The sequence below is a fragment of the Cyprinus carpio genome, chromosome A1 (assembly GCF_018340385.1).
Source record: "Cyprinus carpio isolate SPL01 chromosome A1, ASM1834038v1, whole genome shotgun sequence".
Lineage (NCBI taxonomy): Eukaryota > Metazoa > Chordata > Actinopteri > Cypriniformes > Cyprinidae > Cyprinus > Cyprinus carpio.
Window position 1 is genome coordinate 25,110,331 of NC_056572.1, and position 144,179 is coordinate 25,254,509.

General features: G+C 36.7%; 7 protein-coding genes across 14 annotated transcripts; 6 read left to right on the forward strand and 1 right to left on the reverse strand.

Moving 5' to 3' along the window:
* The first annotated feature begins 37,719 nt into the window (after positions 1-37,719).
* On the forward strand, positions 37,720-41,640 carry LOC109050990 (short coiled-coil protein A). Of its 7 annotated transcripts, none has more exons than XM_019068818.2 (5): positions 39,113-39,256; positions 39,634-39,729; positions 39,817-39,888; positions 39,999-40,079; positions 40,263-40,621. In XM_019068818.2, exons 3-5 carry the CDS (start codon positions 39,870-39,872, stop codon positions 40,403-40,405), a joined length of 243 nt encoding a protein of 80 aa, XP_018924363.1. In that variant the 5' UTR covers positions 39,113-39,256; positions 39,634-39,729; positions 39,817-39,869; the 3' UTR covers positions 40,406-40,621. The 7 variants fall into 7 exon arrangements, with proteins under 7 accessions (XP_018924091.1, XP_018924164.1, XP_018924235.1 ...); XM_042759173.1 differs by having other exon boundaries at positions 39,134-39,256; positions 39,697-39,729; positions 40,263-41,640; XM_019068546.2 differs by lacking the exons at positions 39,113-39,256; positions 39,634-39,729 and adding an exon at positions 37,720-37,932.
* A 40-nt stretch (positions 41,641-41,680) lies between these two features.
* On the reverse strand, positions 41,681-51,957 carry LOC109049344 (calnexin-like). The gene is made up of 15 exons (XM_042759151.1): positions 51,769-51,957; positions 50,775-50,948; positions 50,543-50,616; positions 50,259-50,317; positions 49,981-50,122; positions 49,818-49,899; positions 49,380-49,572; positions 48,946-49,135; positions 48,594-48,707; positions 46,489-46,645; positions 46,078-46,293; positions 45,888-45,980; positions 43,761-43,932; positions 43,553-43,659; positions 41,681-42,637 (listed from the first exon to the last, which is right to left on the reverse strand). The coding sequence occupies exons 2-15, from the start codon at positions 50,946-50,948 to the stop codon at positions 42,557-42,559; spliced, it is 1,854 nt and encodes a 617-aa protein (XP_042615085.1). The 5' UTR covers positions 51,769-51,957; the 3' UTR covers positions 41,681-42,556.
* A 1,059-nt stretch (positions 51,958-53,016) lies between these two features.
* On the forward strand, positions 53,017-66,960 carry LOC109056618 (N-alpha-acetyltransferase 15, NatA auxiliary subunit-like). The gene is made up of 20 exons (XM_042759184.1): positions 53,017-53,288; positions 55,947-56,031; positions 56,476-56,580; positions 57,355-57,512; positions 58,360-58,494; positions 59,545-59,698; positions 59,900-60,019; positions 60,126-60,221; positions 60,309-60,415; positions 60,497-60,569; positions 62,386-62,555; positions 62,763-62,915; positions 62,999-63,127; positions 63,223-63,436; positions 63,976-64,169; positions 64,317-64,425; positions 64,604-64,702; positions 64,844-64,987; positions 65,083-65,180; positions 65,976-66,960. The coding sequence occupies exons 1-20, from the start codon at positions 53,235-53,237 to the stop codon at positions 66,174-66,176; spliced, it is 2,598 nt and encodes an 865-aa protein (XP_042615118.1). The 5' UTR covers positions 53,017-53,234; the 3' UTR covers positions 66,177-66,960.
* Positions 66,961-67,315: 355 nt separating this feature from the next.
* On the forward strand, positions 67,316-69,647 carry LOC109056611 (ras-related protein Rab-33B-like). The gene is made up of 2 exons (XM_019073808.2): positions 67,316-67,701; positions 69,145-69,647. The coding sequence occupies exons 1-2, from the start codon at positions 67,489-67,491 to the stop codon at positions 69,616-69,618; spliced, it is 687 nt and encodes a 228-aa protein (XP_018929353.1). The 5' UTR covers positions 67,316-67,488; the 3' UTR covers positions 69,619-69,647.
* Positions 69,648-72,818: 3,171 nt separating this feature from the next.
* LOC109085135 (serine protease HTRA3-like) lies at positions 72,819-80,203 on the forward strand. 2 transcript variants are annotated; one of them, XM_042759189.1, is made up of 10 exons: positions 72,819-73,462; positions 75,029-75,128; positions 75,473-75,695; positions 77,469-77,663; positions 77,769-77,801; positions 77,883-77,997; positions 78,188-78,247; positions 78,761-78,818; positions 78,999-79,094; positions 79,267-80,203. In XM_042759189.1, the coding sequence occupies exons 1-10, from the start codon at positions 73,045-73,047 to the stop codon at positions 79,433-79,435; spliced, it is 1,467 nt and encodes a 488-aa protein (XP_042615123.1). In that variant the 5' UTR covers positions 72,819-73,044; the 3' UTR covers positions 79,436-80,203. The 2 variants fall into 2 exon arrangements, with proteins under 2 accessions (XP_042615123.1, XP_042615128.1); XM_042759194.1 differs by lacking the exon at positions 78,188-78,247.
* Positions 80,204-97,681: 17,478 nt separating this feature from the next.
* Positions 97,682-101,655, forward strand: LOC109049741 (G-protein coupled receptor 26-like). Its single transcript, XM_019067427.2, has 3 exons — positions 97,682-99,119; positions 99,214-99,327; positions 100,240-101,655. Exons 1-3 carry the CDS (start codon positions 98,449-98,451, stop codon positions 100,508-100,510), a joined length of 1,056 nt encoding a protein of 351 aa, XP_018922972.1. The 5' UTR covers positions 97,682-98,448; the 3' UTR covers positions 100,511-101,655.
* A 1,837-nt stretch (positions 101,656-103,492) lies between these two features.
* Positions 103,493-113,677, forward strand: LOC109086117 (carboxypeptidase Z-like). The gene is given in 12 exon segments (XM_042759201.1): positions 103,493-103,705; positions 104,493-104,522; positions 105,567-105,941; positions 106,214-106,429; positions 106,929-107,125; positions 108,354-108,515; positions 108,704-108,865; positions 108,964-109,099; positions 109,273-109,412; positions 113,083-113,182; positions 113,303-113,353; positions 113,356-113,677. Coding segments are annotated over 12 exon segments (1,998 nt in total). The 5' UTR covers positions 103,493-103,563; the 3' UTR covers positions 113,643-113,677.
* The last annotated feature ends 30,502 nt before the right edge of the window (positions 113,678-144,179 follow it).

Below are 144,179 nucleotides of genomic sequence, written 5' to 3' on the forward strand. Positions count from 1 at the left end.
AGAGGCTACCATGGAAACAAAGCACATCACCGATATGAGCATCCCTGATGGCACACTGGCGAGGCAATAACTGTGTCCCACTGGCCTCACTTTGCGAGAGTGTGTGTGTACGTGTATGTGTGTGTTATGGCATGAGGAGCAACAGAGGATGTGCTGTGTTATTCAGTATTCTGTGAACAAAGGTTTTCAAGAGAGCCAGACTGTGAGAGAAAGAGAGAGTGCAGAGACACACAGAGCTGCTCCCTTGTAATTGGCCCCAGTGTAGGTTCTCAGGCGGAGGGCAATTTAAATATTGTTGGGCGAATAAGTATTTTCTAATGACAAGCTGCAAGAAGAGAAAAGATGGAAAAGAATAGGGCTGCTAAATAATATATAAAAAGCTATTTAAAAAATTGAATTAGTGATTCTCTGATGTCTAGGTAAGCTTGTTTCTGCCACGGGACAAAAAATTAAAAAAATTAAAAAGGTAATCGCAACTTTTTATGTAGCGTTGAGTACTGAAACCTTTATGACCGGAATGTACCAAACTGAATCAGAACGCCCTCTTGTGCTCCAAAATGAATGCAAGAAGCATCATCACCACATGTGATCGCTAGTTAAATTATATTGCATTCATGTGGTGTCAGAATAATCGGAAAAATTATTTCGTGACTGAGAAAATTCACGTGAACTCAAGTCGAAAAGTCCTGATAATACAAATCCATAACATCTTTGTAGTAACGTTAGTGTCCATGTTGTTTTCACATTCAGCACAACTCAGGAAACGAAAGAATCCAAGGAGTGCGTGAATGCAGCTGCTACACTTGCTCTGATATCAGCAGGTAGCCTACCATTAGCTAGCTACATTAAACATGCTTAAATTAAAATGCCTAAAGCTAAACTTCTCTTGTGATGACTTGCAATGAGAAGCGTTTCTAAACCCGTTGTCCAACAAAAGAGAACACTATGACATGTTTTACTCCACAACATCAGTCAAATGCTTCCTTTTATGAACTGATGTGACTTCATATCACAGAATGAAGCAGAAATTATATTTGATACTGTAATAAAGGCTATGTTGATTAGCAGTGGATTATAAATATACTTAATTATGAATAAAAAAAACAGAGATGGATTGAAGAACATTTAAACTATACATTCTCGCAGTCGAGTGTTTATTGTCTTCATGTTTCACCATTCAAAATGTTTCATCATCTTTTTATCCAGTCACATCGATGGCTGGATGCCTTTGTTAATATTAGGGATTTCTGGAGCATCATAAGTTCTATTACTTCTGCACGAGGGTGCCCTCTGACTTCCAGTACAAATGAATCAGACATTACATGTGTTTATAGTGCTTAATAATGCCCAATACATCCTATTTTGGGTAAAAATAGGAATTTGAAGTAGACATATGATAATCCATGCTTTTCTCCAGTGTACAGGAGTGTTTTTTATTTTATGTTAATTTGCTTTAAAAAAAAATCACTTTTTAAATCGCAAAACAACATTCTGATGTGCCAAGCCACCAGAACCAAGCCAAAAACCATGGTACTGATCAGTGAGCTAACTGTATTGCTGGATCCCTACCAAGAATACGGACTTTGCTGTTATTAGTACTGTAACTGTGACTGTATTGTGGGTGGGTTAAGTGGCTTAGGTTTTATTGTTAATTTATGTAAATCTTTAAGTCTTAAGTCTTTAATGTCATCCACTGTTGTTTTGTTGCTCTTTTTTAAGTTTCGGTTCAGGCATCGTTTAGGCACCGGTATAGTTGTAAAATCATCGATTTGGCACCAGTACCGTAAAAAACCCAAACGATACCCAATCCTATTCCATCTCACAATTCTGACTTTTTTTCCCCCACACAAATCGGAGTTCACATTTCAAAATTCAGACAGTGCACCACACTTTTATTTTGAAGGCCGGGACACACCAAACCAACTTCAAAGAACTAGCGGCGATGAATGCCGACGGTGTTGTCGCCTCGCGTCGGCAGCGTCGGACCAAAAAGCTGCGCTGGAACACACCACACAGACTGCAGCCAACTGCAAACTAACAACTGCGTTCTGCGCATGCTTGAGAGGAGCAAGCTGTTCAGCAGCTATTAAAAGCATATATACATCATTCAAAAGGAGAAACCGAAACAAAGATATACGAGATAAATGCAGATATACGAAATGTAAACAAAGCAGCGCTTGCTTATCATTTTGAATATCAGTAATGTTGATAACTTTAATCATTTTAAGCGGCTCATGTTGTTATGAAAACATTCGCTTATTATAATGATTGGGAAAGATCGCGTAACATTTAACAGCCTCCGCCTTCATTAACATTCTTGTTTTCATCACTTTTGCTTTAATTCTCGGCACTTACTCGTTCACTAAACTGAACATCCAATCAGAGCTCTCACTCTCGCCGACGGCCAGACGCCGATTCAACTTGTTGAATCTGGCAAACTGCCGCCGATGTGAGCCCGACGAGAGCCCGACGAGAGCCGACGAGTGGAACACACCAAACAAACAAGCCAGACCATCGCTCGACGTCGGCCCGACAATGGCAAATGGCCGATCATTGGCTTGGTGTGTCCAGGGCTTGACAGTGCTGAGAAGGTCAGGGTCTGAGATTGTCATATTCATGTCATTTTCACTTTCCTGTATGAAAAATGTGTGTTACCTTGTCATTATTTGAAAAAATTATTCCCAGGGCACACAAATTTATCAGATTATGGAGTGGACTATTGGTTACAGTGTTTACTTCCTTCCTTAACTTCCTTTAAGGAAGTTCAATTCATAGTTCAATTCATAATTCATGAATTGCTGAAGCAGACACACCAAGAGACTCTATAGTGTCTGTGTGTGTGTCAAGGAAGCACAACATTAATCCATTTTTCATTTCCTGCCAAGCTACATTTGGACTTCGTTGAGGAGTCTCTCTTTCCCAGAGAATGTATGTGCTAGTGTTAATGCACATTTGGATGGTACGGTAAACATTTTCCTGTTCAGTGGTGTGGATAAACATGCACGGTACTGATGCTCACGTGAACACTCACAAACTAATAACCGTGTGTGCAAATCATACATTCAAAGCGGACCTGCCCGCTTTCTTACATTTACATTTAGTAATTTAGCAGACGCTTTTATCCAATGAGGACAATGGAAGCTTTCTTGCCTTTGTTCTCCCGTCAAACATGCTATCACATGTTATAAAGCCTTTATTACACTTTTATAAAATAGTAATAGCTAGGGGTGGGACGGTTTGCAGAAAAAAATTGAACCGTTCAGTTCTTCACACACGGTTCGGCAAGCGCTAGGACCGTGGTTTAACTTAAATCTGACAACGCATCTGTAATATGGTTTCTTATAAATAACATGCAAAAAAACAGGGTTTGGCTAATTTATGTTTCTGTTGATGGATGCGCATTCTGGCTTCCCAGTACATTACAACAACAGCGATGAGGGAAAAAAACCTTGGACAAACAGGAGATACCTGAACAGCACACGTTGATTTCTGTGTTGAAACTAAACTCATTTAAGTTTTGCCAGTTTAAACATTTAAGAGCCAGAGGACGTGAGCTTGTGTGAGCAGTGAGAAGATTTGTGCATGCGCTCATCTGAAGCGCGCAAATCCGCGTCCCCGAACACGCGCAAATTTTAAGCTCTATCTGAAGTATTGTGTTTAAATGGACAAATTCACACAAAAATGTAGAAATGTCCACCTTGGTAAGTATCCTATAGCAGACATAGCCGGCTGAATGTACTGTATCACTGCACTGGATCAGTGCATTCTTTTAAAGTGACAGTCTTAATATTAATTGAACAGCAACAACAAATAAACAGAGCAATTCCAAGAGGGTTCTCGCACCACCGGTGCTCAGGCCCTAATAAATCACTCAATGCTTTTGATTGGATAGCTTTTGTAACTTGGATAAAGATTAATCTATAATTTATACAGTCAAATATGCAATGCTGTATTACATTTTATTACTTTATTCAATTTCTGTACCTATAAACTAATGCTAGACCGACTTAAAAAAAAACTGAAAGTCACTGTTTATTTTTTTGTATCTTTACTCTTTTGTATTTATTTATACTGTTGCTTGTAGTAATATAGAATATTCTTATTTTCTTTATTTTTATTTGAAAGTATAGTTTTTCCATAAACACAGCACATACTGAACCATACCGAAACCCTGACTCTAAAACCATGAAAAAGTTGAACCGTTCCACCCCTAGTAATAGCATTCATTGCAAATGCTTTAAAAAAATAAAAATAAATAAATAAAAATAAATCACAATACGACTCAGGTTGTGCCAAAGTTTAAAACATGATTAGCACTCATTATTCTGAAGGAATAATCAAAGTGTATATTACATATAAATGTATGTATTTGTTCTTCAGCTCATTTTTAGAACACACAAATCTTCACCAAAAGAGGGCTTGTACAACTAATTACATTATATTAGTAATATCTTACGTCAGCCCAAAAGCTAAATATATAAAGTGTAATTCAAACATAACCACAGTGACAAGGCAATATACAGCTCTTAGTTTAATCATATACATGCCAAGACTGCATAGGTATGAATGAAATCACACAAAAGGATATCATTACATTACAAAGTCTGCCATTAACTTACATACATTTACAAATACATTTATAAATAAATGTGAACTGCAGGCAGAGGAGACACATTGGTTTAAAAGTTCTTAATCTATCCTCTAGTAGACATCAAGTTTTGGATGGGTGAAGGGTCTTAGCCTGTTACTTCTACACTGAAGGATGACTTGTAATTTGTGTGAAACTAGAGGATTCACAAACTCTGCCATTAATCTGCCCCACCTAAAACACCATTGGTTGAGCCATCAAAAAAACCAAACAAAACAAACAAACAACCCAACAAAAAAAAAAAAAATATAGATATACATATCAAAAAAAACAAAAACATACAAATAAAAAATATACATACATATACATACACACACACACACACACACACACACAAAATGGAACTCAATAGGAACATAAACTGTTTGGTTACCAACATCCTGCAAAATATATTTTTCAGGTTCCACAGAACTTTCTTTTTTGGATGGACTGTCCCTTTAAGATGGGATAGGAGAAAGTATTTTAACATCAAAACAGATATATATAAAAGCATTTTTTAAATGCAACAAAACTATGCATCCCTATGAACCTTAAACATTTGTTTTCCCCCCACTTTTTGTAAAACTATTGATTTTGCTTTTGTTCAGGTATGTGAACTGTTCTCACATGCTCATGAAATCTTGTTACATTTGTTATGAACTGTTTTAGTTTGGAAAAAGAAAAAAGAAAAAAAACATAGCTTGCAAGTTTTGTCAGTGATTCATAGCACTTAGTCATGTCACTCTCTGTGTGAATCTGTTAGTCAGAAGCAGCAGGAAAACAGTGAACTACGGGCATCAAACATAAATGTGCACAAGATCTGCTTACTATGTACTAGGAGCTTTGGTTTCTTCGTGACATCATGACTTGTGGACCAAATACATGGAGTTAAAAAGACGTTTGATTCCACCGCTCTATTTTTTATTACAATACATTGCATACACCACAGACAATGAAAGATACAGTAAAATAAACATCCTAATGAAAGTTCAAAACATCTTTGAGGGAGAGCATCGATGTGCAAAATTAACCTCCTGATTAACATGAACTTTTACTGAAAGTGAGACAGAAAGTGATCAAATGAAATGAACTGAAAGCGGAGGAAAGAAGGGCTACGTACTGATGACTCATCTCTATGTGTGTGTGTGTGTGTGTGTGTGTTTAAATGAGGGAGATAAAAGGATGGAGCTATATCCCAGACAGCCTCTCTGTTTGTTGGACCAATTAGGAAGCGCTAAGAGAAGCTAATCTAATCACAGAGGCGGTCCCAGCTGCTGTTTACACACTGAGGGAGAGAAAAGAGAGCACACAACCTTTATGAATGGACCCAGGGTGATCAAAACACCTGTATTAGTTAATTCAGCTCATGACAGTTCTTTCATGCGGTCATTGTTTCTTGCTCAAGTAACTCTTTTGAGCCACATGATTCTTATCTTTTATAACTCCTGACAAGTAAAACAGTAAAATAACATTCACCTTTAAACACTACAAAGGCCTGTATCTTCCTAGAACAGTCTCAGATGACTAAAAGTGGTACAAATACAGCCGATATCAAAGCTTGAGAGCAAGAACATTTTCCATGCATGATTTCAATAATAAAAGCAGGCTACAGAGATTTAATACATTATACAGAGTATACATGGAGTCCATAAGTACACTAACTGTGTACTGTCTACAGGTACAGTGCTGAATTAGCACAACCAAAAGCTGCTACTAAACTCTGGTTTGTACATTAGCATACTTTAGTATACTGACAACCACCATAATAACAAAGGTGGTAATGAGAAAGCCACATGAAAAATCAAAGTTCATCCCAAAAAGCTCTTCCGCAAGCTGAGGTAAATACTAATATATAGAAGGTGCACTGTCTCATGCACATAAACACAAAACACCATCATAGTAACACACAACACTAAAATAATACAATAAACATTAATTTAACAACATTAGATGTCATATAAAACCCTAATGTGACAGGAAAAAGAAACTAACTTGAGCTTGAATTCTGGGAGCGTCAATATACATTTCTATTACATAAAAAAACAATATTTTTTTACCTAACACACATACAATTTTTTTTTTTACAACGTAATAAGTATGGCAACTAAATTATACATCTATTCATTTAGCAGGCGCTTAAACCAAAACAATGTACAACTGAGGAACATTAGCAAACAAACACTCACACACGTGCAAGGAAGCCGTGTGAGTGAAGCGCAACAGCTAACTACTATTCATCACCTGTGCCACAAATAGAACAAAGTAATTAGTTTGCAGCTGGAAATGTTGAATAAGAGAGACTTTGAGAGAGAGAAACGTGTTGTTGAGATACAATTGCAAAATGAGGCCTAAATGCCACTAAAAGCCGGGCAGCAAAATACTGAATGCTGCTCAGACCAGAAGAGAGAAAGAAGAGGAGAGTTTCTTTTAATATGTTGGAAGAACTCTTCTTACGTCAGCATGATACTCCTGAGTGTGTTTGTGTGCGTGTGCATTTGTGGAAGCTCCTAATACACCCCAGTCTGTATTCTGAACAAATCACCGTTATGGTGAGGTGACCCATTAATATTTTGCCCTGAATCCCTGAAGGAAGCCCTGACCACCGCTATCCACCATGACCAGAATCAACTCATCAGCCCCAAATGAGCAAAAGCTCACAGAGATCTTACAGAGTTCTGAAAAGCCTCTCAACATCTTTCTGAAGAGTGCAAAAAGTCTGGATGAGCAAGAAAAAAAATAAAAAAAACACTGGAGGGATGAAGCAAGTTCCTCCCAGACACATACAGAAAAGAACATTCTCATCCAAGCGGGCGAATCACAAACACTCTCCACACAAGCAAGTACACCTGAGCCCTGAAAAAAAGGAGGAGGAAATAATGATTTTTCTCCCTTTTAAAGCAATGCAAATTGTTGCTGTGGAGAAGCAGAGTTGAGCATCTGCGCACACACACACAAACACACACACACAAACACACACAGTTCCACCATGTCTGATAATGACAAATAGTCCCCCATGGGCTCTGATCAACAACCTATCATGACGTCTGAAAATAAATCCACCTCATCTACGAGTACAAAAAACTCAATTCCAGAGGTACACACAAACACATACCTCTGGTCTAGACGGATGACAGGGACTGTACTCAGGTGGTAGCCCGCTCCCCGCTTACCCACAATGCCAGGCGGTGGCTCTGAAGTCACATTTGGTTGGGTAGAGGAGTAATGGCAGGCTTGAGCGAATGTATTACGATGGCAAATGACAACATTAACATATAAATGACTTCCTACCAAACACATCTGCTAATGTGTGGTTAGTGCCAGCAACACACACACACACACACACACACACACACACACACACACACACAACATGACTATATTCTCTTCTAAATGTGACTGTCACAGCACGGAAAAGGGCGTGTGTGCATGGTCTTGTTTACTGGAGGAGTGTGTGGATGCTGTGTGCGTGAGATGGCTCACTGCAATGACTGCCCAACGTCACAATCATCATGTCGCTTAAAACACACCCAGCCATACGCACGCACGCACCCTCCCGCTCAGAGTGTGTCAGGAGCGAGACTGGTTTGGACAGGAAACAGCATGTCCAGATTGCCCCTGAGACAGGAAAAGGATTGGGTGTTGTGTCTGTTTCAGCACTCAGCGATGCTGGGTAGAGAGAAGTGTTGTTGTTGCTTTAAAGGGGTCCAATTATGCTCTTTTACAAAGTCTTGATTTTGTTTTGGGTGTGTACTAGAACAGGCTTTCATACTAGGTTGTTTGAAAAACACATTATTTTTCACATATTTTACATTATTACAACACCTCTCTCTCCAGTCTGGCATGAACGGCTCAAACAGTTCCTGTATCAAATGAAGGCCCGCCTTCTGAAATATGAAATGTGCTGTGATTGGTTAGCTGGGCCAGTGTGTGTTGTGACTGGCTCCACTCGGCCCCTGGTCTGGAAATGTCATGCCCCTTACCATAGCCACCTGCCAGCTTCAGTGTAAATACTTCGTCAAAATCAAATCAATTTGAGCACGATTAAAACCCGGATGATTGTAACCACTCTAAGTTCGTCTGCCTTGGGAAAGCTAGCTTGTCTCCGATATAGTGATAACACTCGTTGCCTTCTCTAGTGCAGCTCAACCAGGTCTCGTCCCATTCGTCGGTATTTGTGATGTCACAAATCCCAGATAATATGCGTTGTAGTCCAAACAAGTCATTTGTTGTAGTTTTTGGAAAGTGATTTCTGTTAAATAAAATATCTCCTTTTGAAGTGGACTTTGAGCTTTGTTACTTTGCAGATTTTTTTTATGCTCAAACCTGTATAATGTTCTTTCTTTGTATTTTTTTAAGGGGAATTGCCAATTATTTTCAATATAATAAAAAAATTAATGAGGTCTCATGCTGTCAAGCTTCAAAATTACAATAAAAGTGTTCTGGTAGACTCTTGTGCTAAATTCCAAGTTTTTGAAGTTGTATCATAGCTTTGTGTGAGAAACAGATAAATTTCAGTTGGTATTCACTAGGGCTTGATATTGAGAAATTCCATGTATTGGTTATATTCTGATTGCTTTTGATTCACAACTGATTCATTTGGTTATATATCAGTATATATATCAGTACAGTACATGTTTTTTTCATGACAGACATCACTAACAGCTTAAGTAAAATCATAAACATGCAATATAGTGCATATATTTTGCAAAATGCTCCTGTTTGTACTGTAGAGTTTCTTATGCGCTATGGACACTGAATGGCTTTCCTGAGGTAAACAAAGTTACATGACTTCATGTTCTCATCCAGTTCTCATATTTAACTCACTGATTCAATGATCTGGTCAAACTGGTTCAACCAAACCACTCAAAGCATGATGACATTTTTAAGTTGTTGGTAACTAAACAGTTTTGATGACCATTGACTTTCAATGGATGAAAAAAAGAGAGAGACATAGTTTATGTTCCAAAGAAGGCATAAAGTCATACAGTTTCGTAATGACAATGAGGGTGTTTAAATAATGACAAAATTTTCTTTTTTGGGATAACTATCCCTTTAGCAGCTCACTGGAGGGAAAGATTTGGTCTGCTCATCACACAAAGCTATCACCTGTCTTGTAATATAGTGCACAAGACTGATAGACCACTTTTATATGAAGCATTTGCTTTTGTGTGTGTGTGTGTGTGTGTGAAGCTTCTAAGCTCCATATTAATTGTAATGGCATGGAAAAGAGCAATCAGCACATTCTCCAAAATCCATGATCACCTTTCATACAGGTTGGGAACATGAGAGTGAGTAAATAATGACAATTTATGTAATAATACAACCATCCCATTGTATTATTAACGGAAAATAATGCAAAATCACATCTCATAATGATCTAAGGACAATTTTAACCCTCTAACATTTAAATTACATATGAGAAACACTACCGGTCTCAGTCCGGTGACCAACAGAAACAGCTTCCAGCACGTAATATTTCAGTTATGAAAAAAGCTTTTAGACAGAGCCAGTCTGAAAAGAAAAAGAGCGTGAAGGCAACAAAAGGAGTGAAGCTGTTGCCTGAAGCCTGTCCTCTTCCATGTTTCCTTCAGCTTTGTGTGTCTGTTCCCTCGCATTTTCCTCTCTCCCTCAGAGCGCCTCCGGGCATCAAGCCCGCCACACGTCACAGAGCCTGGCCGCACAGAGAGAAGCGTGCGTGTGTGTGTGTGTGTGTGTATGTGTGGGCTTTGTTCCAGAGCGGTAAGGGCTGCACACAAACCTGAGCACACTCTTTCTCTCCACATGCACACACACACACGCACACTCTGAATGCCACCCATTTCCTGTGAGCCAATCATCTTCCTCTCCAAACTCTCTGCTCCTAAACTATCGCTCTCCGTTTCACTCTCACCTCACCAACCCATCTGTCTTTCCCTCCGCTGTTGCATGCAATCTCTCCATCCTTCTATGCACACTCCTCCATCACTTATTCATGAGCTCTCTCTCTCTCCCAGTGTAAAACACACTCTCACCTTCTCACAACCGGCGTTGTATCCGTAACCATGGTGACCACTTTGATTGACGTGGTGTAATTGGCACACTGCTACATCAGAGGGCTGGTCCTCTTTAAGGGGGTGGGCATTACAGTCGGGACCCTTAAAGGGGTAGTTATTATCGCTCATCGTAACAGTCCCTTAGCAGAAACAAAGAGGTCGTCTCAAGAGAAGAAGAGAATTAAAGGGATTTTTAAGGCAAGACGTCGACGGAAACGTTAGTATCAATTATGTATGACGAAAGGTCACCCTCTCTGCTTTCCCATTGATTAGCATGAATGATCATTTGCTCGTTTGCTGATTGTTTGATGTAATTAGCAGACTGGCAACAGTGATTAATACTGTGGGTTTTAACAATAAATGATCTAGCAGAAGCGCGCGCACATGTGTGTGGGGGATAGTATTAGAGGAAAGGAGGGGACAGCATGTCAGACGGATCTGATTGCAGCGTGAGGTCTTACAATATTAACCACGACTGTGACACATCAGAAAGGCTGCATATGTGTTCACACAGACACAGTAGACAGTCGACAGCAGCAAAACCGGTCAAAATATACAACGATGAATCTCACGATAACAGGATCAGATCACATTCATCTTAAAATCAGAAAAAAAAAGAAAAAAAAATTAAAGCCTTTTTAGGACAAGTTAAAATAAAATATATACTTTTTATAATATTGTAAAGTATTATATAAAACTATTTAAAAAAAAAAAAGAAATATATATATATATATATATATATATATATATATATATATATATATATATATATATATATATATATATATAAAGTAAAAGCACAGCAACATCATACATGCTACAATGTTAATATAATTATATTTAGATAAAACATGTTTTTTCTCTCGCTCTCATTATAGAAAGGAACAATTTTTTTAGGGGTAAAATTAACCTTAAATCCAAAATCCCTTTAAATGGAAACTATGTCAAATGTATTTATAAAGAATAATCACATAATTAGCCAGAGTACTGGAAGTTCATGTTCACCAAGCCGGCAGGTAAATGCAGAGATTGTCCTCTTCACCTCTTTTCCTGCTCTTTATCTCTTTTCTATGTCACACTCACTCTTCCATCTCATATCCTGCGCTACAATCTCTCTCCTCTAACACACTCCCATCCGTCCTTTTCATGTACTCTCTTTCTCACTCTGAAGTGTGTAATCATGATGGGGGCTGGTAGGTCTTGACTGGGGGGTAGACACACACACACACACACACACACACACACACATCTGTATCTAGATCTACTGTGACAAGCGGTCAATTTGATGCATTAATGATTAGGAGAGCGTCAAAAATGCCATTTGCACACCGGCTCCGTTTGAGGTGTGTGTGTGTGTGTGTGTGTGTGTGTAAAATTGATTGTTTCAATGTGGCGAGATGACAGACTACAGCCCATCTGGCTTTGGGCTCTTAACGCACCGATCAGCAGAGATGTTCCAGCCCTTCACAAAAACTGAGACACGCACACAGAGCACAACTGCACTTTCCCTGGCTGCTTCCTGCAGCCAATCAGATGCTGATGTGCCTCTTTGACTTCCTGGTCTCCACAGACTCTCTTAAAGTGACAGCACACAGTTTTTGCCATCGCTCCTGAACATACAAATGTACACTTCCAGAAATGCTACAAGGTATGTGTGATTTTTAACACAACCTTTACAGAAAAAAACACTGTTAAACGAGGTAGGACGTTCAAACAAACACACTCACTTACACGCACGTTCACCAAACCATCCTTTATGCAGGGAAAAAGAACTCTCTCTCATTTCTCTCTGCTCCGCTTGCCATTTGAGAAGCTGCAAGAGGGCATTCAGTAACCATGTCACCACACAGGGCATTGTCCATACAAAAATACTACCAGCTGCCAAACAGGACAGACAACACTCTCAGCCAATGAGATCTTTAGTTTGAAGAGAGAAGGCAGGAGTGAGCTTGATTACAGAAGCTGTGTCAACGAGGTGTGCCATTAGAAAGGAGGAGGGCTACTCACACAGGCATTCACACAAATGCGCACACTCTTTCTGACCCCTTCCGTTGTTGAGCACGAACACCTCCCAGCCACACTTCTAAAGCAAAACACTAGGGCTGAGGATGACTGGGGTTACACGCACACAAAGCACAGCAAACACCTCATAACCCACCGCCCCCGACCACGTAGTTGCTCCCTGGGGGTCTGCCGGCTTCCTCTTACTCCCTGTCATTCACATGTCCTTTGTGTTCGAAAGACAGGGAAAGACATGAGGAGGGGGGGAGTGGATAGTAAAGGCTATACCACAAAGCCTCTCGAAGACAAATCAGTTCACTTGGTAGCTATCTTGGTAAAGCCCCCAGGAAGCGGTTTTCATGTAGGTACTGAGCAGGTTAAGTACAGCTCCAAGTAGAGGAGAAAGATTGAAATCACTGTCAGAGAGGAAAATGATTTGTCTAGTCAATTAGTTTAGTGTAAAGTGTGCACCAAAAGGCAGAAAACTAGACGGTGCATCATTAAATGTGCCAACAACATTCTGTCTTGTATGTTTGCTTGGAAAAACAACACAAAATAGAAAAAAAAGAACAAAAGAGAAACACACAAAAGAAAATTAACTAAACGAAAAATAAAACACAACACAACTTCTCCATAGAGAAGGCATTTGGCTCTTGTACCTCAAAGGCCAAGAGGCATATTGAGCGTTGCAATTTCTCCAACATCCTCCTATAGTGTCTGTTCCATATGAGAGAATTGGAAAAAAATAAACAGAGAAATTTTGAGAAAAAATATTAAGGGGGAGAGAGAGAGCACAGGAGAGGGCGAGAGAGATTGAGAGAGTACTGGATGAAACAAGTTCAGGGCAGTTCTCCTGCCAGTTCTTCCTCCACACACATTCCTGTGGCTGCATGGGGCGCAGTGTGTGTGTGTGTGTGTGTGTGTGTGTGTGTGTGTGTGTGTGTGTGTGTGTTTGTGAGTGAGTGAGCGAGCGAGCGAGCAAGGCAACAGAGAAAGAGCTAAAAAGAGAGGACCATGTGTCAAGAAGTTTACAGACAAGATAGCACAAAAGCTAAAAAGTTAAACAACAAGAAAATAACTCTACAGAACTGTCTCTACACTGACATTATGTCCCATTTCAAAACAGATTTTGATATTTTCAGACTTTCAGCCCAAATGTCTAACATACAAATGACTATGTCTTGGATCAATGGGTTCAACAACAAAACAACTCTGATACATCTCAAAAACATCCAGAGGTTCTTCTAGAGACAAACATGTTGAGGAGTGATGCCAAACAGTTCACATAATCGGAACAGCCAGTCATTTCATCTGATCGGGTTAAATCTGAGGGAACACCTCAAGTATTAGAATGCTTCATTAGGCTTTCATTCACAGAAAATTGAGAAATCCATATTTAATTGTACTATGTTATTAACGTATACATGTATTAAATGTAATAAAGGAGTAAATAAAATATAATTACAGTATCAGTCCCTCCTGGATTTTGCGGAACTTTTTACGATTTTTGCGGCCTAAAATGACTGATTTTGCTCCGGCTTTTCCCAAAATTTGTGGTGATATTTGTGCCATTTCTTACTGTTTTGCAGTGAAAATATACCACAGACAAAATTCTTCTAACAATGTTATGACTTTTCTTACTTTGAAACATTGTAGTGCTCCAGACAAATATTTGAGGACACCAGCACCAGTGCAATTAAGTTTTACAGAAGGTGACACCAGCACCTGACAGTAAAGCACTCACACAAATCACACATGTACATCTCGGAGATGTCTATTTGATGTCTGCATTTACATATGCAAGATGTATTTTTAAGAGTGCTTGCTCATACGTCTCTAAGATGTTTCCTGTCAGATGTCAAATAGACATTTATTAGAATGCATGTAAAACTGCTTCTAAGATGTTTATCAGATGTTTAGCAGACGTCTTACAGATGTACTTGTGCTGTCTGGGTAGTTGAGATGCAGATAAAGTTAACTTTTATTACTGTCATTCATTATGCTTAAATATAATTTAATAAATACATTAGGGAGTGGGAATGGCCTATAAGTACTTCTCTGCAGCCACATTCTAGTGGTAATTTATTTTTTTATTTTTTAATAAGTGTTGGCTTTCCTCCATTATGAAATTATGAATTTTTAGTTTCATAGATAAGGGCAACCTATGAAGGATGAACAAATATCATCACATTAAAATAACTTTCAAATTCGGTAATGCGTAAAGCTTTGAAGTGCTGGGAAAAGTTGTGTGAAGCATTTAAAAAACACTCGAAAACATTAGACCATTTCTGCCACAAGTTGTTCCTGTAGTTTTACTTTGTTAAATCCATGGTGAATGGTGGTGATTTGAGTTTATTGAACAATGTTTTTCCTGGTTTCCTGGTTTTCTGATATCTGTAGCTTCAACAGAATTCTGCACCGAATTTGAATGCTTCTCATTCTCACAAGATTTCACAGAGATGTTATTGAACTGTGGCGAATTTGACTGCTTTCTTCACAGTATTTCCCAGTGCGGTGTATATCGGGGCCGTGTGATCAAGATCAGCACGCGGCTCCGGCCCAAACAGACAAACAGTCTACAAACGAGTAGTGCGGATTCGTTCCGCTTTCGGTTCATTTATCCAATGTAGCTCTTGTAAATCGGTCATGATGAGAACGCAAGGCTGTTCATTCCATTTTTGGAACTAACAAACAACAAAACTTCGAATTAATGCACGTTGCGATGACGTCACGGGACGTGTCTAAGACCAAAATCTGCAGAAAATCTTCGTCAATTGCGAAAATTTGCAAGCTTTTGCGAAAATTTTGTAGTTTGCTTGATTTTGCAATAAACTCAGTGATCGCACAATCGCAAAATCCTGGAGGGACTGCATTATTTATTTATTATTAAGCTATAGTGTTTTTGCATTTTTTTAAAAATGTATTTTTCATATAAATACCTAGAAACCATATAGTTGCATTTTTACCATGGAATTGGGGTGCTTTATGTAAGGTTTTAACTGTGGTTATCATGATCTAAATGTATGCTACTATGGAAGACCAATGGTTAATTTTAATAAAACTCAAAACAGTCAGATAAAAATTGTTACAATTTTTACAGATGTTACTATTTTTGATAATGAACATAAATTTACATAAGCATTCTAACTCAAATTGCTATTACTGTCTTTTACTTAGGAGCAAAAATCTGACTTTAAACTTAAAAGAAATAAAGATTTTAAATGTATCGTGATAATCATCAATATCAGTTCATTTTCTTGGCCATATGGCCAGCCCTAGTTGCACCGTAAACCTCCACTGTAAGTGGATTTCTGCCAGTCTGTTGGAATTATATGGTTATTTACTTTTACAAAACTGAGACATAAAATGAATTTCTGTGGTAATAGACTGTTGGCAGAGCTAAAATACTTGATGTTTCGTGATTTCACAAAGATGCAGTCAAACCATGCATCAACTGCACCTCTGGGGTCAATACAGAGGGAAATATTTCCTTTGATGCATTGATCAGCATAGCACTTCTTGTTTTCTCACCTTGGAACATTTTCAATCAGTTTGCCAATATTCCTGAATTCAGACAATTTTCCATCCCAAAATGATTTCTTGACCGCAATAAACCAGAGAACACCACTTGATAACTATCATGGCTACTGGTGTATCATGTATAGTATACTGTATGTACAGTAGCTAAGCCAATGAAGTGACACTGATCAAACTAATCAAAGTGATTCTGGTTTATTTGTAGATAAAAGATCCCAGGAAACCCATGATCATGTTTCATTACAACCCTTAACCTCACACAAACAGATAAATGTCACACCTCAAACACACCAAGAAAAAAAAAAAGTCACATAGAATATAGTAAAGATGAGAAGAGATATCAGTGTTTGTGATCATAATAAAATAATCACTGTTATCATCATCATCATGCCAAGCTCTACATACTTATGCATAAAAAAAACTCTCAGATAGTATTACACACATCTGAAACCTACGCAAACTTTAGACAACATCGAGAACATGTTTACACTTGGTTTATGCCTTGTGCAAGTGAACCAAAATAAAGCAAAAATGCCATATGGTAACAGTTTAGTTTCAAAATACAATGCAATGTATTTTGAAACAATTGTAACAGTAACAAATAGTAAGACACAGAGCTTATATTGAACTGTGATTAAATATTTTCACCAAACTATTCTCCATGAAATTTACATTAACACTTTTAAATTAAATTTTTCCTAAAAATATATAGTGGGAAAAAACAACTCAAAAGCACCTATAGAGCACAATAACCTTCCACTTTGCAAGATTTGTGCATAGTGCAAAACTAATTTTCACAAAGAACTTCCCTCCAACCTCCTCAGTTTGCTTATATTGATCAGAAATGCATTTGAAGTTTTATACATATGGTTAAAAAGTTTGGGGTTGGAAAGACTTTTAATGTTTTTGCAGTAAGTCCCACCAAAGCTGCATTTAAAATAAATAGATAAAAGTAAAACAGCAATACTGATAAATATTATTGCAATTTAAAATAACTGTTTTTATTTTATTCCATTTTAAAATGTAATTTATTCCTTCAGTGTCACAAAATCCTTCAGAAATCATTCTAATATGCTGATTTGGTTATTATAAATATTATATTGGGTTTTATAAATAATATTTTTGTGGAAGTGATAGTGGACAGTGATACTTTTTTTCCAGAAACAATATTAATTTCTTTACTGTCACTTTTGCTCAATTTAATGCACGCCTGCTGAAGAAAAGTCATCATTTCTTAAAAGAAAGTCTTGCTGACCCCAAAATTTTGAACAGTAGTGTGTGTTTTAAAAGCTTTAATATAATTTCACTTCCCTGACAACTGCCAGGAATAAACTCATTTAGTTCAAACAGCAGCATTATGTCACTGTCTCACAATGCTGGAAATAAATACTCACTAAAATAACATGGAATTAAAAGTTGTTTCAAATAAACATGTAAAACCAAAATAACTCTTACCTGTACCCACAAAGAATCAGAGCAGGAGAGTGCCAGGAATAACATGGAAAAAAAGAAAAGAATCATGATTACTGTGAACAACCTAATTATTTATTACATTCTTATTCACTCACTGTAGTGTTAAAGATTTCGTTTTGGTATATACACATCAAATCAGAGCATCTTTTTTCATAAACACTATACATAACAGCAACTTTTTTACAAACTAGCATCACATAACAGATAAAGAGATACAAAAGTACTGTAAAATACACACATACTGTATATAAGCTTTAACTCCACAGCAATTAACCAACACACAAAAAGGTAGAAAGGATATCCCGTCCACACAACCACAATAGAGAGACTGATGCCCTCACACAACCAGCTGCGTCACAACTTTGCACCATTCCACCAGACCATTAGGAGCCACTGACACAATCCTTCTGCTCCAGACTCACTGATCTATTGTATTATTCAACATGGACCTCTTGTAATAATTTTTTGAATTAAAAGAAACTTGAATCAATTCAGCATGTTATTAACTTGACCTTCCATTCACAGTGTGAGGAATAAACCATTTGGTAATATTACCTGCAATTTTTAAAAGCTCCTTCTTCACTTATTTGATGATACTTGCAAAATGCAGCCACTGATTACAGAAAATGACATTAATTCAAGTCAGGACAACACCACTTGCTGAATTTAACATCCAGGGTAATGTGGCAACAATGTAGCATACCGCTTTTTGAAATGTTTATCTGTTTTATGCTATTTTTAGAAAGAAAAACTGTCATATGCAAAAACACGGACAAAAATTATACAATATAAATCACAGTATTTAAATGCAAACATAGACTCTGACTTTCCCAGTACATATACTACACATTGTTATTTTAGTATGGTTGAGATAATAGGCCTATATATTTTTAAATTTTACATTTTTATGCAGGTTTTTGAATTGTGTTCATATTTTAAAAAATTACATTTGAATTTTGTTGAAATCATAGTGTGTCATTTTTATTAGTTTTAAATGTTTTATAAATGTCTATATATTTTATTCATTTTTGTTTTAGTTTTATTTATTTTACTACATTACTAAATATTTAAACAATGAAACCAAGTAAAAATAAAAATAATTGTATTTTTTATTTCTTTATTTTTTTTGTCAGTTAACTATAACAACTTTGATACTACGCTCTACATATACAAATACATACTTCAATAACGATTGTAAAGTACATACTTTTGTCACATACTTTATGTTCATAAGTATTAGCATATCCAAATGAATTAGCAAAAAATTCATTATTACACCACTTTTAAATTCATTAAAACCATTTAAAAACTGTTGTGGCAGCCACTGCTACACATTCCTCTTTTGTACAACAAAGAAATATTAGCCTGAAAAGCACCAGATATAAAATTCACTAGAAAAACTACGTCATCCATCATGTTTGGTGTACTATTTACAATGTACCGTTGTGTGTTTACTACACAGGTGCCCTGAAAATCAGCATGCAGTAGCACTCAACACAAGAAGGTGTGCAAGGCTATGTTCAATAATACTGCAAACGTACAGAACAAACAAGACAGAGGGAGCAAGCAGGGGAAAAAAGACGTGGAAAAGCAAAATATTTGAGATCACGACGAGAGAGAATGTTTGGTGGGTTGAAAGCCCTGCAAAGGTGAGGAGATGAGAAAGATGAAGCAGATCCCTCAGATTGTGAGTTACATAAATGCAGACTTTGTGTGTGTATGCATGTGTGTTAGCGGCAGTCCAAGAGAGAAAGAGAGAGATTTGACGCATCAGTACACAAGAGTTAAGACTGCATAGACTAAGAGTTGAAGTGTGTTGGTGTAGGGGGTTTGCAGCAGTGGACCTGTGTCTCAGGCACATGCAGTGTAATCTTCTTACTGTCTGTGGGTGCGAGCTCACTGCTGCCATTATATAACTGCTAATACATACACACAAAACAGCAACTGTCAAGCCATACCCTGACCTCTCACACACTTCAGAATGGATGTCCACACTTCAAATCAAAAGTCAGTGTCAGTGTCCTTCCTTCCTCTTTAGTGTATGTCTCTGTATGCCCTGAGTGTCTGTCTCCATCATCAATTGTTGATGGGTAAACATTGTATGTGTCAAAATTATAGATTTTCTTTTATACTAAAAATCATTAAGTAAAGCTCATGGTCCATGGTTTAAATTTTCTACCATAAATATCAAAACTTCATTTTTGATTAGTAATATGCATTGCTAAGAACTTCATTTGGATAACTTTAAAGGTGATTTTCTCAATATTTAGATTTTTTTGCACCCTCAGATTTCAGATTTTCAAATAGTTGTATATCGGCCAAATATTGCCCTATCCTAATAAAAATTGATACTTAAGACTTGTTTTGTGGTCCAGGGTCACATTTGTTGCACAATTGTTGCACATTGTAGTTCTGGATTGTTTAATAACATAAAATATTAAGCTAAACAATCACAAATGAAAGAAACCCTACACAAAGAAGATGTGCATGTGCTGGAGCAGTCATATGCGCAATGTGAGTTAGAGCCTGGCTTGCCTCGTTTCCCAATTCCGTTCCCCCTTTACACACCATTTAATGTTCAAAGCTTCAACAAAATAAAACACCCCCTGTAAATAAAGACACAAGCACAGATTTAACATTCCTTTCCTCTTATCAATTGTTCATATCAATGTTCTTGAAATGAGAAGTCTTGCACTGCACAGCCTGAGAGAGATTATTTGACCCAAGCTTAAATTAACTCGAGTTCCACATTCATCATCCTTTGTGTAGCTACACTGACTTGAGTGTTTTGATCAAACTCAGATCTGCTGGGGGATGCGTATTGTATAAGCTTATCCATCAGGAGTCTATATGGAGTAAAGTTTCTTTGGGGTAAACACACTTTCACAGGCAGTTTACCATAAAACCACATTCTTTGAAATAAAAGGGCAATATCTTCATGAAGGGAATACTAGAATTTAAGCCCTTCTGAAGGAAATGGAAAAACATCTTTAAAATACATTGCCGGAATTTTACTGGCTACAAAAGATGGACACAAAAAGAGAATGTGGAGTCATGTTTCTGTCATTTTATCCTGTTTCTTAATTATGTCAGCAATACATTGATATTTTAGTCAAAACAAATGTGAAAAAGGTTGTATTTTTCCAAATCAGTTTATGACTTTCAATACCTTCCATTTTGTTCAGTTACACATATATTTAAGGGGGCAAGTGCTGATGATCCTTGGATAACACTTGTTTGCATAAAAGAGGGTTTTTGTGCTTAGGAGACCACTAAAGCAAAGCAGCATTAAAGACGGAATCCTAAGAAGAACCATGAACTGAACTGCCCTCGAGTGTCCTCATCTTGTCTGAGCTGCTGATAATCAGATGGCTCCTTCCCTCTCGCTTGAGCACAGAAAACATCATTCATTGTTAGAACATTAGTGTTTAACAAGACAACAAGCTGGCGTTTTGAAACATATAGGCTAACTTTGTTATCAACCGACTGGGGTAATTATTTGAGCTATGTCTGTCAGATATTGAAAAAGAAAGGCAACTTGACAAAAATGGAGACTAAAGTTTGTGTGGATTTAGTTTGAAGAAGGATTTGTGTAGAGGTATAGCAGTGTGGTGCTGAATGAAGTTTTTGGTTTTTCATGGTTCCCTTGGATATTTGGCAAATAAGTGTATCGGCACACACCAACAAGCACATGACATACAAACAAACAACTGATTAATGCATCCTGTACTGCCTCTGCCTTTTCTTTTCATTGATATAAAAGCATCTACAGAATGAGAGGAGATGCGGTTGAGTAAACAGGCATTCTTTGTTGACATTTCATCATTAAAGGAGTAGTTCACTTAAGTTAAAATTTCCTGATAATTTACTCAACCCCATGTCATCCAAGATGTTCATGTCTTTCTTTCTTCAGTCGAAAAGAAATGAAGGTTTTTGTGGAGAATATCCCAGGATTTTTGTCCATATAATGGACTTCAACAGTTACCAAACAGCTGAAGGTCTATATTGTTGTTTCAGAGCATCTTCGAAAGGCTCTACACAGTACCAGACAAGGAATAAGGGTGTCGAAACAATCGGTCATTTTCTAAAAAGAATAAAAATGTATATGCTTTATAAACACAAATGCTAGTCTTTCGACTGAAGAAAGAAAGATATGAACAGAAGATATGATCTTGGATGACATGGGGGTGAGTAAATTATCAGGAAATTTAAATTTGAAACTGAGTAGTCTCAATTTATAGACAACAAATGTACTGGCAGTTTTTTTACCCTAAATATTACGGTAAAAAACTGGCAGCTGTGCTTACCAGAATTTTACCGTAAAAATGCGGTAGCAATACTTTAGTTTAACTTAAATTAACATTTAAAAACGCATTTCATTAGCTGATATAAATGTTTATATACCAACCTACTGAAGTACTAAACTCTGTTTAACACCTTTGTAATACACTGATAAACACCAAAATCAGAAAGTCAAGCAGTTTTTCCACAAGCCGAGGAGGAAATTACATAATGTATTGAAGGTGCGCTCTGTCAATGTCAATTTACGTTTTTTCACTGTAAATTATACAATGTTTTTTCACTTCAAAAACTGTATTTAACCATAAAATTGCATGAAATTTCTATTACAGTTTTTCACTGTATATGACAAAGGAATTTACAGTTAACCAATTAATAGGGTTTTACAGTATTTTATCATTAAAATCACTATAATTTTTTACAACTAGGGCTGAAACAATGCATCAACTAAATCAATTATGTTGATTACAAAAATAAGTCAATTTGCATGGAATGTGTCGCACTGTTTACGTTAATCCGAAATCCTCTCACAAAAAACAGTACTCACTGGAGCAGATGCTAATGGCCAGTATGCTTAATACGGTTGCGTTCATACAGCCTTTTGTTTTTGCGAGCGTGACAACAGCATTCTATAACCGAACTAACAACAGATTTTCATGTCTCACATCCTCGACAAATCCCCCACTCACACTGAATGACCGAACCACACAGGACACCTAGGTAGTTGTCTGTCAAGTCATATAACGTGAAAACCATATATACTGTATAACTGTATAATTGCGTTTGCGTTTATCCGAAGATCCACAGAGCTGCACTGGATGTGAGCTGTGAGGTTCAATCCAACTGTCTATAGCCTACTCGTGGTTACAAAGCACTTGAAGTTATCGTTGGTTCTTTAAAGTATATGATGGATAAACTGGTGCCTCAGTTGGACTGATTTATTTAATGCACCATCGATTCTGATAAAACTTCCTGGTGTTATGCATAGATATGTACAGGTAGATGCCTCTTTTGACGTAGATGCATCCGCCATCTTGCAATGGTCAATTTGACATAATTCGCTATAATCATCAATGTCACAGGTGAGAAGGTTTTATTTCAGCTTTATTTCAATTACCGAAAATTATTTCAGTTTTTAATTTTAGTTAAATGTGGGGTATGTATTTTTTTCAAAAACACTTTAGAAAACTGAGTCGGGCCGGGTACTAAAACAAACTCAGCCAATTAGCCGTAAGGGGTGTGTCTACTTATGATGCGGAGGAGAGAGTGCTTAATGCACAGGACGGACATTAGCCGAGCAATGACAGAAAGATAGAGATGGAGAGAACTCAAGGAGCGGAAGGTCTGCGATTGAACGCCAAGGTTGTTTTGTTTCTTCTCGATAGGTGAGTAACATTAATATATCCTTGCTTCACATAAAAAATATATCATAACTTTTGCCTGAATATCATACGTATTCATAATTGTTGCCTGGATCTATCAAAATAATGTTTCGAGACCAGCTATCAAAATAGGGGCGAGAACCTTTTGGGGAAGGGACTTGTTTGTTTTGGTGATTTGAAATAACACTGGCTACCGGAAATCACGCACCCCACCTTTAACAATAACAACACTTGTAATCACAATCCTGTTACCACCACTTTATAAAAGCATAAAACTCTTTAAGGGATGTGTGTGTTTTGTGCATTTTAACATGTGCATATGATCAGCTTTGAGCAGGAATATAGTCTTCTTTGCTAACTCTGGGAGTCCAGACATTTAAAAAATAAATAAATAAAAATGTTAGACTGTCTGCCATTTCTCCTGCCCCATTAGTTTTCTGGCTCACCCTGCTGTCTAAATCACACAGTTGCCAGTTTAAATGTTGAACACATCCAGTATTCGTGCAGAAGTTTGCAAATACTGCTGGAGACAGCACCTAAATAGCGCTTGACCACAGTTCAAGATCAATACAAGCAGAACACAGAGGTATGTTCCCTGGAGCCACTTCCTGTCGCTCACTTCAGCCTCCTGCTCTGGGTTTAACGGTGTCTCAGTAATTAGAGGAGATGGTGTAAGCACACAACTCATGAAAAGTACAACGTCTTCTCACCCACACTTCACAATAGATAACTGCACAAACAGCGCGAAACAAGAAAGAACCAAACAAACAAGTAAAACACTTAATGTAGCTGGAACTTTTTATGTCCTGCACTGAAGTGTGCATGCTACAATAACCTTGAACCAATACAAATATACAAATGTCTAGACTTGTTTTCAAAAGGGAACACTTTTATGAAACAATCTCTCTTCTCCCCTTTCTCCTATTACTCTCTCGTACTTATCCAAAGCTACAAGCAAACCTTGAGCTTAATGAAGAATTAATGAGGAATTTTCCCAAAAAAACTGCAACTGCATTCTCTTTCCATGAGATCAAATTCCTATCCTCATATTCACAGCAAAACTATCAACTAAATCAATAAAAAAAAAAACTCACTGACTCTGTTTAAGAGTAAACATTGTGACATCTACATAACTAAACACATGCCTTCACAAGGATGTCAACCCTCTTGCCGCCACTTTCTAAAAAAGTAAGATAGATAGACAGACAGACTGACAGACAGACAGACAGAAAAATAAAAATACTACATTTAAAAAAAACAGTAAATCAAAATAAAAAATAAATAAAATTAATAATTAAAAGAAATAAGTTTAAATAAATACATTTCTATTTTTAGGCAAAACTTACAGCACGCAAATAATTATACTTTTATCCTATGTAGGTTTTTTTGCCTAAAATATTACTATTAATGAACTATTAATGACAATTAATTAACTTCAAACACACCAACTGAATGCTTAAACATTAAAAAAAGAACAACTCTACAGAACAAATAAAACTACATAAATATGTCTTTGAATGGCAAAAAAAGAGAACAAATTAGCAACACTCTCCATTTCTACTCTCACTAACTACTTCCTGCCCCCCTTCCTTCAGGATGGCCCACCCTCATAACACTTGTGAGAACTTAAGCTAGTTGAGGATGTATTTTTAGCTGTGTTTGCAGATTAGCAAAGTATTTTTAGACAGTGTTATCCAATACTACACCCCCTCCCACACACATCACAGGGGCTCTGCCTACTACTGCCCACCCCTAACTCAACATTTAAGACCTGAGAGAGAGAGAGAGAGAAAGAGAGTATCAAGGCAAGGCAAGAGGCCACAGTTAGGCTTATAGTAAATACAACACAAGCTAAATATCAAGTCACAGGAGGCAAGTTATAATAACTCAAATAAATCAACACAAAGTGAAACAACATATTTAAAATATTTTAGAATTTTAAGCAAATGTTACGTAAAAAAAATATTTTTATAAATTCAGTCATTTATATTTATATATATACCAACACGATAGCTGACAGATAACCACAAACAGCACAGGCTCTACAGCGGCCACTTGCTTTATAATTATGAGCAAGAGGTAGCGCTCACTCTCTCCCTCTCTCTCTGTTTTAAGAGAGAACATTACATAATTTTCTCTGTAAAATGAGCACAGTCTAGTCTTTTCGTGCAAACACACAAACACACACTGACAGATCCGAGATGACAGCCAGGCTGTTCCCGGCTGTCTGCATCACTGTCACCATGACAACTCCCAGAGATGGAACGAGAAAACGAGAGAGAAAGAGAAAGGCTAACAGTGAACACCTGATAAGCTAGACCAAAAACAGGAAAATTTCAATAGACTGTAAAAATAAAAATTTGAAAACAAGATTAAAATATTAACAAAAATACTGAAAGTATTATTTGCAGTACATCAAATGTATGCGTGAGAAAATGGGATGGACATAGAAAAAGAGCGGGTCATATGGGCCACATTTTCTGTGATGTTGTGAAGCATTATAAATATTTAATGTGGTCACCCATCCATTAGAGTGCTGATAAACAGAATCAATGGAGCTGATAGATTGACTATCCATGAAGAGACAGAAGAGATTACACACAAGAGGGGATGTACGGGAGCATTTTACTCATTTATTTTACAACTTTGCTCTCTTGCTTTTTATAATCTATGAGAATAACAGTTCTAGTTTATGCCTGTTTGACTTTTTTTTAATATGTTTACATGGTGGTAAGGAAAAGAGTAGAGCAAAACAGTGTGACAAGAGTATATGGGTATGTACATATCAATACATGACTCCACTGAGTAGGTGGTGCGTGTGTGTGCTTTTTGCAGACAGCTCCGTTCTAGATACGTGACTTCCTGTGTGTAGTAACTGACATTTGTGTGAGTGAGTGTGTGTGTGTGTGTGTGTGTTAGGAGTGAGGGGCATCTCTGACTCATTCCCTTGGTATTCAAAAAAGGATCCGATCTCCCAAGAAGAAGAATTAATGAGAGTTTTTAGGACAAGAGGTTGGAGGACTAAAGGGAAAGGCATGTGCACAGGGGAGAAAACTGCAGAGATGAATTACAAGAAGAAAGAGAGAAGAGAAGCCCTGGCAGGTGAGCTGGCAGAATGCGGTATGCCGTAGATCAGTGGAAATGCTCCCAGTCACGCATCCAACATGCATTTTCTTAATGTACAGAGGGAGGGAGGTGTGTGGGTGTTCTAATTTCTACACGGTCATGACTCCACACTGTCTGCTCCGCCTTGCAACCGGCCTTAAATCATGACACTTCTCACAGGTCTTAAAATCCTCAAAGATACAATGAGTGCATTTTACATTTACAAGGTGCAATCTGTAATTTTTTTGTTACACCATTATAATTATATCCTAAACCGTGCAAACAAATAAATAAATGCTGTGGCTTAATTCATTCATTCATTCATTTATATTGTAACACAACTATAATTATACATCAAACTGTACATCTGCCATAAAGTGCAAAAAAAAATAAAAAATACTTAGTTTTTAATATATTCATTTACACATCTTGTAACACCACTATTAGTATATTGATAACTATTATTTTATTCATAAATAAAGTGCAAGCAAGCAAACAAATAAAAGCTAAAACATTTAAATATATTAAGGAGCATTCAAGACTTCAAATAAAAAATGCTGAGTATATTGTCTGGTACACATTTGAATAAAAAATATGACCATTTTAAGTCTAAATTTAGCATAAAACCATATCTTCATACAGGCATGAGTGAACCGTGAAAAGAGGTGTTATCAGTGTATTATATATATTTTCCTGCAGCTGGTGTTATAGTAAATTTTCTGTCACAGCCAAAGCATGTTTACAGTGAAGTAAAGACAACATGTGTTGCGCATTCATTTTCTGACCTGTGTGGAAATGCACATCGCTCTAGGATCTCAGCTGAAGAATCAATGGCAGAACAGCACAGACTTGCAGAGGCGAGCAAACGACTGGCCTGTGCTTTTAACCACACTCACCAACCTTCTAAAAATCATGCAGCTTGTTTGCTCTTCACAGCATTTGAAATGCCTATGAAAAGCTGCCTGGATATTGATTAAAAAGATCTAGAAAATATAATGCCATATAACTGTTTAAATAGAATTTATCACATGACATTGAACAATAAAAAGGCTTTCATAAGAAATACTGCATTTACTCTTATACCAAAACCTCAAAACACAACACAAAAATAGTGCCTTACAATATTGCTATGTCTGAAGCAGATATGGAGAAGGAACTATATTACTGCTAGCGCTCTTCCTAACTTGCAGTTCTCGTGCAGTTGTCATCTTGTACAGCAGGAAAAAGGAGGTACAGCATAAATGGCAACAACATAACAGAGACAGCTCACATGAGACTGAGCTCTGAGATCTGTCAAGGGTATTTACCATGGTTTGATTACACTGGAAAGACAACCTTTTCCCCAGAACACTCAAACAAAGACATTCCTTTTTCCCAAAAGAACAGATTTATGCATCTTTTGTCATCTTGACAAAAGAACTCAGGCGTGGTTGTGCTAATGTTACTAATTAAAGAAAATGAGATGCATGGAACAGTTCCCAAGATTCAACTGTCCACATGCAATTTTAATTGGCATACAGTATGGTGCGAACTCCTACATGCTTTAAATGTTTGTTTAAATTTCAGTGATAGAACAGTCATAACAAGTTTAGATTACCAAAAAAACAAATGTAGATCAATGCCAAGCTGGCTGCTTACAGTATACTAACTGTATAATTCATGATTTTCTTTCTTCCTTTTATTAAGACTGTTAAGCATGCTTTTTTCATTTTTTGATGCTTGAAAGTTTTAACCCTATTTATAGTAATAGCGTGAAAAAGTGTGACAGTATATTTTCTGTAAAATGTTTTCTTTTATGTTTATATGGATGACAAAATTTTCATTTCTTTGGTGAACTATTCCTTTAATGGAGGTTAAAGAAAACCTCATTTTAAAAAACAAAATTTTGTTTTGACAACTTTGTTTTCATGTATATGCCCCAGTCATGGTTGCAATTTTACAGTAATGACTGTCCAAACCACTAATAGCAGTTTGGTTGGCCAATTAGCATTGTTACGGTGAAACCAGGTGTTTTCTCACTGACATGTAACTGCTCTGTCTCTCTGTCGATGGCATCAGATGTAGACCTAAGTGGGCAACACATACCAAACAGTGTAAAATAAGAACATGACCTCATTGTTTGTTTACCTGCTCAATCCTAGATTAGTGTTTTTCACATTTGACTAGTCGTGCTGAGACTCCTGAACTGGCTTTGGGCTACCCAATGACTAAGCATATTTTAGTAAGACACAGCCTGAATTCTTAATAAATGAACAGATGAGCACTGAATTAATGTCTGGTGATAAATGTTCAAAAAATGTTGTTTGTCAACCTCAGGAGATCAAGCTAATATGAGCTTTGTATACTTTTAGCAAAATATGTAAATTAAAGGAATAGTTTACCCCAAAATATAATTTAGCTAAAAATGTAGCCTCCCCCATCAGGCCATCCAAGGCCATGTTTCTTCGTCGCAACAGATCTGGAGAAATTGATAAAAACATCACAATAATCCACAAGTAATCCAGTTGACTCCAGTCCATCATTTTTAACCTGTAGACTGTAGATTGCTATCCATAATATTAAATTCCCCAGTGAAAAAGTAGCTTAATATGAATCAGGGGAGAAACAGATCAGGCACCATTTACATGCAAAAACAGTCCAAAACAGTTCTAAACAAACATGTCAGTGGATTTGATGTGAGAGGACAACAGGGACTTTTTCACCGGAGGAAGCATTATTATGGATTATGGACTCATATTTTGGCCAGAAACAATGGTTTAAAGTTAAAACATTTGATGGCCTAAGGGTGAGTACATTTTCGGCAAATTTTCATTTTTGGGAAAACTGTTCCTTTAAATACGGTTTCAGAAACATGATCTAAAAAAATAAAGTAATTATTTATTAAATCAATTGATAAACAGATATAAAACAAATATTTGTTTGATAGCTTATTCTTACAATGAGCTGGGTAACATATTGTTGATGAATGCAGTAAGCACATCAATATTTGTAAAAACCAAATGTTACTGGGGTGTCACAGCTTGTAATGATTAAAATGAAAAATTATTTGTTGTGGGGTGAAATCATGAAACAAAATATATCCATTCAAATATCAAATATTAACTGAATATCACTTCAAATGATTAAAATTATGACACTGGTGAATGTTTTAAATTGTTTTAATGGTTTTAACAGTTTGTTTATAAAAATCTCACAAAATAAGAATTTGTGACTAATACTTATTAAAGAGCACTGTATTCATACGCTTTGAAAATACAGAGGTTGTTTGATTAGACCAAAAAAATTATGCTGACAAGACAAATTCAGTGACAAAAGGGAACCACTGAGAGAAAGGTGACTATGTGAAACTCATAATATAACACTGTAGCACTTTACAAAAGATTACAGGTCTTTCTAAAATATGAAATGGAGTCCCTGGAAAGTGAGTTGGAATCAGGTGCCTCCTAACAATGCACATCAGATGTGTATTCTTATGACAGCAGAAGATAGCTTTAATATCATTGCTAAAAGTAACCCATGTATTCTGTGATCACTCAAACTTAGAAATCCAAAGATCTAACCCGTGATCGAAAACTGTAACTAAACCCACATGCATTATCACACACATACTTAGACCAACTGAGAGCTGTTAAATAGTTTAAAGCCAATTCCATTAGTAAAATGAATTACAAAGTAAGATAGACAGGTAAGAAACACACACACAAACACACCTATTCATGTACTCACAATATGTTCATGCATAATCTATGCGCAAATCCATTTTTATCCCATTAAGAGACACAGAACACTGATATTTATATCTGTGAACATTTTATTAGTATTCAAACACACATAAACACACAAAAGAAAGACTGCACTAGTACTGAACAGTGTTAAACAGTGAAATCCCTGGTTGATTAGCTGATCATCTGAGGACATGAAAAGTTGCAGTCAGGACACTGACACACACACACACACACACACACACACAGAGAGAGAGAGAGAGAGAGCTCAGATTAAATTCTCCCACTTAAAGCACACGTGTTCACATTTAGTAAAGATTACTTCTTATACATCTATTTCATACAGCAAATACAATATTTCACATCAAGTCTATACCTGAATTGTTTTTGATAAGAGGAACCACAAATCTGCTCTGAAATAACTCAAGCCTCTGACATCTGTTGGAAGAACTGTGAATAATACACTCGTTTGAATTTTTACAAGGACAAATCAAATAAAGGCCATTTATTACATAAGATCATAAAAATAGTCTAGACCTACTTGGTTTTAGGCATGTATCAATTTGCACTGGCTACCAATAGCTGCTTGCAAAAAAATCAAAGCATTAATGCATTACAAAACCACCACTGGCTCTGCACCCCTTTACCGAAATTCATTACTACAGACTTATGTGCCCTCTAGAAGCTTGCGTTCTGCAGGTGAATATCACTTTATTGTGCCATCCCAAAGAGGCACAAAAATCACTTTCACTGACTTTTTTATTTACTGTTCCCTGTTCCCTGTTTACTGTACTTTGTCATTCAATGTGTTCAGTGTCTTAATTAGAGGGAGGGTTGATAAGTGCAAAACTGTTCTCACAGGTTGGTACTCTTCAAAATGAGAGAACGTGGAGGAGAGAATGACAGTACTGAAACATCAGTCAGAATATTAATAAACCTGTTTCTCATTGAGAAACAGAGCAAGAGGTTTTCAACCATCACCTTCTACTTTATTAACATTATTAAGTGATTGTATTGTTAATTATTATTAAAATGAATACATTTTGAAATATATAGAATATTTATAAGATAATCCCACGTTGTCATGCAACAGGGCCTTCACAGACCACCACAGAATTTTTTTTTACCTCATACAATATTTTATTTATAAATTTTATAAATGTACTTTACTTTTTCAGGTGTAGAAGTCACATTTTAAAATTAGTCATCATGAGTACATGAAATATGTAAATAAGATGAAGACAAGGTGATTTTATTTCACTGCAACAACAAATGCATATCATCTACTCTGCAAAACCAGATGGATGTCCAAGGGGTTCCCTGTTAGTGCTTTTGTGCTATGTCCTTCAAACATTTTTGGTTTTCTATTTTTAGCAAAAGATGCATTAGAGTCTATAATGGCTGAAATTATGGAATGAGTAATTGTAAGAGCAAATAAGAATGACCACGACAAGCGTGTGGATTTACGGGTGGAGGTTCTGTCAGGCGTGGAAGATGACGTGATAATGTCATAGAGACCATCTGCAGCGATGGCCCTGGCATTCCCCCACGATGACAGTTTCTTCCTGTAGTGTCACTGCAACAACGCCTCGCACTCCCCTTCCTGAAGCCTCTCCAGGGCCAACCCTCCCAAATTCTCTTTTACACACTTATATACAGTTGGTATAGAAAAGAATCACCCCTCTCTAACATAATCATATTTTGTCGCTTTGCAGCCTGAAATGTTTTATCCATCTTATTTACTCAGTGCAACTTATAACATCCAATTTAAAGATATAAAATAAAAAACAGGATCACTGAATTGGAAAAAGTACCACCCCCTTGTGTCAATAATTTTCTGATCCACCTTTTGCTTTAATTGCAGCCTTTATTCTGTTGGGATTTGTGTCTACTAACTTTACACATCTAGACTTTGCAATGTTTGCCAACTCTTCTTTGCAGAACTGCTCAAGTTCAGTTAGAGTTTAAATTTGATGTTGACCATTTGTGGACTGCAGACTTCAGGTCATTCCACAGATTTTCAATGAGGTTTAAGCCTGGGCTCCGACTAGGCAATGCAAGAACATTCACCTTTTTCTCTTTCAACCACCCCCGTAACAGGATATTACCACCTCCATGCTTTACTGGAGGAATGGTGGTATTTGGATATTTGGCGAGATGTGTTGGATTACCACCAGACATATTGTTTGGTGTTGAGACCAAATAAGTAAATTTTAGTCTCATCTGCCTCAGAATCTTCAAGGTTGTGACTGCATATGACCTTTCTTGAGGAGTGGCTTTTTCTTGCAACCCTCCCATTCAAGCCACATTTGTGGAGAACTTGTGATATTATTGTCAAATGCACACACACCACTCTTTGTCATAAATTCCTGCAGCTGCTTCAGAGTTGCTGTATGCCTCTTGATCGCCTCTCTGACCAGTTTCCTCCAGGCTCTTTCATCCAGTTTGGAGCGATGTCCTGATCAAAGAAGGGTCTGTGTTGTGCAAAATACCTTCTACTTCTTAATAATAGACTTCACTGTGCTTCTAGGCATTGATAAAGCCTTTGGAATGTTTTTGTATCGATCTCCTGACTTGTCAACAACTTTATCACAGTGATCTTTTGACTGTGCCTTACCATCCATAGTTGATTGTTTGCTTCTGTTGCACTACCAAGGACTGAAATGCTCCACGAAACCTATTTTTATGATGAGCTAGTCAAAATGAGCACAGCTAATCACAGTTGAAAGTCAAGTGGCTTTGCGTGACATCGAGAAGGTGATTAGCTACACCTGGGTGGGGGATCCTTTTTCCAACTCACTGATTCTGTTTTTTCTTATTTATTTTCTTTATTCCCCCCCCTCTTTTTATGGCTTGTTGTTGTTAAATATTTCACTTGGATATTATAAGTTGCACAGAGTAAATACAGCTGAATAAAACAAAAACTGTGTCCATATTCATTTCAGGCTGCAAAGCAACAAAATGTGATTATTTTAAAGAGGGGTGATTCTTTTCTGTACCTACTGTATATATCATACTCTCAGCATGTAAACACATTTAGACATCAAATCAGTACATAATATGCTTGAAATAAAGTGATGGGCCTTAAATACAAGATGTATTGTAGCTAGAATTAGGCTACAAATTATCTTAATTTTCTACAATGTCAAATAAATACAATGTCACAAAAATAAAATATGTTGCATATGTTTTCTGCATATGTGTCTGTATCATTTCATGAAAAAGCAGGACCATTTACAGATTTGAGATTTCTTTCTTGAAGTCTTGTTAAGTCTTTAGGGGTATTTCATGCATTACACAGAAGGGAAGTGATTTGGAACATGTCTTCTGTGTCTTGGGTTTAGTTCTGTTGCATCATTTTGCAGTGCAGGCAGATTGAACCTCGGCTGGATGTCACGCCTCAAAGCACTGGAGCCAGATTCAGTGGCGCCTCCTCTTCCTCTGGCTGACCAAAACGTGGGCACAGGGGCACCTTCACTCCCTGGTGTGTCCTATGGTCTGGACACGCTTTGTTAGCATATTATCATTTGTATGGTCACCGGCAATGGGATTTCTATTGATAGAGAGGAAAGATCTGCTCAGAGAGTGAACGTAAGGGGAAGGTGGAATTGGTGTGAAAAACAGAAAACAGAAAACCACATGCAGGTGTGTACTGCAGTGTATTATTTAAATAGCATATAGGCCTAAATTACAAAGCTTGTGTGTGTGTGTGTGTGTGTGTGTGTGTGTTTGATTGGCCATTGTTTTTAATGACCCTTTTTGCATGTGTACATCTTCCCACCAATAGGTAGCAACAAGTACCTGCTTTTAAGAATTAGTCATTGAATCAGACACTCAACCTATTTATTTTGAATTTTTTTTTTTCGAAACGCTGACTGTTCAGGAATTTCATAAGTGACTGGCTACCCCAAAATTGAATGTTCTCTGAGTAAGTGTACCTACATTGAAACCCTTAAAAAAGTATGTTCTATATAGTTTGAATGTGTATGAGTGTAAGTTACTCGAATTTAACCTTCTTGTTTTTTGAACTGAGGTATAAAAGCTCTTCTTTTTTCACAGCATTACAATTATATTACAGCCATTCTGTCTGTACAGAGAGAGATCCCGTGGCAGCACGTGTTTGGTAACATGGTTAATTACTGCTCTTGCACCAGTCAAAAAATAACATTAATTCTCATTGCTCTGCTAGTGTTCCTATAAACCCAAAGCTGATTTTGGGTCTGTACAGGATTGATTGTTGCTGGTGCTTATGCAAAGTGCAGATGGGTCGAGCCTCCTTTACAAGCATCAAGAGAGCCACTGCCAGCCATTGGCATCTGTTAACTTTGCAGTCAGAAAGGAATGAGAGAGAGAAAAAGAGACTGCGTATACATCTCCATTAGTGTTTATGCTTCAATATACCGCTCTGTCACTTATTGTGCCATTTTCTATCTGTCTAATTATTTTCTCCTGTCAATATAATTTTGTTCCTTCCTTCCATCTCTCTTATTTTTTTGTCTTCATCTCAACTTCACCATCTCAACCTTCATCATCCTCTCTTAATAATTTCCTTATTCCTTCTTTTCATTTACTCACTTTTCATCTGAAGAGATGTTTATGCTGTAAAAAAACAACAGATATCTCAACTTACATTTGTTGACTTGAGCGTAAATAATTTTGCTATTTTTACTAATTTTAAAGGAAAAGTTCAGCCAACAATGAAAATTTGCTGAAAATTTACTGAAGTGATCCAAAATGTATGAGTTTGAGAAATTTGGAGTGATTTCATCACTTGCTCACTAATGAATCCTCTACAGTGAATGGGTGCCGTCAGAATGAAACAGCTGATAAAAAAATCACAGTAATCCACAAGTAATACACGCAACTCCAGTCCATGAGTCAATGTCTGATCTGATGTGAGAAGTTGCATGTTTGTTAGAAACAAATCCATCATTGCAGCATTTTAATTAAAAAAAAAAAAATCTAATATGAATCCATAATAACATTTCCTCCAGTGAAGAATATATATATATATATATATATATATATATATATATATATATATATATATATATATATATATATATATATATATATATATGATCTGATGTGAGAAGTTGCGTGTTTGTTAGAAACAAATCCATCATTGCAGCATTTTAATTTTAATAAAAAAAAAAAAATCTAATATGAATCCATAATAACATTTCCTCCAGTGAAGAAGTATATATATATACATACATATATATATACACACACACACACACACACACACACACACACACACACACACACACACACACACACACACGCATGAATAAGCTTGGAAGTTGAACATTTGCAGGAAATAATGTATTGTACATAATGTATATAATCAAAGGCACAATCATAAAAATGATGGTGCAGTCACTTAGCTTCAGCAATTATGTAGTATTTTTGTAAAGCTGCAAATACATTATTTCCTAACTACAGTCTATAGCTATCATATTATTTATTATTAGGGTATTGTAAATTATGTTTATGTTATAAAATCTTTACATTTATTAATACTGCTACACATTTAATAGACAAAATGAATACATTTTAAAATTAATATGAAATATATATATATATATATATATATATATATATATATATATATATATATATATATATATATATATATATATATATATATATATTAGTAACTATTTTAAGAATATGCAAGCAGACATTTAACTTAATTTATAGGCAGTAATCTAGCTGTGGTGCATAAGTATGATTATTTTGACAAGTATAAAATCTGTGCTTGATGAGCACAGCTAGAGACCAACACAGAAGAACTCAATTCCTCGTTTAATTTATGACAGGCTTTAACCACCAGGAGGCACTTCACACATACTTGTCAGACGATTATCAAAGCCTTGTTGGCAATAGACAGACTTCATTATTCTCAACCAACCGAGAGGATAATGTGATTCTGCACAGATGATCCTTACCAAGATCCATGCAATGATATGCCCTATACTTTAATCATAATCAACTCATTAATCAGATGTGTATATATATTTATATTTATATATATACACACACACACACACACACACACACACACACACACACACACACACACACACACACACACATTTAAAAGTAGTATCAACTATTTTAGAAACCGCCTAGTGCTTTTGTTTAGTATAAAATTGTAATCTTAATTTTATAATCCATTAGTCGATGTGTTTTGCCTTCTTAGGAGCATTCTAAAGTTGCCATCAAGAGAAAATGTACAGTGTGTAACTGAAATCTGGATTTATTCTGGTACTAACCTCAGGACTGTTATATCCATCAGAAGTACAATAAGCACACATTAAACATAACAATATATTCACAGTTGTTGTAATGTAGTCATCTTCAGGGCCATCCAAGATGCAGATGAGTTTGTTTCTTCATTGGAACAGATTTGGACATTCAACATAACATCACTTGCTCACCAATGGATCCACTTCAGTGAATGGGTACCATCAGAATGAAAGTTCAAACAACTGATAGAACTAGAACTGTTTTGGACAGTTTTTGTTTGATCATGCATATTTCTTTCCTGATTCAGACAAGATAAATTTATGGATAGAAGACCCATATTTAAGCCAAAAGAAACAGCTTAAAGATAGGTTTGTTTATTACAAACACAACACTTCAAAAGACATTAATTGATGGACTGGAGTCATATGGATGACTTGTGAATTATTGTGATATTATCAGCTGTTTGGACTCTCATTGTGACGGCACCCATTCAGAGGATCCATTGGTGATGAAGTGATGTAAAGCTACATTTCTCCAAATCTATACAGATGAAGAAACAAACTATTTTCCATATTGAATGGCCTGAATTTTCATTTTTGGCTGAACCAATCTTCTAAAAATCCCACAAAATCTTTTTTTTTTTTTTTCATTTAAACTCCATGCATGCTAGCTTAGTTGTTACTTCATGAAGACACTAATATGAATATGTATATACTTTTTATGTATATACTATTATAGAAATGCAGCCATAAGAAGTATTTTGCTGCAGTCTATTTTTTTGCTAAGTCTGTTAGAATCAGAAACTAGCCTGTCAACATTCTTGTGCCTGCAGCTTAAAATGAAACAAGAACGAAAACATTTAGAGTGACAATCAATGTATCACGGCAAGTCTTTTCTGTAGCTTGTAGTAAAACTCTGGGCTTTTTACAACACTGATCAAAGTGCAAACCAATTAAGTCGGTGTAGTTAGACACTGCCATGTGGTTTTTGTTTGTGTGAGGCCATCAGACACTTCCTTTAGTTAATGTGTCACACTGTAGCACACTTGAAATGAGACAGAGAAAGTTAAAGGTGTGCAGAGTTGGGTGAGAAGGTAGGTGGGGGGGGGGGGGGGGGGGGGGGGGGGGGGGGGGGGGGGGCTCTCACTGTAATCTGAGAAAGTGAACAAGTGAACTTTGGATCTCTCAGCAGGTGTCGCCCTAAAGTTTGCTCCAGCTTTGTCACCTGAGTTACCACACAGGTCTGGTTGGTAACCGTGGTGATGGTGAATAATTGAGAGGGCAAGGCCGGGCAAACTACACAGTGTTTCAGGAAGAGAGAGAGTAGATAGAAAGAAAGGGACATTTTTAAAGGCATTTAATTAGATAGTTTATCTTATTTAACTATTGTTTTGCTAATAAGATACACCCACACATATTTGTGAACACATTTGGTCATGGAGGGAGACATGGATGAAGATGATGGGACTTTTACTAACATTTCACTAGTTGATGATTCAGGTAAGACATGCTTTGTCTTGTTTTAAAGCTGATCTGAAACCAGTTTCCTTTGTCCGGTACACTCACTGGGAAATGTTTGTGAATAAAATCACACCGGTGCACATTAAGATGACAGCTATAATCTGAATGAGGGACTTTCAGGGATATAATAGTTAACTATAAAGCAACCCTTGTGCTATGCCGAAAATCCTTGGTGCTTAAAAATGGCTTGTCTGTCATTATGCTATATTATCACCAAATCTTGGATTTGATCTTTTGGCCAACTTGTTTTCTTTCAGTTAGCACAGGTTTTGTTTTGCTTTTTGGAAGTGTTTGGTCATAGACCTCATTGATCTGATCTTATGCACCTCAGTTTTAGTGTGAAAAAACAATACAAAATCTGCTAATTAGAAGAAAACACGCGGATATAAAGATTGAATGCAATATTAGTCCAATGCGATAAAATCAACCATATTTTCAGAAAAAAAGAAATTCTGTTCTGGATCAAATCAACCAGCTTTGTTTAAACTGGTAAGTATAAGCTGGCACAATAATTTTAGCATCTAAATGCTTTAGTGCAGTGCAGCATGTGGTTTTCTTGTCCAAATACAGGAATGAATGGAGATGTATTGTGTCAACACATGTCAGAAACCTCCATAAGAGGCAGTAGGTGTGTGCTTGTGCAGGGACTGCAGAGACCAGCTCACACATAAGCATGTGTGAATGTAGCTACTGCCAGAGCAGTATGTAGAACAAAGGATGCATATTTCAGAAAACTCACATCTACTCAGATCTGTCATTTTTAAAGGTATAATTCGCCTAAAAATGAAAAATTGGTCATCATTTACTCACCTTTTTATAGTTTCCAAACCTCTTTATTTCTTGTGTAGAGGACGAAGCAAATATTATATTGGAATATATCATAATAATGGAATTTTTATTTAGGTGAGACATTTTACCAAGGTATTTATAATTATTACTGCACTATTTTTTAAAGAGGCCACGTGACAGCAAAGTAGCATACTCCGATATGAATTAATAAAAAATATTCTAATGAGGAGTAATGTTTATTATGTTGCATAATGCATTCTGTTTTACACACTATCCTTTTTAAAAAATAGAAGGCCGTGTGCTGTAAGCAGAATGCTGTATTGCTTTGTGCACAGCTTCGTAATTTTAGAGAGCTTTGTCTCCCTCTGTCGGCAACGTTAGTGAGTGTATGTGAACGAAAGAGACAGAAGCGATGAGGTAACGGATGGTCTGTATCATTACCTTGACATCAGCTTTGGAGGCTTGATAATTTTGAACATCTTTAATAACGCGGAGAGATTTAGTCTTATATCAGGTAGGGTGGTGTGAATTTATCAGTGTGCTGGGGTGTGTTTCTTAGGTTACTTAAGTTCTTCACTATCACTTAATGTTTAACTATTTCGTCTCGGCGTGTATTGATTCCTAATTGCATATTTACCAAGTTTATTTGTGTAAACGGAATTTATTTTTGGGGTTAATTTAAAGCTATTTGTAACAAGTCTTAGCAGCGGCCTTGATATGCATAAGAACCAATGGAGACTGATGAGCTGGACGTGGCATGATTTAAAACTTCATAAAACCAAAGTTGTTATGTCATGTCTCGAGTACTAATAGCAATATAATTACGTTTTAAGCATGACATGTAAAAGACAGCGATCTCAGTTCTCTGTAAACTATATGTATTCATATCAGGCGGTGGCTTGTTGTGTTAGCCAAAAGCTAACTGTATCTTGATGCGCTGGGTTCTTCAAACAGCTTAGTTTGCAACGTTACGCCAACGAATACCAAGTAATAACTTTTGTACATGTCCTATAACATCATTACATGTTTGGATTGTAAGGATATGTTATATTACATTGATGATATCTCTCACAGCAGACGGAGAACCGACAGTAGTGCGCTTCAGACCGGAGGACCAGTACAGCACCATGAACTGTGAGATTGATGGTAAATATCACACACAATTTGTAATATTTTATATTGTGTTGTTAAAATGGGTGTATCTTCAGTTAAAATAGCTTTGGAGCAATTTCAGATGTGCATGCGTGTCTTTTCAGGAGATATGGAGAATCAAGTCGAGCAAGAGGAGAAGATGAGACTCATAAACCAAGTGTTGGAGCTCCAGCACACACTTGAAGGTCTTTGAAAGTACTTTTTTTTTTTGCCTGCACCTTGCCCTAGTGGTAAACTGTTGCTGTTTTGTAAGTCAATATATATACCCTTCATGTTTCTGTTTTTCCTCTGATCCACTCAGGCACTCCAGATGGCTGCCGGAAAAAGCTAAGTGATGCACTCTAATGTGTTTTGTCTGTTTCCATTAGATCTCTCTGCACGTGTGGACGCGGTGAAGGAGGAGAACCTCAAGCTCAAATCGGAGAACCAGGTTCTCGGGCAGTACATCGAGAACCTCATGTCCGCCTCCAGTGTGTTTCAGACCACTGACACCAAAAGCAAACGAAAATAACTTGTGGATCACTTCTACATACTCCATCGTCTCCTCTATCCAGCATTCAGACTACTAGCTCATACATATAAGCCGCTGTTTGTTTTTGTATTTATTTTGTTGTACAATTTACTGATGCATCTCTCAGCATGGTTTGGGTAATACTTAAATGGACTGAGCTGCTGTCTCTCTGTGTCAGCTAATTGTGTTACAAGATATAAAAGGATGCATGATGCAGTTTGTGATCAGATAAATACAGAGCTGGTGTAATACCACTCCTGTATAATTCATTTAGCAGGTACATAACCAATCTCAGACCCTCTCATTGGCTTCACAACCTTTTTAAATACTAGACAGCCAAAGTCTGGTTTGGAAGAGTTCTTCTAAAAATACTACAATTTTTTTTTTTTTTTTTAAGCTTTTTTGGCTTTCCACTACTAACATTTACAATGTAAAGCAAGTACAGCTTGAACACAGGTATATTCCTTTGAAAATGCATGCCATAACCCATAACTAAAGTGCATGATGTAAAAGGCTAGTGATGGATAACCTAAATTAGTCCTCCCTCACTCGGCATGTGATTTTTCTATTGGCAATTATCACAATGACAGTTGCTCAGCTGGTGCAGAAAGTATGCCATTACAGTAATTTCCTGACCCATTGGTTTAAACGAAGTACCTCCTCAGTATGTTACATTATAAGAGGCCTCTGTCTCACAGAATGAAATTTACTCACTTACATACTTGGATTTATCTTAAAAGGTCTGGCTAGTGCACAAACCCGACTTCTTTAGAGCAGGATAAATAGATTGAAACCGGCTCGCAGTGTAAACGGCAGCATTGTGTTGGAGACTTTGCTCTTCATGGCCGTGTCCTTTGGATTGAGGGACTTAAAATGGATGAAGCTTTTACTGCTTTCAAAGACTGAAGTGAGGTTGAGTCTGCAGAGTGATATTGATCTGATTGCTCAAAGTGTCTGCTTGAGTGGCATTTATGAGGACGGATGCTCTGCTCTTTGCTCAAGAATTTGCTGATGTGAAATTTCACTTACTATGAATTATTGACATGACACTGAAGCATCTGCAACGACACTACATAATCTGTTTAATATAATTTTTTTTTTAAATTTTTCAGTCATGTAATTTACGTTTGCAAGCACCTAATGTAAAGTACCGCCTGTTCTAAAAATGTACATTTTATTTTGTTACAATTATGCCTTTAATAAAATACTTTGCCTTTGCACAAACGAGTAAAAACTGTAAAGTCCTGGTGAAGTCATGTCAACGGTGCACAGAAATTTATAGTAAATATTTATTTCCAAGAGCAATGAACAGCTTGCAAACATGTAAACAAAAGGCTGTCCTTGTAAGGCTGAACATACAACCTAAAAAAAGCAGAAAAACAAAACTGTTCATCACTTGAAAAACAACCTGTCTGCTTCCAAAGCTCAATGGTTTCATACTCATGGTGGTCAGTCTGCTTGTGTCTGGGTCTGCTGTTAGAGTGTCAGTGATGATGCTGAGCGGAGATCAGCGTAATGACTTTCTTCGATGCCAAAAAAGCAATACTGGTTTGCACTGACCTAGATGTTTGGTGAAGACAGCTCTTCTCCAGAGCCTGCTAACAGTGGTTATGACAGTAGAATGCAAGATTAAAAAGTCCTATACCTAAACTCAACTGCATCATTTTTCAAACAAGATACAAACAATAAATACGATTTGATCATGTTAAAAAGCTCATAACTTAAAAACTCACAAGGAACTGAACCCTTTTTAATAACTTAAACTGAAATGTTGAGGTGATCATAAACTAAATCATCTTTCTAAAATATACATTGTACATTTCCCTTCGTAGTATTCAGACTTACTAGTAGGGAAACACTAGCCCAGTACTACTTGAATTCTAATCTAAAAAGAAAAAAATAGGAAAAACTTGGGAGTTAAAACTCAGCAGGTCTGACTTGTGTATCTAAATCCCAACGGTAACTGATAAGAACTAAGCGGAAGACTGAAAGAGGGGAAGCGAGTTTCAGTCGGATGAAGGATGACCTCTTCAGGAGAGCGGCTAGGTTTGCCAGTTTTGCATGCTAAAGGGCGCAATGCCGAAAGCATGCAGCAAAAAGAGGCAAAGGAATAAGAGAAGGGAGGAAGAAAGGTGGGGGAAATGTGGATTTTCAGTCCTTCCGTATTCTTCTCTTTCTCACAGCTTTGGGTTCATCTCCTGTGCACTGAATTCCTTCATCAGCATCCTTCATCTGCAAAGACCCAAAATTGTCAGTCTAACAACAATCAGTGTATCTAGAACCAGTACACAGTGAAAAAAACGGCATTATCACACAATGCTTCTTTAAAATAGAACCAAACACTGTGACCATTCATAATACTTCTAGCAGGTTATTTCTAAATGTATTATCAATGATTTCAGATTTACACACTTCTAAATGTCACCTAAAACCAAAAAAACTATGATTGATTATTTTACTATGTCTAAGTCTTTAAAAATCTGTCAATATTGGTGCAACACTGCAGTTTATGGTGCTGTAGTAATTGGGGAAGAGATTTGAAGTGCATACACTTTTGGATGCAAAATATTTTAGTTAGACTTATTGCGTTCACATTCTAATCTTCTCCATCTATTTAACACACGTGTGCACCAGCACTCGCTCACTGAAGCCTGTAAAGTTAAATGCAGGCTCACTTGCTGTCAGGATAATCCTAAATGCAAAATGGAAGCACTTGTCCAAATTTGTAGAGTTAACAGGCGAGTATAAAAACATAAGATGTATGTTCTGCACTAAGGAAAACAAATCTCAAACACATAAAACGGCACACATATCTGGTAGTAGGGCAAGAAGTGTTGGTTTATCCTTTAGTTTGAAGGACGAAATATAAAACACGTCTAAAACTTGGATCGTGCACTTTTCCAGCAGCTCATTCTGTGTCTGTGCAACATCAATGTATATAATATAAACTATACTGTAAGATCAAAGGGGGGAAACTTAGAGTTTGAAATTGTGTTCCATACACAGTGAAGTTTAGTGAACAACACTATTTGTTCACACATGTGTACCGAAACAAAAGATCCATACCGAAAATGTTCAGCATGAATACATGTACAGTTACACCCCTACTGGCAACGGAAGAATAAAAGTCAATGTGAACTTGCTTACTTCATCATCTGAGGGACTGTCATTTGGCTTACTGGCCTCATCCTCATCCTCTGTATCTCCTCCATCTTTTCCAATGTCCTTGTCCATCCCCTCTCCATTCTCATTACCTGAAAAGGGAGCCACAAAAGAAGGAAATCCTGTTAAACAACTACACTGAAAAAAAAAAAAAGTACTTAAATAGCAAACAACGATAAACCAATTTACAAACCAGTAGCTTCAGTATCTTCCTCTGCTTTAGCTTCATCTTCATCTTTCCCTTTCTCTGCCTCCTCTTCCTCCTCCTCCTCCTCCTCCTCTTCTTCATCTTCTTCTTCTGCTACTTCCTCTGGTTCGGCTTTGGGCTCATCGATTTTCTTGTATACATAGTCATCATCTGATTTCTGCAATACATATACAAGTGTGTGAGCTGAGGATATTCGAGAAGCAGCTGGCCAAGATCACCTGACCATGACAGGCACCAGCGCTGTGCTCACACTGAAGAAGCAGGAGGACAGAGACGCACACCATCCTGTTCATATCTGGTCACAAACCTGTAGAACGCTTCGGGGCAGATTGCTGAGAGTCTGTTGCTATGCTACCAATAATAAATACTCATTAAGAGGATTTTGTACTTGCAAGCTAATCCTAAACACCCTAATCTTCAGCAATATATCAAATGGGGTTAGCATGGTAAACCAGATTTATCAACTGTGTTATGTTATTTATCAACTGCTTGTGTGGATCTCATCACAGCAACACAACACAACAAATACTGCATTTGAGCCGGGATCCTCAGAATGACCAGCTGAGTATGACACTGCATTAGTGAAAAAAAAAAGAAAAAAAAAAGGAACAATATAAAAATAGCATTTGTGTTTGAAATAACAAAATCTGAATATGTAAACGATAACAGATTTTTCATTTTTAGGTGAACTATCCTTTCAAATTGAGAGAGAAGACCAGCCATAAACATATCAGTATACTGTACAAAGACTGTTGACATGTAGACATTTTTTCCCGAAATGCTAAGCACAACCTATAAACACACTTTTCAAAGCCACACGTTTTAACACATTCTAGTTTAGGCCTGAGGATGATAAGTGAATATACAGAAAGCGTATCAGGAAACTAAGTTCATTAAATTCATGCACAATATGCTCAAGAATGTAATCTTATGCTTAATATGCTGAAACTGTGCTGGTTGTGTTGTTCCATCTCTGGATATTACTGTTGGTTGTTTAAAACTTCTAACATAACACATATATTAAATATTTACCTACTTATATCTTACATCTCACTTTTTGATCAAAGCATGATGCTAGAATTTACGCTTGGTTTCTGTAAACATGAACAGTAATGCCTGCATTCAAGCACTGTTATACTGCTCTGAGTTATCTTGGCCTTGTACAATATCTTTGCAGAACCAAAGCACAGCTATTATTAGGAAATTATTTCTGGACCTCTGGGACCTCAGTAGTGGGTACAGCCATGAACACAGTACCTCTTTTCTAAAGCCTTATTGTAAAACTGAATAATTTCCATCTTGGATGCTGATTGGCCAATACAGCATTTCATCCCTTTGTTGAAAATAACATACAAAATAGCCAAAGCTGTGACACAAAATGTCTTGCTTTAAAAAATTGGACTGAATTTCCAGTTCAGGAAGTACCAGTTCTTGCCAGGCAGCAAATTAAACGAAATAAAACAAACCAAAGGCTTTAGGAAAGCTTAGGATTTGTTTAAACCAGGTCTGGGTAACTTCAGTCCTGGAGGACCACTGTCCTGCGTGTTTCACTCCAACCCTAATCAAACACACCTGAACAAGCTAATCAATGTCTTGAAGATTAGAAAGCTACACACGGGTGTGTCTGATTGTTGAAACTCTGCAGGACAGTGACACTCCAGGACCGAAGCTGCCCAGACCTGCTTTAAACCCACATCTCTATGCTAGCCTGTACTGTATGTTCTAGCAAATTTTGGTGCAGTGTGTTCTCCTCAGGAATTAATCACTTGTGTAGTCCTCATTTGTAAGTCACTTTGAATAAAAGAGTGTGTTAAATGAATACATGTAAAATGTAAATGCAATGCAAATGTGTACAGTTAATTGTGCATGTGTGTAGGCAGTGTTTGTTTTATTCTGCTTCTCTTGATATCTGCTTTGATTATGGTTATACAGGACAGAATCTTTCTGTTGTGATGAAAACAGATCATGTAATGAATTATTACGCTGTACCCACACATCTATATGATTCACAGCAAAATACTGACAGCCTAAATATAGCTGTACCTCAGGCCTGCTATATCAAGTGTTTTATTTCGCATTGAATGGGATCTCCTCTGTGGGGTCGGGGCATACCTTTGGCCAGCAGAAGAGCACAGCCAGTCCAATAGGCAAACCAACGGTGAGGATGTAAACCACCCACAGCCAGAACTGACTCAACACTCCAGGCTAAGACAGAAAGAGACAGTCTGAGTATGTCAAGTGGACTAAAGCCCAATGAGCAATAATGCCCAGAGCAAAACGTGGGTGCAAGGCAGAGGCATACCTCATTGGCACTAGCCACCAGTTTTTTGAGTCCCCAGCTGTCTGCAGCCCAGCGGTCCGCCACTTCCTTTTCCGAGGTAATGATGAAATTGTCAAAGTAAATGTCAGAAGTCATAGACCACAGCTCCAGACCCACAGCTCTGAATGACTCCATCCTAAATGGGTGAAGATCTTCAAAGTAGTCAGGGTTTGTAATCTTCCGTGGACTCCACACACCCTTTAAACAAAGAGATAAATATATATTTTTTTTTGTGATACTTTAAGACCTTTTGCCAGTGTACCCAACTCATTCATTTAAAATTTGGCTAAAACAATGGCAGTTTACAGCAAAGACAGGCTGAGTGTGACATTTGCTTGTACTGAATAAAATATGGGTGCTTTAGCAACATTTCCAGACTCCAGATGTCAATACCTGGAAGTTGGTGTTGTCTATGAGAGGAGCTTTCCATTTGCCCTTATACTGAGGATTACTGATCATGGGCGGCTTCCATTCACCACAGCCAGGGGCAGCTGAACATGCTGGATTTGGCACCTGAGGAGCCTCCCATTCTCCATCCATTTCTTCATCCCTGAGAGAGAGAGGGGGGTGAAGAGAATATTACTGACAAGGTGCTATAAAAGGGGCAATAATACAGTTCAAATAAAAGCATAAGGTATTACATTTTACTACAGATGATTGTCTATCAACTCTATCAAAGAAATGAAGTCTAGGCTGAAGTGGTCAACATAATTCATGGAATAATCGCCTAATAATAATAATAATGTTTTTGGCATTGTACAAAATTTGCAGCACCCAAGGTTTTCTCATCTGAGCTGACTCAGGGGTCTAATACAGCACGTCAATGTCAAAATGATCGAGATGGCCAATCAAGTCAAAGGCGGCAAAAATCCAAGATTTTTATGTTCACAAAGGCCAAGCATGAATTCCAGCACAATGCTTTTATTTTAATGGTAAGAATGTGAGATAAACTGTAAGCATGTAGCTATATCATATTTGACAGCTGTGGAAATACAATGGAAATGTTCAATGACCGATTGTAATATCCAGGGATGCAAACTAATTAACTTTTTTATCAAATTTCACTAGTGGTTCAGCGGATCACAAAACTCAATGTTTTTGAGTCACAAATCGGATTGGTTTTTTGGATCAGCAAGAAAAAAAAAAATATTTCAATGTAACTTTGCATTCCATTTATTACTTAAAGCTAAGTACTTCTTTGACACCACAGCAAAAACTTCTAGCCTAAGTAAGAAAGATCAAACACGATTAAAAACAAGTTAACAGCAACAGCAAGTAAAAAAAATAAGAACAAACAGACAAATTACAAGCATAGATAAATACAACAGAACAAAGTTACAAATAAAACAAGGTCCAACTGTAGTATTCAGGTAAGTGTACAATGTGAAATTGTGAAATAACACTGCTTAGTGTTCTCTGTATAGATTAAACAAAGCTGTGTTTTGTTGTTTGATTAGCATTAATGACAGCAGCAGCAGGTATTTACTATTTACTTTAAATCCTGATGCACAGATCCAATAAAATGACACACATCCGATTTTGTTCTCAGCTGTTTTCATTCACATTAAACATAACACAACACATACAACAAAAAAATTCTCGATATGTAAAATTTCATAATAATTTTTTTTTTTTTTTTTTGTGTGTGTGTCTGTTCAAACACAAAGAGATGCAAAAGAGGATTCTGTTTTGTGTTCAAGCACTCTCTGCATGTGGGTGCTTCATGTGTGTGTGGCTGTACACACAGTACCGAATATTATCAGGAATGAATGTGTGCACATTGTAAATGTTAATATTATTCAGATAATTATCATTTTGTGAAAATGCACTTCTAGAATATGAAAAAGTTTCCATCCTCAGGGCTACACTAGGACATGGTGAACTGTGGCTTTGGCTCAAGTGTGTTTATAGGTTGTGGTTAGGACAGTCCTTTAGCCTATTAAAATCAAATATTATTTGCAAATAGTTCAAATGTATTACTTCCCAATACAATAAAACCCCAAGTGTCTACAAACTTTGTATTTTTCTATTCCCATGTCTGGTCAGTACTCACAAAGAGACACACATAAAAACACACATGAAACTTAAAATTCTGTTATGTCCTTATGCCATCCCAAACTGAAATATTATTTTTCATTAAATTATTCATGACCGTGTTTTTATTTTTTTTTTACAGATGAAAAAGAAAAAGACTGACAAAAATTCCTTAAAAAGGTAACAATGCCCTTGGAAATCAATTTAAGGTGGCACATGTTAGCCTTTTAATGAAAAAGTTCAACTGTCCATGACAGGCCTAAACCCGCTAAAGTAAAATCCCAGAAAATACTGAGATATGATGTCAATTTCACACACACATACTTCAATAATCCATACATTATTATTTCACGGTACTTATAAAATAAATATTTAAACTGACAAATAAATTGATCCTCGTTATTACTGAGAAGCTCCTCACTGTGCACAAGCCACTAGATTAAAGGAAACACTTTAGCTCTCACCAGTCATCAGGCTTTTCTGCAGTGGGTTCAGACACAAACTCCGGCTCATCATCCAACCAACCTTCAGGCTTCACTGCATCAGGATCAGGCACCTTAGCTGGGGCATCCTCATCCCTGAGTAGATAAAGAAAAAAAATTGGTTTTGACATACCACTGCTGCTATTCTCTTGATAAGATAACATGACTTCATAAATGACTACCATGACTTTTAGTGAAATTAAATACAAACTGTGAAGGTAGTAGATACAACTGTACTACGCTAGTTACATTGGCAATAAACGTTCATGCAAATGGAGCTATCAAAAAATTGGCAAACAGATTCTCTCCATTTCGACTCTTTCATAGACCTCACCAGTCATCAGGTTTGACTGCTTCTGGGTCAGGGATTTTGGCTCTCTCATCCCAGTCTTCTGGCTTGGAGTCTTTGGGATCGTCAACCTCTTTTGGAGGGTTCACAGGTGGGACGACATCTGTCAACAGACTTCCTCTGCTAACACTGGACTGGTCTATAAAGATCTCATAGCTATTGTCTGGATTTAAAACTGTGAAAAAGATAAATAATTAGTAAATAATTTACCACTGAATAATATTATATAAATTAGATTGCTTTCAATTAAGCAAACAAAAAAAGGCTTTACATTAATGTCACATTTCATATGAAATATGGTGAAACAATTTTTTGATTTCACCACCAATTATAACATTTGATTAATTCAACTGTTTGAATTAATTCCTATAATAATATTATTCCTATAGGATCATTGGAAAACAAGTGAGTGTACGCACCAAGTGTATAGAGGTGAGTCTTTTTATCGGTGTAGATCTTCTTCAGATCAACATCTGGTCGTTTGGCATGTTTTTCTTCCACATCTCCATTAAGGGGGTTTTTATGTCTGAAGATGAAGTGCAGTTTGTAGTCCTCTCCACATTTGTCCGGCCCAAACATGATAGTGTACGGTGTCCGGTCATGAAACTGATCCTACGAGTCAAAAGACGCACACATCACCCCTAAAATATGACATATCACTTATTTCCTTTAACTTATTGCTTTTCAAATCCAGCATCTTACTATTTCAATTTCTATAATATATATATATATATATATATATATATATATATATATATATATATATATATTATATTTATTATATCTTGATGTAATTGTATTTCATTTTGTGTTTCTAGAAATTTGTTCTGATCATATTAAGCAGTCGATGAACATACCAGGTCTAAATCTTCTGAGTCTGACAATAGCTTGATGTAAGCGCCGCCACAGTCAATTCCGTCTTGAAAATTGACCTCATACCTGCAAAGATTGGATTCTGTTAGAGTGCACAATCTTTATTTTTCAAATATCACAGAAATTGCAACTAAGAATCCCACTTACTGCACGATAAGGGGCTTGTCCTTAAATACGAACGGTCTGTTAAGCAGAGCCGCGATGGCATGGTGCTTAGCACGAGATTTCAGCACCAAGCCCAAATCACCAGGCACCTTGTTTTCCTTCAGGGGCTCAACCTCCCATTTACCTACAGGCATGAGAGACATATAGAAACAAGTTTTTTTTTAAAAGATGTCGGGTTAAAAATAAAATAATCATATATATCAATAAATAACAGATAATCATTAAAAATTCACAAACGTAAACCATGCTGGAAAACTAACCGTCATATTTTGCAATATCTTCATCAGCATCCTCTTTCATTGTTTTAGACACCTGCCAACTGCAGAAAATAATAAAACATGAAAAAGCTAATAAATAATTAAGAAAGCATGCTGTGTGAATAGAATATATATTCAAAATATATTTTGTGATCATTAAATCATCGTTGATTGGACAAAATTCTGAAGAGTGTAAAATTTTGGTCAGTTTGCCTACAGAAAAGCATTTTAAAACGTGTATTATTAGAATAATTTGTGCAATAAAAATCTGATTAAGCTTTACAAACCTGCTCATAGATTCATCATCAAAGGTGGCAGTGAAGTACACCTCTCCTGTTGGAACTGGGGTCTTGTATGTTACCTACGCGTGTCAAATAATGCATATTTACAAATAACACGAAGAAGCTCATAGCCCAAGCTAATTAGTTTGAACACTAATCATGGAGAACTCTTCTGATACACATGATGAGAAATGTCAATTTTAACAAATTCTTATATTTTGAATGAATGGTATCTTACCTGAAAAGACACGTTGGCGTCTGCTTCAGTGCTTTCTGCACTGTCTGCCTCTATGTCCACATCTCCATCTTCCACTTGAGCCTCCTCTTCATCATCCAGCTCTTCTATCTGGGCCCATGTTGCCATGGAGATGCAGAGTAACAGGACACACGTCCAACCCCACCGCAACTTCATCTACAAAAAAACATGCAAAAAAGAGCATGACCAAAAGAAAACACCTCAATAAAAAAATGCACCATCAAAATGTTTCAATTTTTCATTTCATATTCTTCTTTGGGGTGGTACATCTTATCTTATGACATGATGACCCCGATATTGATCGACACATCTGCCATCAGAAGAAGATACTGTTTCAATATTTTACTTAATGTTTGATTAAATACTGATAGTTGCTCAGAACAGCAAAGAGCAGACGTTATGCCAGCAGAAGAAATACAAGTAAAATTTAATCTTCACAAAAATTTAAATGCTATATTTTACATTTGATCACAACTGCCTCCACCTCTCCGGTGTTTTGGGTTTCTTAAAACAGACAGACAATTTCACTTTTTAAATAATATTATTTACAGTGTTCCCCCTCCCCCTTGAAGGTCAAGTTAATTTTATTTTCTATATAGCGCCAGACCACAACAGAAGCCATTTAAGTTTACCTTTCCTATAGAACAGGTACACTTGTTGTTTTATTAAACAAACCAAGTTGCCTTATGTTACTTATCTTAATTAACGTTACACGACGACATGTCATTTATGTCTCGCGCGCGCACGCAAGCACGCACACTTACACTCACACGCGCGCACAGGTAGGGCCCTATGATTTTTGCGATGCAGAAAACGCGGTAATATTTATAACGATACATTACAGTATATAATAAGGACCCTGGCTAGCTGCGGTACCGTTAGCTGGGTGATGACGATGATGAAGATGATGATGGCTGTCTCCACGTTCAACATTTATAGTGTTTAGCCAAGAAAAAAAATGTATTCGTTCACTCACCTCCTCCACCTGAATTAATATTTGCAATGTTTCGGTTAACTGTAGTTCAAGCGGACGGGTTTGTCATCCAGTGTTTCGGCGCGAAGAGTCCGCTATGAATAAGAGCGATAGTCAGTGTTATCAGAAGCGCAGTATGCCACTGACAGACAACCGCCCCTCTGCGATAAAAACCACTTCCGCAATACCTGTCAAAATAAAAGCACGCGGTTCCAAATTCAGCGATTATTTAGAAGCTGTCATCGGCTCCTCTATGATAAAATCCACTTCCGCATCACCTATCAAAATAAAGGTCCCATTTATTTATCCAACCTTTTAAGTCTTTATGTACCTTTTATACACTCCCACTCCTCTGACTACTGTGAAGGAAAAAAAAACCCCACACACATTCGTTTTATTATATGTTTTTCTGTATGTTATCACAAAATAAAATCCGCTTATGCATAAAGATTTTAAAAGGTCGCTCTTATCACACCCATTTAAAAAGCAAGAATTGCACTGATTTAGCATTCTGTTTTTAATTAACATGTTCGGAGCCTAAAAACTGACTTGATATGCTTCAGTAATTATGTTACAGAAATTATCAATATACATTGAAGATTTTTTTTTTTTTAAGTGTCTGGGTAACAAACCTCAACGTGCAGCCTGAAACCATAAAGTTCGCATCTGACCAATGTGTTAAACACCAGACAAGTTATTTAATTTATCTCTATCTAAAATATGTAGTAGATAATAATGCAAAGGATATATCATTTGATGCATTGGACGTTACTGTAGATTATTCCTGTGATTTCTGTAGTAAACAGAGAAACGATATTGGATTTAATTAAAATTCCATATAGAGGGGAAATCAATCCAATACAATATACAACTGAGTGGAAGTATAATGATGTAACTGGCATATCTGCAATGAGCCTATTAATATTATTGGGGAAGTTTCATATACACAAAACGAAGATTATTATTTTATAAATGACTTTATATAATACAGAAGTGTTTTATATAGGCTATAAATGTATATTATTTCTATGATATAAAATTGAAGGCCACCTTGTGTTTTATTTTATTAGAATCTAGCACCTTATTTTTTTCTAATTATTGCTTACAATTTAACCAATTATATTTTGTAAATGGTTTTGTTCATTATATAATGAAAATATTTCTCTATTGTTGTTTATTTTAACTTTCATCTATTAGTAGTAACAAATGTATGACCTACAAATGGTGCGCCCCCTGCAGTCCGTGACGAGCAGCGAGCAGCTTGACCCGGAGGAGAAGCGGCGCATCGGCCATTTTGGGCTCAAAGGGGGCTTTTCTTGTCACCACGTGAGGGCTGGGTTAGTTAGTCCGAGACGGGCACTAAATCGAGCCGAGCGAGGACTCAGAGAACAAGGGGGTATAAATCCAGGAAGACGCTGCCTCACGCACTCGCGCTCTTTTCACATGTGCTGATAGAGAGAGAGTAAAGGATGCCGACAGTCACTCTGCCTCCCAAAGAAAACGCTCTGTTCAAGAGGATCCTGGTGAGTGCTAATACTTCAGTGCAGCAACATCCATCTTCCAAACAAACCCCGCGGGCTGCCCTCATGAGTGCGATAGAGAGCTGTTAATGCAGCACTTTTTAGCGCGTGCAAAACTGAACAATCAAAGAGTCGCTTTCTGTCAAATGGAGGTTAGCTTTTAGCCTGTTAGCTGCTAGCTGTCAGTGTGTTGATGTAGCTTAACATACAGACACAAAGCTCTTTGAAAGAGGCTGTCAGTGGTTGGATAAAACCATACGAGACTTGTAGTCTTCGTTTATTTGATTTTAAACGCCTTTAGCACTACGTTTATACGATCAAGCTGCTCTGCTGTGAGGCTAAATGTTGCACATCAGTGGCTCAAGTCAGTCTCTGGCCTGTTCATCCAGCAAACCACTCTTAAAGATTATCAGGTTATTTCTGTAAAATTACAGTGTTAGTCGAGTTTTGATTTAGGGAGCTTTCCGGAGTTGTTTGAGATGATGGGAAGAGATTAACATGTTTGCAGTGTTTCTGCTGAAGGAAAACCTGGAAGTTTAGTGATGCTCAACTTCAGAGCATACTAACACTCGACGAGTTTATACACGCCTCATTCACTGACTCACTGACTGTTCACTCCTCGTTATATATGTAATCATTTATAGATATATATATGTAATCATTTAAACTGCTGACTTGATTAAGGCTTTTGACAGCCAGGGCTCTTAAAACATATGACTGTGATTTGTGTTAGCTGCATTTGGCCTATATTGTCCATGTATCTTAAGACCAATTTGAAGGACTTTGCATGGCTTTTTCTGATTGCAGAACTTTAAATCTATTAGATTTGGATCTGGACACTAATTTGAGATGGGCATATGTTGCTAGACTGCATGAGAGTTGACACTGACAGTATGATGGGCCTGCAAACCACAAACTCAGTCCAAACTTTCAGCACTTGCATACTGTCTGTTTAAAAGCAAAAAAGCGTCACTGCATTTTGTACATGTAGATGCATGTAGAGTTTTTTTTTTCTTCAGTTGTATTTAAAAGTGACTTTCAGTTGCTAATTTAGTGGAACTGATATGCATTAATTGTAACTTTTTTTCTTTTATATACAGCTACTTGAGAAGTTATATTTGTAGTGATAGTCTATGTATATCTTGAATGCACTGTAAGGCCAAGTCACCCTGCACCGACAGTCACCACATTACAGTGTGTAACTTCTCAGACATCCCAAGACCCAACAAATGCAGATTCAACATACACAATTGGTGAAAACAAGCGCTGACCATTGGTAACCGGGCGTCTGAGATGTGCCACGTGTCTGTTGGTGTTTTCTGTGTCTGTCGGTGCAGCGTGAATTGGCCTGAAGTCGCTTTGGATAAAAGCATTTGCCAAACACATACATGTAAATAGAAATGGAAATGTTTGGTTTGGAATCTGAGAAACTGTGTTACCATGGTTACATATAAAGACTTTTGTCAATCTCTGATAATATAGATCAGTGGTGACGACACATAATGTTTGACTTTCTAATAACTATATAACACAATCTTAAAAAATGTATCTATTAAGAGAAGCTAGATTGTTTGCAGTTCCATAGGAAACTATGTGGTGTACTTTAACATTTTGAATTCATTGTTCTGTTATGCTAAGCAACTAACACAAAGTGGTTAGCATCTGAAATCATATCATATTGTTAAAATCTGCTAGGGCTGCTGTGGTAATAGTTTCCGAAGCCTCTGTTTTTAAGGTTGTGGTATATAGGATGCCCTGCCTGAACTGATCCGAAGTCACTGATTCAGTAGTGCTGCGGTATTGAATGTGGAAAAGCAGATTCCAGATTTGCTGACAGAATGAAGTGATGTTATGTTAGTGATCTCACCACCTGCTGGCTGAGCAGAGGCCTGTGTGATAAAGAGGAAACAGAAGCTGCTCCAAATAGAACTGCTCTGAGTAAATTACTATCATTTGCAGAGTTTGCAGGGGACAGCGCGATTGTGTGTGTGTTTGTATCAAGTTTAGCCTGCCGTGGATTAGGGATGCACGATAAATATCGGCACGATATTTAAAGGGATACTCCACCCCAAAATGAAAATCTTGTCATTAATCACTTACCCCCATGTCGTTCCAAACCCATAAAGAGCAGTTCGTCTTCGAAACACAATTTAAGATATTTTGGATGAAAACCGGGAAGCCTGTGACTGTCCCATAGACTGCCAAGTAAATAACAGTGTCAAGGTCCATAAAAGGTATGAAAGTCATCATACGTGCAATCTGGGTTATATGAAGCTACAGGAACACTTTTTGTAAGCGAAGAAAACAAAAATAAAGACTTTATTCAACAATTCCTTTGTCAACAGTCTCCTCTTTGTCTCTCCATATCACCGTATGCTCTTCTGTATCATCTGCGCCACAAGGATGCGCTGTTTCTACGTGTATTTAGCTTTGATTTGAAAGAAAATCAATGTAGCTTTCATGAATTTTTATTTCATTTTTTAATTTTAGTACTTCAGTTGCCAATACTATACATTTCTAGTTTTTGAGATGTTTTTTTTTTCACCTTCATTTCAATTAAAGATACTTATTTTAAAAGTTTTAGTTAACAACAGCAATGTCCTAGAATTTTTTTTTTTTTTAATAAGTATTTATTTTTTTAATCTCTCTTTATGTCATCAGAGATGTTATGAACACAAGCAGTACAGAAATGGACTGAAATTCTGCAAACAGATTCTCTCCAATCCCAAGTTCTCAGAACATGGAGGTAAGAACCCTACTTGGAAGAGTTCTTGACATACAAGTACACTCGGATTTCACTGCCTATACAATATAATGTGAATAACATGGACACAAATCTAAATGAATTGAAATGAACATATTCTAATCAATATTCACTCAAACATGTCCGTTTCCATATACATTGACAAGACAAAAAATGAGTGACTGGACAGAATGACCAGTTAGGCTGTTATCACGGATACTGATCATTTCAAAAGAGCCAAATATCAGTCTGGCTCATTAATACTGCATTAAAACATAGATATTTGTATATTGTTACACTGCAATGATATAATCAAAGTTATCAGCTAAAAGTTTAATGTCTTCAACAAAACATTCCTGAGTAAAAGGTGTAGTAGGAGTTTGTTTACTTATCCCATGTAAGCTTACTAATTGTTAAAGGGTAAGGTAAAGGTTATGATCTTTGCAGAGACGCTGGCGATGAAAGGCCTGACGCTGAACTGCCTGGGCAAGAAAGAAGAAGCCTATGAACTTGTCCGCAGAGGTCTCCGAAATGACCTGAAGAGCCACGTCTGTATCCTTAGATATAGAGACCGAAACACACATTTGAAAGCTTTCGGTTTGGCATTTATACACAGTAGTATGATAATGCTCCATGTGTTTGAGCAGTTGGAATGAGTTTATTTCCTCATGTTCACAGCAGCAGCAGAATTAGCACTTCAGTGTTTGTCTTAATTTGAAGCCTGTCGCGGCCGGTGGGGGGATGGACCCCAGCCAAGATTCCTGCCCTGTGTCTGACTGTGATGTGCGGTGACACCATCAACTGTTTAGAGAGCCATACACACACAGTACAGTGTTTCCTCGCTGCTAGTCAAATGCTTCTGATGTTTTACAGAGAAGAATATCATATAATTAATGACTTCATTCTTTTATTAGTTGTTTCTTCATTAGACACCATTACCGCAGTTTTTTAAAATGTCTATATTTATTTGAATTTAATTGAAAATGTTTCTCTTCAGGTTTAAGGGTGGGTAGACAAGACAGACCAAGTCAGCCTAATACTAGATATTTTCTTTAATTTTTATAAATGGAGACTGGCCTTGATGAAAATATGTAGTATAAGCCAATTATATAAATTTGTAACGTACTGTTCATGCAACTTTACTTATTCATTTATTTTAGAATTCTGCCTTCCCCATAATATAAATGAAACATAACATAGCTGTTATAATATATTTTGCATGGGGATCTATATATTTGGGGGGGGGGGGCGGTCTTGGTGTAGTCCCTAGTACACCGTCATCAGGTCTGTAGTGTCTCTGTGAAGTCCTTAATGTGACATTTTCAGGCTGGCACGTGTACGGTTTGCTCCAGAGGTCTGACAAGAAGTACGACGAGGCTATTAAGTGCTACAGAAACGCTCTGAAATGGGACAAAGACAACTTGCAGATCCTTCGAGATCTCTCCCTCCTGCAGATCCAAATGAGAGACCTGGAGGGTTACAGGGTGAGTCTGTGTCTGAGTACGTTTCATTTTGTTTGTTGAACAGCACGGTACGGTTCAGAATTGTACAAAAGAGTTCTTTATTGGATTCAGTATGATTATTTGGAAAGAAATTGTGGATAATGCACACAATTTCTATTTCCTGCCGTTTCTACCTTTATTGTGCGGGAGGTTCCTGCAAGCATTTATCCATTAAAGCATGTAGCTTGAATACTTTGAATGAGGAAACATTTAGGTGAGATAATTGTAATTGTTTTCAAAATATGTCTAATAAATGAGCACCAAATCATAATATTATTATGATTTCTGAAGAATCATTTGACACTGAAAACTGGAGTAATGGCTGCTAAAAATTCACATTTGTCTTCACAGAAATAAAATACATTTTAAAATATGTTAAAATAGAAAAGTTATTTTAAATTGCAATATTATTGTTTAATATGTAAAATATATCAAAAAATGTTATATTTTTTGCACTAATGTTGAGGTGAAACACAAAGGAATACATGGGGGCTATGAATCAGCACTGTCTGTTTCCTGTCTCTTGAGCTTGCTTCTCTCTTCTCCTTTCTCGTGTCTTTATTTCTTCGATTTCTGTGCTATGATAAAGTGGGTGTTTAAAGTTTCATACCCTCAGGCTACTCTGATACCTGTTTTTACCACTTAAATGAAATCCTTTCAGATTTGGACTTTGTGCAATATGGCTCCACTGTAGTTTTCTGTAGTTTTAAATGGTATTTGGTTACATTATTTTGAAAGGGGTTTAATTTCACCTCTACATTTAGCTCGAACCTTTTAAAACCTAACGGCAGAGAAATCCCTCATTCTGACTGCAATGACTGTCTTATAGGAGACCCGGTATCAGCTGCTGCAGTTGCGGCCAGCACAGCGAGCGTCATGGATTGGCTACGCCATTGCGTATCACCTCTTGGAGGACTATGAGATGGCTGCCAAAATCATTGAGGAGTTTAGAAAAACACAACAGGTAAATGCAGACAAGACGGGCAGATACAGCAAGATTTGTGTTCTCAAGTTTGTGGGGTGGTCACAATAACAAAATGTAAGTAGTTCATGTCAGTACCAGTGAAAACAAGTATGCTAATGAATACATTAAATATAATATTAATATAATAATATGCTATGAAACAACATGGATTGTGAAAAGTCATATGCAAATTAAATTAAAACAATGGTATGTACCAGTCAGATTAAGTATTATTTGCACACAAATAAATTTGTACTAAATAAATATTTTTATTTTATTTTTCGGTTTTCATTTTAATTTGTTTTATTTTATGTCCATTTGTTGTTTTTATTAGTTTATTTTTATTTAAAATTATTTTTTGTATTATTTCTATTTAGTTTGAATTTATTTTGTTTTAGTAATTTTAGTGCTTTATTATAAAGAGAGAGAAATTATATAAAATTTATTTCAGTTAAGGCAACATTTCTAACTTTCATTTTTCATCTAATATTTCTATTTTATTTTATATCAGCTTTATTTCAATCATGCAGCAGTTTTTAATTCTTTTAGTTAATAATAACAAGTAAAATTATTTTTAACTTAAATGCTCATTTAAGGTTTTTTTTGTGTTTTGTGTTCATTACATAGGAAAGTGGAGGGAATTTTATGCACACATCTGCATTGTATCAAGACACAAACACTTTTCTCAGAGCATGCAAGAAATATCCAGCTTAGTATCAAAGTACTTGTATTTTTTTTTATATCCCTGTTTGCTTGGAATAGATTTGAAAGAACAGGGACAGAGGTCACAGGAGTGGTTAATGAGGTATTGTGAAGACGTCAACCTGCCACTCCAGGTCAACAGGCAACACAATGGCAAACGATTGTTGTGGCGTCCAAGATAAGACGCTTATTTCCTCTCATTGGTTTCTAGCACAACTGGAAACTACAAGTTGGCAGGCTAAATAAAAGATTCCTAACTGTTATATAGTGCTTCGGAGGGATTAGTTAAAACAACAAATCCATTCTGTATTTGTTTTTTATGATGTTTATGAATGTTTGATTTTTCAGACGTCCCCTGACAAGGTGGATTACGAGTACAGTGAGCTGCTGCTGTATCAGAATCAGGTCCTGAGGGAGGCGGGACTCTTCAGAGAAGCTCTGGAGCATCTCACCACCTACGAGAAACAGATCTGTGATAAACTGGCCGTGGAGGAAACCAAAGGTACATCAGTGCACCTCTTTCTTCCTCATCTTCCACATTTTTTATTTTTTTATTTTTTCTTCTGCTTTTATATTATTTTGTCCAGTATGCAGTTTTTCCTATTCACATTTTGCTTGTCTAGCAGATTGACTTCCTGTTTGTGGTGCCCTATGGAAAATTCTCTCTGTTTTTATGTTCTCTCCTCGTGTTGTGGATATGTAGGAGAGCTGCTGTTGAGTCTGGAGCGGTTTGAGGAGGCGGCAGATGTGTACAGGCGACTACAGGAGAGAAATCCTGAAAATTGGTCTTATTACCATGGCCTGGAAAAAGCCCTCAAGCCTGGTACACACACAAAAAAAATGAGTTGTCTGCATATTATCTTTCGTCTTATACACACATTAGTAACAGTTTAACAAAACACAGCAATTCTGGTGTTTTTTTTTTTCAGCAAGTACAGAAGAGAAGCTGAAAATCTATGAGGAGGCCTGGGAGAAATACCCTAAAGGTCTCGTACCTCGCAGATTACCACTCAGCTTCCTGTCTGGTAGGCAGTGTTTCCATCACATCACATTACATCAGCTTCTTCTGCAGGTTGTACGTATTTGAATGAAATTGTTTCTGTATTGTTCAGGAGATAAGTTTCGGGAGTGTCTAGATAGATATTTAAGAATGAACTTCAGTAAGGGCTGTCCTCCCGTCTTCACCACACTCAGATCTCTCTATCAGGACAAAGAGAAGGTGAGGACATAATCAACTCATACAGAACATACTAACTAGGGTTTATGTCCAGATGTGTTTCACATTTTGTTTAAATTGCAGGTGTCAATAATTGAAGAATTAGTTGTTGGTTTTGAAACGTCCTTACGGAGCTGTCGAATGTTCAGCCCAGATGGTATGTTGATTTTTTTTTTTTCTTTATTCCATTTATTTACTTTTTTTATGGTTTGAAATATTAGGGCCATGTCATGAGGAATCAATTTTTATATATATATATATATATATATATTACTTGTTTCCAATTTTGATACTACAGCAAAACTAGTAGCCTAATAAATATAAAGGTCAAACATTATTAAAGACAAGTCAGTAAATAAGAATAAATGAACAAATTACAAGCAATAGCACAAATAAGTGTATAGAACAAAGATATAAATGAAATGATGCTTTCTGAAAAACCGCAGATGGGATGAATGAGAATGCAGATTCACTCTCTGACAGCAGGTGCTGCTTATGGAACAGCGTTTCCTTGGTTACCGCTGTACTTATTACCTTGAATCCATAAAACGCCATGTAAACTTTTCTGAAGACAGTGCGTTCCCCACAGAGATACATTCATATAAACCCCCAATTCAACATTTAGGATTTTCTTTCAATATTTTGCACATTGTGAACAGTGATCTCGCTCTGCCTGCTACAGTGTTTTCTGATATTTGCGGCCGTCTTCAGTGTTTCTGGTCTCTGTTAATGTCCGTTTGCACACAAAGTAATATTTACACACAACAATGATTGCAGTGCAGTTTGTACGCAAGCCCGGAACAGAAATGGGTGGAAATAAAACAAAAAAAATGGTCAGTCGGACGGTGCATCTGTACTCCACTGTATGAATGAAATATATATTAATCCTCATTAAAGCTACAAAGTTACTCGCCAAGGTACGCCACTTGCGTATATATTTGTGCGAGTACTAAATGTAGTTATCTTTTGCATCTTGCTTGAATGCTCTTATAATTTTTAAATTAGCAAGGCTTAAAAACACCAAAAAATTATAAACAATCATTACAATTCAACATATACACAATCTGACCAATCAAAAAAAAGACAAAAAAAAGGGGAATTATATATACAAAATGTGACGGGACGAGCCAACGACAGACACAGTGGGCGTGGCGTCAGGCCTCGGAGAGGTTTTTATTTAACAGAAAAACCAAAAAAAGGGGGAATAAAGTGTCCAAAAGGGGAAGAGTGTCCAAAACAACAGGGAATCTGGTGTCCTCGTCGTGCTGCGGGGTTCGTGGGGGTCTGGCAGTGTTCACGGAGGGAAGGGTCCCGGTAAGGGGCGGAGTCCGGTGGCCGCACGCGCTCCCCATCTTGGGTCCGGGGCGCGAGGGGCGGCGGCTCCTTCTAGCGGCCGCATCCTTCTCTTTGGCCGCGGCACCTTCAGGGGATGGACGGCCTGGCATTCTGGCCTGATGGCCGTGTACACGGGTGCGGTCCTCATCCGGACCACGGGTCCGGCAGCTCACGTCTCCGGTGGCGCTGGAGTCCCTCAACGCACCCTTCCTGGACCCACGAGGACACCAGTGTGCATGCACGGGGAAGAGACCGGTCTCCCGAGGAGAGGCGCGTTGGGCTTTTAAACAGCGGCGGTGATGAGGCTCCATTTCCTTCAGGTGTGCCCCATCACACGCCGCCAGCCCTGACTCGTCCAGCGCCCCTCCTCTCTCCCACACCCACTCCTATCGGGAGCCTGGTGAAGGGCGGCGATTTAGGACGGGGTGCCGGTGATTATCAGGGAGGAGGCAACAAAATCCAAACAATATATATATATATATATATATATATATACACAATTTTAATTTTTTTAAACAAACATTATAATTGAAAATTATGAAGAAATTAAATGATGAAAAATGTGACACTTTGGTGAGCCACCTGATGTGTTAGTGCATTAGTAGTACCTTATTGGTTCTTTTGATGTTTACATATAGATGATGGCAAGGAAGAGCCGCCCACTACATTACTCTGGGTGCAGTATTTCCTGGCTCAGCACTATGATCAGATCTTCCAGCACACCATGGCTCTCGAATACATCAATGCTGCCATTGAGAGCACACCTACTCTGATAGAGCTCTTCCTCATTAAAGCCAAGATATACAAGGTGATGTCCAAAACACATTGCATACAATTACCATTTTGGTAATTTTTAATTCAAATTGCAGTATGCTAATTGAAGCGATGATTGCAACAACTGTGTCTCACCAAACAGTGTGACTAATTAAAAGAAATGTAGAATAATAAGGTGGGTTCAGTGATTCGATTGTCATATCCTGGCTCTATTGGGTCCCGTTTGTATTTTCCTCACTAACATGCTGGGAACATCCGGGAGGCAGCTCGTTGGATGGACGAGGCTCAGGCCCTGGACACAGCAGACCGTTTTATTAACTCTAAATGCGCCAAGTACCTGCTTAAAGCAAGTCTGATCAAGGAGGCTGAGGAAATGTGCGCAAAGTTCACAAGGGTAAGGAAAATGTGTGCTTAACTTGGTGTATATATTCTACTCACAGGTGTTTTGTGTGTAACTGCTCTGTTACTCTCTCTCAGGAGGGAGCGTCTGCGGTAGAGAATCTGAATGAGATGCAGTGCATGTGGTTCCAGACTGAATGTGCTCTGGCCTATAATTCCATGAAGAAATACGGAGAAGCGCTCAAAAAATGCCATGAGATTGAAAGGGTCAGTCATTTTTGCTTTGTCATTATATCATGGTATTTGTGTGCTGATTTGACCTCCTCATCTGATTACTTCACTCTCACATTTGTTCATTACAGCACTTTGTAGAGATAACAGATGACCAGTTTGACTTCCATACGTACTGTATGCGGAAGATGACGCTGCGTTCCTATGTGGACCTGCTTAAACTGGAGGACGTGTTACGTATGCACCCATTCTACTTCAGAGCCTCACAAACCGCAATCCAAATCTACCTCAACCTGCATGACAACCCGCTAGCGGATGACAGCAAGGAACTACAGGCTGATACCGGTAATATGCCATAAATCTATGGAAGCCAGAATCTGCTACAGATTAAAAAAAATAAGGTAATTGTGACTTTTCATCTCACAATACTGACTTTTATCCTTGTAGAATTGTGAGGGGGGAAAAGTCTGAATAGTGAGATGAAAAAGTCACAATTAATTTTTTTTTTTTTTTTTTTTTTTTGTGGCGGAAATGACGAAACTGAATTGCGAGATGTAAACTCAGAATTCAGAGGGGAAAAAACGTTGGAATTATTATGAGATGTAGACTTGGTATTCAAAGAAACAAAGTCAGAATTCTGTTTATTTTCCAATGGGTTTATTTTGCAGTTTTTTTTATTTTTTTCAAGCTGTTTTCTCTCAGTTCTGAGAAAAAAGTATTTTAAATTAAATTGTGAGAAAACAGTCCAAATTGGGAAAAGGTTGCAGTTACCTTTATTATTCCATGCCAGAAACGGGCTTCCATAAACTGAAGCAAACCTTATGTGTTTACCGTGTTTTCTTTAAAAAGAAGTGTGCTTAATGTTGCTTGGATTTTCCAAACAGAGAACCTGACTGACAAAGAACTGAAGAAGTTAAGGAACAAGCAACGGAGAGCACAGAAGAAAGCACAGCTGGAGGAAGAAAAAAAGAATGCGGAGAAAGAGAAACAGTTAAAGAACCAGAAAAAGAAAAAAGAGGATGATGACGAAGAGATCGGCGGACCCAAAGAAGAACTTATACCAGAGAAACTGGCCAGGGTGTGTTTTTGTTTTGATAGAAATCTTTGTGATCTTCATCTGAAAGGTTTCATCTCTTTAGTAGGAATACCAAGGGGAAATTCAAAGAAACTCAAAGCCTGTTCTTTGTGCTTGGACAAAAAATGTTTTGTTTCTTTCATTTTCAAGGTGGAGAACCCATTAGATGAAGCTGTAAAGTTTCTGACACCGTTGAAAAACCTGGTGAAGAATAAGATAGACACACACCTTCTGGCCTTTGAGATCTACTTTAGGAAAGGTATATGCTTTACATCTCTGAACTCCATTCTCATCTCCATTTGTACAGTCTAATAATGGTTTTCCTTTTTAATAATCCTTTTCTCTTGGATGAACGTCAGAATATGAAACAGATTATCCGTTGCTACATCTCAACTTGAATAGCTGTATAATTTCAGTGTTCCTCAATTTCCTCACAGAAAAGTACCTGTTAATGCTGCAGTCAGTGAAGAGGGCCTATGCAATAGACCCGGACCACCCTTGGCTCCACCAGTGTCTAGTGCGCTTCTTTAAAGGAGGTGAGTGAACCCAGGGTGCCTCTTGCTATTAGTTTGGTTGTATTTTCTTTACATTTGGTCAGTCAGTCACTGTTATGTCTTAATTTGTTGCTTTTGACACCAAATTTGGTTTGTAATGTGTTCCTGTTGATTGGCTAACAGTGTCCGAAAGTAAAGATCTAGCAGAATCGGTCAGCATGGTTCTCAAGCAGGAAATCTCCAGGCTGTTTGGGGAAAGTAATGCTAAGAGCTTTAACCAGGCCTTCCTCACCAAGCACTTCAATTCCATCCCTCATCGAGCAGCAGGTGTGCATACTCAACACTTTATATGCACACAGCTTTTTTTAACTGCAACTTTTTCTTGTTCAATTTTCAATTGCACCTGTTTTCTTCCTTTACAGCTGCCAAAATGATGTTCTACTTAGACCCTTCAACACAGAAGAAAGCAGTGGAACTGGCTGTAGCACTTGATGAATCACTGAACAACAGAAATATTCAGGTACATAATGGGCTACATGACCTTAAAGGATTTCACTAGCTGGTTAATGTTTAAAAAATGATAAGAATGGACAGGTTTGGTAAATAGTGTTAAACAACGGAAGGAGATTGAGTTGAACCACAAACAAAATATTACGTAGCATTACTTGTATACGATTAAGTATATTAAGTGTTACACATATAAGATAACATTGTCAAAACGATCCCAGGTCACATGCATGCGCTAAATACGTTATAGTATGCATGTCAGGCCAGTAGATGATGTTGTCACTTTAAAGAAACACTATTTTCAGTTTTTAGTTGAAAATGACCCCAAGAGACACTTCTCTGCTCCTCAAATAGAGAAAACAATAGCCATTATAGACAGTGTTTCTTGACAAAAATGCTGTACTTATTTAAACAACCAGTTCTTTATTTATACTTGCATCGCAAACAAGCAGAGACCGTCTCCAAACTGTGTGCATGGTACTTCGTTCAAGGTACGGGTGGGGTTTAGTCATAGGCTCTTTTTAATACTTTTAATTGGTTAAATATTTATAAAACCTAAAGACAGACATGAGGCAATTGCATAAAATGTTGAAATATGGAGATATGAGGTTTCTGCCCGACAAAGACAATGTCTATGATTTTATTTTAATTTCAATTAGTTGTGCAGCACCATTTCATTTTACTTGTACATTGATGTTAATAATTAATTAAACAACTCAAGAACCCCCTGCAGTTCCTTCACCAACCCCCAATTGGGAAACCCTGGTATATTACATACTTATATTATTTTGCTGTTTAATTTTTGCAGATCTGTACAGAGGTTTTGGAAGGCCTGCGTGATGGCAGCCTTGGAGAGGCTAAGGAAACTGCAGAGTTCTACCGAGCAGAGTGTCATAAGATCTACCCCTATACACTGGCCTTCATGCCCCCAGGCTACGAGGAAAACATGAAGATTGCGGTCAATGGAGACGTCTCCACAGAAACTGAGGAGCTGGCCAATGATATGTGAAGACCTGAAGAGGGTAAAGGACTGAGGGAGGAGGTGGAATGGGAAGCGGTGTGGCACCGCCACTGTCAAACACCTGAGATGGTTGCAGTTGACTAATGTGATTCTATGAGGAACTTCCTGCGATCTTCTACGCTACCAGAAATTGCAGTTAGGACTGACAGACAATGACTGTGTTTTGGAGTGGAGGAAGAAAGGGCGGGGTGTTGGGGGGGGAATAAAATGCCCATTTTACTTTTTTAACTCTGCTGATGACTACTCTCTAACTGAAAACTAGTCAAACATGCATCCCATTTTGAAATACAGTATGTCTGAATGCAAACTTTGTGCACTGGCGAGAGCAAATCCCATAGTCAACAAACCAAGCAGGAGAAGCGCACTCAAACCCATCTTTCCCCTGTTTTAAAGAGTAATTTATATGAAAAATAAAAGCTTAAAAATGTTATGTGGCTTGTGCAAAAGATCTGGTTTGAGTTGGTGTGAAAAGGCAGCTGAATCATTGTACTTCGGGGGGGAGACTGGATATGCACAGGAAGTGATGTCATAACGGGAAAGCGGCATGTGTAGAGGTTCTTTATTGCGTATCTTGAAGAAGGAAGAGGCTGTATCCAACAAACAACAGTAAACTGTGATCAAGAGTCTGTGAAATTGACAGAAAACTTTTCCCCCTCTCTCCTTCATCTTACTTCATTCTAATACTCTGTTTGATCCGAATGGGTGACAGTGTTCAAAGATGAGTTTGTTGTATGATAGATTTTTTTGTAATAAAAAAATCAGTGAGAGCACACATTTGGCACCAGTCCACACACATCACTGTTCCCTCACATTGACATAGGTAGAGTCTTCAAAACATAATAGATAACATAGATAAGTATAATTTTCCACAATTATTAAAAAAAAATGTTTTTTAATTTTTTACACTAGAAACCGTTCTAGCTACTGAGAGGGATATGAAATAACTGGGCTGTTTTGGTTTCTGTCCAAGCTGGATATCCGACTTCCCTTTTAAAAACGGTTCTTACCCTCATTGTATGTATAATTGCATACAAGAATTCATGCACGAAATAAATAATTGCGTTTTTTATTATATTCTAAAAGAGAGCGAAAAGCTGAAGTTTACTTAAATTATCTGCTTTGACGTCTGATGAAGGTGGGCTTTTGAAAACGAGTCCAATGTTTCTCTTATTTAAAGGGGAAGTTCTTCTAATCTAACCATAAGTCATGGGCATGTGAGGAGTGCTCACTGAAGTGCTCTGAACTTCTATCCTCTTTTCAACATCCATTGCACATGTTTATTTCGCTACTGGAACGGTAGATGGATTCGTCCATAGAGAGCTCCGGTTCATCGACCGGTAACCCGGTGCGCTGCCGTCGTACCTGTAAGATCATTGTGATTGGAGATGCCGGTGTCGGTAAGACCTGTCTGACTCACCGCTTCTGTACCGGGCAGTTTCCCAGCAGAACGGAGGCTACAATCGGGGTGGATTTTCGTGAGAAACTTATTGAGTTCGAAGGCGAGAAAATCAAAGTAAGACAAAAAAAAGTATTTTTTTTTACAGTATTTTGGTTTGTTATGAAACACGTTTATATTGTGAGCTTATTATAAAATGTTGCTTGGATGCATAAAGCTAATTTAGGCAGTGCTATATAAAAAAAAACGCGATTAGAATCGGTTCTTTCGAACAGCGTTTAAAAGGAAAAAGACGATTCAGCGTTTTTTTTACGTCATGCCTTAAAATCTCAAAAACAACATTTGGCTGGAGAGTTGTTCTACTTGTTAATGAAGCGTGATTTTCTGTTTTTAATCAAGCAATAATCATTATCAGAACGTTTTATTTGTAACGGCTAAATGAACTTTCCACCCCATATACTCGATCCTAAGTACACAAATTCTCTTACTATTGGTTACTCATCGTTTAAATGGATGAATTGGACTCGCTACAAAGAGACATTGCTCAAGTTACTCCTTGAATTGTTGATGTTTACTTCTTGAATTTTTAAGTGGTAGATGGATTTATTGCTTGTGAATCCCATAGAGGAACAAGAGCAAAACGTGGGATTTCACCGTTTTGTTGAGCTCTTTTTGAGCTTCAAAATGAGGAACTGGACTTCACTTTTAAGAGAAATAGTCTTAGGCACAAATATTAAATAACAACTGTCTTTACATTTTAAAATACTCATAATCGGGCTACACTTACTTTTTTATTGATTACATAGCCTATAATTCACCAAAGTTTTTGTCCTTGGATGGGTTTTGTCTTTTAAACATATGAAAATGTACAAATTTACATTATTTCTTATTTACATGTAATGCAGGGATTCCCAAACTTTTTTTTAAGGTCATAAATGAATAACACATTTGCATGCTCACAGTTCTCTAATGTTGGATAATGGCCACATGACATGCAGGTAAACAAATAAAATATTTTATTTTTATTGTTATTTTGAAGAGATTTATTTGAATCTTATATTTTTCATGATTAATTATTAGCTTTTCATTTCAACTCACAGACCCCCTGCATTTCCTGCGTGAACCCCATTTTATGAAACCTGGACGTAATGTTTAATGCTTAATTTTCTTAATTTAACAATTAACATTTTCATTCTCTTTGCATTTTTATATCAATATGATAGTTTTATCCTATTTAAATCAATGTGATTAACAAGTTAGGTAATAAGTGATCAAAAAAGGAGTCTGATGATATTACCTAAAATGTGCAATGTAATGGATTACGTTACTAACTACAATTTTTGTCAGATAATTTGGGATCCGTAACGGACTAAAATTTGTAAGTAACCTACCCAGCATTGCCCTCAAGTCAGATCAACCCTATGGAGATTTAATTTCAGTTTTCAGTGTTTCTGTAGCTCAAATGGGAAAGCATGTCACTAGCAATGGCAAAGTCATAAGTTCAATTCCCAGTATATATGTACAAAAATATAAATCTCTTCCTTTTCTGTCTCACCTCAGATACAGCTCTGGGACACGGCAGGTCAGGAGCGTTTTCGTAAAAGCATGGTCCAGCACTACTATCGCAATGTGCACGGAATTGTCTTTGTCTTTGATGTCACTAACCCCTCTAGTTTCTGCAATCTTCCCTTGTGGATGGACGAGTGCCGTCAGCACTCTCTTGGTCTGGATATACCCCGTGCCCTTGTTTGCAACAAGGCCGATCTGGTCACTTCGACCACTGCTTCTGTGTTAATCGCTCAGGCTCGTCATTTGGCTGAAGTCCACGGAATGTCTTTTTATCTTACATCAGCCAAAGGTCTCAAAGGGGACCAGGTGGACAGCATCTTTGTGACATTGGCACAGAGGTTGAAGAGCCAGAGAAGGGAGAGTGTGAACGAATGTGTATTACAATGCAGATCTGAGAGCTTCAATATCCCAGCAAGAGTCGTAACAGCACAAGAGAGCAAGAAGAAATGGGCCTGCATCTGCTAATGGATGGATGAACTTGAGAGTTATTTTAGTATATCCACTAAAAGAAGCACAGTAAATACATAACTAGGTACTTTGGTCATGTCTCATGTGTGATTAGTATGAATGCTGGTTTAAATGGCAATTGCCATTTGGGTGGATTTTTATAGTCCTCTGAGCATCTTGGTTTGGTAGACAAGGTCTAGGTTACTTCACACAACAGTATCTGTATGAAAAAAAAATGCCTTATAATGAAACAAAATAGCAAGACTGAGTTTTGATTTAATTTCCAGTTTCTTTGGGGTTTTCCTGACAGCATTCAAAGTGTTTGTATAATTCAGTAAATTAATAAAATTGTCTATTTTTTTCTCTTTACAACTTTCTACTCAAATTATTGAATGATTGAGAAGCAGAAAGGAAGGCGAGGTGTGAAGAGGAGCAAAATGTAGATGCAGAGTATAAAGATTTAAAATATGATCATAATTCAGGTTGTTCCAGTAAACACCTAGTTAATGGAGCCAAACTCTCAGCAACCAGTCATGGTCAAAGTGCAGCTGACTATCTGCTTGATTCTAACAAAAAATAAAAATCTGCAATTTTTTCCTCTTTCTTCTTTATGAGACTTCCAATAAAGCAGTGCATTGGAAAATAGATGTGCAAGAAAATGTTTAGTTTCTGCAGCTTACCACACTTTCTTTTTCATGTGTAGATGTCAGAGTGACACCAATATTTGTGTAAAAAAATCTCATTTATTTTTGAAAATCTTTAATATTCTCTTCAATTATCAGCATAAGTAACTTTTAAATCCTTTGGCAAGTATAAAAACAGAGGCTAACATTTAGAGCCAACAAACTAGCACTTGACGGATAGCACATCCAACTCGACTAAAAAAAGGAGTGAGGATAAATATCAACAGAATAGATGTTTCTGTGTCATTGAAATGTACCAAAGGCAAGAAGACAAGCAGTCTCAGATGAAATTCATGCCACTTGTAGAAGGGCCACAAACAACATAACTTATTACTGTTTTTTATAGTATTGTTTTCAATGTGTAAGACTGGGTTGTAGTGTGTGTGTTTTTGAGGGTTTGTGTGTCATGTCTGAGTGCAAAGATTGGTTTTTCAGCAAGATCAAGTTGTTTTGAGTGGAGAGCTTCAGTTTGACCTGAATATAGGAAGTTTGGGGAATTGGGTGAGAAGTTATGGATTTGTGTTAAGTTAAAAAAAAAAAAAATCATGAAATGTTTAAACAATCAAGAAAAACTGTAACTACAATTAGGTTGGTTAAATGAAGAAAAAATGGCATTCTTGTTTATTATGAAAGAATATTCTTGTGCATTGTTGTGTTTTGTGTAGAGCTGTTTCATCTCAGTACAAATTAATATACCCATTTTTTTAAACAAGCTATTTACAGTTTTTTTTTCAACTGCTTGCACAAATTTTCAAAACTTTGCCTCTTTTTTTCCCCAAGCTTTACACACAAATCAGAGAATTGCACACACAAAAGGCAAAATGCCTCACAACTTTTGCAAAACGAAGCACTGAATTCAATCTCAAAATTGCAAACACCTTTGCAATAATATTATATTTTTTTTTAATATATCATATACACAGTTATTTAAAATCTAAAGCTCTTCTTTCATGAGCTCCTATGTACATTTCTGTTTAAAATAGAAAGTAATTGGCAGAGAGATGTTGAAAAATTCATGGTAAACACAAAAGCAAGATTGAAAGCAAACTTTTGCTTTAGCATTTGTGGTTGTGAATACAGTATTACACAGTACAAAGGAAAAGAAATACATAAGCCATGTTTAGTTGAGTATAGGCCTATTCTTAAGCCATGATTGGTTGGTGTTTAGTAAAGCAATGAGTGTTTGTACATGTAAGGAGACACTGATGAATTAGTGTGGTACTTTGATTGGTTGTGTTTGAAAAAGGAAAGCAAGATACTTCCTTATAGAATTTTGTGTGTTACATAAAGAATTGTGTTTTGTCTTTTGCAAAAAGTGTTTTATGAAATTGAAAACTGAGTCAAGGGCCGAGAATTAGTGTATGGTTTTGCAGATCTGATGCATGGTTTTGGTGTTTGAGTGTCAGGTTTCAGAAATGTAAGCGGTTGAAAAAAACTGTTGTCAGTCATTTGCAGTACTAATGTTCACCTCTGGGTGGGGTATTTTCTCCTTTTTGTGTCCCTTTGTAGGGTATTTTACCCTTGATTTTTGCTACCTTGTTTGATATTATAAATGGATGATTCAATGGATCAGTAACAATATTACAACATATAGGTTACACTACAATAGTTTATAATATATAATAGTGTGTATTGTTGTGTATTGTATCTCTTCCACTCTTCTTTTGAACTTTCCAACTGATTATGATGGCCACAGAGAATCTACTCAGATTAGGTTGAACTCTTTGTCCTGTCATTCCATGCACTAGAACATGGTCTATTACAATAGGTCTGATTTCATCTGAAATACTGTTCTTGCTCTTTATACCTCTCAGATTAATGAAGACACCCATGTCATTTGTGCACATTGAACTGGCTTATATTTTGTACATTCATATATTTAGGAACAAGTGTGAACAATTTTGTTGCCATTGTGCTTAACTTTTGCTTTATTGTGTTTAGGGTTTTGCAAAAAGAATGCATGAGATCTGCAAGCAGTGTCTAAACCGCCTGAACTAGTTTAAGGTTTTGCAGAAAGAGTGATTTATTTGAAAAATGGGTTTAGGCTATTGATAATTTGGTTCAGAGAATGGGGTTTAGTGTCTTAGCAAATGTGAAAAACTGTATAAAAAATAAATAAATAAATAAAAAATGTCCTGGCTCTTCCAAGTTTTATAATGGTGGTCCAGATTTTGAAGCAAAATAAAGTGCATCCATCCATTATAAAAAGTACTTCACACAGCCCCGGGGGTTAATAAAGGAAAAGATCAGTGGGCGAGAAACAAAAGTCAATAATAGGGACCCTTTTTGGAAGTCTAACAGTGAACCCATTTCACCAAGCACTACACTGCTGAACATAACTTATACTACACTGACACAACCTAGAGTAGAGACATTTTTTCCCTAACTGTAGTCTACACAAATGTCATTAACCCCTATAATAATGAGTGTTATAGTCTATAATGTTCTGGCGTGCTTGATCTGTGCTGGACAGTGGAGCAATGACTTCATCTGCTCTTCTCTCATACCTCGCACTGTGTGTGAGTGTAATTAGCCTTCAAAAGCAGTGGAGTGGAGGGAACGAGTGCTTGTCTGAGTGCGAGAATCAGGGAGACAGTATTTCAATGTGACATAGCATAAAGAGCACAAGGAAGAGCATTCGACACACAAGTTTTAACGCACACACGTCATTAGCCTACATCAGCGTGTGGTGCTGAAAAATCTCACAGAAGTGCTCAACGAATAAACTAGACACCTGAACTGTATTTCTCAACTCGGAAACATGCAGGCAATCCTGTTTGCAGCAGCAGTGCTCTTTGCGCACGACCTCGCCGTGGCCGAGCCGAAGACGAAATGTCCATCCAAGTGTGATGTGAGTAAATGTCCGAGTCCGAGCTGCCCGAGCGGGTACGTGCCCGACAACTGCAACTGCTGTCTAGTGTGCAGCCTGGGCGAGGGCGCGCCGTGCGGTCGGAAGGACGATGCTCCGTGTGGCGACGGGCTAGAATGTAAATTTCCAGCCGGTAAGCGACTTTCCAAAGGTGTTTGCCAGTGTAAGACAACGCACAGAGTCTGTGGCAGCGACGGAAAGACCTATGGGAATGTGTGCAAGATGAGGGCAGCCGCGCGTAAAGCGCAACAGCGAGGGCTCCCTGTAATAACCCTAACGCAGAAGGGTCCATGTGCACCATCAAGCTCAGGTCAGTCACTAATCACTTTTAACTACTTATTTTATGTGTGTAATACTTTTTTAGACATATGCATGTATATCCATCCTAAAACCCGTTAATACGAGTAGATATTATAAAAGTAAATATAAAAGTTAGACATGTATTTAAAACATTGATTATAAAATCATATAAACATACACTTTTTTGGCACATATGCTATTTTAATAAGGTTGTATATATTAACAAAATGTTTGTTGTTGACATATATGGTTGATAATCAAATCATTATGTATAGACTACATTATTAACATACTGTAAGTAGCCTAGCCTACACACACACATTACTATGGGGATTTTATATATGTTATAAACTTATGTCTTCATCTGCCCAGAGAATGTATGTATGTGAAAATTATATATCACCTTATAGGTAACATAAATGGCATAAATATGCTGTATATTAAATTTTATTACAGGTACTATCAGAGTTGGTACTGCAAGGTGGATCTGGACTAAGAATTAAAAGTAGTAGCCAATCCGAATGAAGCATGAAGTCACAATAGTTCTCAGTCAGCTGTAGGACAGTTGTTATATATTCACTAGTTTTGACTTCCTGTGTGATGTCTGATTTTGTCTTATTGAGACTTCTTGGAATTTCACACTGTCTCCAGTTGCTTTTTATCATTCTATTCTGAACTTTCTATACATAATAACAACCTTGTTCTTTCAGCTGGAGACAATTACTTTAACCCAGTGTGGCTTTGGATGTTTAGTGAGATGTGGACTCTTAGTTCCTCTTACGATTCCAACGCAAACTGTAGTCAGAGAACATATAGACACCATCTAAATGCAGCTTTTATTGCTTTTGTACTGAAGTGCAAAACAAAATATGCAACACTGTTTATAGATTCTACCCAAAGCTTTGGGAAAGAGGAAACAATCTAGGCAGAATGCCATCTGCATCCAGCCCACAGAATGTGAGGGAAGAAATAAATGTGACACACCTAGCCACAGATGAGCAGAGATCAAAATTATTACAATGGATTTCTTATCTGTTCTTATATGCTCTATGGGAGTAACATGAACCTAACAGAACAATTATTTCTGAGCAGTACTGTAGAGGCCTCTGATAGCTACACTATTGGTCAAACGTTTGGAATAATTTATTTAAGATTGCATTTATCTGACCAAAAGTACAGTAAAAAGTGATATTGTGAATACAGTAATATTGTGAAATATTATTACAACTTAAAATAATCGTTTTCAATATGAAAATATTTTAAAATGTAATTAATTCCTGTGATGGCAAAACTGAATTGTCAGCATCATTACACCTGTGGTCAGATGTTTAGCGGGCCCAGAAACTAAATAATAATAAGAAATGTTTCTTGAGCAGCAACTCAGCATATTAGAATGATTTCTTTCTAAAACATTAAAAACAATTTAGACAGATTTGCTGAAATATGAATTTAGTGCACATTTACACATGTATAGGCTTTCTAAAACAGTAAAATATTGCTTATACATCCCAGTAGTCTTCATATCTGGCATGTCATGTACTATCATTGATGTGAATGGTTCTTCCTGCTAGTATAGGTCCTGCACATCTGAACAGCCCAAGATACAAGTTTAACTTCATTGCTGATGTGGTGGAGAAGATTGCACCGGCTGTGGTACATGTCGAACTCTTCCTCAAGTAAATACAATTCTGGTCTTCCTGATATTGATTTGGTAATTTTTATATTGGCGATAACTATTTTTAGAGCCAAATATATACTATATATATATATATATATATATATATATATATATATATATATATATATATATATATATATAGATATATATTTGGCACCTGATTGAAGACTCACAAGAAACGGTCTTCTAAATAATCTAATAACGTAGCAATCTACTCATTTCACCTCACTGATGGCCAACAGTTGCTTTGGCATCATTTTTTATTTTTATTTTCAAGCACTACTAGAAAAGAAATGTTCACCTAGTCATGCAATAACCACTGTTTTCAATGTTTGTATCTAGCCATCCACTGTTTAGCCGTCATGTACCTTTGTCAAGCGGTTCTGGATTCATAATGACACAGTCCGGTCTGATTGTGACCAATGCTCATGTGGTTGCAAGCAGTGAACCAGTAACTGGCCGTCAAAATCTACGAGTGCAGCTACACGATGGCCAGACATATGAGGCCTCCATCAGAGACATTGACAAGAAATCTGACATCGCCACTATCAAAATTAACCCAAAGGTGAGAATCATTTCACAAGCATTAATGACTTAAATTGTTTCCCTGGTCTTTTTTTTTTTTTTTATTGTACTGTGAATGTGGAACAAGGCCTTGAGGCTGAAACCTTTCTTGCTGTCACCATATTTTTCTTTACAGTGTTTTCTGGCACAAAGCCTATAAGTATAAAATCTCAGCACACATCATCCAAAACTGGCTACACCTTTGACTCTTAACTCCCATGTTTATGACTCCAGAGGCAGATGGTTTATATCACACAATCCACCTCCTGTAGACACACTTGGACTTGTTAATGGTAGCCTGCTGCACATGTTGACCTACATTTGTGTATGGGAATTCAAGAGGTGCTGTGTTGTAAGAGCTGTTTTGTTTCCGATTCATATGGATCTGATTATTTCCGTAGCCCATTTTTGATTTAGGGTATCAAAGAAAAAATATTCAGAGTAGGGACTGCTTTCGAAAAAAAACTGAGGAATGTTCCCACGTCAGAAAGTCTGGATTGCTTGCAGATATTTCGTTTCTGTTTATAGCAGCTCATGTCATTGCCCCATATTTTGCTCTGCAGCCTTAGACTTTTTCCACACTGCACCCAATTCTGATTTGTTTTTCAAATCTGATCTTTTGGACAGACTGCCCATGTGTTTTTGCAAGTAACGAAATCAGTCCAGTTTGTTCAGGTAGTGCTTGTCACATTGGTGAACCCCAGTGGCAGAGAGGTGTAGGATCCAATGCAAGCAATTTATTAGAATGAAACAAAAACTTGAAACTTCAAAATTGCACACTTCCATACTATATAGCAGGTGAAAAACAGTATGTGTCAGAGGAAGTATGTCCGAATTCACAGTACTCATAATAGAGTATGCAAAAAGTACCCGGATCACCTACTGCTTCCAGTGTGGTTCTGAAATGTCCATATGATGGACACAGGAGAGAATTTGTGAATGGCAGTGAAGCGTCACAACTGATGCTTGTAGGTCATGAAACAATGACAACATGGCAAATGTAGTACATCCAGATTACATCCGTACTACACACATTCATACTATATAGAGCATCATACATTTTTAGCAGTAATTATGCAAAATACGTACCTACTCATGAGAGTATGCTATTTCGAATGCAGCCAAGAGCTAATATACATAGACAGGGTTAACCCAGATTAACTAGACACAACTGGAAAACAATGTATCTAATGACAAATGGAAACAGGAACAAGAGCCAAACAAAACCTATAAATTAAAAGTCCACAAACAAAGTCCATGAGCAAAAGTGCAGTTGTTCATATTCCCTTCCCATTTGGTGAAGTGAAACAAAGTCATGGAATTTTGCAAATCAAATCAAGGCTGATTTTTGACACTGTTTCAACATCCATATTTTTTAAAAGATCTTGATAAAATGTAGTTGATGTAAAAACATTGAGTATTGTACTATTTATGGTAGTAATTCAACTATTTATTCAATGACTCACTCATAAAAACAGAGGTTTAACTGGGAAAAGCACATTACCATACTACTTTTACTATTTATGCTGTATAAAAATCTAAATATATGCCATAAATATATAATCGTTATTCCAAATATAGCCAGTTACTTGTGTTGTTCAGTGTTTTTTAATGATTCTTTTGAATAAATGGTTTAAAGACTCACAAAGACTTGTTGCCACCTATTAGCGTAACCTGCAACCTGTAGGAAAATCCATCAGTGGTGAACAGATTGACTGAATCATATTTCAGTTGGTTTTATTTGCATGCATTGTTTGTGTTATTTCACCTGCAGAAAAAATTGCCAGTGTTATCGCTGGGTCAGTCTGCTGACCTGAGGCCTGGTGAGTTTGTGGTTGCCATTGGCAGTCCATTTGCGCTTCAGAACACAGTCACAACAGGCATCGTCAGCACAACACAGAGAGATGGAAAAGAGCTCGGCATCCATGACTCTGACATGGATTACATCCAGACTGATGCTATCATCAATGTAAGACAGAAGAGAATGCTGTTTGCAGGCTACATAATTGTTTAAAAAACCTGTTTTGGCTGAATTTGACTCTCTCTTCCCCTTTTTATTCATCAACAATGGGAATATGGAAACTCAGGAGGTCCACTTGTTAATCTGGTGAGTATTTACATCTAGTTAGACACTGGTTAGATACATTTAATAGTACTAGCTTTTTATATAATATTTCTGTCATGTTAGGATGGTGAGGTGATCGGAATAAACACACTAAAAGTCACTGCAGGGATCTCTTTTGCAATTCCATCAGACCGAATCAGTAAATTCCTTGATGAATCTAATGATAAAGAGCAGAAAGGTAAGCATCAAGCACAGAAGTAATGCACTAACTGATGAAATTCATTCAATCATTTTAACCTGATATTACATTTTTGTGAGTGCCACCTCTTAAATGATGGCCTGCCAATTGAAACAAAATGGCTACAAAACACAAATGTGTGAAACAGCCCCATCTATTACATCCTTGATGTCCTTTACTTTGATTTCAGTCAAACAAAGGGTAGTCAGGACAAACTTCACACAGTCTCAAGCTATGAAGACTGCCTCAGGTGAGGTGATTGCTAGCAAGTTTCACTTTGCTAGCTAGCGGCTAGTCATCTTGCCAGCCTGAAGACATCAAAAATGCAAGCTACAACAGAATCAACATTTAACTGATCTGTCATGGCATTAAATTACCATGAGAGGAACTAAAGAGGATACATTCTGAATGTTTTGGCCAGAAGGCTGAATTCGTTTGTTAAATGTTTATCGAACATAATGTGAAACTGCTTTGCATGAATGTCCCAGTAACCTGCTGTTAGCTAACTGCAAGTCATTATAACTCTTTGCTTCAGTGTTTAACAAATAAAAAAGACAAGTCATTTGTTCAATGCAAGCGTTCATGCTAAGCTGTTGTTTGTGAATAACACTCAGTCCAGGGTATTATCTAATGGTGTGTTCAAGTCCTCCTGGGAAGTTTGTATTTATGAGTATTTATGACTTTTAAATACAATCTTTCTGATATAACTTGAATGCACCATTAAATTGTACAAATATCTAAAAAATAATCACTTCTCTTCCAGATCTAAAAGTCCCCAAGAAAAGGTTTATTGGAATCAAAATGGTCACTTTAACAGAGAAGTATGTTATGTCAATCAACAGCAATGCTTTTTGCTCATTTAATAGTGTCAGATTTACAAAATAAACCCAACATAAACTGATTTTATTGTTTAAGTATTAGTAACCTTTCTAAGGGTAGTTATCTGTGTCTGCTTTCTTTTCCTCAGATCTCATGTTTTCAATTTCTCTTCTTTTCCTCAGCCTAGTCCAGGGGTTAAAATGGTATAATTCAGACTTTCCAGATATCGGCAGTGGAATTCTTGTCCACGAAGTTGTCCCAGACTCCCCAGCTCAGAAGTATGTCTCAGCCAAAAAATAACTTCAGTCCATATAAGAATATTTTTTAAAATGCCTTTTAAGGTTACATTTTTAATCATGCTGTTACATACAGTACGTTCGAAAACATTATGATCTGATTAATCCAAAACAAATCACATGTTATTCTCCTTTCATTGGTTCATTTTCACAGAGGTGGGCTCGAAACAGGTGATGTCATAGTCAAGCTAAACGGCCTTCCTTTGGTCAACACTGGAGAATTACAGGAGGCGATTCAGGAAGACATGCCCCTCCTTCTGGAAGTTCGGCGTGGTAATGATGATCTACTATTTAACATTGAGCCTAATATCCTCATGCAGTGACAATGTCAGAGATGGGAACCCGGAGGAGTGATATGAAGGACAAACAGCAGACTGATAGAAGTGTGCTTGAGTTTCTACAGATGGATGAAAATGTGGAGTACAATGGAGTAAAAAAACCAACAAGAACAAAAAAAAACAAAAAAACAATTCTGTACTGAACTACTTCTGACCAGTGTCATAATTTAAAAATTGTCTCTTAAATTGAATGTTATTAATGCTATTTTACAGTAAAATGCCACAGTATTACAGTGCCTTTCTTTCAAGACTGACTTGGACTGACTTAGAGATCAGTAATCATTTAGAAATATATATAAAAAAGGCAATTTGTTGATACACTTTATACATACAGTACGCTACTGTTTTTGCACATAAAGTGTAATATTTTAATTTTATATGATACCGTTGCTGTCAGGAAATTCACCAGTCACAGTGTTCTTTGCACACAGCTTTTGTAAAGGCAATTGCTGATATTGTTTATTAATTTTAATGAAGGCAAAATATTTGTACAATGAACATGTATTTTGATAAATGACTCTGGAATAGCTATTATTTTTCAAAGCTGACTTAAAGTGTCTGACACTGTTTTAAAATTTACAAGGACTTTTATGATTGCAGTCTAATTCATGTTTAGGATCACATCACAATCAATTTACTTACTATTTGTATCCCACAATGTATTCTGGAGCCGCAACAGGAACAAGAAATCCAGACTTTGTGACATTAGTTCAGTCCTGTACTATCCTACATGTAGAGGAATAAATAAAAAGAGCTAAATGTATTATTTTTATGTTTATATTTATTAATTTATTCATATTCCAGAGCAATGTCAGTCTCATAAGGTTTATGCCAGTATATGATGACAAGTGTTAATCTTTGTGAGTGAGTCATTTGAATTATTCACTCAACTAATTCATTCAAAAACACTGATTCATTCATTTATTTATTTATTTATTCAAGAACATGGAATCATCCATGTACAAAACACCACTGTGTGTTGCAATGGTGGCTATTTTCGGTTTGGTTACAGGCAAAGCAATAGTTTATAGTAATCTAAATAGAAAATTCAGGTTAATTGTTTTTTTTTTTTTTTTCCAGTCCTCTCAATGGCAAAGCTAAATCAGTGGTCTAAAAAAAAAGTTACACCCATATGAGGGTCCATGAACATAGAATTTTTTGCATTACACTGTGCTACTTTTCCTTTTTTTATTTATTATAATTATTAATTTTAATGTAAACATGCATTAGACCAGGGGTGTCAAACTCCAGTTACTGGAGGGCCACAGCCCTGCAGATTTTTGTTCCAAAGCTGCTCCAACACACATGTAGTTTTCAAATAAGCCTGAAGGACTTAATTAGCTGGATCAGTTGTGTTAATTAGGGTTGAATCTAAACTCTGCAGGGCTGTGGCCCTCCAGGAACTGAGGTTGACAGCCCGGCATTAGATGGATGTCTTTGACCAATGTTTTGGACGTCTCAAGCCTTTGCATTTTATTCCCATTCCACTCCTCACCTCTCACATCTTTCAGTGCAAAAACACGTTTTGTGTGAAGGGTTGCTAAGACATATGTTTAACATTTCCAGCATGTGAGAAAATATTTACTAAATTTTCAGCATTAAAACGATGCATAGTGCTTGTTAGCATGGTTAGCCATTTCTTAGTTCTCTTTGAGGTGGGACCGGTTGAGGATGAGTTTATACTTCACTTCCTGGAACTGTTTTCTCTCTCGTCACTATCCTTAATCCTCAGAGTCAGTTGTTATGAAATAGCTTGCTGCAATCCAGAACTTCCTCTGCTCCCAATAATTCACAGTTTATAGTTTCTCAAAATATATTTTGAAGAATGTTGTTGGATAGCATGTTCTCAACAAACGTAACCTACTTTCCTTTTAAGGTGATCTCAGATGTTCTGCAGTGTTATTTCATCAAGGCACAATCCAAAATAACTTGCAAAGCCTGCAGTGACTCCAGCGCTGTCCTGAAGACAGGTAGGTGTGATTGGCACAGTGGTGGAATGTGACACTTATCTGTGCAAACAAACACATCTCATCTACACGGACAGCACAAACAAATTATAACACACTTGATTTTGTTTCTCCAAACAAGCAGTGGTTGCAGAAAAAAATACAATAATGTCAGGTGCGTGATTCAGTAGACACTATTTCACACACAATTGAGTTACAAAAATTATGTAAAAATTTTAAAAGAAAAGCAATTTGGTTCAACCCTCAAAAGATGATAAATGTTGTATTATTTGGCAGGATACATAATTCTGTCTTGAGTGGATGATTTATATCAAGTTCAAGTTCACAGGCAACCATTTTCTGGAAACAGGTTGCTTCTGAACACGTGTCCACACAATGACTCACACACCAGTTCCTCTCTGCTCTGTTCTGAGGTCGTTTAGAGGCAAAGTGTTTATGTGTCTTGGGCAGTTTGTTGTTTAAGGCAAATATTTTTTGGTTTATGTTTATAGAGTAATTTCGACATATTTGCACTCTTTTGATATGGGCTGTGAGACTGTTTGCATGTAATCAGTCACAGCAATAATTTAATAGCATTGAACAAGATGATGCTGCAAATAGTTCAATGAAGGACAAGGAAAAGACATGGTTAGGTGCCTGATTATTATTTCAGGAGGTGGCAAGACCATCTTTTTTTATTATTATTATTTTACAGTTACAGTATTCTTAAACAAGATCAGTGTTAGGGGTAACGCATTACAAGTGAGATACGTAATCAGATTACTTTTCTAAAGTAACTAGTAAAGCAACGCATTACTTTTTAAATTAGAAGGAAATATCTGAGTTACTTTTTCAAATAAGTAACGCCAGTTACTTCGTTTCCCATGTATTGACTGACAGCTCTTGTGTTGCCATGTTAAGAGAAATCGGGAAAAAATCTGAATATCAAACCGCAACTATCTTTACTGCGGTCAGAGAGTTGTGTGTGAATATGAAGTTACTGTAGTTCTAGACTAAACATGAACATGCATGTACTCATCTCACCTGCATAAAATCAGATTCAGTATTCCTCAAAATGAATAAAAACAGTCAAATGCAAACTCAGAATATTATACAAATCTGCAATAATTAAATATGTTAAATAAGACAAATATAATTTATGTATTTAATCCCATTTTATTAACCAATGTCTTTGTTACTGACCTTTGATGATCCAATTCAACCATACTAATAAGCAATTTGTTATTGCTGAATAGTGTTGAACTTTCTTTTCCTCCGTCATATTTTTCATGCATTTTTTTTTTTTTTTTTTTTTTTTTTTTTTTTTGAGCGGCGCCCTATACTGTACAGACGTGAATGTACATTTCCTTCAGCCTGAGGCGTATTCATTTCACTTTTGGTGTGAAAAGGCTTTTGCATTTATAAAAGAAGAACTTTTTTATATTAAAAACAAACAAGCAAGCCCCGGCCAGATTGAAAAAGTAACTCAAATGTAACGTAGCGCATTACTTTCCATAAAAAGTAACCTAATCAGTTACTTTTTTTTAAGAAGTAACGCGATATTGTAATGCATTACTTTTAAAAGTAACTTTCTCCAACACAGAACCAGATAAAATATACTTAACATTATGCATAAATTATACATGATGTTAAGAGTTGACAAAAATATTTTGTAATGATTTAACATTAGCTCACAAATTTTGTTAGATTTATGTCAATTTTAAAGTCAATTCAACTTATATTTTCTGGAATCAACTCTTTTAATAAATGAACTTGTATAGAATTTGTTATTAGTAAACAAGACAAAATAATGATTAATGAAAATGTATATACATTTTTAAATAAGATTCTAAATAAGTGCTTAGCAAGATGATGTTGCAAATGGTTTGTCAATAACAAGAATTACTAGTCTAAGAGGTGGCAAAGCTCATTTATGCAACATTGACAAATATTCAAGCATTACTAACATTAGAAAAAAACAATATGCTTGTCAGAAAGTGCACATAACTGAACATGATAATTTAGCTTTTATATTTTCCCTATTATACATTTATTGTAGGCTGTATGTTGGTGAGAAAGAGAAAAATCTTAAATATTGTGAGTCAGAAGAATGATGTAGTATTCTTTTTGGCTGCCAACACAATTTCTCATGTATGTGTCCTAGTTTATTTTGGAGCAAGTAAAACCAAAGCTGTGACAAAGCAGTCTGAAACCTCGAGACCTTCGTGCTCCTGTGAGGAGAAGTAAAAACAAGGCCAAACAGCGTCATTTCCCAATTCCACACTCCTCCTCCCTCCTACTCTTTCCTGTCATCTTTCTTTAATAAAAGGCATCAACCTTTCTTGGCAAAAGTTAAAATTACGTTCTTTCCTACAATATTAGATAAAGCTTAAGGTGATGAAGGCAGACAGATACTTTCTATCTAGACCAGTCAGTTTTAGGTTTGTGAGGCTATACTACAGTATGAGCACCCTCTGGAGGAACAGACCATAAGAATAAAACCAAACCAGCTCATGCCATATGCACCTGTAGCTACTGTATAAAAAGATATAGCAGATTGTTTGACCCTTATTGATGCTATTGTTTTACATGCTAATTCATTCATATATTTACATTATATATGTCTGTCTTTTTGTAACTGCACTGTTTATAGTGCTTGAGTGCACTTGTTTGATGTTATTGCATGTTTTGACATTGTGAGATGTTTCATTTTACTATAAACACTGCTTGGTTCCAACTGTGACCGATCTACTCAAGCTGCCAACAGCTATAAATATTTTCTCATCTTTTTGAAGCCATTAATGTTGACTGACCACTAGATGATGCTGTTTGTTTAGACATCAGGTAAGTCCTGCTCTTTGAGAGAAGTGGCACAGTGTTGCATCCACTTTCTTGTGTTTATTCTCGTCTTTTTCATGTTGATTGTGAGAGCCAGAATTGTTTTTCCAAACTGCAAAAATGATCCTAATCAATATTTTTCGTCTTGTTTACAGCTGAAACATCTCATAATGCAGTAACAAGTAACAGTCCATTTTCCCAGTGTTGCAAATATTTATCCACCAGCAAATTCATTCTCTCTGTGTATAGATTTGTAATGTTTTAACACCACCTAAATTTCTTAGCTTTAAAATAAATTAAATATGTATATGTTCCCATCGAGTGAACTTGTTTAGACCTTTCAAATGGAAAACACAAAAAATAATGATTAAAATATATGTATTTTTGTTAAATTATAAAGTAAATAAGATTTTGTTTGCACAAAAATCATGAGCAAATGCATGGTGATATACTGTAAATACTGACACTGCATGCCAGATCTCTTTTATACAGTATGTTTGTGTAAGGGCATGTGCCAATGAACTCTCTCTTTCACACTAATTGCGAAACAGAGCATTATAACAAGACAAGCCAGAAACCATTTATACGTTCCTGCATTCTGGTTTTTGCACCACTGAGCATCACTCACAGAAATATAAAATCACACATTGAGTTGGTTCAGAGGGGCCCTCCCTCATAGAGACTCCTTTTCCCTAGAGTCCTCCCCTGGTTATGTCCTGGCTGGGATTTCTCAATTGCCTAAAATGTCTGGATTTTGGCTTTGTTTTCCTATTGTTTTCATATTGAAAAGTAGTTTGACCGATAGCATGCAGGTATTGTACTTAATCAGTTGTGGTGTGCGACAAGGTGGGATCTACAGAGAACTGTCAAAGCAATGCAAATAATGCAAAAAATACATATAATGTTTGACTGTAGAGAGCATGTCAAAAAGAAAACAATGCCAACAAACAATGCAATTTGCAAATCCTGGTCAGGAGATGTTCAGGAAAAAGAGGACTTATGATCATCCTTCCTTCTGCAAGCGGTAAAATAGCACTGAGGATTTATACCTCTGGAACACATAGTAGACAAAAGCGGTTAAACTCCAGTCACAGACACACATGCATCTGCTCCACTGTCACTGCGCCAGTACGGATAATCTGTTTCCTGCACACGTTGTGCTAATGCTCATGTTATGACATCTGTTTTATTGATAAAATAAATTACAATGATTTTTGTATAATAATTTAATGTTGTTAAACTCAAAGCAAACTGCTTGATGCGAACTACCTCAAAAAAGAGCTAGACAGTAAAGTTTGTAGACAAACTTTAAGTTGGTTTGAAAAAGCCTCCCTAGAAAGTTTGTAGAAGTTTTAAAAGCTTGAAGTTTAAAGTAGTTTTAAATACTTAAAATAGTTTTAAAGATTAAACTTTGAATGTTTTGAAGGCAATACAGTCTATCAGAAGAACAGACACAGAAAAACAGATCGCTAGGGTACCTGGGGTGGCTTCAAGGGTGGTTGCTAGGGTACTCAAGGTGGTTGCTAGGGTACTCAAGGTGGTTGCTAGGGTGTTTCTAGTGTACCCGTGGTAGTTGCTAAGGTATTGCTATGTGGTTGCTAGGGTACTTGGGGTGGGTGCTAGGTTGTTGATCTGCAGTTGCTCAGGTGCCCGGGTTGGTTGCAAGCGTGCTGCTATGCAGTTGCTAGGGTATTTAGGGTGGTTGCTAAGAGGTTGCTATGCAGTTGCTAGGATATTCTGTGTGGTAGATAGGGTGTCTCTCTGTGGTTACTAGGGTAGCTGGGGTGGTTGCTAAGGTGTTGCTAGGCGGTTGCTAGGCTACCTGGGTTGGTTGCTAAGGTGTTGCTATTCGGTTTCTAGGGTACCCAGAGCGGTTGCAGTTATGTTGCAGGGCAGGGGCGTAGCAATCATTTCAGAAGTGAGGGGGGCAGAAATTTCAAATGTAATAGTAATAATGAAAATAAATAATTATTATTATTCATGTATATTTGTCTAATTGACAAAAAAAAAATTGGCTAAGAAATAAAATACAGTGCTCGACAATAACCAACAATTTTCATTCAATAAAAATTTGATATATATTTTTCTAATGACAATTTTATGATTATGATTGGTTTATATACTACAAACACTTTTTCCATTTTTATCAGAGAATAAGGCAGATAATATATTTTATAGCTTCTGTAGCTACCGTAATAAATGCTATGTAATTTAGCACTGTATCATTCCTATACTTTATTTATTACCTGGAGAAGACTTGAAAAACACACATATGTTGTCACAATCGTTTATTGTCTTCACATTTCATTGGTTATGGTTTACGCTTGTTATTCAGCTTAGCTACAGCAATGGCTGGATGCCTTTGTCCATATTAGGGATTTCCTGCACGTCATAAATTATTACTTCTATGAGTCTGTTTTGGACTTTCTGCAAGAGCGCCCTCCAGCTTCGAGTATGAATGAAACAGACCCTGCAGGAGAGTGTTGAGCGCGCCATAACGTTCACATCGATTTGGATACGAATAAAACCTATACAAAACTATGTGACTATTTTGTCTCTTTTAATTTAAATCTAGATTTATACATACTGGCCCTTGAATATTCTATGCCCATGCTACAGGGAGCCACTGCGGAGGAGTCAGATGAGCCGCATGCGGCCTGGGGAACCGTGGGTTGCTGACCCCTGCCCTACACCCTTCAAAGAACACACTTCAAAGGCTCTGCCCTTCAAAGGGAGTAGGGCAAAGGGATGCTCACTTCTGTTTGGAAATCGCCCAGGATTTCAGTAAGTTAGTTTTTTTTAAGTCAACTTAAATACATTACCTTTAATGCTCACCAAAAGACCAGTTAAAATCATTTGTGATTAGTCAATTATTGTTATTAAAACTTGCTAAAAGAAACCACTGAGTAGAAACACTGAATCTTTTGGTCGATCTGCCGGGTTCACGGCTGTGATATGTAAATGACCCATCTGTCAGAGAAAGTCATCTACATGGCAACTGCATTTCAATGAGTCCTGAGTTGACCCCAAAAAGCCCACAAGCTATTGATGACAATTTGTTGTCTTGCAGTATATACTCCCTTGTGAAAAAGAAGTGTGCTTAATTGTATTAAAAGTGTACTTTTTGTATACTTCAAATCTTAAAAGTATACTTTTTAAAAAGTGCACTTGCAGATAATATAACATAATTTAAATTAAAGGCCACTTAAGTGTACTTAAAGAGAGTACACTTTAATGACAATAGGTCTTAACATAAGTCCACTTTTTAAAAAATGCACTTTATGATAATGTCTAATTAAGTATTACTTGAACATACATTTTACATAATTATGATTTTATTGTGTTTTAAATAAGTGCACTTATTTTGATATATTGACCAATATACTAAAGCACATGTAAAATAATTGATTTTAATTTCAACTTAAGTGTGTTCTCCAAAATTTAATTTGTTAATGTATTTTAAATGTATTACTATTTAGTCTTTAATATATACTATGTGCATTAATGCAATTAATAAAAAATAAAAATAAACTTCAGTACACTTCCTTATACAGTATACTCCAATAAAACTTATTGATGAAATTTTCATCACCAGTTCCTGCGCTAGGATCTCTATAAAGTTTAATTTTCTACATAATATTTGACATACAGTGCCATTTATGAGAGTACTGTATTTGTATGTAATAATGCTGTAATTTACATCTGTGTACAGAGTAATTTAAATATTATTATGTTGTTCTAAGTCACTTAAACACAAATTTAAGTGCATTAATTGCAAGCAAAAGTTTAACAAATCTAAACCAAATTAATTTGCATTCAAATAGCCTACACTGGGTTTCTATTATAGGCTATGCTGCACTGTAAAATTACTTTTAGTTAGGTGAATGAGTCTAACCATAGTCTTTGGACTAACTACACAACGAATTATTTAGAACAATTAAAACTTGAATAGAAATGGAAAACTTGAAATAATACACAACCACGCAGTGTCTTGTTTAATGGACATGCGGCAAAATACTACGTAATGACGGCGCACTACTTCACCAGAGTTTGTGTAATCGCGATGCATGAGGGAACAAACAAGAAGAGAACAACGGAGCACCACGTTTGGATGATTACAGATGAGACATTATGTACTGCAGACGACGAATCAAGTAAGTATATCTTGATATAAGTTTTCTTTATTCTTAATTTAGTCTTGCCATACGTGTGGCTTTCACCATAACGTGGCAGTTCTTGCTATATGAACTCGGGAGGTGAATTAATCACACAATTTATCTCTGACTGCATTCTGATATCGGAATGTGATTGCGTGTGTGGACCAAAAAAAAAATAAATGGCTGCTGAAAATACAATATTTTATTTTAACTAAACGATTTAAGATTAAATTTAATGCTACTGAACAAAATTCAGAGATTCGATCTTGTAATATTTAAAGGGGTCATGCGATTTCAAGTTTTCCTTTCTCTTTGGAGTGTTACAAGCTGATTGTGTATAGATAACATCCCTAAAGTTGCAAAGACTAAAGTCTTAAAACCAAAGAGATATTCTTTATCAAAGTTAAGACTCTGCCACGCCCACCTAAAATGGCTCACTCAAACACGCCCCCACATATCTACATCACTATGTGGAAATATTTGCGTAATGCTGCCCAAATGTTCACGCTAAGAAAGAAGGCATAGTTTCAGTAACCGCAGTTAGTGTTGAAGCAGCCATGTCAGGGAGGTGCTGTGTGTTTCTAGGTGAAAGCAAAAGCATTTTATTTGGCCTTCCGAAAGTAGATGCATTTAGGAGTCTTTAAGATTATTTACAACAGAACAGCAACGCAATTTATGGATGACCGTTTCGTGAACCTAGGAGAGGAGGTAATTCTGACTTTGCTATGAAAATCTGGTGCTTCTGAATCAGCTACTGTAAGTATGTTTTGTTATTAGTTTAAGTATTTGCTATTGACTGTTCAAATGTGGAGTTTTGCACGTTGTGTGTTTTTAAGAAATTAAAATAAATGTTATTTATTTGAAAGATTTTATTTGAAAATAAGTACAAATAATATGCACTGATGTGGTCAAAAATTCACACTTACACTTAATTTCAAACTTAAGTGTATATTGTTAACTGACATTAAAGTGTATTTTAGTTCACATGAATTGCTTGTCAGTACATTAGTAGTACACTTAAACCATATTTTAAAGACACTAGAAGCAATTATGAACATATATTTGTACATATTAAGACGTACTAAAAAGTCCCACTTAAAGGGATACTCCATCCCAAAAGGAAAATTTTGTCATTATTCACTTACCCCCATGTAGTTCCAAACCCGTAAAAGCTTTATTCATCTTCGGAACACAATTTAAGATATTTTGGATGAAAACCGGTAGGCTTGAGTCTGTTATTTATTTGGCAGTCTATGGGACCATCTCAAGCCTGCTGGTTTTCATCCAAAATATCTTAAATTGTGTTCCGAAGAAGAACCAATCTTTTACGGGTTTGGAACAACATGGGGGTAAGTGATTAATTACAAAATTTTCATTTTGCAGTGGAGTAACCCTTTAAGTCCCACTTAAGTGGTTTAAAAAAATTGCATTTAATACAACGTTAAAATTTGATTAATTTGAAATTAATTACAAATACAATGTAATACACAAATAACATATTTAATTTTATTAACACTTATGTGTGTTCTTTTAAAGTATATTATTTCCACAATAAGTAGACTTTATAAAAGAATACTTAAGTGCACTTCTTTTTCACAAGGGCTTGTGAAACTTGCTATGTGTAATTCATATCAGTCATACAGTGATTATGTGGTAAAGGTCACATAAGGAGACAGGATCTTATTGAGTCAAACCCAGACAAAAGAAACTGTGCAATCAGAGATAATCTATACAAATCAGAACAGATAATCATTCTAATCTCTGGCGCTGGCAGATGAGAGATTAGTTACAGCTGTCACTAAGCAGCATCAAAATGGGGAGACTAACTATATGGCAATTTCATGATTTTATTAAGTAAAAGTGTATATCATATGCAGGGGCTGAGCTGTATGTGCATGAGTTTGTGTCCATGAGCTACATCTCAGAGAAGAGTATGATTCATGCACTGAATATATGTTGGACTGCTGACTAATGCTTCCTTTAGGCCTGAATGTCATTTGCAGTTATAGTAGTGATGACACTGGCTACAAACCACAACTAATTTATGAGTTTGGGTTATGGCGATTCCCAAATGGCAATATTAAAAATGGGTATTGATTGGTTTTATGTGACATATATGCCCCAAAATGATTTTTTTGCTTATTTGTTTTTCTCTTTTGTCAATACTACCCAATATTTCCCGATGTTTTGTTTTCAACAGCTGAGGCCACCCTGTGGTGTTTTAATGAAATTTAAGACAGTGGGCCTGGTTCACTGATAATTGTATTTATGAATACACAGCAGGTGTGTACACTACACACATACTGTATTCGTTCTTATATACCTTGTAATGTTGATAATTCTTACTTATTCTAAAAGAGGGTGTACTGTATGTCCACAGCCAGTATTTACATAAAACACACTCAAACCATGTCTATTAGAGCTTTCACCTTTCTCTCTCCTGCTCACTCATGATCTCCCTTTCATGTATTACTCTTGCTTGAGCACACATAGAAAGATCTTTGAGCAAAACAATTCCCAAAACCAGTTAAAATACAATAAACTGTTTTTAGGCCTTCACTACACACAATTGTGTTTTAGACCTAATTTGACCTCATTTGACAGCCGTGCATACACAGGCTATTTTGTCATTTTATTTTTATTTATTGTTATGCAGAGAAAATCAATACTTTGTTTGGTTATTCTATTTATGATGTTTTATTAACAAATTTCCGGAGGAGCACATTCAGATAATTAACCTAATTAACACGAGAGGAGCACAATCAGTAATCAACCCAATTACCAAAATAAGAGGTGTATATATACACAGCAGACTTGCCTCTGATCTTTGACAGTTTCCTAGCATCCCACCACCACCCCATCACCTCACTTCTAACTCCTTTATTTCATTTATTTGTAAAGCGCTTTATACATACTGATTGTACTAATACTAACTATTCCTATCTCACACTGGGGGTACTCTGGGTTCGGGCCAAAATTCCAAGTTCGGAGGCCTCCTCTCGGACAGCACGCCAAATATGCGTAATCTTTACTCTTTTTATTATATGTAAGTGTGAACTCATGAAATTATGCTATACACTTACATTTTAAAAGTTTGGGGTTGTTAAGATTTTTAAATTCTTTCGAAAGAAGTATCTTTGCTCATCAAGGCGGCATATATTTGATCAAAAATTCAGTAAAAGCTGAATTTTCAGCAGTCATTACTATTGTCTTCAGTGTCACACCATCCTTCAGAAATCATTCTAATCAAGAAACATTTCTTGTTATTATCAATGTTAAAAACAGTTGTACTGCTTAATATATTTTTTGTGAAAATTGTGATACAATTTTATATCTTTAATCTCTGATAAATAGAAATATCAAAAGAACAGCATTTATATTAAATGAAAATCTTTTGTAACATTTTAAATGCCATTACTATCACTTTTGATCAATGTAATGAATTTATTTCAAACAAACAAACAGATCTTACTGAGTCCACACTTTTGAATGGTGACAAATTTCTTTTTTCTAAGACCACTGGTCTTTTTTGTGTGTGTGTGTGTGTGTGTGTGTGTGTGTGTGGAAGTGGTTTCAGTCGGTTTAAAATTGTATTGTAATTTATAATACATTTTAGTGTTAACATAATGATGAATCATGATTTCTGCATGAAAAGTGCATATTTTACTGAAAATGTATTGAAATGGTTTGTGAATGAGACCCAGTGTCTATGCATATGTTGGTGTCCCCTGTTGAATTTACCTCATAACCTCAGAGGAACAGGCTTTTAATCACTCACTCCTTCAGAGTTCTATTTCTGGGGGCTGAAGTAAGCACATGTGGCCATTTATGCAGCCCACCTCGCCAGAGAGTTTGCACACAGACTGATAGGGGAGAGGGAACTGCAGAGAGTGCTTTTGCACAATTATACTCTGGCAATTACTTACTGAATCTCAGCTCCACAGAGACACACACTAAAACACTATTACAAATGGAGCATCTAAGCCATGGTAAATCACCTTTGAAGCTAATCTGAACACATATTATGTAAAACCATTATGATGGAGATGATGAGAGCGGGCGCATAGGGTGTGTTTTATTTTCCTGGCATTGTTTGAAGATTTTAAATAGCAGACACAATTTCTCTTAGCACTCACCAAGATTAAAGGGTTTCCAGAAAGCATATTACACATTTTTACTCACATACTTTTTCCACATATTTTCTCTTGCATGCTCTTTATGAAGGTATTTTTGTCTGTATTTCTTGTTTTTCCTGTTTTTCTTATATCTCCTTTTGTCCTGTGAACGTCTTCCAACCACATTCTTCACATTCATTCAATTAATTTTACTCTACAGATCTGCCAGCAGATGGGAAGAGGAAGAGAGCACTTGCTTTGTTTTTTTATTTATGTCACCCCAGCAGAAGCAGACCCACCGGCTCTCAGAGTAGCAGGTGCTTGTGGGTGATAAGAACTACCTGTCAACTGGTTCACTCTCACCTGTCACATTCAGGCTGCTGTGGAGTGCTAGACACGGTCAGACCACTGCAGTTTGTGTGGCTGTGTACATTGAATGAGTAATACATGTTTTTAGTAAAATAATCACATAGAAAATCAGTGGTTTAATTGATACCTCAATTCAGGTTCATTCAATTAACTTTTATGAATTATTTTCAATCAGTTTTAGTTTTATTAATTCAAATCAAACATTTTTAGTTTCATGGAGGTACAATAAAAAATAACATTAGTTAATGCATTAGTTATCAATATGATCTATAATAATCAGTATTTTACAGATTTTATTAACCTTTGTCAATTTATGTTAGTTCACAGTATGCTACAGTGTACACACAGTGTACACAATTCCATTATAAACAAGGCAAAATGAAGCTTAGTGGCTTGTAAAAACAAAAAGAGAGATGGTTTACAGGCTGGGTAAGAATGACTTAGTCACATGGGTTAAATTAAGAGTCCAAATAAATAAAAATGAATTCGCTGTTGAAGATACATATAGTTTTTAAAGTAACTGTAAGTGTGGGATTATGCTGAAATTAAGCTAATAAAAATGCTGGCGTTTCCATGTTTTATGGGGACATTCAGGCATAATGGTTTTAATACTTTATATACTCTTACACTAACCTTACCTCACAAAACTTTCTGCATTTTTAGATTTTCAAAAAACTTCATCATGCATGATTTATGAGCATGTTTCATCAAAAAAAAAAAAAAAAAAAATAATAATAAAAAAAAAAAAAATAATATATATATATATATATATATATATATATATATATATATATATATATATATATATATATATATATATAATAAATGTCCTCACAAGGACAAAATGTACAGGTATTACTATACTTGTGGGGACATTTGGTCTCTATAATACAGGGAATACCAGGACCACACACACATACACACACATAAGTGTGGAAAACAAGCTCATTCCAAAACTGAAATTCCAGTCATTTTAGTGTAACAAGTTGCTAACAAAGGAATTAAACAGGAACTATCACCCAACGCAGTGGACTCAAACCCAGAGTGCTTGAGAAGCTGGAAAATTAATGGGATTTTTGTGTAGGAGTAGTATATTTCACAACAGGCTTTGGGTTCACTCTAGGCTAGCCTGGCTCTGGGTCCACTTTCACTCAGTGTCATTAAATCTTATCTCATGTTGTTTCATCAACATTATTCTTGCGAACTTACCCTCTGATGATCAGCCTCATCTTTCAAGCATAAACCATCTGGAGGTGTTTTCAGCCACCATAGTCACACAAGATGTTAATCAGCACCCACAACATTATGTAGCAAGCAAGATAAAGAATGCAAACAAAGCAGTTTTCCTGAGAAAACATATAGATGCTTACACTATCAGTTAGTGACAGAAGTTGTCTCTTGAATAATTTATGGAATGTTTTATTTCCTCTTTCTTTACATTTTATGACCTGATATTTTTGTCTGAGTGTTGTGAGATATTGGGTTTGTTGTGATAATAGTGCTGGTGTCTGTGGGAAAGATGCTCTTTAGAGTGTCCAATAAATATGAAACATGACGAACAATACAGGTGCAACCCTTTAGGAACAGAGGAAACTGTTTCCCATCCTTCCCTTAAACTTCCCCAAACTGGACAGGGAAAATTATGGAGTTAAAGCATCCTTCCCATTAATATTTAATCTTTAAAAGACAATTACACGTTGATATGATTGAGTAATCATGCCTACACACGTGACATCACACAGAAGAACAACAAAAACTGCCTGCAATGAGCCCAGTTCTATACTCAGCTGAACTTTCAGCGACAGGAGTTTTAGTGAATTATTTACTAAAGCCTGCAGTGCAGAGGAAAAAGCGTGCATTTAAGTGGTTTGTGTACCAACATTTTCAGATTTCAGTATTCGATAAGGAAAATCCAGTACATTAAAAATCCTCCTTTTTGAAACCTTCATTTTTAAGAGTGTACTGTAGAGTCCTTCCACAGAGATTCAGTTTATGTGTTTGCGAAATCACATTGCAATGTCCATTTCATTTACTCTATGCATTCAGGCCATTTACAACATGACTAAATTAACTAGTCTTCCACCATACACAATATATTTTAATATACTTGGGGGGAGAAAAACAAAACAATATGGCTGTTGATCTTAAATGAAAGCACATTATTTTACATCTATATTTGGATGAAAAGAGTTTGATCTTTTTCAAATGCTAGCCAGCCTGCTGTGTGTGTGCCTGTGGCGCAGGGAAGCTGAAGGGGGTGGATGGTCAACCTGTCTTCTCCTATTAACATAACTGAAGCAATAGCAGAACCACCATACTTCTCTTCCTCTTCTACTCTTGTTTTTATATGTGTTTAATGTATATTTACATTACTTGTTTTTAATATACAAAGTAAATGAAAGTCTATTTACAGTAAATTCAAACATAATTATAGTGTCCTCATCGTACCTAAATATGGGGTGTAATATTGGAAGTCATGGTTTACTTTGGTTAGATACAGCAAACAGTCTGTTGATTCTATGACATTTTATTAGGCCGCTTAATTTGGTAAAGACATAAATATAGCATCAGATGTGATCCTGGATCAGACCAAATTTAGGTTTATTACTGTTGTTGATGCAATAAAGGACAATATGGTGTGTGTGTGTCACGTTTTCCTAGATTACTATTCCCACAAGGATGGTAAAAGCTGAAATCACAGTTGTGGGAACCAAACATCAATTGTCATGGGGAAAATGGCTCATTAAACACTATATTTTTCTTAATATAAATGCATAAATGTAAGGGCAGGGAATAGAAAATATCATTATTTTGGTATAAAAACAGTACTGTAAGTAGATGGAAATTCCCCACAATGACAGAAAAACAAATATGTATAAAAACATGTTTATTGTAGCCTACTTTGTTTATGTGCGAAAAAAAATGGCTAGAGGTGTCCATGTGGATGTGATTCAGTTTTCTGGCTCACAGTGTACAGAACAGTACACCTCCATATACAAAATAAACAACCTCATCCTGACTTCTAGACATACCGTTATGTAATCTCTCTCTCCCTTTATACATATGAAAATAAAGAGGGAAAGAAAGACCAAGGTATGCCCTGACTGTTGACATCTTAAGTGGCTCTGGCATCAGCACTTTATTGCGTAACATCCTCCCAGGGTCTGAACATGTGACCACAAAAAGGTTTCCTTCTTTAACACAGCACACTTCTTCTGCACTCAAATTAGGTTTTCCATCAACGTACTGTAAAATAACTATGATCAGAGCTAATAGCTAAACATATAATGAGAGCATTACACCTATTATCTCTGTGTGTGGCAGTAAATGAACAGTGCTGTAATCTGTTTTATTTGGGTTTTTTCCCAACAATTTAATCACAACAAAGACATTTTTCAGTTGTATTCTGTGTGACAACATTATATAATATGCAGTATGATTACACCATGTTGTGTTACCAAAGCTAAGTTTAAATGAAGTGATAAACTCTCTGATTTCTTTTGGTGGCACTTTGCCAACAAATAAGGAATACACAGTCTTTAACCTGCACTGCATGGTCATCATCATCATCATCATCATCATCATCACCACCTGGCTCTGAATACAGAGGACTCTTATTTGAAATCATCTTAAAACATAACAGAACTTGCGTTAACAGAAGAAGACAGACATTGAATTTATCTTATGTAATACAGGTAACTTAATTAAACATTTTTTTATGTGATTTGTAGTTAAGTCAGACACTGGTTTTCTCTCAGTATTCACTGAATTATTCTTTAATAGCCATTTTTCTACAAGAAAGAAAATCCTTAAGAGGAATCTTTAGTCCCATTGTACTGTATATTACACACACCAGCAGCCACAAAATACTACAATGGCAGATGTGTTTAAAAAATTGTCCTTGATGATTAAAGAAGAAGAAGAACAGAAGAAAAAAGAATCCAAAATAACCACCTGAGGGCAGTCTTGCGTGTGTGTGTGTGTGTGTGTGTGTATATATCAATGTAAAAATGGATATTTTGACAATTATTTACTATATATGTGTGTGTGTGTGTGTGTGTTTTTTTTTTTTTTTTTTTTTTTTTTTTTTTTTTTTTTTTTTGTGTTTGCATGCATGTGTCAATGTGTCATGCATATAAAATAAACACGTGTTTCACTTTTGTTCTCCCAAGAAAGAAAGAAATGCAGAAGGAAATGGAAAATTTGGTGCACCTATATCAAAAAAGTATTTAATGTACTATTTACTTGAGTCCTGAGAGGCTATGCAATTTAGTCCTATCTCTCAATCGTTCACTGATGAGTAGCTTTAGCTGTTTATTTCCCTTCTGTTAATTCTTCTTCTTTTTTTTATTAGGTTCCAGACTGTTAAAAGGAATAGTTAACCCCAAAATGAAAAGTTTTCTGAAAATGTACTAACTTTCAGGCCATCCAAGATGTAGATGAGTTTGTTTCTTCATCGGAATACATTTAAAGAAATGTAGTATTTCACCACTTGCTCACCAATGGATCCTCTGCAGTGAATGGGTGCCATCAGAATGAGAGTTCAAACAGCTGATAAAAACATCACAATAATCCACAAGAATTCCCCATGACTCAAATAGATCAACAAACATCTTGTGAAGTGAAAAACTGCGGGTTTGTAATAAACAAATCCATTGTAAGACGTTTTTAATTTAAACCCGTTGCTTTCCATCTGAATGAGGAGATAAATGTGCACATATCAAGCACCCTTTAAAATTTAAACAGTCCAAAACAGTTATAAAAAATTATGTTGGTGAATTATGATGGGAGAGGACAACAGGGGGTGGACTTTTTCAATGGAAGGAAGCGTTATTATGGAATATGGACTGGTAATTTGGCCAGAAGCAAAGTAAAAGTTAAACCACTTTAACGATGGATTTTTATTTTTTTTTTAAACAAAGACAGCTTTTTGCTTCACAAGACGTTAACTGGTGGGCTGGAGTCGTGTCCATTACTTGTGATTCTTTAACTCTCCTTATTGTGTATATAATCAAGCTTCTGGGTAATTATTTTTTTTTAAAGATGTCACAGAGCACAACTGTATAACATGAATTCGTTTACTTTGGAAAAGAGCGTTGCAACTTCCTTGGGCTTAAAAATAACTCATATCTTCCATCGACAATCTCTTCCACTGGCCAAACTGCAATTTGTCAAGCAAACGTCACATGTAATAAACTGGCTGCACGTGAGCCGGGAGCGCTCAGAGAATTTTAATACGCATGAGCACGCGCACCGACTGCGCGCTCTCACTTCACCTTCTACTGTCGACCGTGCTGTACCTAATTTAAAGTCATAAAAAGATTACAGTTTTAACTCCGTAGATGCGGACGACGGGATTCAGTTCAGTTAAAGGTGATGATGTGATAATAATCAAGTAAGTTAAAGGTGTTTTCAGCACACTGGACAGCACCTTGACAATGACCGACACTTAACGGCGTTCATTTTTACCAAAGCAGAATGGAACGCAGCAAAGATGAGCCACCGAGGATCCGAGGGGAGATCAGCGACAAACAATTACAACAAATCAGCTGCTATTGAAATTGGACAGGAACATGAACTTGTTGGATATATTTCTAGAGTCGCTCATCGTTGTAATTGCAGTTGTGTCACTCGTGGCGAACTTGCTGGTGTTAGTATGTTTCACCTGCAGCACACAAGTACGTTCACAGGTGCCAGGGATCTTCATCATGAACCTCTCATTCTGCAACATCCTCATCGCTGTTCTCAGCATGCCTTCTACCCTACTTGGGGTCGTAAAACACCAAAAGCCTTTTGGCGACCACTTTTGTTATACAGTGAGTTTTATGGATACTTTCCTGACTACCAACACAATGTTGAGCATGGCAGCTCTCAGCATAGACCGCTGGATAGCCGTGGTTTTTCCTTTGACTTATTCCAGCAAAATGAGACTTAAGAATGCCGCACTAATGGTCAGCTATGCTTGGCTTCACTCGCTCGCATTCTCGCTCACTAGTCTCCTGCTGTCCTGGGTCAATTACAATCCCGCGTACGCGTCATGCACCTTGCACCTGGGAGAAGATGCTGAGAGCCGTGTTCATTTCATGGTGTTCACCGCAGTGTTCCACGCATGTACTTTCGTCCTCTCGCTTTTCATCCTATGCTTTACCTACCTGAAAGTGCTACAAGTGGCGCGCTTCCATTGTAAAAGGATAGATGTTATAACAGTGCAAACGCTTTTACTACTTGTCGACATTCACCCAAGGTACATTTAAAACATTATATAGTACAAATGGCAGTATTTTACTTGACATATTATAAGCATGTGTATTCTTGACTTGTTCTTTGAAACTGTTTAGTGTGAAACAACGGTGCTTACTGGAGCAGAAGAAAAGGAGACAGAGGGCCACCAAGAAAATCGGCATTTTCATCGGGTCGTTCGTCCTGTGCTTTGCCCCCTATGTCATAACACGGTATTGAATTATGACAATTCATTTTAGTGAAATGGAGAACATAAAATAATACAAATAATAGAATAATAATTATAAATATTATAAAAATTTAGCACATGCTTTTGACATGATATAGTATCTGCGAGAACAGATACTACTTCCATGGCAGTAATAAGTGTTTATGTCTACAGTAGGCTAGTACAGTTGTCACATATTTTATTTATTTATTTTTTTACTCCAGTGAATATTTCTCTGAGAGATTATAATACACATTTGTAAAACATTTTTACATATGACATGATTTAGTGTCTATGGAAACAGATATATAACAGATATGTTCATGTATAACAGTGCAAGGGAGACTGGGGCTAGTTGTCACATTTTTTACTTCAGTGAATATTTCTCAGAGTGGGTTATTTCTGAAAGCCAGTTTCTGCATATTTACATACCTTAAAGCAGTGATCCGCAAATCTGGCTCGTGAGATCCACTTTCCTGCAGAGTTTAGCTCCAGCCCTAATCAAACAAACCAAATTGTGATTTTCGAATTATCCTGAAGACATTAATTAGACATTGATTAAGGTTAGTGCTAAACTCTACAGGAAAGTGGATCTCGCAAGCCAGATCTTAGGATCACCGCCTTAAAGCAAGGAATACGATAAAGATATTGAACATTTACTGTGTTACTGCCCTGTAAACTAATAATAATAATAAGAATAAGAATAATTAATAATAATACAGTTTGTTGCAAGTAGGCCCTATTATGTAATTTGTTTATTAAATAAACCTCTGTATTAATTCGACTACTACCCTGCATGCTAGAAAACACTAATTTATAATAATTTGTTTACAACATGGCCATGAATCGTCTATTTCTTAAATACAATGCCATATTAAATGTTTCTATAATAATATAGATCATTCTTTTCTTCTAGACTGACTGAACTGTCTCCTTCAGTAAAAATCGATCATTATTGGGGGATCATGAGCAAGTGCTTAGTGTACAGCAAAGCTGCTTCTGACCCTTTCATCTACTCCCTCTTACGGCAACAATATAAGAAGGCCCTTTTTGGAGTTTGCAACAGGATTTTGGGACGGAACTTATACAGACTTTCTGGTCACAACAGTCCCTCAGGCATGGAAAATGAATGCTACTCACAAAGGGTTAACAAGCTGAAGGAGGATAACTGTCACCAGAGCAGGTGAAAAAGGCTGACAACTGACACCTTCAGAAATATGTGCTCAGCAGTGGTTTGGTTAGTCAGTGGCTAAATGGCACACCAAACTGCCTATAATTTCTGAAATAATGCGTACAGTGTGTCATTTCTGTCTTTTAAAACCGTGGTATAAATGTAAGACTCTTTATTCACAACATAGTATTGTAATGTGTATTATAATGTACATTCTGAAATAAAATTATAGTAGAAGAGATTGTATAGGTATTTATCATTATAAAAAGTGATGACCTGCACAAAGAGCTATTTCTACCTGATTTAACCCATAACATTTAGTTTTGTTGTAAGTTAATGGATTTAGGTTGATTCAGTGCTAAAGTGTCCTTTTGGTCCTATCTACTGTAAGTGCCGCCAGAATGCGATTTTTATTGAGGGGACACTTCCACTAACCCTACTCCTGAACCTACCCCTCACAGAACACTTTCTGCATTTTTAGATTTTCTTAAAACTTAATTCTGTATGATATCTAAGCTGTCAAAAATGACTGATATTACTATCCTTGTGGGGACACTTGGTCCCCATAATGTAAGGAATACCAGGACCACACACACAAACCATAATAGTACATTAAATAGCATGAAGACAAATCTACATCTCTCATGTAATTAAACAATTAAATATTCAGAACTTTATTCTGCCGAGTACAGCCTTTGGCTGGGCCGTAAGGTCATTAAAACTTAAAGCCACTCCAGTGTTGTCTTGGTTAGGTGTTGTAATGCTAAAAGGTGAAATTTAACCCTAGTTTAAAAATTCTGTTTCTCTTTGATTCAGTATTGTCTTCATCTGTTGACCTCATCAAACTGCAGTCAAATACAGTCAGCTTGAGTCAGCCATTCTTACAATTTTATTCAACACATTAAGTTAATAGATTTTACAGTCTATGTTTGGAATTCCATAAAGATAAAGCCATAAAAAATGTGCAGGTGTATAAATAGTACATAGTACATTCTCAGACATACTACATCCACAATGTAGCAATTGTCCTTTGACCCCTGTGTTCTTTGACTTATAACATATGTACTAACAACAAACAAGAAAATATATTCAAATAAAAACAAAAGTAGCAACTTTTGTTCTCCAATTACTTTTTTTTTTTTTTTTTTTGGTTTTTAACAGCTCCAGAGAATAATGATTGGATTCTTATTTTTTTGCTACTGTTTTTTTTTTCTTCTTTTTTTTTTTTTTGCATATTTATATTATGTTAATATCTTATGTACTACATTTTGGTCTTAATAAAGTATTCAGACCCCTTTAAATTTTTCACTCTTTGTTATATTGCACCCATTTGCTAAAATCATTTAAGTTCATTTTTTTTTCCTCATTAATCAACACACACCACCCCATATTGACAGAAAAACACAGAATTGTTGACATGTTTGCACATTTATTAAAAAAGAAAAACTGAAATATCATATGGTCCTAAGTATTCAGACCCTTTGCTGTGACACTCATATATTTAACTCAGGTGCTGTCCATTTCTTCTGATCATCCTTGAGATGGTTATACACCTTCATTTGAGTCCAGCTGTGATTGATTATACTGATTGGAATTGATTAGGAAAGCCACACACCTGTCTATATAAGACCTTACAGCTCACAGTGCATGTCAGAGCAAATGAGAATCATGAGGTCAAAGGAACTGCCTGAAGAGCTCAGAGACAGAATTGTGGCAAGACACAGATCTGGCCAAGGTTACAAAAAAAAATTCTGCTGCACTTAAGGTTCCTAAGAGCACAGTGGCCTCCATAATCCTTATATGGAAGACGTTTGGGACGACCAGAACCCTTCCTAGAGCTGGCCGTCCGGCCAAACTGAGCTATCGGGGGAGAAGAGCCTTGGTGAGAGAGGTAAAGAAGAACCCAAAGATCACTGTGGCTGAGCTGACCAAGATAGAACTTTCTGGCCTTAATTCTAAGCGGTATGTGTGGAGAAAACCAGGCAATGCTCATAACCTGTCCAATACAGTCCCAACAGTGAAGCATGGTGGTGGCAGCATCATGCTGTGGGGTGTTTTTCAGCTGCAGGGACAGGACGACTGATTGCAATCGAGGGAAAGATGAATGCGGCCAAGTACAGGTATGTCCTGGATGAAAACCTTCTCCAGAGTGCTCAGGTCTTCAGACTGGGCCGAAGATTGACCTTCCAACAAGACAATGACCCTAAGCACACAGCTAAAATAATGAAGGAGTGGCTTCACAACAACTCCGTACTGTTCTTGAATGGCCCAGCCAGAGCCCTGACTTAAACCCAATTGAGCATCTCTGGAGAGACCTGAAAATGGCTGTCCACTAACGTTTACCATCCAACCTGACAGAACTGGAGAGGATCTGCAAGGAGGAATGGCAGAGGATCCCCAAATCCAGGTGTGCAAAACTTGTTGCATCTTCCCCAAAAAACTCATGGCTGTATTAGATCAAAAGAGTGCTTTTACTAAATACTGAGCAAAGGGTCTGAATACTTAGGACCATGTGATATTTCAGTTTTTCTTTTTTAATAAATGTGCAAAAATGTCAACAATTCTGTGTTTTTCTGTCAATATGGGGTGCTGTGTTTACATTAATGAGAAAAAAAAATGAACTCAAATGATTTTAGCAAATGGCTGCAATATCACAATGAGTGAAAAATTTAAGGGGGTCTGAATACTTTCCGTACCCACTGTATAGCCAGGTGGACATGTGCCTTTCTGAAAACCGTCCAGGTAATTGAACTGACCACACATAGGTAGACTTCAATACTTGAAGATGACAAGTAACTCACATGAAGTAAGAAGAAGAAAGAAAAACAAACAAACAAACAAAAAAACAGTGCTTTTGAAATATGTCTTTACCACAAAGGGGGTAAATGTGAAGTCAGGCTTTCCAAAAGGTCTGTAATTACAGACATTTAGAATTACACTGGTTCCCAGACACAGCAGAAGAGCGGCCGCCTACCGCGGGAGAAACTTCTTGCTGTAATTCGATCATTTGGCAGCGGCGCTCGTGCAGACTCTCCCTTAAGCGATGGGGGTAGCGGGACTTTTCGGAAGATGATCAACTTTGTACGTCGTAGCGACTGCCACATCATTCAGTTTATGGACAGCAAAATGCTCACGGTTTTAATACTTTTAAGCGCACTGGCGACATGCTTGAGCGTCCCAAGAAGATGTACTCCGGAAGAAGCAGCAATAGGTAATGTTATACATTCATTCAGTGTTGCACCAACTTTAGTAGGCTATAGTTAACTCATGCAATTTTATATGGGGGAAAACAGGAGACGTTTACAATATATCTATATTACTTAGTCAAAAATTCGAACGCTCTTTTGAATTTGTTTCTAATGATCATGAATACATTTTTGAATATGCTTTAAAATGCTTACTAACATTTCGAGCAGTATAGCCTAAACTGTGACTAGAACTAGAAATTAGTATTGTTATTATTATTACTTACTGCAACAGTCATATTAATATGTTTTTAATCAGTGTTTTAAAATGGTTTACTTTATTAAGTAAAATAAATAAATAAATAAATAAAGTTCCCAGCACTTTCAAACACTGTTTAAAAAGCATACCAAGATGCATCTCATGAAGCTGGTTGGTTGAATGGCCAGAAAGGTCGTTGCTTTATGCTACTAAAAAGCAAAAATATTTGTTTTAATTATTATTATCATCAAAATGTTGGCAAAAAAAAAAAAAAAATACTAAAACACTATTAATGTAAAATATGGAAATAGTGATGATAAAGAATAAGTGTGTGTGTGAACAAACTTTTAATTTGCAATACAAATGCTCAGATGTCAAATAAAGTTTTGCTTGATTGCAAATGCACGCACCAAGTGTTTAATGGCTTGAAATTGTCATGCAATATTCGTGCAGAACGACGTCTTTCTTTCCACTGTGTACTCTACTGCCATCTAGCCTTCAGACACCAGACTTCTGCAGATGAAACATCCTCTTGTGTATAAATGTTTTTTTAGGAAGATGCAGAACACCTGCAGAAGAGAGTTGTAAGTATTTCTTTTTATTCTATTATGCATACTGGATCAGATTACTGACTACCAAAGTTACATATACATAATTGTTATATCTCCTTGCTTGGTTTTCAAAATTTTAGAGAGCAAAAACATCTAGTGTTTCACAGCTTTAGCCTCTAAGGTATGGGGGAGAAAGGTACACTGAATACCAAACACCACTGCAAGATGGGACTTGTCTGTACATCACTGTAGAAAGGGGAAGGCATGATATATTCTCAAAGACCTTAGGCTGAATTAGTGAAAGATTTGAGAAAGCATATGCAACGGTACAGTCTATAATTAGTTTAAAAGGGCCAAATTATTCATGTGATATATTAAAGGAACAGTTCACTCAAAAATGAAAATTCACCATCAGTCCAAGATGTACATGAGTTTGTTTCTTCATTGGAACAGTTTGAGAGAGATTTATCATTACATCTGAGTAAGTGGGAACTGTCAGAATGAGTCCAGACTCCAGAGAGCTGATAAAAGCATCAGTATAATCCACAATCCACAATTCTCCAGTCCACCAATGTGAAGCAATGTGAAGCAAAAAGCTGCATGTTTGTAAGAAAGAAATACTGCACATCATTAAGGCATTTTGAACTGTCACTTCTGGACAAAATATATAGTCTATAATTCATAATAACATCTACATCTTTTAGGTAAATTTTTTTATGAACTATTGAACTATTCCTTCAAAAAAGCAATAATGTACTCATTATCACATACTGTTATTGTAAGGAGGTACTGTATTTATTACTAACAGGCTGAATAGGTGAAGCATTTGTGCAGTTCTTTCTTGAAACTTTAAAATATTTAATATACTTGATACATTAGGCCCTCCCTTCACAATTTAGTATTAAAACATTCCACTGCAGATTACATTTCACAAAATGTTCCAGTCCAAGAACTGGGAGCAGATAGAAATATTGATATAAACTTTGACTCTTAAAGTTTCCATATTAAATTTAAACACTGCTAGACCTTACTGTGAGACATTCTTTCTAAATTAATTTCTTTCTCTCCTGTGGCTAGCGCAGTGTATGGAGATGGTGCTTGGTTATTGTCAGGATGTGCCCTACAGCCACACCACATTCCCCAACATTGTGGGCCATCGTTCACGGCAGGATTTAGAGATGGGTGTGGAATACCTGTTTTTGAGTATGATCCACGGGCTGCTGAATGGAGAGTGTTCTCCAGACATCCGTCTGTTGGGATGCTCAGTGTTGGCTCCCCGTTGTCAAGACAACAGAATAATGAAGCCGTGCCGTAGCTCATGTGAGATGGTGAAAAAGAGCTGTATTCATGCCTTTGAGGCCATCCAAATGGCATGGCCTTACTTTCTGGACTGCGACCGATTCTTTGTTGGCAATGAGGAGGGCTGTTATGACCCACTATCAGAGTTAAGAGGTAAGAGTTGTGAGGAAATCGAAGTAAACCTAGAGTTTTAGAGGCTTAAATACTTAATTAATACTTTATTTAATGATTATTTATTACATACTTATTATTTGTTAATTTAATGAAAGTCACATAAAAATCACGTAAATGCAGGTCATCCTGACAGTTGTGAAGATAATAAATAGGTTGACTTTCCTAAATTCATGATGTTTTATTATTTTCAAGGATAAGGGGTATATGACATTTAAAATCTATAACATTTTCATGTAATTCTCTTCACCCAGAAAATCAGGAAGTGGCCTTTGCCAGCATATCTGATGGAGGTATTTTCACTATCCATCAGTTCACTTACCACACCAACTCTCAGATGTTCAACATCCTGAAGAAGACAGCTGCAAAATGCTCCCATATCTCACAAACATATAGCATTGGGCGCAGTGTGGAAGGAAAAGACTTACTGGTTATTGAATTCTCTGATAACCCTGGACAACATGACCTATGTGAGTATGAAGTACACTATCGTTATAAAAAGTTTGGGGTCAGTACGATTTTTTATTAAAATTATACATTTTCTCAGTTTAAACATTTGATATGTCATCTATGTTGTATTCTGAATAAAATATTGAAATTTGAAACTTCCACATCATTGCATTCTGTTTTTATTCACAATTTGTACAGTGTCCCAACTATTTTGGAATCGGGTTTGTAGATCGTAATAATATTTCACAATATTAGTGTTTTACCCTATAATTGACTGACTCCAAACTTTTGAATGGTAGTGTGCATTTTAAGACTACTTATTTTTTTTTTTTTTTTTTTGAAAAATACGTATTTATCCAGTCAACCCTCTTCTTACCAGATGAATATGGAATGATGTCGTAGCATACTTCTCTTGCTATTTCTGCCATATACAACAGTAAGAGTACTATTGCATTATTCTATTCCAAATTTAGCATTGATTGAACTCCTTTTTCCACTTGTCTCTTCACTGCCCTCTAGTGGAGCCAGAGATCAAATTAATTGGGAACATGCATGGAAACGAGGTTCTTGGCCGGCAGCTGCTGATTTACCTGGCTCAGTATCTGTGTTCTGAGTATCTGCGGGGCAATGAGCGAATTCAGACCATCATCAACACCACACGCATCCATATCCTACCCTCCATGAATCCAGACGGCTATGAGATTGCCGCTTCTGAGGTAGCTGATAGGAACGACCCGAAAACATCAACCAGGAAGTAAACATTTTGTTGTCTGAGTCTGTCTGCCTGTCTGTTTGTCGGCTGACTGACCATACCAAGCTCCCTGCACCAGAGAGTGTCTTCCGGAACAGGTCAGACCTCAGAGGAAATCCATGTCAGGGCAACCACAGCCTTTGCTATTGTGGAACAATTGAGTTTCACTGTTGGCTGAGTTTTAATACTGCCAATGAAATCAAAACCATAACAAAACAAACATAAAAAGGTACAATTTGTCCAGTGATTCAGCTATGAACTGAAAAAGACAACTGGTAGAGGGAGGCCTTGACTAACCACTCTAATAGACAATTGTCCGCATTTTCTTTGTCATATAACACAACAGTATTTTAACATTCGCTTGCAAAACTAATAGTAGATTAATCTAAATCTTCCCAAAATTATACTGATCACCACAGGTGATGTTTAAAAATAGAATTGCCCGGTTTCACCGACAGGATTTAGATTAAGCCAGGATTAGGCCATAATCTTGAGACAAAACAAAGGCACTGATATGTTTTAAGATCAGTTAGTGCAAGTTCATTTTAGCTGAAACAGCTCAGAATCACATTTATATAGGCTTAAGCCTTGTCTGGAAAACAGAGGGGAAAGTTTTGTGTTGGAAGCAGATTTAAGACACTCAATTTAAGTAATAATATTCAAATAATATTTTAGATTTTTATAATTAATAACAATTATTTATAACATAAAATAATTCCACCAAATTATGTTAGATTAGCTAACATAAAAATGAAGTGGATCTTAAATAAGAGGATAAAACCATGTTGGTCCATTCATTTAACACTAACAGGTGTATCTTTGCCTGGTTCTGATGTTTTCTGTCTTTTTATTTATTTTCATTTACTATATATACAGTCTTTTAACACTTGCCCTCTTTTTGACATTCTTCCTTAATTTCTGTCTTCATTTTGACTTTCTGATCCATCCAATGTGTTCAACTTGTTAATTCGTAATTTAGTTTGATGTGTAGCAAATGTTTTACAAGGGATTTAAAAAAGTCTGTATGTTCTTAAAAGGATAGTACACTCAAAAGTGAATGTTCTGTCATCATTAACTCACCCACATGTTGTTCATGTTTGGGTGAACTATCCCTTTAAATATTTAGTGACTCTTTTTGAAACCTTGTTAAAATTTGCCCATGGTTTTTGACTGATGAGGTTTGTAACATTTAGGGTCATGAGTACAATGGGTGGATCAGCGGTCGGGCCAATGCACAGAATCTCGATCTGAACCGCAACTTCCCTGACCTCACCTCTATCTTCTACAATCGCCATCGCTTCAGACATTTCCGTAGTGACCGCATCCCAATCCCTGAGTCCTACTGGATAAACAAGGTAGAAGTATGAATTCACAGCCATTTCTATTAAACATACAGCTGTACAACAAAAATACACTGAAAAACCCACATTACTCTGGAATAAAAACTCTATATGTTTTAGAGGAAAGCATAGGGAAACTTCTTCATCTTCTCAAAATCTTTTGTACATTTATTACACATAATGCTCACACATTTTTTCCCCAGGTAGTTGCACCAGAGACCTATGCTGTAATGAAGTGGATAAGATCCATTCCTTTTGTTATATCTGCCAGTCTTCATGGAGGAGAACTGGTCATCTCATACCCTTTTGACTTCTCTAGACACCCACAACAAAGAAGGATGTACTCACCCACACCAGATGAACAAGTGAGCAAATTAATGTTCCTCCAGCTGTGTTGCACCTGAAGCATCTGCACTTACTTCATTTACACTTTCTTTATTTTGCGAGTCATTGCTGTGTGTAGATTTTTAGGCGGTTGGCTAGGACGTATGCAGATGCCCATCCCACTATGTCCAACAATGACACAGAGAGATGTGGAGCCTCATTTGCCAATAAAGGAGGGATAACCAATGGAGCACAGTGGTATAGTTTTGCTGGAGGTAAACACATTTCTTCAACAAGGAAGACATTTAGATGATCATGCTGTGTTTGATGCCTTATTATGTTATGTCATGCAGCTTAAGAACCATTCCTAAAAAAACTTTTAGGTTATTTTGGCATCTTTTGTTGTCTATACATCACTTTGTATTTCCTCTGTCTGTTATTGTATCAGGGATGTCTGACTTTAACTACCTGCACAGTAACTGTTATGAGATCACTGTGGAGTTGGGCTGTGATAAATTCCCCTCTGAGGAGGAGCTCTATCCTGAGTGGCTCAGGAATAAGGAAGCACTGCTCAGCTTTATGGAGTTTGTGAGTTCATATTTCTATTGGGTCATAAGCATAAATTGGGCTAAGCATAAATTGCAACTGTTATTTGATAAACTGCATCTAGTTGTTTGCAGATTTTAAAGGCAAGGCAAGGCAAGTTTATTTATATAGCACATTTCGAACACAATGGTAATTTAAAGTGCTTTACATAAAAGAAAGTAAAATAATCATGAAGAAAAATAATAACAAAAATAAAACAAGCAATTTTAAAACTTTGGAAATGATTTAAAAATTGACTTAAAATGAATTTAAAACAGTTAAAAATAGAAAATGATTTTACATAAAATACAGTGAATACGTAAAATACAGTGCAATCAGTTCGGACATCGCACAGTGCTCATTCAATAAATGCACAGCCAAACAGATGAGTTTTGAGTCTAGATTTAAATGTGACTAATGTTTTAGCACATCTGATCTCTTCTGGAAGCTGATTCCAGCTGTGGGCGACATAGTAACTAAAGGCGGACTCCCCTTGTTTTGTGTGAACCCTTGGTATTTCTAACTGACTCGATCCTAATGATCTGAGTGATCTGTTAGGTTTATATTCAGTGAACATATTTGCAATATATTTTGGTCCTAGGCCATTCAATGATTTATAAATGAGTAAAAGTACTTTAAAATCAATCCTAAATGTAACTGGAAGCCAGTGTATGGACCTGAGGACTGGTGAGATATGCTCAGATTTTCTGGTTCTAGTCAGAATCCTGGCTGCAGCTGTCTAATGGTCTTCTTGGAAAGGCCGGTGAGGAGACCATTACAATAGTCCATAAAGTGATAAAGGCATGAACAAGTTTCTCCAAGTCTTGACTGGAAACAAAACATCTAATTCTTGCAATGTTTTTGAGATGACAGTATGCTGATTTATTTACTGCTTTGACATGACTGCTGAAACTAAGGTCTGTCTCCAGAATCACACCAAGATTCCTGACTTGATTTTTAGTTGTTTGTCCACTAGAGTCAAGGTATGCATTCACCTTGAAAACTTAATCTTTGTTTCCAAATGCAATAACTTTGGTTTTTTCCTTGTTTAACTGAAGAAAGTTCTGGCACATCCAACTATTAATTTCATCAATACATTGGCAGAGGGAGTCAATGGGGCTGTAGTCATTTGGCGATAAGGCTAGGTAAATATGTGTATCATCAGCATAGTTGTGATAGGCAATTTGGTTCTTTCTCATTATTTGACTTAGTGGGAGCATATACAGGCTAAACAAGAGTGGTGCAAGAATTGAGCCTTGTGGGACTCCGCATGTCATGGACGTCCACTTAGACTTATGCTCTCCTAGACTCACATAATAGCCTCTCCCTTCTAAGTATGACCTGAACCATTTGAGTACCATCCCAGAAAGCCTGACCCAGTTTTCCATACTCTCTAGTAGTATGTTGTGATCGACAGTGTCAAACGAAGCGCTGAGATCTAGCAGTACCAGCACTGATATTTTGCCAGAGTCAGAATTTAAGCGAATATCATTTATCATCTTAATGAGTGCTGTCTCTGTGCTGTGATGCAGTTGGAAACCAGATTGAAAATTGTCCAGGTATCCATTTTTTTTTAGTTGTTCAGCTGATTAAAAACTACCTTTTCAATCATTTTGCCTATAAAAGGAAGATTAGATATTGGTCTATAATTGCTCAAAAGGGTGTTATCAAGATTGCTCTTTTTCAGGAGGGGCTAAACAACTGCAGTTTTCAGGGAGTTTGGAAATGTCCCAGAAAGAAGTGAGGTGTTCACCACTTCTAAGAGATCTGCTTCTAAACAGTTAACCACACTTCTGAAAAAATATGTGGGAAGTGTGTCAAGATAGCAGGTTGACGATTTTAGGTACTGCACTATTTCTTCCAAAATTTTGCTATCAATTGCTTCAAAAATAGACATAGTATCTTTTTGATATTGCGGCCAAATCTGTCTGTCCTCTGCATTGCTTGAGGAAGTGCTAATCACCTTCCTGATATTGATGATCTTCTCAGAAAAGAAGGAAGCAAACTCATTGCATTTGCTGTCTGAGAGCATTTCACTGGGAATCTGACTTGGGGGGTTTGTCAGTCTCTCAACAGTGGCAAAAAGAGTACGAGTGTTGTTTAAGTTACTGTTTATAAGGTTCAAGAAGAAATTCTGTCTAGCTGTGGCTAGTTTCACATTAAAAGCATCAAGGCTGTCTTTATAGACGCTATAGTGAATTTCAAGTTTCGTCTTTTCATAGTCTGAACTGCTGTTGATCTTCTCCAAACTGATTTCTGTCTGTTTGTTTTCTTACTGACTATTATTGGAGCAATATCTTCAATAACATTCTTAACTTTTGAGTTAAAGGAATCAAGGAGAATATCAACAGAGTCTGCAGAAATGCTTGGTGTTAAAGATATACTGTAGCCTCCATAAACAGCACACTAGTGTTCTCGTTAATACATCTCCTTCTGACAGAGACAGATCTAGATTCAGTGGTAGCAGAGATCAATATATCAAAGAAAAAGAAGTCCTTAATAACAATGGATGAAATGTTTAGACCCCTACTGATGATTAAATCTAGAGTGTGTCCACCTTTGTGTGTGGGTCCATGCACATGCTGAATCAGGTCAAAAGTGTTTAGAACCATTATCATTTCTTTTGTGTTTTCGTTTTCTGCATTATCTATGTGAATATTAAAATCCCCTGCAATAGCAAAACAGTCAAACTCTGAGGAAATCATTGATAACATTTCTGTGACCTCTTCAACAAAGGCTGGAGAGTATTTTGGAGGCCTGTAAATAATGATAAACAGAATGCGTGGAGCATCTTTCAGCACAATCCCTAGATATTCAAAAGACAAGTACTGACCAAATGATACTTGCTTCCATTGATAGACATCTTTAAATAGAGCAGCTACACCTCCACCTCTCCTAACAGTCCTGCACACACTCATGAAAGTAAAGTTAGGAGGGGCTGCTTCATTGAGGACAATTGCACTGCAGCTGTCTTCTAGCCATGTTTCGTTAAGAAACATAAAATCAAGATTGTTGAAGTCATTGATTAGAAATGATTTTTTTTTTTTTTTTACAAAACAATACAGTTCAATTACAGTCTCAAAATAATTTTTTACAAAGGGGTTTGTTGATATGTTATTCACCTGATTTTATGCATCATTTTATTCTTAAAAAAATAGGGTGAAATTATTATTTTTTTCTGGTTGTTGACAGTATATTCTGATCAATGGAGTAATAAAAAGGAATATAATTATAAAAAATAAACAATAATTGGGAGCCTGGCTTTATCCAGTATTCAGCGAAGTTTATGCAAATCAGTGCATATTTAATTATATAATTTCTGAAAACTTGTAATACAAAATATGTTTGCAATTCCTAATGTAATCAATCAACTAGGGCGGTGTGGTTATAGCTATTAGTTACATTATCACCCAATTCCCACAGGGTGTCTTGGGTTTATTTAGCTGGTTAAATGTTATTATGCCTGGAACTGACCTTATTTTTTCATATGTGTATCACATTCCTCATCTTTTTTTTTTTTCAAACTTTTTTTAAAGATTCTGAATGAACATTGCACCTGATGCACACACTACTACCTATATTTGAGAGAAATAATTATTTAAAAAGACTAATATGTTAACAGATGAGGTAAATATCATGTCCCTTTACTCTGGGTTTTTCAAATGACTTGCAGGTCCACAGGGGTATAAAGGGCATTGTGAAGGATGAGCATGGAAATGGCATTAAAGGAGCCACAATATCTGTTAGAGGGATGCGACATGACATCACTACAGGTAACTGATTATAATACAGTCATAATACACCTTTTTTTTTTTTTTTTTTTTTTGCATCAACCTGAAATGAGTAATGGAAATGTAAATGAGTGTTGCTGTAGCCTCTGTCTCTCTCTATAGCTAAGGGTGGTGATTACTGGAGATTGTTGAATCCAGGTGTCCACATTGTGACTGCAGCGCCTCCGGCTACTCTAAAGTATCTAAGCGCATTAACCTGCCAAGGTTACAGGTGGGACGGGTGGACTTTGTGTTGAAGAAGGTCCCACGAGAACCCTCTCTTGACTACTTTAACATCCCTGAGCTGGACAACTATGAGCGTTTTGACCCATTTAATCAGTATGAGCAGAACAGCCGGGGAGAGCTGGGAGAGAATGGGGAGGAGAGGACTGAGAAGCCCTGGTGGTGGGCTTATTTCAGCCAGTTAGGTATATCTGCACCTACCTGGCTCCTGCAGAACTAGGGACCCTTCAAACACCATTGGAGGGCAACCTGATAACTAACACACCCAAGCCTTACATAATGATGGTCAACGTGATGGTAACAGTATCTCCTTATGACATGCAAGATGTGCAGCTAACCACTGGATATAGTGAAGGCTTTACTGCTATTGCATTCTATACACTACCGGTCAAAAGTCTGGAATGAGTACTTTTTTTTTTTTTAAATAAGTCTCCTGTTCACCAAGACTGCATTTATTTGATTAAAAATATAGTAAAACAGCGAAATAATATTACAATTTAATATAACTGAGTTCTATTTTAATTTTACATTTTAATTTATTTCTGTAATGGCAAAACCTAATTTTAGCAGCCATTACTCCAGTCATCAGTGTCACACGATCCTTCAGAAATCACTCCAATATGATCATTAATAATCATTCTAATATCATTATGAATTATTATCGTTGCTCATTACTAATAAGAATTCTTAGTTTTATCAGTGTTAAAAAATGCTTAATGTTTTTGTGAAAACCATGATATTTTTTTGATGAACAGAAAGTTCAAAAGAACTGCTTTTATTTGACATTTATTTATTTGACATCACTGTCGCTAATCATTGTGATGGGTCCTTGCTGAATAAAAGTATTCATTAATTTCTCCTTTTTTTTAAAAAAAAAATCTTACCCCAAACATTTGAATGTTAGTGAATCATGGTTTCAACAAAAATATTATACAGCAAAAATTATTTTTAACATTGATAATAATAAGAATGTTTCTTGAGCACCAAATCAGCATATTAGAGTGATTATGGAAGTAACGACTGGAGTGATGATGCCAAAAATTCAGCTTTGCCATCACAAGAATGAAAATTTAAAATATATTAAATTAAAACCGTTTTTTAAAAGTGTATCAAATAAACACAGCTTTGATGAGCATAACTGACTTCTTTCAAAAACATTTTAAAAATCTAATATAATAGTAACACAATTCACCTGTACAAGCAAAAAAAAAAAAAAGAAAGAAAGAAAGAAAGATTTGCTTGTTTTTTGTATTATTTTTTATTCTGCACTAGATCAAATTTCCCAACTGCAACCCCCCCTTTTTTTTGGTTGTACATATTGTCCTTCAGACTGGTATGCAAGATAAGTAAAGGAACAAACCTCTGAGCAATTTCTGATTTTTAAAATACAGTTCATTCACTGTACATTAGACCTGGAATTCCTAATGTGCAGCAATAAGATAATAAACATTGTAAAGGGATAGTTCACCCAAAAATTAAAAATCATCTTGTGATGGTGGTGAGTACATTTTAAAATTGTGCATGGAACACTAATGCAAACACTGCTGTGGTTAGATTAATACAATATAGGCTATACAAAATAAGTTTCATTCATATGTTTCTGTTGTAGTATTCAGTTTTTTTTGCTGTTGTAGTACTAGTCAGGTAAGGGTGTAAGGAATTTTTTTTTTTTTACTTGCAAATGTAGTGTTATACAAATCTTGGCCTGAATGCTTTATGCAGTTAGTCTTTTTTTTTAACCACTAGATGGCAACAAAGCCTGTATAATGTTGACTTGCAGTTCTCTATAACTTCTCTGTAACTGTGGCCAGCACACGTGTAGGCTGCTGCAGAGTACATATTTGGTTTGAGTTTAATGTATTTTGATTGCTGTAAAAATGCTTTCCTTAAACGTTGGAAATATTGCAAGTAAGAACTTAGAAAAATAGGATTTTAAAAATGTCGGTTAATTGATAAGAATTTTTAAATGGCTGATGCTGATACAAATATCTACAAACAAAGCAAGGTATTCAATATAATAAATGTCAGATATACCAGACTAAATACTACAAACCCATACATAAATGTAATATATTTACATATATTAAATTCTATTCATAAAATATATTTTTATATGAAGTAAAAAGATATGAAACCTATTAGAAATTGGAACAATTTCATATGTTAACATATTTATCTAGCCCATACAAATATGTTTATGTATCTGTAATACATTTTTGGACATATATGTCATGTACATGTATATACAAATACATATATAAACATGCAGGTTTTTGTAAATTATATATATATATATCTATATATATATATATCACTCTTGACACAGATTGCATCAGTGATTGTGTTACTGTGATTTTACTACTAAGAAGTCGATCGTGAAGAAGTACAACTGTTGTCACAGCTGTAAGTGCCCAGGATGCGTATCACACTGCCCTTCCTTATTGCAGCAAACTATTTTGACACATTAGCCTGAAGAATAATCTGAGAGGGGTCAAAGTACAACAGCAAAGGTGCCTCTGTAAGTGCCTTTTCACACTGCTTTGTAAACTTCTACAGTCTACAGCCACTGCATGTCTTTCCTGCAGCCAGTTCATCTTCAGTGGTATTTAGTTACACTTAGTAGTCTGACAGCACACCCTCAGGAATAATTACATGCCATTTGTACTTCACCTGTGAATTAAACTTTGTCATTAGATCAAAAGAAAGACATTTGAACATGTGGCACCCCCTGTACTGGCATCACAAAAAAAAAATAGGCTGAAATCTGAATAGGCTGGTAAGATTTTCTGCATATATATATATTGGAACATTTGGTCTTACAAGACGCTTGGCTCCATATGTTGGTCAAGATTTATTAAATGCATCTATTTGTTTCTTTTTTATGTACAAACCCGATTCCAAAAAAGTTGGGACACTGTACAAATTGTGAGTACAAAAGGAATGGAATAATTTACAAATCTCATAAACTTATATTTTATTCACAATAGAATATAGATAACATATCAAATGTTGAAAGTGAGACATTTTGAAATGTCATGCCAAATATTTGTTCATTTTGGATTTCATGAGAGCTACACATTCCAAAAAAGTTGGGACAGGTAGCAATAAGAGGCCGGAAAAGATAAATGTTCAAGTTCAAGTTCAATTTTATTTATATAGTACATTTAAAAACAATCATAATTGACCAAAGTGCTTCACAAGATCCAACAAAGAAACAACAACAACAAAAAAATGTACATATAAGGAACAGCTGGAGGACCAATTTGCAACTTATTAGGTCAATTGGCAACATGATTGGGTATAAAAAGAGCCTCTCAGAGTGGCAGTGTCTCTAAGAAGTCAAGATGGGCAGAGGATCACCAATTCCCCCGATGCTGCGGTGAAAAATAGTGGAGCAATATCAGAAAGGAGTTTCTCAGAGAAAAATTGCAAAGAGTTTGAAGTTTCCAGTGCATAATATCATCCAAAGATTCAGAGAATCTGGAACAATCTCTGTGCGTAAGGGTCAAGGCCGGAAAACCATACTGGATGCCCGTGATCTTCGGGCTCTTAGACGGCACTGCATCACATACAGGAATGCTTCTGTAATGGAAATCACAACATGGGCTCAGGTATACTTCCAGAAAACATTGTCGGTGAACACAATCCACCGTGCCATCCAAAACTCTATAGGTCAAAAAAGAAGCCATATCTAAACATGATCCAGAAGCACAGGCGTTTTCTCTGGGCCAAGGCTCATTTAAAATGGACTCATTTAAAGTGGAAAACTGTTCTGTGGTCAGACGAATCAAAATTTTAAGTTCTTTTTGGAAAACTGGGACGCCATGTCATCCGGACTAAAGAGGACAGGGACAACCCAAGTTGTTATCAGCGCTCAGTTCAGAAGCCTGCATCTCTGATGGTATGGGGTTGCATGAGTGCATTCCTATTCCTAAACTTGAGCAACTTGTCTCCTCAGTCCCCAGACGTTTGCAGACTGTTTTAAAAAGAAGAGGGGATGCCACACAGTGGTAAACATGGCCTTGTCCCATCTTTTTTGAGATGTGTTAATGCCATGAAATTTAAACAACTTATTTTTCCCTTAAAATGATACATTTTCTCAGTTTAAACACTTGATATGTCATCTATGTTGTATTCTGAATAAAATATTGAAATTTGAAACTTCCACATCATTGCATTCTGTTTTTATTCACAATTTGTACAGTGTCCCAACTTTTTTGGAATCGGTTTTGTACTTTTACTCATTCTTACAGCACACATTTTAAACAGATCTTCATAGTTAACACATTTCCATCATTTTCCCCTTGCATAAACCTTATTCTATTTTTAAAATCTTTTTATTATATATGTATATATATATAAACAAAAAATAGGTACAAAAATGCTGAATACTTCCTTAGTTGTGAATGTAGCAAAAATTCAACGGTTTAATTCTCATGTTAAATAAGTTGTTTTAGTTTGTTGTATGTACAGCCATTTTGCACAAGTAATTTAGCATTAGATTGCTAACTGAAGCTTTCACCAATCTGTAAGCACATGGCAATCGATTCAAACAGCTCAATATGGATTTATTTAGACATGCTCAATAGCTCATGTGTTTATACAAGAGAAAACACCTCTAATAGTGTAATATGATACCTTAAAGGGGTCATATTATGCTTTTTCACTTTTTCAATGTTGCTGTTTGAGCATAAAAAAGATCTGCAAAGATACAAAGCTCAAAGTCCAATTCAAAAGGAGATATTTTATTTAACAGAAATCACTTTTCAAAAACTACAACAAACAACTCGTTTGGACTACAACGCATATTTTCCGGGATTTGTGATTTCACAAATATCGACGAATGGGACGAGACCTGGTTGAGCTGCACTTGAGAAGGCAGCAAGTGTTATATCACTATGTCAGAGACACGCTAGCTTTTCCAAGACAGACGAGCTTAGAGTGGTTAAAATCATCCGGGTTTAAATTGCGCTCAAACTGATTTGATTTTGACACAATATTTAAACTGAAGCTGGCAGCAGGTGGCTATGGTAAGAGGCAGGACAATTCCCGACCAGGCGCCGAGTGCTGTCAATCATTCCACACACACTGGCCCAGCTAACCAATCACAGCACATCTCGTATTCCAGTAGGCGGGCCTTCATTTGATACAGGAACTATTCCAGCCTTCATGCCAGACTGGGGGGGAGAGGTATTGTAATAATGTAAAATATGTGAAAAATAATATGTTTTTCGAACAACTGAGTATGAGAGCCTGTTCTAGTACACCCCCAAAACAAAATCAAGACTTTGTAAAAGAGCATAATAGGACCCCTTTAATATTCTGTATTTTTAATTATAATATAAAAATACAATATTATTTATATAACATTAGAATTCTAATATTTGTATTATAGTATAATTAAGTATAAATGTGCTCAATCTTGATGATTAGGCTCAAATTTGCTTTTGATTTTGAAAAAAGTTTTCTCCATATACTGTAATGGAAGGCCATCTGTTTGTGATCGAAAAAAAAAAACGATTAAAAAAAAAAGGAAAACAGAAAAACATTGATTTGTACATAAAAAATAACAATAATGGACCGCTCTGCGGGACTATGTAGCTTTGTTTTACATCTCACAATTCATCCTTATGATACAGTGGCATCTTAAATAAAACCTCTTTCTAAGAGCTGAGACCACAAATGATTCATCCAGAAAACTAATGAACTAAATGTTTGCACATTTATCCTCAAGCTAAATGGGTCATTCCCATTTACTGGTTTGTCACATGCTTGTCTCTGAGACATTTTCTAACAGAATTAAATAAATTTTGTGTGCGTGCGTGTGTGTGTGTGTGTGCTTGATTTCCTATGCCATATGTAATTCTGTCATGACAACTCTCGGAGGGATTGGCATAGTAATGAAAATGTTAATGTATTTGGTCTTGGCGGAATAGATCTGCTACACGGCTGATGCGGCAGAGCAAGTACCTAGACTTACTACTGCCAATACATCCACAACATGCTGCTGTGAGCATGTAAAAAATATATTGCTGCTGGCAAATAAATAATACATGAAATAACCCCATAGCATACATGAATCACCTCGTAGCAGATCTATACAGGTGGAGCTGGGGAAGCTGCAGGGTTTCTGAAGCAAGCTGCACTGCTACAGCAAGCTCTAGTCATATATTTGAATGTTGAGCAGCGAGCTCATTGGCTACCAATACAGGAGAGAACCAATCAGGTGTGTCATGTGATAATGATGTCATTATGTCAGATTGAGTTAGACCTATCAGACTGCGCATCAGAGTTTCATGCTGGAACTCTATATTTATCTGTCTTTCTAGCATAATGACAATATCATACACACAACAAGTGTCCATTTCTTTTTCTTTCACTTTTTCTCCAACTTTAGATTGAGCTCTGCTTTCTCAGTTTTTATTTTCCCATCTGCATTGCATGCAATTCAAACCCTTCACTGTTTTTTCCCCATAATTGGAGGCACAGTACATAAACAATGCAGCTTCAATTGGAACATACCAGCATGGAATCCGTGGTTTAGGCCTATGCATCCATGTAAAAGAGCTCTCTTGCTCTCCTGCTTTCTTCTTTCTCTCTTTTCTGGCAGTGAGGTGTGCTCAATGTGGCAGAGATAATTTGTTTGCTTTGCAATTATTTTCCATCAGTGGAGACAAATTGACTTGTACAGCATAAAGCGACAGTGAGAGTGTAGTGCGCTATAAGCAGCTCAGACAGATCAGCGCTAACTTGCTTATGCTAAAGTCTGACAGACAATGGCACTGTTCCTGTCATTCACTCTCTGCTGAACTCAGTAGTTGGTGCACCTAAGAGAAAACAACTGTGGTGCTCTAAAATCAGTCGGTTGTGATATGTACTATTGTTTGCTTTATGAAAGTTACTGAGCCCTGTATGCGTGATTGTATTGTTACATGACAGAATAAGAAAATAACCAGACCAATGTGTAACTGAGTTAGCCTAGCTTTCCATATATCAGCTTATAACAAACCATGCAATTGATAATTTTTTTCTAATAAAAAAATGGGTCATTTAGATGCCATGAGTTTCTAAACAGGTAGGCAATATAGGTTGCACAAGACTACTAAAAAAAATAAAAAAAAAAAAAAAATGGCTTCTATATAATTTTTAAACAGGTTTTTTTTTTTTTATGTATGAACTCCTGAGGTTTACACATAACATTTTCTGAGGGTTAAGCACCTCATTTCATTGCTCATTTGTTGAAAAGAGTGAGAGAGAGAGAGAGAGAGAGAGAGAGAGAGTGAGAGAGAGAGAGAGAGAGAGAGAGAGAGAGAGAGAGAAATTACGTTTCAACACAACAAACTAGCTAATAATCTAATAACAGCAAACTTTATTACAACTTTTGCTAGGCTTGTAGGTTTGTTGAAATATGGTTACTTGTTTATTGATATCATAGTAGAGTTACATTGCTTATGTCTGCTAATGAAAAAGCTGTGAATGACGGTTACGTAGAGCTCAAAATTGCTCTCTCTCTCTCTCTCTTTCTCTCTCTCTCTCTCTCTCACACACACACACTGCTCCCCATGTGAGCCAGAGTTCAGGGTTCACCAATTACTTGGGGAGGCTGAGAAAGTTGCAGAGGCCATCCCACGGCTGCCAGGTTGAATTAATGTCTGTTTGCTTACAGGTAGAAAGTCAGACCTCACTACAGCTCAGTGGATATTTTGAATTATAGGCCAGTCATGCAATATGTGATACATACTTGAAATCACTAACATGTATAAAAAAGTTGTATAATATCTTGTAGACATCCATACTGATGACAATAAACATGAGGAATATTTCAGACATACATTGACAATATTAACATGTAACCATAGCATGTTTTATTAATACAATAATATATATATATAATTAAACAATTATATGTAAACTATTTTCTTTTTCATTATAATCCTCCTGAGCAACGACATTATTCTCTGTACAAGCAAATGTTGAAAAGTCTGGATCTGATCCCGAATTCCTCACATCACAGTAGCTTTCCTAACTCGAGTCACTCATATGTGGTTTGTTCAACGCCCCACGAAAACTCTCTCCACACCCTGTGTAAAAGGAGAAAAAAGAAAAGAAAAGTGGCCATTGTTCAGGGCAGAGTTTGCAGAAGGTGAGCCCTTTGCACTTTGTGAATGATTTAAGTCTCAATGGATCTGATTCATTGTGTTCAGCCAAACCAGCATAATTTGCAAAAACAGCACTTGATTTTGTAATAAAGGTCCAATGTCGTCTTCAATTGAGTCCTGCTGCTCAGTGGCAGTAATTACAGGGGCCTTCTCTGTCTCTCTCTGGGTCCCCTTTCTCAGCGTCAGTGAAGGTCCAGCTGAACTCTGATGCAGAGCTAATACACACTGTTCAGCAGATGCAAGGCACACAGACACATGTGCACAAATACAAATCCCACACTGAGAGACAAGGTGTACTAATTATGACTGTTAATAGATTAGAATTTCAATGAAATAGGAAAGTCATGCTGATAGTCCCATTCACAATTTATCACATAAATCAAAGCTGTGAGGGATAAACTTTACAACTGAACTGCATATAAAGTCAGAGATCACATAATTTTCATAACTCACAACTTTCAAAACTGTTCAGAGCAGTGTCAAAGACTGTAAATAGGCTATACAAAGATGCCCGGGTCATATTATGAATAGGAGACACGTGCTTAGGACGGCACACATGAATTGGCTGGGCTAGCCTCAAAAAATCGGATTTTTTAAACTATTTGAGCATAAAAAAAAAAATATGTGACAGTTGTTGTCAGATTTCATTGGTGAATTAAAATATGAAATAAAATCGTACGCTGGTGAAACAGCTTTGAAGAAATTAATGTTTTTTTTTTCCTATTTGAAGAGACAGAGCTGTATGCACTTGCACGAATATAGTGGCCTGAGAGCGTTTCAAAGATAGAAGCCGAGTGAAATGACTTGCCTTAAAGGGACTTTGACTTATATACCCTCACAACCTGTCTTAATTCCAGTCAAATATTAAAGACCCCTTGTGTTGAAAATCATTTTTTAAAACATTGTTTACATGTTTGTCTGGTGTTTTTAATATTCATTATTCAAAGGCAAATTCATCAGTCAACACCATTGCATTTCTTGATAAACCCAGTGTAACAAAGACAGTCTCTCGCAGTTTAAAACGGCCCCTGTTTCCATGTAACCAAGCCCATCAATTTGTGGGGACAGGACTTTTCATATTATTATTATCTGCGTTGAGCAATGTTTTTAAGTTGGAATCCACACACAGCCTGTTTCAGTGCTCAGTTTTGCACGCTCACGAATCCTTTCAATAACAAACAAAGTGTAGATGAGATGTAAGACATTAATTGTGCAATGTAGAGCTTCATTAATTGTAATGGAACTTAAGATTGTGATGAATTTTGCATGATTTCTAGGCAATAATTTGAATAAATTCAGTCACCGAGTCACTCTCCGATAACCTTTTATCCAGTATTGCCACTTGCCATTGCCTAGCGTTTACTACTTCAATTAACTATGTGAAAGTGGAGCAGGTCCAAGCTGGTGTGACTGAGTGGAGGCGGGGACTCATTATCATAGCTTATTTATGGATCCACACCATACAGGTCCTTCTCAAAAAATTAGCATATTGTGAAAAAGTTCATTATTTTCCATAATGTAATGATAAAAATTAAACTTTCATATATTTTAGATTCATTGCACACCCACTGAAATTTTCAGGTCTTTTATGTTTAAATACTGATGATTTTGGCATACAGCTCATGAAAACCCAAAATTCCTATCTCAAAAAATTAGCATATCATGAAAAGGTTCTCTAAACGAGCTATTAACCTAATCATCTGAATCAACTAATTAACTCTAAACACCTGCAAAAAGATTCCTGAGGCTTTTAAAAACTCCCAGCCTGGTTCATTACTCAAAACCGCAATCATGGGTAAGACTGCCGACCTGACTGCTGTCCAGAAGGCCATCATTGACACCCTCAAGCGAGAGGGTAAGACACAGAAAGAAATTTATGAATGAATAGCCTGTTCCCAGAGTGCTGTATCAAGGCACCTCAGTGGAAAGTCTGTGGGAAGGAAACAGTGTGGCAAAAAACGCTGCACAACGAGAAGAGGGGGTGTACCGGACCCTGAGGAAGATTGTGGAGAAGGACCGATTCCAGACCTTGGGGGACCTGCGGAAGCAGTGGACTGAGTCTGGAGTAGAAACATCCAGAGCCACCGTGCACAGGCGTGCTTTTGAACCAGAAACAGCGGCAGAAGCGCCTGACCTGGGCTACAGAGAAGCAGCACTGGACTGTTCCTCAGTGGTCCAAAGTACTTTTTTCGGATGAAAGCAAATTTTGCATGTCATTCGATTTTCGGAAATCAAGGTGCCTCAGAGTCTGGAGGAAGACTGGGGAGAAGGAAATGCCCAAAATGCCTGAAGTCCAGTGTCAGTACCCACAGTCAGTGATGGTCTGGGGTGCCCATGTCAGCTGCTGGTGTTGGTCCACTTTGTTTTATCAAGGGCAGGGTCAATGCAGCTAGCTATCAGGAGATTTTGGAGCACTTCATGCTTCCATCTGCTGAAAAGCTTTATGGAGATGAAGATTTCGTTTTTCAGCACGACCTGGCACCTGCTCACAGTGCCAAAACCACTGGTAAATGGTTTACTGACTCTCCTGACCTGAACCCCATAGAGAATCTGTGGGATATTGTGAAGAGAAAGTTGAGAGACGCAAGACCCAACACTCTGGATGAGCTTAAGGCCGGCTATCGAAGCATCCTGGGCCTCCATAACACCTCAGCAGTGCCACAGGCTGATTGCCTCCATGCCACGCCGCATTGAAGCAGTCATTTCTGCAAAAGGATTCCCGACCAAGTATTGAGTGCATAACTGAAACATAATTATTTGAAGGTTGACTTTTTTTGTATTAAAAACACTTTTCTTTTATTGGTCGGATGAAATATGCTAATTTTTTGAGATAGGAATTTGGGGTTTTCATGAGCTGTATGCCAAAATCATCAGTATTAAAACAATAAAAGACCTGAAATATTTCAGTTGGTGTGCAATGAATCTAAAATATATGAAAGTTTAATTTTTATCATTACATTATGGAAAATAATGAACTTTTTCACAATATGCTAATTTTATTTTTGTTTCATAGGTCTGGTCTTTTAAAACAGTACATACAAATAGTATTACTTCAATATAACATATGTGACTACTCTGAAATCGGTCTCTTTTGAGAATTGGTGGCAATAGTGCTCTGCTCTCATCCAGGCAAAGTTCTTCATAAAGGAGCAGCACTTGACCAAGCAGTGAGTTAGTGAAAATAGTCACTACATGACTGGACACCAAAAACCAGGGCTGCATTTCCCAAAAGCATCGTGAGCCAAAGTAGATCATAGACCCATTGCCAACAAATGGTCTCTACGATTAACTTAGCTCACAATGCTTTTGATAAACACAGTCCAGGACACTCTCTGGAAACCAGTGGCGTGCGGTCATCCGAGTATACATATTATAAATGAATAAACTCGAAGTGTTAAATTCAAAATGTTAAATACTCGTTTAATAAATACATTATTAAAATTGTGTTGTAAAGCTTGACTACGGACAACACATACAAGCTCCTGCACATGCAAACGGTCACTTGCACAGATGTGTGTTTAGACACAACCACGAATAGAAATAGAACAACATGGTTCTGACCACACACACTGTGATCTTGTATTGTTTTATACCTCCTGAGGCTTAACAGAGACAGGTTTAGTTATGCCAAAGCTTTGTTATGTTACTGTCTCCAACACAAAGAGAGCAAGAGGTGATTGTGATGGTTTTGGGTGGTGTGTAAGAGTGTGTGTGTGTGTGTGTGTGTGTGTGTGTGTGTGTGTGTCTGCCTTTACACTCAAATCAGTTTAGTCAAAAAACACATTGGTGGTTACACATCCTTAAATCACAAAGGCCATCAACAGTGCTTAGTGAAATTTCTCTGATTTCTCAGAAATGTGGGTATTGTTTTATTTGATTTGGGCTGTAGAGGCATGACATTCACAGGTCATCCAACACAAAGCATGCATAGTTAAAGCTCTGACCCCTAAAATAATCTGACAGTTTAAGGCTTTTCATAGTTGTAGTTTAAACCAGCAGTGTTTGTTTACATTTCCCCTTCTTTTTTCCTGTGTTTGTTATGATTTCTTTTTAACAGTCTGTAGTCCCCTAGATGTGGTTGGATTAAGGAGCAAAAAAGAAGTTCCTGGAATTTCTTTTTTTTCTTTTGTCATGGGATTATTTAACTGAGTCACTGATGATATTTTTCCCAAGTAAAGTGCTGTAAGTTCAGTTCAGCCAGACACAGAATTATTCTGTTGTAAGCTGTCTTAAAGATTTATTGGCTGACTGATTGCACTTCTTGTGCTTTTACCTCATCCATTCCCAATAAGTAATGTATGATGTTATTACTATTTTAAGTAGTATACACTGTTCTGTTTGTAACATATTGTAATTTTTTTGTATATTGAATGGTTATCACATGACCTACCAAGTGCCTTATTGCTGGATGTCCTAAAAAATGAAGATGGGCACATTGTTAAATAGTAAACTGGTTGCATACTATAAATTCTGGTGGATTGGGTGTTCATATAATGGTCATATAAAGGTCCTGAACATTAGGCGAATATGAATTTTTTTTTTTTTTTGAGAAGTATTATTGCAGCCACGCTTTGACATTTAGTTTGTTGGCTGCATTTTGACACTCTTATGAAATCCTTATGTAAAATCCACCTGGTTTACAAGATGTAAAGAAAATGCAATTCTTGTTTTATTTTTAAATTAGATTTAATTTGCGATATTATTAAGGAAAATGAGTGATCTGTGTTCTTGTATAGTCTTTTGTTCTCCACCACAAAGTGCATTTGTCAAGTTAAGTCATATGAACAGTTTGTAAGGAAATTTAGTGACTCATTCTAGGTGCATTAACTCCTCTGAATAGCTTAATGGTTTAGATGGCCAAAGGCCACTGAAACCCAGTGAAACAAATGTAAAAACCCAACTCAAGCTGCTGAGATGACAACAGCACGTAAAAGCTGAGTTTGAGAGTCTACTAAATAAATGTTTAAAAAATACCTATAAAGAAATACTTCCATTCTTTGTGGCACTGAGATGAGGGCAAATATTTTTGAGCAGTTGAAATGCTTAAAATACATGATTTATTGTTCCTGAAACTAATTATTCTACAGATTTTTAGATTATATTTTCATTAATTTTTTTTATTTTGTCATATACATGCTTTAACTGGTTCTATGTGTTCTAATCTTTGCTCCAAAACAGATTTCATGGATAGCTGGATGGCAATGAGAAATGCGGTTTGTATGACTCTGAGTGTAAATGTCATATGACCTCAGCCTTCACAAGTTGAAGCATGGCTATTTCCCAAAAGGCCATTACAGGAGCAGGACTCCATCCTCTGTGGCATTTCTCTGTCATTGGCCTTATAAAGCGGGCAGCATTTGTGTGAAGCCTCTATTTATTTCTCTCTCTGCCTTCTTTCTTTCTTTCTTCCTATCTTCCCTTCTCCATTGCATTCATTTCATCCTCATAAAACCACACCATTTGGTTAAAACAGTTCATATTTTTTCCTGAGTTTGTGTGTATGTGTGTGCATTTGTGTATCTCAGGCATACGCCTGGACAAGTGAAGTAAATGCAATTTAATTAGATACTACCCTCAGGCATGTAGTGTTCCTGCATCTCTCCACTGCACATATTTATCTTACATAACTCACAGGAACTAGTCCATCCATTACTGCACACTCACTTTTTAAGTGCTTCAGCCCAGAGAATAAGAAATAAAGATGGTTGAAGGCAGCATGTTTGTAAAATAGCTGCCTGAAAGTATTGTTATATTGGAGGATTTTTATTTTCCTGTCAGCAAGGATTATGATTCTGGATTTAGTTGTCATCGTATGTCTAATGTTCAAACTAGCCCATCAAAAGAACTATTGATTGAGAGACTTACCGGCTATTTAGTGATTAAATTGAATCATGATTTATTTTTCAACAAATAAGATGGTTTTAGGATATTAAAGTTAAGTGACAGACTGCCGTTTCTTCATGAGGCCATTGTCTACGCATCAGTGAACAAGAGGAATCAGTTATCTGATTGTTTCTTGCAGGTGTGCACTATGGTATCCATTCAGGTCAGACTAGAGAAGATTCTCAGCTAGGTCTTCAGCAGGATTCTGTTACCTTAAATATATATAATACTTCATGTTAGTAATGGGGGTGAGCCTTAAGGAATGTGTTGACTTTAACTGAACCAACCCATGACAATCTTTCACTCCACTAAGATTCATATCCCATATGCATGTTTGCTCTTTCTCTGGCCTGCAAAAATTCTGATAATATTGAAAACAGGCCATATATGATATATTTTGTTGCCATATATTACTCTATACTCTAGCACCATCTACTCAGATATTACTTTTCATGTTTTATTTTTTCTGTCTATAATTGTGTTATATCTATTAGTGTTCTTCTTCCTCTAGCTTATAGAAGTTGAAAAGCGGTTGATGCAGAAATTTGATGAGAGTTTCTGTGACTGTAGGTGTAGGTGAACGTTGGGACAGTTTATGATTGGTTGTCTGTTTATAAGCAACTTACCCGAATGGAAATCAGTGTGATGGCGTAAGAAAAGTCACATGACACTATGACTATAATCGTTCACACTGCAAGCTTCTCATTCTCTCTCTCTCTTTCTTGCTCTGACTGTTATATAGATGACTTAACTGATGAATCAAGCTGCAGTACACAGGCAGCAGGGCTTTGTTCCCTCTGTTGCTGTTTTCTGTCTGTGTGCATCACTTTGAGTTCCAGAAACAGTCCTTCCATGCATGTAGCAAGCGCCTCTCTGAGCTCCAAGACACTCAGCTGTCAAACATCTGTCTGCCTGATTGCTCTGCTCTGTGTGAAAAGTGTAAAGTATTTCCTCAAGCTGCTCTTTTGGATGTTAAAGTCAGCCTCTGTTTTGTAAATGCATGTCATGGATCTTACTGCGAACAATTCATCATGTATGTCTGCTTCTCTCTTTTTTTTTTTTATTTATTTATTCTAATTTGACCTTGTAATGTTTAATCAAAATGACATAACTGGATCTTCAGGTGAATATGAAAATGACCCTCTGTTGATATGTCAGGCTTCTCCAAAAACGTAGTCTACTAAAAACCATCCCTCCACAGTTGACGACAACTTGCATTTATTTGGATTGCAAAAATACAATCAACAACCAAGACCTGCCCCTTCTTTTTGATAATGTTACACTCGGATGTACGTTGCAGAATGGAAGACAAGATTTGTTGATGGTTCTGTTCAACTTCAAGTGGATAGAATTACTCTTTAGTTATCTTTGGGGTCTGATAGATTTGGGCTCTTTTAATATTTCAAAATATCTATAACTTATCCTTAAAAAATCAAGTCAGCTATTTTAACTTAACCAAATTTATTAAAGATTCTGATCAGGTACAAATAACAACTTAAAGTAAAAAATAGCAGGACTTTACATATTTTGGCCAGATATGGATGGTCAGATCGAAACGTTATACCAAGAATATTAATCCTTGCATAAAATATCAATCCTTAAATATTTTTTAAGCACAAAAAGTAATGTTTCATGAACTTCAAAGTAGGATATTAATTATTTCCCTTGCAAGCAGATATGTTCAAAATATTAGCTTACAGAAATAATCAGCCACAGCACTCAGTAGTGCTTACCAGAGGTCTTGACAGAAAAAAGCATCATCTGGTGTTTTTTCACTCCAGTAATTAATGACCAAGCTAAATGTGACATTTAACATTGGCTAGTAAATTATCACAATAGTATCATATAATAATTTGATAAGTAATTTATCTATTTAATGTTAATTTTGTTTTACATGTTAAATGGCAAAAATCTACCTCTAGAAATCACAGCAACTTTTTATTTAATAGAGGTATTGGCAATACTTGTTTAATAATTATTTGTGAGAGCATGTAAAGTATATTCCAGCGCCTTTCAGACTCTAACTCCTCCAATCCCCTGCATGTGACCCGTAAGCTAGCAGAAAATCACCAGATGATCTTCTGCTAGTACATAGTGAGCTAATTACATTGAAGTTGAAATTCATGTGGTGTAAAGTCACCACGCTCAGCTTTGAAATGGAGATTTAAACAAGTGCAGACCTTTCCAAAGGCGAGGAGAGTGTAAGTGTGTTTAGAGAGTGAAATATACACATTAAACTGTTAAAATAATGCTATTTAGGTGGGTTTTGGTTGAGAAAGAGTACAAATGCAATGCTCTTATGAGAGTTAACACTGGGAACATTTTGGGAATTCTTAACTCAGGCTTGGTACTTTAAATGTCCTGTTACTTTTGTCACCATTAGCCGCTTTGAATTAGTCTGGGTGCACATATGTACTTCCAGGAAAGAGATGTTGATTTAGTTTTATACCAAAGCTTTTTAGTTCCAGTGCTTTGTATAAAGAAAACAAAAAGCTCAACAATCAGCCAATCAGACTCCACTGTGCATATACAAGCATATAATTACTACAACTCAGAGGGTTTCTGTAATGGAACCCACACTTTAGTGTAACCGTATGGCTGTGGGCCTGAAGTTGGCATCCTTTTAGGAACAAGTAGATGGCCACATGGCCAAATGAACTCAAAGGGGTAAGGCAGTGCACCATCCGTGCATCTGGACACAGCCATACTGTCAGAGCAAGAGTGTAGAAACCCATGCTGTTTTTTACATTAGGCTAAACAGACATAATTATGTTTTTGGCTTTTACCATTGATGCATTACCTGTTTTGAAACTAACTAATTAAAACAGCAGACTGTTCTTAAATATACTTCTCAGGTTTTACATTTAAACATTAGTGTCATTAGTCATTTTGTGTAAAATGTGAGGTAATTCGGACATTTCTGGAATTATTTTTCTGAAGAAATAAGCACTTAGGGTATGTTTACACGGCAATGATAAATAAAAACAGAAAAGTTTTCCTTTGCTAATTTCATGCACAGAAGCTCCCCTTTCACACGGATCTGCAAAAAATGACTTAAAACACTGTACTACAGTATGCTTGCCAGGCCGGTAGTTGGCAATGACATTTGTAAAGAAACACTACTTGAACATTGCACATAATGCCACTGTTTTTGTAGTTTACACAGAGATATGAAATTGGTATTTTTTTTCAAAAACTTTAACTTTAAAACATGTTTTCAATAGTTTGCATTTTCAAGTACGATTTTAAAAAATGCCATTGTCATCTAAATGAACTTCCAAAAAAAAAGCATAAAAATAATTCACATTATTAGTTGAAAACGGTGTATGGTGTAAACAGTGTAAATGCCTCCTTAGTGTGTTTGTCTGTACGTGTGTGGGTCAGATTTAGCCTACTTTTAGTCCTTTAGTAAATTTTGAAATCAGCTACATTGTGGGACCAGCTAATAGTCACCATGAGGAAAATGGCTTATTAAACTTTCAAATAATGTCTTAAAGCAATGGATCTGTCATATTTTACTCACCCTCATCATGCCATTTCAAACTTGTATGACTTTCTTCTGTGGAATAGATAAAAAATATTTTTTGAAAAATGAATCAGTGCTTTTTGTCCATAAATGAACATTAATGAGGTCCTATGTTGTTTGGACTTAAACATTCTTCAAAATGTTCAGAAAGTCATAGAGATTTGGAACGATATCAGGATAAGTAAATTATGACAATTTAATTTTTGTGGGGTTAACTGTCCCTTTTAATGAAAATATGAAAAATGCAGTAAGAAGTCAATGGAAATTCTCCACCATCGTTGTGAAAACAAATGTGTGTGTCTATGAATAAGGTACAGATGCAGAGAGAGGGAAAGAAGAGTCAGGCCCCAGCTGGAATAGAGATAGTAATACACATTAACTGGCTCTGTATCTCCCAAACTCCTTGCAGTGACAACTGGCAGTGACCTCCGTCCTCTACCTCATTACACTCATCTCATTGAGCCTTAATCTCACTTTACCTCCCCTTTAATAACATTGTTAAATCCACTAATCGCCCTAATCAAACATGAAAGCCGAAGCAGTATAGTTCATCAAAATATGTTGAAGTTAATTTCTTTGTTTATTTCAAGTTAGTGGATGTGATTGGATCCATTTCGGCTGAATTGCTTTCTTCCTCCTTACGTCTCAGAGGTTATGCTTCTTAAATGGCACAAGTCAAAAGAAATATCATTTTCTAGGAATTGAACAGGCTAAAAATGGAGTGCCATAAGTGGCAAAAAAAGACACAAAGTGCTGCAATGGAATAATAAGACGAGTACTTTGACACTCAAAACACGATCAGTCTTTTATTCTCTCTTTCTCTTGTTCTCCATCTCCTTCTCATGTGGAAATGGCTGTGTCTGGCATTAAATATGTAAAATTAGCACTTTGAGTAGAACACATTTCTGTGTTGCGCTCTGAGCTTGCCCAAGCTCAGGCATGCATACAATATGCAATTGGTCATCCCCATGGCAACCCAGATTGGATGAAAAGGTTTAGTGAGTGAAAGTGGATCAGATTGGGATGATTTTTTATTTAGTGAGTTTATTCATGGCGTAACTCACACCAAGTGTCTGCTAGAAATGCTGCATGTGTCTCTGTGGGGCGAGAGAGCTGTAGACAGACACTGAGGTGGAGAGAGAGGGAAAACTGCTGTTTTTTAAAATACCTATTTGACTCTAAGATGCATTGTAAAACTATCCCGTTAAATGTACGGTAAAAACTGGCAGCTGTGGTTGTCAGAAATTCACTCCTAAAAATGACTGTGACAATGACACAAGCAAAACTCTTCACTCCTGTTTGCGTGCAATTTAAATTTTTTGGATTTTGAGAGTTCATTCATGAATTTGCATGAAAACCACACCTCATCCGTGTATGTCTGAGCATGTGTACTTTTGGTCAGTGATTAAAGCATTTACATGCCTCTTTATTATGATTAAAATGTGACATATGCTACATATTTTAATACGATTATGGTTACTATGATTATGAGCTTAAACACATCAGTTTGATTGAAGTTTTGTGTTTACATGTACGGTTTAATCAAAATATGGCCTAAATCTCCTTATAATCACATTATGAGGGTGTGTGAAAACATAGTCATAATTACTGGTAGTACTGGACTGTATCATTGTTTCATTAAGTGTAAATGTACCAGCATATGCTTCAAACGGATTCCTCTGGAGTCAGATTCTGTCTTGTTGTTACGGCTTTAAACACAGTGATTAAGACTATCCATATTTTCCGTGACATCCCAAGGGAATCCCCGGCAACATGTTTATGATTTAGCGCCGTGCCTACCTTGAGCTCTGTAGTGTCAGTGATATGGCCAGGGGTTTGAAACCCTAACATTAGCCCACATGTTTCTGTTTTGACTGTGCAAGTGCTGGGAACCTCTCCGAGTTATTATGCTGCTTATTCAGTGCCTTAATCACCCCACACAGTACCTGCCCTCTGTCCTCATCCCATAATGCACTGCCTCCAGCAACTGGTGGCCATTTTGGCTTTGAACCAAGGCCTAATAAAGAGGCATCTGTTTCGATGGATGTTAAACACCGCTGTTGACTTTCATTTCTCTTCTTGTCCCTCCTCCCTCCCTGGATGAATGCAGGGTGCCTGCTTTTCCACGAAATGTGAATTTGACGCCAACCCTTTCTTTTCCTGGCTGCGGACTAATCAATCATAACCGATCACAAATTTATCAGCTTGAATCAATTTCAGACCGTTAAGATTAAAAGCAGAAAAGTTTGCGGGAGGCTAGTCTTCCTATGCCTAATTTGTTTAATTTAGGACAAATTAACCCAGTGCCTTTTAAAGGTAACCATAAGTCTAATTATTGTGGGTCTGTCCAGTGTATGAGGTTGCTGAGACTGATCAGAAATTGTATTGCTTACTTTCACAGCCAAGTTGCATTCATATTCTCATAAACTTCTCAAATGCCTCAAACACTAATATATTTAAATTTTACTTCATCACAAATACATGAAAGCATATATATATATATATATATATATATATATATATATATATATATATATATATATATAAAGTAGTGTCAGCTTCAAGGCAATTACTCATACGCTCTCCCTCCACATATTTAAACACTTTAGCATCCAGCTCTACGTCCGGAGTAGTGTATCTGTTTTGTAAATATTGATTCCAACTCAATTGCCAATGACAACTCAAAGTAACCTTTGCATTCATCAGCATTAAAGGCCCTGGGACAAATACTGTGCCTTCAAAGGCCTTCACCCATCCAGCAATTAGGGCTAATAGTTACTACGGGCCAAAATCTTCCCCTTCCTCCACTGCTTCACTTTTGTGCAATTCACTGCCCCCCTTCCTTCACCTTGGGGTGGTCACAACAAGGGGGCCAAGCACAGGAAGTTTGTCAGCTTTGAAGATTGGAATTGTAGGTCCAAGGAGCACTTTCAGGGGTGAGTTATGGTCAATTTGGTGTTTCATATTCATTTAAGGGGTGTGAAGGTGGAGATATCACTGCTGCAACCTCTGACCCGACTGAAGGTGAAAGGAAATATTTCTCTTTGTAAGACATTTCGATTTATGTTACGCTGAAAAGTCTGATAGCGCTTGATTGTTCATCCAAAAATGCATTTTTTATATGGACAACAACAGTTTTTAGATGAAATATCCACTCATGTTGTTCCTTCCAAATCAACTCTAGTTTTTATACTTGGCATTGTTAATGCTTCAGTCACAGCTTTATTCAATGAAATACATTAGCTTTACAGTTTGAAAGCCCTTCTCGCTAATCCTCCTACACTAGTTTTTGACATATTTGGCCTTTGAGTCCAAGCTCATGGTAAACCTATTTCATACTAAATGAAATATTAGCTCTTCAACCTGCTGCAATATTAAACCCAGGAATACACCGATGTGATTGTTTATTTTGTTTAAATTTTGTTTGAATCGCACGTAGGAAACCCTAGCAGCAGTCTTCCAAACCAGAGTCACGCACAACCAGGTTTGTGAATCTGGTTGGCAGCAGTATGAGTTTCAGTGCCGCCTCCGTTGAGGTGAGCAGAGGTGTCAGTTTAAACTAATGTGAAAGGGCCGGTCGCTTTCTCTCTGCTCCAGGCTTTTTTAGTCCCGCTCAGCCCCGTCAGGATCCCGTTTCCCCCCGGCGACTGACTGCTTCAGCACCAGACGCTCAAATCAGTCACAGATTGGCACGAAGAAGAGCAGAAAGCACCCGCAAAAAAAAACAGAACGAGAGAAATGGGAGGAAAAGGAAATCTTAATGAAAAACATTTGGGGTCCACACCTTGTCTGTCTAGACCCCCCTCATTTTTTCCATTCAGGCTTAACACTTTGATCACACATTCAATTTGTAAATGTTACCGATGACCTCAATCCCTTTTTCTTTCCCAACTTCTCCCACTCGGTTTTGCTCGCTTCCCTCTATAGCAGAACTCAGCCCCCGGGCCGTCGATTGGGTTTCAAAGTGTTGATCCTCATCTGAAATCTATTGCTGTTATAAAGTGGAGGAGTCAGAGAATGTCCATCACCATGCGTTCCGTAATCTATGAACCCTTTGCTTTGGGAATATGATGGTATTTTGTTTCAGTCGGTGCCCTGCAAAAGGGCATTCAACACATTCGTGGGGGGTATATAGCAATTTTTCTTTGCTTTGATTTTTTCCGCTTTCCATTTTGAATGAATGTTAAACTTCAGCGTGTTTTTGAGTTAATACTCACAATCCATGAAGGCATTTCTAAATCTGTCATTCATGTTATGATGAAAAACATCGTTTTTCAAAGAGAAGATGGTTTTATCTGTCAACCATGTCTATAGAGATTGGGGTTATTTCTGCTCTGGGAAAACACACCCCAGCTTGAACATCTTTTCAGCTCTCTCTCAGTGTCCGGTATACACAAAAGGCCGATAACATGAATATTGGCGTCGTCCCTCAACACTTCCAATGGAGAAATTCCTGGGTAATCGTTGGCGTGGTCATGAAGTGATTTTGACTAGATTAGTCCTTCCTTCTTATCCCCATTTAGATATACTTTAATGGATTTAGTTATTCCTAAGTGCTGACACATAGCTTAGAAGTTGTCAGAACTTGTGGAGAGCTCATTTCTATTTTCAAATATGCTGCATTCTATGTCAGTGTTTCTGTTGTTTGCTGAAGCACTAACTTGAATAAAGTGATATGGATATGGAGTTTTCCCAAATAAATGGAAAACAAAATTATTATTTGACACTTAATTTAGGTATTCAAAGTTAAATTAAAAAAGGTACAACATAAAAGATTACAAATGACAATGGATATAGTTCAAGTTGATAGTTCCAAGTCAGGTTGGCCATTATGTTAACAGAACTTAATCAGAAAATCACTCACAAACCTCTTTACTGGAGTCTCTATGTCAGGTATTTCAGTGATCAGTGTTTTCCACAGTGATCCGGTACTCCAGGTGCTGAAAGAGAACTAAAGAAGGGGGTTTGTACCGACCTTATCAACATCTAACCCCTGTCATATCACAGCCTTTAGAGGCACACACACATCTCAACACCATGCCAATACACACACACAACACACGGACACTCGTCACCCATTACATGAAATCCACCTCTCTTTTTTTAGTCTATAATATTTGAACTATTTACAGAATGTACCTGATGCACTGTAAGATCCTCTGAGCAAATTTCAGAAATACATAGGTTCACTGCAAATATTTTTTCCTGTGATCTGCGAATATCTCATCTTAAAATTTGTATGTAGAATTCAGTCATTATAAACTTATTCCAAAACCATATTATTTGCTCATACTTAAATTCAAACAAATTAATTTTTACATTTTTAAAGTATGATAGAATGAGGATCAGGGGATCTTGTATGCTATATTCCAAGTGGTGAACAATTTTTTTGGTTTGTTCATCACACAAAACTATTGTGTGGCTAAATAGGATGAAGTAATCTTAGCTACTTTTATAATGTTTATGGTGCTTTTGTTTCCTTTTAGAAGGTTGAAATCCATATTCATTGTTATTGCAAAGAAAAAACTGATGGCTTTTTTATATTATTCATAATTGTTTGTACTCTCAAATTCAAATTACAATTCCCTCACTAAAGCCATTTCTAGATGAGGAGACATCCATCACTTAGTCTCACATATGGGACGAGTAACTACTGCTGTACTTTCTATACACTGTAGTATCAGTCACACCAAGAAAATCCCTGACAGACAGCCTGTCTCCAAAGCATTAAATGTGTCTCATATTAAAAGACAGCAATGGTGAACACACTTGAAATGTGCATGATTAACTGAAGAATCTGGTGAGGGGGTGTTCGTCTAAATATTAAATGAGTTTGTCTAAGGGAAAGACCAATTTAGAATACAGCAAATTATGGACAGCAACTATTTCAGTGAAGCTACTATATTAACGTCCAAAAATATAATATGTTTGACAACTAGTCTTTCATTCAAGCCAATGCAAACACCTAATTGGGCACTATGGAGCAACTGTTTGCAAAAAGCAAATAAAGCTACCACAGCTAGGTTTGTGCGAAAACATTCCCTCATATATGTGAGGCGAACGACGCACATTTAGAGGGCAGCCCACATTGCACACACTCAAACACTACTCAAGATTGCCCCCAATAAACGCATTCACAGACATTCATGCGTTTCGGCATCTGCAATATTGATCATGTAGCAGAGGCGGGTCGGAGGTTTGAAAGCTTTTACAGTGTAAGGAGCTAAAAACGCCTTGTGGGCTCCTTAAGGTGAAATGCTGCACAACGCTTCAAAACCAAGCCTTTCCCATCCCAGAGGCCCCAAGAGCCACAGCGGCAACTCTACACGAAATGCTCAATTAGAGCGGCACATCCAATATTTATCCACTACACTGCCAAACTCACGGCTCAATTTACTAGACACGACGATTTACAAGGTATGTACTGGTTAAGGCATTCCTGAGAATTTCTGGAATGCCTTAATCCATTTCTTTTTTGTTTGTTTAAAAAGTGAATTTTGTTTGCTTTGTTTATTATTGTACATAGATACTCCACTCGTTGAAGTGATTCTTTTATTATCTGCTCTTTGCATTTCTGTTATTATTGGCGCTAGGTTTTTGTCATAGTACCTGACTTCTATTTTTGTTTTTTGTTTTTCGCTATTATGCCTATGAAGCCAAGTATATCGTTTTAAGTCGTCTCCATTCCTTCTTCTACTTTTATTCCTGATACACAGTCACATCTTCATCGGTGAAACCTAAATTGCACCTAAATGTTGCACAGAGACGAGGGGAGTAATTAGTTCTTTTAATAAGCAATAATTCATAGCTCACTCTGCGCCCTGTCAGATGCAGAGATGGGGAAGGCAAGCCACCATTTTGCCTCGGGGACTGAAGGCAGCCTCATTAAAAGTGCATTAAGTGCTCAAACACACACACACACACACACACACACACACACACGTGAATATTGAGTTATTTAGCATTTAATGCACTCTCTCATAGATACTAATAGAAGTAATTTCATGAGAAGTTGCACATATGCATTGTGACAGCACGGTTCCAGTTATAATTATAGTAAGTAGTTTGTTTGGGATGAACCTGTGCAGGACCTCCTGAACGTCATTCGATCGGTCTGTGGCGAGGAAGAGTCTTTTGCACTCGCACACACATTTGTGTGGAAGAGAATGTGGCAATCCAGGACTTTTCCACTGAGCGCAGTGCTGACGAGAGCTGAACAGACAGGCCAAAGCAGGAAGCCCTCAAGTCATGCAAAATGCAACACAAACGCTCCTCCATGAAAGCCCACTGATGGCACAGACACTAATATGCTCACGCAATCAGTGAGTCTCAAACACACAAATATCTCCCTTTTTTGCAGATCTAAACACACATGAACAAGATGATGATTTTGATTAATTTTACACTGGTACTGAACTGAAATGAACCAACACTGAACTGATTTGAGCTTTATAATTATTATGTTTTCAGAGCTACTTTACTGTAGAGCTGCTTTTAAACAATATGTATTAACTGCTATAGAAATAATGGTGACTTGACTTGAGAAAAAGCACACACACATATATGCATGTATAAAGTTCATATTGATTCGTATCGAATAAATACCTGCCCTCACCCAAACTAATCTTTCTTGTCATGCATGTAAAATTCTTAGCTTAACACACAGACTGCTACACATTACTCAAAGAAAGATCAATATTCAACAGTTGGGCAGCTGCAGAAATGCTTATCGAGACACAGCATATGCCTTTCCACCTCAGGTGTGTCAGTTTAGATCTGGACTGAGTTTGATTTTTAAAACCATTTTATATTCATCTGTGAAGCTTACGTATGTACATTTACATTCGTGAGTACCAAAACCTAGCAAGCTACCTCACTGCCTACATAGGCATTCTAACTATCACAAGGTCTCATAAGTGAAAAATTTGGAACACTCTGCATGAGCAGGAACTCTGCATACCACTCGCATTTGATTTCAATAGCATTTTATTACCATGTTAGCATGTTAACGGTCCAAAATTCTGTGCACACATAAATAATGGGTAAAATAAATTATTTTTAATTACAATAAATACATTTAGTGACACATTTGAGTATTAAATGAAATACATTCTTATTTATAAAAACATTTTTTAGACTTTTTTTAGTCAGACATCTTTTTTTTTTTTACTTCTCTGAGCCCATCACAAGGCCCTCTGAGTTTGCCTTCTCTGCAAAGGATATGAATGCAGTACAATATGTTATATAACTGAGCAAAAGACTTTGTTCCTTCATTTGTCACATTCATTAGCCTCTGTATTCTTTTCTCGCTCTTGCAGACACACACACACACACGCAATGAACCACATATATCCACTTCTCCTCACACTTTCATTTGGCTGGAAGTTGTGGTTTCCACACATCAGTATCCGGTGGTGTCTGTTTGTGTGTCTGAAGGTGTTTGAGGACGTGTCCGTTGTGTGCAGCCCGTAATGGAGAACATTAATGATTTAGACCCACAGAGAGGGAGAGAGGGTGAGTGGTTATGGCTTTATAGTTAGCACTGAAACACAGTGGGATATCTATAATCTCTATTGTAGATTTTGGTCAACTGATTATGATGAATTATGCATTGCTAAAAACCTCAAGCTTCTACGGTAAATCTCCTTTTTATTCTTCTGTTGTTGTTGTTAAAGGGCTGCACTTGCAACAACCACTTTATCAAAATCCCTGAATCCCAACATTCTCCTCACTTATTCACTACAAAATTCAAACACAAACCAACTAGAACCTTATACATACCAAACATCAGCCTACTCTTTAATGGTAAACTTAAAGACAACCAGCAGAGACCTCATGCTCCATTCCTTTCTGTTCAGCTCCACCTTCCTACATGCTGCACACAGAGCTCCTCACACCAACAAGGCTCCTTAGATGTCTTTTGTACCTGTTTTGCTGAGAGTTACAGAAAGACCACTTAGCTCAGCCAGGACTCAAACCAATGACCTTCCTGCTGTGAGCCAACACACTGGATACTGCATACTATTTTTTAATTGTACATAAAAACGTATTATGCATTTTTAACCATGGTATGCTACATTTCGTCACGTGGCTTTATGTTTGAAACGTGAAACATAGGCAGAACGAATTTTGTGTAAATTGTTCGTAAAGCTGTTCCGATGAAAATTTTCAGTGTTTGTATTTTTCAAAATGTTAGTTGGTATGAAAAAATAAATATGTACCTGCTCCTAGCCATGTGTAAATGTTATGCAAAAAACATCCAAATGTTACTCGGCTTCTTTTAGGCGTACTGATGACACTGCATTTTTAATAACGCTTTTTAAATTAATAACAAAATTAATTTAATTAATGTTGAAAAAAAAATATTATAAAAAAATGATTACAAAAATGATAATTCGACGATTCTCTGTTTCTGCGTTATGAAACCATACACACATATATATACACACACATTTAATTCTATATATTTTAGCATGTTCTCAATAACTGCCATTTTTTAAGAGCGCGCATGTGCATAAATGTCTAAGGAAACCGAAGCGTATGATGAAAGAGGGAACCCACGATGAACCAATCATCAAATAAAGCAAAACAACAAGGAACAAAAAATTGTAAATTAGTCATCAGGTGCCATGTTCAATACAGCAGCATCATTAACGTCATTAACATGGCCCTATATTGTTGAACCATTGTGGTTCAAACGACGGAGATGCAACCATGTATGGGAAACTGTAGTGACCAGCTAATTCATTTCCATAACAGTGCATCGTACTATGGTGGTTAATCAGTGAGTTACATCGTTGTATGGGAAACGCACCCCAGGGTGTTTCACTGACACTGCTTATGGCCCGAAACACTGGGATAGGCTCCAGCATAGGATCTGTGACCCTTCATTGGACAAGCAGTTTGGAGAATGAATTGATGGGTGGTTGAATAAATTAATATGATTAAAATATTATAAAAAATGAAGCAGAAACACCATAAAATGCACAATATACTACAACATATAATGCAGAAATAGTATGAGTAGTATTGTGATATGCTATTCCAAACAACTACAAAGTGAGAGTTCAGTGTCTGTTTCTTATGACACGTCATTGTCCTCAGGTTTGATGACCTGACAGCAAGGCTGCAGGGCCTCAAGAACTGAGAACCTGGGGAGAGAGGTTAAGCCTCCAAAGTTCGAACACAACCATTTAGCAGAGACCACTCCACCTCACACCAAATTAATATTTCAGCATTCAATCTATATTCATTATAAAACACACTGCCTCTGACTGCCTGTTCTGTGGCGCGTACACAAGCTTTTATTTCTTCGTCTTATTTATTTAGTTTGTTCCCTGAAGCAAGTCGACATGCTGCAATTATTGCTGACTATTAAAGGGCACTTAAAACATCTCAACCGTTGCTACGGGCACAGCAGCGATGTGAATTGAAGAGACTCCTGGAAAGGGGCAGGTGGGTCTGATGTGAAATGACAGGCAGAAGTGGGTAGCTGGTGCACTTCACTTTAACTCTTTAAATGTATCTGCATGTTCACCTGATGTGTGTGGCTCTGTGTCTTACTGATCGGATTTAGATACGATTTAGACATGATTTTTACACTTTCGGAGTCTAAAATGACCTGTGTAAAAAATAATATTTCTGTTTTTTTTCTTCTTCTAATATTTCTAAAGCATCACAGTCACAATTAAATCAAAATTGACAGTTCTTTTTTATGGAATATTGCAGTGTTTATTATAAATGGTTTATCCATGCATATTATTAATACAAAATAATAATAATAATAATTCATGTTCAGACCAAGAAAACTGGCCAATCAGTGATACTTGCTTTGTTAGACATGCCCACAGCCGCTGCTGTTTTATACAAAATTACAGCTTGGTGAATCTCACAACAACATAATGAATACAAAAATCTGAAAGGCTAATTAAAAACATGTCAATGATTTTTGCCTTCCTCTCTTCTCCATCACAAACTGATTTTTATACATCTTTACCATCTTCTCCATTTTAGTTTGCATTCTTTTAACACCGGGATGTACTGATCTTTTATTGGTCACACATACAAATTCTCAAGTCAGAATTAATCAAACTTGAACTATGGAACGCAACATAATTTGCATGATCTTGCATTTCCTGTTTCCTGCATTTGCATGAATATAAATGGAAGTTAACTGAGCGAAATGGGGTGTGAACGCTCATTTAAAGACTCTAACAATGCTATTAATGGACATGAATGATAGCTCAAATCATTGAGGAGAGGTGTTGTTTTTTTGTTTTGTTTTTTAATCTTATGGAATTTTTTTAAAACATACATTTGGTATGTTTTCATGTATGGGCTTTTCTAACCAAATAATTTGAAATGAATTCCTTAAGTAAAAAAAAAAATCTTCCCCCAGTTGCCTGCTATTGTAAAATGAAACTGAAATTTCTCCATAGTGTTGAACTAATGATGTATTATCAGGTTAAACAGAATAATTCAGAAACTATCTTCTGTGTATTTTCATATGGGGGTGTCTGAGATCTGGGTGCAGATAGTCTCTCACAGTTGAGCTAATCCCTGATCAGTGTAGCAGACAGAGACACAGTGCAGTGTAAGCTGTCTCTGGGGCCTCTTTCTGGAGCCTGTCACAGCTCTTGCATTTAGGTCACCTTTACTGCATGCACATTTGCTTTGGCCATCACTTCTGCTCCACTGCCCACCCTAGTACAAGCCACAGCAAGCTGAGTTTAGTTGGCAACTCCCATTGGTTTATTGCTCTGTGTGTGTTTGCATATGTGCAAATTGAGTGTGTGCATTTATTCTTGCATGTTATGGTGTTTACACATGCATTCAGCGTATTATTCACTTTAAATTACTTCATACATGATTCCAATAAATTGTAAAATGATATGCATCATTATATGCAAAAAAAGCATTAAAACATATTCGGCCAACACAACTTCATCAAGGTAATCAGGGTAAACATACATTTTCATCATAGGTTTATATTTTCCATATAATTCAGATGCCTTTGCTTAAAGAATGCTTAGGGATGGTTCACCCAAAAATGGATATTACATTATTTACTCATCCTCAAGTAGAATCAAACCAATATGAGTTTTTTCTTCCGTTAAGCACAAAAAAAGATATTTTGAAGAATGCTTGTAACCAAACAGTTGACGGTAACCATTGACTTCCATATTAGCATTATTATTATTATTTCCATTTGACTCCTTTCGAGGAATAGTTTGCCCAAAAATGAAAAAGCTGTCAACATTTACTCATTTGTTATTCCTATGCTGTTCCAAACCAGTATGACTTTCTTTTGTCTTTAAAAAGATATTTAAATAAAAGTTTTGTTTTTTTGACCATACAATAAAAGTTGATTTTGGTTTCTCATGGCATTTCATAACTGTACCTGTATTTGATGTATTGGCAATCTCATTTGTATGTTTTTGTATGATCTGTTCACACCCAAACTAAGGGTAAGATTAAGGGATGGACCTTCATGCTTACTTTTTTACAATATGCCAAAAAACATAAAATAGTTAAGTTTTCTCATGAGACCAGGTTGGTTTGGACTAGGGTTGCAAAGTGGTGAAAGAAACTTTCCAAAAATCCCTGGAATATTCCAAAAAATCCTGGAAAGTTTCCAACATTTCTGGAATGTTTCCTAAATTTACAGTAAATTTTCAACCTTTTTGTAACCCTATTTTGGAACCCACTGACCTTCACTATATGGACAAAAACACCTTCTTTTGAGAAGAAAGAAAGCTACAGTATATGGGTTCGGGACAAAATGAAGGAGAGTAAATGATGACAGAGTTTAATTATTTTGGGTGAAATATGTCTTTAATTGTTGTCATAGCAGTAAAATACTCTCAAACAGTTAAAATATCTCTGGATGGTGAAATATTCCACAATGGTTTTCCAAGTAACTAATGTTCAACTGCTTATTGAATGCTTATTGAATATGCCACAGTTTGTCTGTGTGAAGTTGATTATGTTAACAACCAAGTGCTAATAAACATTGATAAAATTGTTATATAAATCACTCACCAATCCATCTATCACTTATAAATTAAACACACTCCCCTCAAACCCAAGAAGCACACAACCACTCAGACTCACACACACTGTGATATTGTGACTTTGAATGAGCTACTAAAAGCAGATTATTGATCAATGAGTGAGAGCGGGAGAGGAC

Bases quoted from the DNA above. Each gene is read 5' to 3' on its own strand.
- LOC109050990 (XM_019068546.2), top strand. From the start codon at position 37,869: ATGGAGGGAGACATGGATGAAGATGATGGGACTTTTACTAACATTTCA. The intron at 37,933-39,816 runs GTAAGACATGCT...TATCTCTCACAG, and splicing joins TTCACTAGTTGATGATTCAG to CAGACGGAGAACCGACAGTA. The intron at 39,889-39,998 runs GTAAATATCACA...GTGTCTTTTCAG, and splicing joins CATGAACTGTGAGATTGATG to GAGATATGGAGAATCAAGTC.
- LOC109049344 (XM_042759151.1), bottom strand. From the start codon at position 50,948: ATGAAGTTGCGGTGGGGTTGGACGTGTGTCCTGTTACTCTGCATCTCC. The intron at 48,708-48,945 runs GTGAGGTCTATG...TTATCTACTCAG, and splicing joins GCAGTCAAACCTGATGACTG to GGATGAGGATGCCCCAGCTA. The intron at 43,660-43,760 runs GTTTGTAAATTG...CTCCCTTTTCAG, and splicing joins GGAAGATACTGAAGCTACTG to GTAATGAGAATGGAGAGGGG.
- LOC109056618 (XM_042759184.1), top strand. From the start codon at position 53,235: ATGCCGACAGTCACTCTGCCTCCCAAAGAAAACGCTCTGTTCAAGAGG. The intron at 56,032-56,475 runs GTAAGAACCCTA...TGATCTTTGCAG, and splicing joins CAAGTTCTCAGAACATGGAG to AGACGCTGGCGATGAAAGGC. The intron at 64,426-64,603 runs GTATATGCTTTA...ATTTCCTCACAG, and splicing joins TGAGATCTACTTTAGGAAAG to AAAAGTACCTGTTAATGCTG.
- LOC109056611 (XM_019073808.2), top strand. From the start codon at position 67,489: ATGGATTCGTCCATAGAGAGCTCCGGTTCATCGACCGGTAACCCGGTG. The intron at 67,702-69,144 runs GTAAGACAAAAA...GTCTCACCTCAG, and splicing joins TCGAAGGCGAGAAAATCAAA to ATACAGCTCTGGGACACGGC.
- LOC109085135 (XM_042759189.1), top strand. From the start codon at position 73,045: ATGCAGGCAATCCTGTTTGCAGCAGCAGTGCTCTTTGCGCACGACCTC. The intron at 75,696-77,468 runs GTGAGAATCATT...TTTCACCTGCAG, and splicing joins CTATCAAAATTAACCCAAAG to AAAAAATTGCCAGTGTTATC. The intron at 77,802-77,882 runs GTGAGTATTTAC...CTGTCATGTTAG, and splicing joins GAGGTCCACTTGTTAATCTG to GATGGTGAGGTGATCGGAAT.
- LOC109049741 (XM_019067427.2), top strand. From the start codon at position 98,449: ATGAACTTGTTGGATATATTTCTAGAGTCGCTCATCGTTGTAATTGCA. The intron at 99,120-99,213 runs GTACATTTAAAA...GAAACTGTTTAG, and splicing joins CTTGTCGACATTCACCCAAG to TGTGAAACAACGGTGCTTAC. The intron at 99,328-100,239 runs GTATTGAATTAT...CTTTTCTTCTAG, and splicing joins GCCCCCTATGTCATAACACG to ACTGACTGAACTGTCTCCTT.